The 121,896-nt window shown below is 48.2% G+C and overlaps 4 protein-coding genes and 1 pseudogene across 5 annotated transcripts in view; 2 read left to right on the top strand and 3 right to left on the bottom strand.

Moving 5' to 3' along the window:
- Positions 1–6,265: 6,265 nt before the first annotated feature.
- On the bottom strand, positions 6,266–55,374 carry SEMA7A (semaphorin 7A (John Milton Hagen blood group)). The gene is made up of 14 exons (XM_053403606.1): positions 55,181–55,374; positions 25,358–25,491; positions 22,419–22,463; positions 21,442–21,537; positions 20,898–20,982; positions 19,789–19,899; positions 16,237–16,382; positions 13,473–13,651; positions 12,694–12,802; positions 11,533–11,719; positions 11,013–11,128; positions 9,133–9,299; positions 8,562–8,635; positions 6,266–7,919 (listed from the first exon to the last, which is right to left on the bottom strand). Exons 1-14 carry the CDS (start codon positions 55,317–55,319, stop codon positions 7,537–7,539), a joined length of 1,971 nt encoding a protein of 656 aa, XP_053259581.1. The 5' UTR covers positions 55,320–55,374; the 3' UTR covers positions 6,266–7,536.
- Positions 55,375–80,147: 24,773 nt separating this feature from the next.
- On the bottom strand, positions 80,148–97,649 carry UBL7 (ubiquitin like 7). 2 transcript variants are annotated; one of them, XM_053402708.1, is made up of 11 exons: positions 97,514–97,649; positions 90,164–90,409; positions 88,544–88,663; positions 88,223–88,305; positions 87,989–88,073; positions 86,229–86,286; positions 85,557–85,690; positions 84,507–84,556; positions 82,381–82,548; positions 81,651–81,773; positions 80,148–80,769 (listed from the first exon to the last, which is right to left on the bottom strand). In XM_053402708.1, exons 1-11 carry the CDS (start codon positions 97,575–97,577, stop codon positions 80,632–80,634), a joined length of 1,269 nt encoding a protein of 422 aa, XP_053258683.1. In that variant the 5' UTR covers positions 97,578–97,649; the 3' UTR covers positions 80,148–80,631. The 2 variants fall into 2 exon arrangements, with proteins under 2 accessions (XP_053258683.1, XP_053258684.1); XM_053402709.1 differs by lacking the exon at positions 97,514–97,649 and adding an exon at positions 97,345–97,472.
- LOC128421551 (uncharacterized) lies at positions 96,975–97,175 on the top strand (annotated as a pseudogene).
- Positions 97,650–101,075: 3,426 nt separating the features above from the next.
- Positions 101,076–103,647, bottom strand: LOC128420867 (actin, clone 302-like). Its single transcript, XM_053402894.1, has 2 exons — positions 103,565–103,647; positions 101,076–102,588 (listed from the first exon to the last, which is right to left on the bottom strand). Exon 2 carries the CDS (start codon positions 102,575–102,577, stop codon positions 101,450–101,452), a length of 1,128 nt encoding a protein of 375 aa, XP_053258869.1. The 5' UTR covers positions 102,578–102,588; positions 103,565–103,647; the 3' UTR covers positions 101,076–101,449.
- A 15,481-nt stretch (positions 103,648–119,128) lies between these two features.
- The window catches only part of LOC128420837 (actin, cytoplasmic 3-like), a 6,254-nt gene continuing 3,486 nt past the window's right edge, over positions 119,129–121,896 (top strand). Inside the window, exon 1 of the mRNA XM_053402825.1 lies at positions 119,129–119,253. The gene's annotated coding sequence lies outside the window, so the exon portion shown is untranslated. The remainder of the gene's footprint in view (positions 119,254–121,896) is intronic.

Below are 121,896 nucleotides of genomic sequence, written 5' to 3'. Positions count from 1 at the left end.
GGGAGGCAGTGGAAGACAGGAGTGCCTGGCGTGCGCTGGTCCATGGGGTCACGAAGAGTCGGACACGATTAAACGACTAAACACCACCAACAGTAACACCTTGAACTTATGTGCTGACATGGCCTCAGTCCTGCCAGCAATTGTGCTGCAGCAGACAGTTCCAACTACAGCTTCTGGGTCAAGCACAAGAGAAGTCCCACTTTTGCCTCCCACTCCCACCCTGCACACAGCCCCTGAGGAAGGACAGCCCTTGAACCGGAGCACGTTCCTCGCCACGGGTCGGCAGAGACATGTTTTGCTCCTTACTGTGTTTGGGCAAAAAGGAAGCCTTTCCGAACAATGCTGGGGCTATTTTTGCCAGTTCTCATTTTAGTCGCTTATCATAACAGGAACCGCAACACAATATCAACAGATGCCAGTTGTGGAACAATAGTTTGGGGAAGGCTTATTCTTTCCAAGTAAGGAACCCGCTCCCACCTCAAATGAAAATTCTTCCCCAAAAGAAGTTGAAAGCGAAACATCCAAGCTATAAAGCTGCACCCAGTGACTCAGAGCACAAAGGGCATCAGTCATGGGGGGTGCTGAACCCCTCAGAGTTGTAGAGACCCGAAGGGTCATCTAGCCCAGAAGCCCCAGCCCTGGACTGCTGCAACTTCTGAAGAGCATCTTGGTCTGGGATGACGGATGCAGCATCAGAAAAGGGGGCCCAAATCTGGCAGTGGCGGCTTTCCACATTTTGAAGGAAGCGCAAAAGCATGTTTATGGCCACAAAATCCAGAGCAAAAAATGGCCTCACTCTGCCAGTCTTGGCTGTAGATTTCCCACAATCCCCTTATTTGGCTCTGAGGGAAACAGGATGATAGATGAGGTGGTTCAATCCTGCGGGACTCTTCTTACTCACTTTAGCCTTGAGAAAACCACTGGATGAGCAAAACACTTTGTGGCGCTTGCCTGAGGAGCGGCTTCCCTGCCAAGCCCAGCGTGAGGCAGCTCCCATTAGCAACAGGTGCTTCTGGCAATGAGTCACCGGGGAATCTTGCCGGTCTCCGTCACTCAGCCACGGGCCTCATTGTCTGGTGACTTTTCCTGCCAACTGGTTGGGCGGCTCCAGCACGGCAGCTCTCTGGCTTTGTGTCATAGCTCACGTTTCCACGCACTTGCTCACCTTGGACACGGCCCAAAGTGAGTCAGAGACATAGCTGTCAACTTTCGGATTTGAAAATAAGGGATCAGCAGCCTCACCTGTCCCGGAGACAGTGTACGGGATATCTAACAATCCGGGATAGCAGTGGGAAGCAGCGGGAAACGGCGCTGAAATAAGGGAATTTCCCGCAAAAAAAGGGAAGGTTGGCAGCTATGGTCAGAGAGCTTAGAGCCTTGGGCACTTTCCCTCTTGGAACCTGCACGTCTGATGGGGAGGGGCTGTGAGCTGAGGGCAGGATGCGGCCTGCATCCCTGGGGAGTTACAGTCAAAGGTCTAGGTCAGTGGTGCTCAGACCTTTGGGGGCTACTGCCCCCTTGGTTTCATAGACTCCTCCCCAGTGCCCCCTCCCTTATAGAAAGCATTATTCAGAAAAGCAGCTTGCACAAAGATAACAATTCCAAACAGCAACACTTAATCACATATTTCTTCAAAATCCATTAAAAAACTATCTAGTTTAATTAATCCAGCAAAACTGATGGACTGTGATCCAGGGATAGTGGCTTTTCAAAGCCATTTCTACCTCCAGCACCTCCTGCTGCCACCCTTTGCCTCTTAGAGCTCCCCCCCAAAAAAAAGTATTCCCACAGCTCCCCCCCCCAGGACCACTAGTGTCCACTTTGGGCACCACTGGTATAGGGGATACATCTGGGGGTGGGGAACCCCCTCTCTGACTGACCCATGAGACTCTCCCCAAGACACAGCCTCCCTCCAGGAAGGGGGGAGAAATTCAGTTCACATTTAACAGCAAAAGTTATCAAATTTGCACCTTCTAAATAGGTATGATAACTGCAACACAGCAGTTCTTCAAAAGCCACCTCTCTCCAGACAGTCAACATTTTAAAAAATGCCTGTACTGGGGAAACGTGTGCATAAAAATGAGTATTTTAGTGAAAATGACATACAAAAGGGCAAGTCGCCTGCTGTCATTGTTAGGGGTACAACTCTTGCTTAGGGTGCAAGACAGAATGCCAGCCAAGCTGCTGGGAATCCTGGATTGGGGGAGGAGATGGCTGTTGCTCAGGGGCACAGCCCAGACTTCATATGCAGAAGGCCCCCTTGGCTGCTTGCCAGATTAGGAGGCAATCCCAGCCATGCGGCTCAGTGGTCTGACTGAGTTCAAGGCAGCTTGATATATTTGTGTGTTGGAACATGGAGCCCAGGAAAATTAGGACAGGGATCATCAGTCTAGCACACATGAAGTGTGGGGCATTTTCCATCCCAACAGTTTCAGATAATTTCCATGCAGGGAGAGCCCACCACAAAACTATTTATCAGCATTTAAACTCCACCTTCGTTCGGTCCCAGCTCCTGCCCACCTAGCAGTTCGAAAGCACCCCTAAGTGCAAGTAGATAAATAGGTACCGCTTTATAGCGGGAAGGTAACGGCGTTTCCGTGCACTGCGCTGGTGCTGGCTCGCCAGAGCAGCTTCGTCACGCTGGCCACGTGACCTGGAAGTGTCTGTGGACAGCACTGGCTCCCGGCCTCTTAAGTGAGATGAGCACGCAACCCCAGAGTCGGACACGACTGGCCCATACGGGCAGGGGTACCTTTACCTTTACCTTTAAACTCCACCTTGAAGTAAGATGGGGTCGCTGGAGCTCTTTCACGCCCTGAGCCTTCTGGGGGGAATCTGCATGGATTTGCTTGGAGCAAAATAAGCTTCGCGGGGGAAATGATGCAAGACAACATTATCCAAGACCCTTTTTCATGTGCCCCACCACACAAGGGGACTGGGGAGGGCGGCAACATGAAAACTGACCTTTTCTGCAGTGGCTCCCCTGTGGAATGCTCTCCCCAGTGAGGCCCACCTGGCTGCTTCCTTACATTTATTCAGGCACCAAGTTAAAATGTCTCTCTCCAACCAGGCCTTTGGCTAAACAATCTATAGCCTCCATCTGGCAGCGGAGGGTTATTGTTTTGGCTGTTATTATCTTGTGTATTTTTGTGTCTTTATAGTGTAAACTGCCCTGTGTTTCTCAGATGAAGTGTGATATTGATAGATGAAAGAAAGAAAGAAAGAAAGAAAGAAAGAAAGAAAGAAAGAAAGAAAGAATACCTTTGAAACAGAAAGAAAAATTAACCAAAGAGAAATGAGTGGTCCAAGCCTACAGCCAAGAATGGACCTAAATCCAAAGCAGCAGCTCCCAAGCAGCAGTCCCTATGGAATTGGCTTTGAGCTTTTAAAGAAAGGAAGGCAGGAAATCTGAAGGATGGCAGTCTTGAGAAACCGGAGGAGGAGAGAAAATCCCTCCATCTCACTCAGATGGAAACTCCCCAAGACTTTACAGAAATGTATTGTTCTCCAACAATACCCATGTTCCGCACTCCCCAGGGGTGGGAAGTCCAATGATCTGTGCAACAGAATTCTGCTTCCTCTGTATGTGGAAACCCCCGCGATAGGGCTGGGTGGTGCCTGGTGGAGCTGGCCAGGATTCTTGCAGGGGAGAAGGACCATGACCGTTAAAGTGGTTTCTGAGTGCTTCAAACATATGGCATGGATATGACCATTGTTGTCAGAGCAAGCGTTTCCCCAGTTTCTGGCACATTGCTCCCATCACTTTCTTTTTGGGGAACACAAGAATGTAAGAGCCTGCTGGATCAGACCAAAGATGGTCCCAGTGGTGGAGGAACCCTCTCCAGCATCCAGGGAGGGGCGGGGCAAACCACTTGGTGACACACACGCAACATCCATACAAAGTGTGCATGTGCGGCAGTCCACCACGCGTGCACGCTCCGTACAGGATGCCGCTGGCACAGCAATCATATGGACTGCTGCGCAAGTGGCATCCCATATGGAGTGTGCACACGCAGCATCCCATACGGATCCCTCGGCCGCTCTACAGCTGGGGGGAGAGGCAGGGGCAATCTTATCACACACACCCCCAGAGTGGCACCCGGGTCAGCCCACTCCCTCCGCCCCCCACTTCGTACGCCCCTGGATGGCCCCTCTAGTCCAGCATCCTATTCTCACAGTAGCCAACCAGGAGTTCCTTGTGAGAAACCCCCGAAGCAGGATTTGAACCCAAGATTCCTCTCTTCTCCTGTGGTTTCAGCAGCAGGTATCCAGAAGAATTGTTACCTCAAACTGTTGGGAAAGGGCATAGCCATGGGGGTAGCAGTCATCGATAGCCCTCTGCTCCATGAAAGTGGGTTTACTCCATGAAAGTGGGTTTACTCCCAATCAACTACAATGGCAAAACCTTACTTTGTGAAAAGGTGACTCAAAAGCACCCACAGACAGCTAAGAAGCAACACTTTTTCTCCAGTTGATTTTGACAAAGCTTTATTTATATATAAAAAAATACATTACTTTTGCTACAATGCAGCTGCAAAGCAAAATACAAATAGTAATGTTAATATGTTAATAACTCCTGCTACTTTAAAGTGCATGGGTGGGGAGAAAATTCATTGCAATTAAGAGGAATGGAGCTTAAAAGCATTTTTTAAACTTGTAGTGCAATGGAGTGTTGTCTCCTTGGCCTGAAAGCAAAGTTACGGAACCATCCCTTGCTAAGCCAAAAAGGAACACTCTTAAATTTCACAGTTTACGCTTGAGGGGACTCATTCTGGTGACTCAACAGTGGCGCAAAGCAAAGGCAAGCAGGCAGAGGGCACAGATTAGACCTCATCCAGAAACTGGCCTCCTTGCTCCAGGTGACAAGGGAGTCACCAAAAGCCATTTGCCATTTGCAGAGGGGGCTTTTGGGGGCTTTTGCATTTCTCAGTTTCATTTTTTCCTGCATTCCTAAGTTTTTAAGTCTTAAAGTTTAGTTTGCTACATTTCTACATCACTTTGCAATTATTATTTTTAAGTCTGCATGAAAATTTATCAACCTTTTAGCCTGCATTTCATAGAACTTTCACTGGAAGTGACCCAAATGCTCATCTACGGCAGTCCGGAACATTGCAAACATCTACATTCCTCCACAGATTGACATTTTTTGCAAGCTAATTTCCTTAGCATAACAGAGTTTTTGGGTATGCCATCTTCACCACGCTTTCCCCCCAAAGAGACACTGTCTTTGGTTGGAGAACTGCGCTGCAAAATTTGGAGAAGTGCAAACTTCCAAGGACAGCTGTTTGGGGAAGTGTGAATGAGGTAGGTTTGCGTTTAAGGCAAAGCGAATCAAACGTCCCCCGCTAACGCTCCCCCAGCAAAGTTGCTGCTCTCAAAACTAATCTGTTGAGGAAGGTTTTCCCAACCTGTCAGGGTGCTGCCTGCCTGCACCTGTGGCAGAGGCGGCCAGCAGCCTCGCTTGGCAACTGCTGCCCATGCAATAACCTTCGTTGTTTAGCTACAACCCAACTGCAAAACCCTTCAGTCAGTAGCTTTCAAGTCTCATTGGTTATGACATCAAGGAAAGCATACTTGGAATATAGATGAAAGGTGTTAGATACAGATTAAATATTTTGGTTTTTTGCTGATGTAACTGAAGGCACAAAACAGGAAAAAGGAATCTGTGCCCCCCCCCCATTTTTTGTTTATTCCTTTTATCATTTACACCCCACCTTTCATTTAAGGGGCCGTACACAGTTCCCCTCCAACCTGTTTTATCCTCACAGCAAGCCTGTGAGGTAGGTTAGTGCAGAGATACTGTGACTGTCTCAAGATCACACCCAGCGAGAGCTTCGTGGCAGAGCAGGGAATTCAAACCCTGGTCTCTCCCAGGTCCTAGTTTGACAGTATAACCACAACACCACACTGGTTCTGGATTGGAAGAGGGAGAATATATGCAGTATTTTGTCTTTAGATACACACTTAAATGTGGATCCCCCTCTCCCCAAAACTGGCTAGAACAGAGATAAGGGGGACTCAAGTGAGGGTTGAAATGAAATAGACTCATTTGCCAATCTCTCGGAGGTGTTGCTGGCAGCTAACAAGCCAGCCAGCCAGCAGAGAAGACCAAGACAGGAAACAGACGTCTGCCTTACTCTGTAATCAGCCACCAAACCACGTTGCTCAGCATCATCTCAGCCACCGGCTGCAGCTCTCTAAGGTTTCAGAAGGCAGGAGCCTATTTTGTTTTTAATGCCAGCAATTGCAGCTTTTGCATGCACTGCTTCCTCACAAGGAAGAAGAAAAACAGACCCACATCCAGATTGCTGGTCTACTCAGAAGCACATGTACACAATATAAGAGGTAGAACTCAGCCTTGTGAACACCCTGGGATCTCCCTCTTTCTTCTCTATATGAACTGACTTCCAGAAATTAAGACACACAAAAAATCACCTTCAAAGGCTTTCCAACATCTTTGCCTACAAGTGGCCCTGAGGCTTGTTAATTTTGTTCCCCACAAAAAGAGGATCTGATTTTTTAGAAAAATATAATAAATAAAAATAAATATCCTTCATCCGGTGAAATCACACAAAGGATTTCCAAACATCTGTGAGTTAACTGGCCAGGAAGCAGGATCAGAAAGGCAGGAAACTGCATCCCCCAGTTTGAGGCAGGAAACTGCGTCCCTGACACCCCACAGCCCAGACAATTGCACCAACCCATTCTCCACCCTTGCCAGATGGACAAGCATAGAAGCAGGCAAATCTGGGACTAGGCAGGACAGACCAGGTGGTGGCCTCTTGACAGGCCAGTGGTCAATTGCCAGTTGACCACCTACTGCTAATGGAGAATCTTCCAAATGCTAGACTAGGTGGCTCTTCATCTGAACCTACAGGATGTTTCTTTGATCTTGGTGCATATTGGGGATGCCTTGATATACATTAATTATGCCTTATAACTGTTCAGAGATCCTGAGCATGTATCGTTGCATGGAAAATGTCAGAAACATCAAAAGAACATTCAGAACGCCAGTTATTTAAAAAAGATGCAGAAGACCGTCAAGTCTTATAAACCTTGGGCCTGAAAGTTTGCTCTCCAATCTGAGGAAACTTTTATTTAGCACGTGAGCTCTGTGTTGGGTCCTGATGCCTGCCTTTGAAGAAGCCTGACGTGGACCTTCACAAGCCCCCCTGGGCCACCTCAGCCATACCCTCTGCCCCGTTAGCTGCCCCATGCCTTGTTGTTTGCACTGGTTCTCCTTCATCACCCAGGTGTTCATATCATCATGTTCATTTTGGCAGGACCCATCCTGCTCAAGATTTCAGGATCTTGGTGCTTCTGCAGACAGAACAGCCACCAACCTCTCCTTCATTCTGCTATCAACTATGCACCACCAGGTTGCCACTTCTCGGAGCAAGTGGAGAATAGGTGGCTTCTAAGCCCAAGGGAAGAATTATATCTATTGAGGGACCCACTTCTGAGATGGAACAAGATACACTAGAAAGAGGTACAGTTTGGTCACTTGTGCTGGTAGGCAGTCAGAAGCTCAAGTCCTCAATGGGTGAGCAAGACGACTGCCGCCATATGCAACAGTCCTAGCCAGAGGGACAAAGATGTTTGGGTGGCCCAGTCCTTTGCCATCTTATTCCTGGGCTCCTCAAGCAGCTTCTTCACATTGGAGGGCTTTGTCAGGCATTCTGTCACAAGGGTCTGGTTAAACCAATCCTCCTGGGAAACGCAGGAATAAGTGCCATAGAGCTCGTCTGTCATATTGTCTATGAAGTGGATGCAATGGCGATGGCCAGGTCCACAATGCGCAACCGTTTGGTTGTCACGGAGCCAAGTGTAAGTGGCATGGTGGGATTTGATAGAGCAGTTGAGGTAATAGCGGGCGCCTGGTGCCACGGTCACAGTCTCACAGTGCTGGTTGTCATCACCTGGACAGGAAGGAAGAGCAGATGGTGAGAGTGAGTGAGAGAGAGAGAGATTGAGAGATCACCCTTTGCACACCCCGGTGTGGAACAGCAACCGTCAGGAGGCCTTTGTGGTGCTTGTGGCGTCATGATGGGACCAAGGTTGACTGAAAATCCCTAGCTCCTGAATCACAGTGCATTATTCCTGCTCAAGAGATCCATCTTCTTGCTCGCCAGCTGTTGGTGAACGTAAGAGCACTGCTAGATGTTGTGCTGATGGCCTCTGGGTCCCTAAATCAGCCTCCTGCAACCTGATGGACTACAACTCCCACCAGACTCAGCCAGCATGCTCAATGGTCAAGATCAAGGACCACCGCTAGCCCAACGGGCAGGTTGCTATTGTTTAGCAAGGCCAACACTGATCAAAAGGGGCATCATCCATACTTGGACTAGCTGGCCAACTGGTTTCCCTCCAAATCTAAAGCAGGACTGGGAGAAGCTGTGGCCCTCCAAAAGCTGCTGAACTCCAGCTCCCATCTGCTCCAGCCAGAACGGCCAATGGTCGGGGTGATGGGAACTGAGGTCCAGCAGCATCTGGAGGGCTGCATGGCTCCACGTTCCTGATCTTCAGGAAGGGCAAGAAAATGGTTTAATTGCAAACATTACCTTTAGCGTGGCTGTGGCTTGGAGATGAACAAATATCCGTAACAGGATTGTGTGTTAGAGCCTGCAGCAATGTGCTAAAAGAGAGAGAGAGAATTAGAATGTAAGGAGAGCCCAAGAACTCACAAGGTGTCAGTGTTGACACTTTATTCAAAGAAACAAAGAGAGTTCAGGTTTAGTGAGCACAGCAACTCTTCCCCGTAGGTTTTGATCCATGCAGGCACTTGCATAAAATGGGGAGGAAGAGAGTCATGGACACCACCTTGAGCTTTTTGGAGGAAAAGGTGGTACACAAATGTATTTAAGTAACAAATACATTTTTAATGCCTCACCAAGGGTTCCCTGCAAGCAGAAAGCTAGCTCAGCAGCAACAAGGTGGGGCTAGAACGTCTCGTCCTGAGATGATCACTTTCTGCATGCATGCAGGAAGGTGTCATCCAGAAGTGTACTCAAATGCTTTGTCACCTTGCTCTGCCACAAGTCTGTATGCGCCAGAGAGCATGTAGATATAGAACGTGCAACTGTCAACAGTAGAAATGAAGGGGGAGGAGGGTTGGAAATCAGAGGGACCTACCCATTTCCATGCTGGTCATGGTCATAAACAGAAGTGCATCTCCCGTTGATCCATCCGCAGTCAGGATCCCTCGCCAGGATACAGCTCTCACAGCTGTCCTTATACGCCCCACACATAGCCATGGGCAGCTGAACCACCTCCCTCTCAGAGGCTACAAACAGCTCCTTCTGCAAGATAAAATAAAGCAACAGCTGCACCGAGCTCTTTCCAAACAGCAGGACAGAGAGATGACTAATGCATATTCTTGAAGGGCATCATGGACCAGCCTATCTGTACCCAGAGAATGGGTAACATCAGTCTAACAGGAAAAGCAACAGCCACTGAGTGACGCACAGGAATTGTTCCTACTTTTGCAGAGGAACAGGCGACTGAAGGGAATCCCTTTTGCATGCCAGTGTATTCAAGGAGCAGAGGGTTGTCAATGGCTCCTTGTCAGGACGGCTCTGCTCTGCCACCACAGTTGGGTGGGGCTCTAGGGCTCAAGTCCGACTTGTCAAGGGCTTCCCATAATGGGCACCTGCTTGGCCACTGCAAGAAGAGGAAGCTGGACTAGGTGGGCCATTGGCCTGATCCAGCAGGACTCCTCTTATGCCACCCCTAGAACAGATTCTCCCCGTGTTCAGAAAAAAAGAGCATGAGACAGTCTCAAGGTTGTGGGTTTGAGCCCCACACTGGGCAAAAAGATTCCTGCATTGCAGAAGGTTGGCCTAGACAATCCCTGTGGTCCCTTCCAACACTAGCATTCAATAATAATAATAATAATAATAATAATAATAATAATAATAATAAAAATAAATTATTTATACCCCGCCCATCTGGCTGGGTTTCCCCAGCCACTCTGGGCAGCTTCCAACCAAATATCGGAAACACTACAGCGTCAGACATTAAAAACTTCCCTAAACAGGGCCGCCTTCACTTGTCTTTTAAAAGTAAAATAGTTGCTTATTGCCTTGACATCTGCTGGGAGGGCGTTCCACAGGGCAGGCGCCACTATCGAGAAGGCCCTCTGCCTGGTTCCCTGTAACCTCACTTCTTGCAGTGAGGGAACCACCAGAAGGCCCTCGGCACTGGACCTCAGTGTCCGGGCTGAATGATGGGGGTGGAGACGCTCCTTCAGGTATACAGGACCAAGGTTGTTTAGGGCTTTAAAGGTCAGCACCAACACTTTGAATTGTGCTCGGAAACGTACTGGGAGCCAATGCAGATCTCTCAGGACTGGTGTTACGTGTTTCTGGAGGCCGCTCCCAGTCTCCAGTCTAGCTGCTGCATTCTGGATTAATTGCAGTTTCTGAGTCACCTTCAAAGGTAGCCCCACATAGAGCGCATTGCTGTAATCTAAGCGGGAGATAACCAGAGCATGCACTACTCTGGCAAGACAGTCTGCGGGCAGGTAGGGTCTCAGCCTGCGTACCAGATGGAGCTGGTAAACAGCTGCCCTGGACACAGAATCAACCTGTGCCTCCATGGACAGCTGTGAGTCCAAAATGACTCCCAGGCTGCGCACCTGGTCCTTCAGGGGCACAGTTACCCCATTCATGACCAGGGAGTCCCCCACACCAGCCCGCCCCCTGTCCCCCAAAAACAGTACTTCTGTCTTGTCAGGATTCAACCTCAATCCAATCTATGATATCTGCATGTTCATTCTGAGATGAGGCCCTTCCAGGCCATAGAGAAAAAGCGGGATGGCACTTTTCAGATCCTTTGCACATTTTTTGATCCAGCCACTGCTGTTCTGCCATGGCCTGGCGGGTCAGCATCATTCCAGCAACCCAGTATGGAACAAGTCAGGGAGGCCTGTAGTTTGCAATCAAACGGTCTAGAACTTTGATGAAATAAAGCCTGGAGCAGGCGAAGGGAAAAGATGGGAGGTTCTTCCTTACTCTCTCACTGTCCAGAGTCATGGTCCGAATGCCAGCAGGAGAGAGGAAAGGCTGGATCTCCAGGACGTTGTTGGCCCCCGTGGGCAAGACAGCAACTTTGTGGACGGTTCCTTTGTCTGCGTAAAAGGGCAGAAGAAAAGGTTGGGAAGCTGGAAGGAGGTAACGGGAATGTGGGAAATGATGCTGGTTGGACACAGCAGGGATGAAGGCTGTAAGGTAAGACCTGTAGTCCTCCGGATGTGACCCAAGGAGACCTAGGTTCAAATCCTGACCCAGTACTGCTTTGGGCTGGTTGCTCCTCAGCCTGAGCAGAGGGAGACCTGTGGTCCCCAGATGTCACTGGGCCCTAATTCTCATCCGCCGACAGCCAACATGGCCCATACAGCCGGGAGTGATGGGTATTGTAGTCAACATCTGGAGGGCTGCAGGTTCCCTCCCATGGCTTCAAAGAAAGGGGCAGTAACTTGCTCAGCAATGCCAAAGGGTAGCGATGCCAAGCAAGGGGCAGCTTTGACCGTACCTGTGGCCAGGTACAGGGTGCTGTAGGTGCCGCCATCAGCTGCCGGGGCTCTGTGGACACCAATCTGCTGGTAGCGGTGCTTGCTGTAAAACAAGATGTCTTCCTGCTTCACCCTGCGCGCCACCTCAGGGTGGCTGTCGGCCACTTTGAAGGTCTCATGGGGGGTCTGCTGTTCTCCTTCTAGACACTGTTGGGAGGGACAGATAAGGCCACCAGATTAGGGGTGACAAGAAGGAGCTATAGCACCAGCCCTGGATCCTACCAGGCAGAGATGGAGAATCAGTGGTCCCAGTCAGGGATGGTAAGAGCTGGAGCACCATAAATGGCCCACTCCTGGCTCTAAGGACCTTTCTGGCTTCTGGACTGGCAACAGACACTTCTGCAAGCTTCTCTGAGTCTTGAGCGTTAGAAACTTGCACTGTGTGAGATGCCAGTGATATGGAATTTTTGCCCCGGAAAGATTGCAAGTTTCTCTTCCCAACCTTTGCTACATAACGCATAACAGGATTGTATAGTTCTTTTCAAAACTCCCCACCTCCAGATTTAAAGGTCGCCACTAGCCATTGTCAGTTACGGGCAAAACTGCAGCAAAAACGGCACAGTCACCAGCTCTCAGATCCTCCTTTCAGTTCTGCACGTCTAGTCACCCTGTGACTAGAGCAGGGCTCCCCAAAGTGGCAGACAGTGATCGCTGCAGGTGAGGGGGGATTCCCTCGCGGGGCGCCAAGAGGCAAGGGGGCGGCAGGAGGTGGGGATTTAAGACTCCTGCTAAGTGACTTTAAACCAGAGATTGGGAAACCACATCGCATTAAGAACAGTGAAGCTGTGACTGAATGTGGTATCGAAGACTTTTGCTCAATGACTATCAGACTTTGAAAAGTTGGTATAGCCGGACCAACGTCATTCATTCCGTTCAATTAATTGTTTTTGTTGGATTTTGAATAAATGTGCAATTAACTGTGACTGTTCTTAATTCAGTTATTATCTTCTTTAGTGGCCCATGCAAACTGCTATAATAATGCTTTTTGGAGGGGAGGGGGGAACTGGGGAGGAGTTCGTGGAATCAAGGGGGCAGTGGCCCCCAAAACTTTGAGAACCACTTGGCTAGAGGATATGCCCCAGTGATAAATCCACCAAGAGAAGCAAATTTGCATCCCTTACCTGCCCAGGCCTCACAGGGGGGAGTTTCCCGTGGTAGTCTTTGAGAGGCGATGTTCGGAAGACCTTACTGATGTCACCAACAGAATAGACACAGACTGCGGAATATTCCCTGGGGATAAGAATGAGAAGCAAGGGATCAGATTTATTTTTTTATTGCTCTGCTTTTCTGTCAGCACAACTACCAAAGCAGCTTACGGGAAGAAAAATGACAGTGTTAAAAACACACTAGTGAAAACACAAGCTTTTCACCATTGGCTATGATAATCTCTTACTACATCAGATCAATTCTTAGAAGCTGGTTGAAATGTTCACAAGTTTTCAGAAGCCAATTTTTAAAAGGAGGGACGTGGATGGCGCTGTGGTCTAAACCACTGAGCGTAGGGCTTGCTAATCGGAAGGTAGGCGGTTCAAATCCCTGCGACGGGGTGAGCTCCCATTGTTTGGACCCTGCTCCTGCCAACCTAGCAGTTCGAAAGCACACTAAAAAGTAGATAAATAGGTACCGCTCTGGCGGGAAGGTAAATGGCATTTCTGTGCGCTGCTCTAGTTTGCCAGAAGCGGCTTAGTCATGCTGGCCACATGACCCAGAAAAAGCTCACCCCATCACGGGGATTCGAACCGCCGACCTTTTGATCGGCAAGCCCTAGGCGTTGTGGTTTAACCCACAGCGCCACCCGCGTCCCCAGGGCTAAGAGAAACAAACAAACAAAAAACCCTCCACCAAGTGTAGATGTGACCTTAGCGTTCATTTGCCCCTCACCACGGAGCAAGGCACTCACCACTCGTTCCAGAAGAGCCCGTAGACTCTTGTCTCCGACCAGTCGGCAGACTCCAGGATGAAGACGTCCTGCAGCTGGTTAAAGTGCCGGTCGTTGTCAGAGTCGACGCAGAGCAAGGTGGCTTTCAGGAAGGTGGTCCACTTGGCAGCCGAGAGGGAGCCGGTGCCTCCTCTGTCTCCCTGTAGAAACAGGAAGGGTGGTCAGGGCTTGGCAGCTGGCCAAATGCATGGCAGCACAGAATCATAGAATAGTGGAGTCGGAAGGGACCTCAAGGGTCATCTAGCCCAACCCCCTGATATGCAGGAATATGAACTAAAGTAGCCAGGACAGGTGACTGCCCAACCTCTGCTTAAAATCCTCCTAGGAAGGAGAGCCCACCACCTCCCAAGGGAGACCGTTCTACAGTGGTGCCCCGCAAGACGAACGCCTCGCAAGACGGAAAACCCGCTAGACGAAAGAGTTTTCCGTTTTGGAGGCGCTTCGCAAAACGAATTTCCCTATGGGCTTCCTTCGCAATACGAAAGCCCATAGGGAAATCTCCGGGACAGCGGGGAAGCGCAGCGCGTCTTCCCCACTGTCCTCGGAGCTCCTCCCGCCGCCAGCCTTCGGAAGGCTGCTCCGAAGGCTGGCGGTGGGGCGGAGAGACCTTCTCCCCGCCCCAGCCTTCGGATGGCTGTCCTGAAGACTTGCGGTGGGAGGAGGGTTTTCCTTCCCACCGCCAACATTCAGAATGCTGTTCTGAATGTTGGCGGTGGGGAGGAAAAACCCTCCTCCCACCGCAAGCCCCGGGAACAGAGGAGAAGCGCTGCGCGCCTTCCCCTCTGTTCCCGTACCTGTCCTGAAGGCTTGCGGTAGGGAGAAAAGCCCTTCTCCGCACCGCCAGCCTGGCAAGCGGTCTCCATAGGAACGCATTAATTGATTTTCAATGCATTCCTATGGGAAACCGTGCTTCGCAAGACGAAAAACTCGCAAGAAGAAAAAACTTGCGGAACGAATTAATTTCGTCTTGCGAGGCACCACTGTACTGTCAAATGGCCCTTGCTATCAGAAGGTTCTTCCTGATGTTTCGTCGGAATTTCCTTTCCTATACAGTGGTACCTCTGGTTAAGAACTTAATTCGTTCGGGAGGTGCGTTCTTAACCTGAAACCGGTCTTAACCTGAGGTACCACTTTAGCTAATGGGGCCTCCCGCTGCCGCAGTACCACTGCCGCGCCATTTCTGTTCTTATCCTGAGGTAAAGTTCTTAACCCGAGGTACTACTTCTGGGTTAGCGGAGTCTGTAACCCGAAGCGTTTGTAAGCCGAGGTGCCACTGTAATTTGAAGCCACTGGTTCAAGTCCTACCCTCCAGAGCGGGGAAAAACCATCTTTCATGTGACAACCCTTCAGATATTTGAAGACAGCTCTCAGGTCTTCTGTTCTCCAACCCCCTCAACTGTTCCTCATAGGGCTTGGCTTCCACATCGTAATTTGTGTGTGTAGACACGTACTTACACATCTTGCCTCATATCTTAGGTTCTACAAATGCTAGAAACACTTTTCAAAAAAGATGAAAGCTGGGAATCTGGGGGTTATGGTTCAAGGGGAAGAAAATATTCCCTTTGCCACCCCCCCACATGGACAACTGTGTGTGTGAGATCTCAGCTGGTTGTGTGTGAATGGCCGAATATAGCCTACCATGCAAAGGTAAGCATTGCATTCCCCCCTCCGGTTGCGGCTCACCCCCCCACCACCACCCCGCCTCTGGCACACACATACACAGGATGTTGCCCATGAGAGGATTGGGCCCTCAGGCTAAAAACGGCCCTAAAGTACAGTGGTGCCTCGCAAAACGAAATTAATTTGTTCCGCAAGTTTTTTCTTCTTGCGAGTTTTTCGTCTTGCGAAGCACGGTTTCCCATAGGAATGCATTGAAAATCAATTAATGCGTTCCTATGGAGACCGCCTTCAGTCTGTCCCCGGACCTCTTCTGAAGGCTGGCGGGGGGAGAAGGACTTTTCTCCCCACCGCCAGCCTTCAGAACAGCCTTCTGAAGGCTGGCGGTGGGAAGAAAAGCCCTTCTCCCGCTGCCAGCCTTCAGAAGAGTTCCCCAGGGCTGCCTAGGCTGAGGATAGCAGCCTGCTGCCCCGCACGAGGGGCGCTCTTAAGCAGAGCGCCCCTTGCGCGGGGCAGACATTCGCAGCTTGGGGAGCCCTGCAGGACTTCCCCGCAGGGCTCTCCAAGCTGCGGATAGGGGTAGCTGTTCTGAATGTTGGCGGTGGGGAGGAAAAACCCTCCTCCCGCCACAAGCCCCGGGAACAGAGGAGAAGCGCTGCGCGCCTTCTCCTCTGTTCCCGGACCTCCCACCGCAAGCCTTCAGGACAGGTCCGGGAACAGAGGAGAAGGAGCGCTGCGCTTCCCCGCTGTCCCCGGAGATTTCCCTATGGGCTTTCGTCTTGCGAAGCAAGCCCATAGGGAAATTCGTTTTGCGAAGCTGCTAAAAATCGGAAAACCCTTTCGTCTTGCGGGTTTTTCGTTTAGCGAGGCATTCGTCTTGCGGGGCACCACTGTCACTGCAGCTACTTCTACTTCTTCCCAAACCACTAGTATTTAGTGCGAGACCCAATGACATGACTTAGCCCAAGGGAGTCCTGCTCATTAACACCAATGAGTCTACTTTGAGTAAGTGGCCCCTGGGGCTGATCTTCAGCTGATCCCGCGGCTTCTCATGCAACACCCAGAGACCCCAGCACAGCCTCCCACACACACACACCCACACACACACCTTGCACAGCTGAGCCACCCTGGAGACGTTCCTTGGGGCGGCTGCGTTCTTCGGCCAGTCGGGGTTTTCTTCTCGGAAGAAGTAGTAGATCTTGTCATTGTAAGCCTCCTCTTGTTTTATGATGGCAGCCTTCACAAACTTCGGATCTGCAGGCGGACAAGACAGAGAGACCGTGAGGCAGGAAGGACCTAAGCAGGACGTTCAGCTAGGGCAGTCTGGGCAGAGGAGACATCTTAAGAGCATAGGAGTCGCCTGCTGGATCAGGCCCATGGCTCATTCAATTTCCGTACATTCCGTATGTTTCCGAGCACAATTGGTGTTGGTGCTGACCTTTAAAGCCCTAAACAGCCTCGGTCCAGTATACCTGAAGGAGCGTCTCCACCTCCATCGTTCTGCCTGGATACTGAGGTCCGGCTCTGAGGGCCTTCTGGCGGTTCCCTCATTGCGAGAAGCCAAGTTACAGGGAGCCATGGAGAGGCCTTCTCGGTAGTGGCGCCCGCCGTGTGGAACACCCTCCCACCAGATGTCAAAGAGAATAACAACTACCAGACTTTTAGAAGAAATCTGAAGGCAGCCCTGTTTAGGGAAGCTTTTAATGTTTAATAGACTGCTGTATTTTAATACTTTGTTGGAAGCTGCCCAGAGTCCTCTTTCAAAGCCATCCAAGCTGATGGTCATTGCTGCCTCCTGTGTAAGGGAGTTCCATAGTCTAACTCTGTGCTGTGGGAAGAAGCCCTTTCTGAATCTCCCAACATCCGGCTTCACTGGATGCCCGTGAGTTCTAGTGTTACGAAGAGAGGAATGGAAGCTTTTCTGTGCCCACTTTCCTCATGACAGGCATAATGTTACAAACTTCTATCGCGTCGCCTCTTCCTCTCCTTTTCTCCAACCTAAAAAGTCCCAGACGCTGCAACTTTTCTTCATGGGGAGTCCCCTCCACCATTTTGGCCACCCTTTTCTGAACGTTTCATTTCATGGCTCCCCCCCAAAGTGTCCTGGGAACTGTAGTTTGCTAAAGGTGCTGAGAGAGTTGTTAGGAGATCCCTCACAGAACTCAGCACAGATGAACACATGCAGTTCTCAGATAAGCAAGGGCACCCACCTTAACAACAAACAGAGTGTGCGGGGAAATGGCAATATCTCACTACAGTGAGACTGAGGCGACTATTTCTCACAAGTTCATGACCAAAGCCAGTGTGGCCTAGTGGTTAGAGTGTCGGACTGGGACCTGGGAGACCAGGGTTCAAATCCCTACTTGGCCATAAAGCTCATGGGGTGTCACCTCATGGCCAGTCACTCACTCTCAGCCTAAACTACCTCACAGGGCTGTTGCAAGGATAAAATGGGGAGGAGGAAAACAGCGTAAGCCACCTGGAGCTCCTTAGAGGAGAGGAGAGATACAAATGTGAGGGAGGGGGATGAGGCGAAGGAGGCGGCATACACGACCCAAACAGATGGAACCAGAGGAAGCTGTAACAAAATGTTGCTGCGGGGAGTGTCCATGAGGTGCCGTCCCGTGCTGCCTCCTACACATGCAGGGCCGTCTTAAGCATATCTGGCGCTGTGGTGCAAAGATCCCTCCTGCGCCCCCTGCCCTGGCAACTACAAAACAAGGGAGGGGGAGGGGGGAAATGTCCTCTGCCTCCCCCACTGCCCCGATCCCTGGCGTGGTGGTGGTGATTAAGCAGGAAAACGTGCTGGTGGGCATGCTCTCTGGCGTTGGGGCGCCCGAGAAGGCAGCCCGGGAAGGCTGCGCGCCGCCTTTCACCAGAAAGCAGGAGGAGGACAACAACCCCGTCTTTAGCAGATGTAGTTGGCGGGGCACAGGTGGCGGGCGTGCAGGGAAAGGGGAGGCTGCCGGCAAAGCCACGCAGCCCCCCCCACTCGCTAGGGCGCCCCTGAAAGGCCGGTGCCCTGGTGCAACGAACCACTAAGACCAATGGGAAAGACGGCTCTGCTCCTACCCAACCTAGCTAGCCAATCAGCACTCTTGCACCTCTGAGCATGATCAGTCCTCATCAGGCTCATTTTGGGGCAGAAGGGTGTTTCCCTCTCCCTCAGAGTTGCCCCCCCCCCAATATATGTTGTGCTTCTGCAACTCCCAGAATTCCCCAGGCCTGCAAACATCTCCCTGTCATGGGCGGATGTGGCTACATAACAACCCACCTGGGAGAACTGAGATCACTATTCTTGCTGCCATGACGCAGGTGTCCCCGCAGAGGAGAAAGCCTCACCTGTGTTGTGCACTGGAAATGCCCCTGGCAACCCCCTTGCTCCCTACGTGATCTCAGAGGGGAAAGGTCCTCCACAGGGATCCGCTGAGCGGAACACTAACGTCACCAGAGGCTCACTGTGGCGGATCCTCCTGGCCCTGGGGGAACTCTGCCTCCGTGACGCTCCTGGCACAAGAGGCATCCGCTGGGCTGTTATCACCTGCTCTGAGCCGCTCCCTCTGGGGCAAGGGTTGTGTTGGTTTTAATGCGGCAACTTCGTCCTCTCCCTTGGCCGTGAGGCTTGTTTCCAAGTGAGGAAGCCCTGAAAATCTCCAGGTTCTCCTCCCGCCTCCCATGAGCAGGTTTGTTGTGTTAATACCTCATAAGGCTGGTTCATTACGCCCCACACAGGTGTAACTTCAAGGTGTCTCTACACGGGTGCAAATGCTTGTGTAAAAGAGCACACAGTGTTGATTTGCACAGCTGAGCTCTTGCATATGCAGACTTGCTGCAGGGTACCTGCAAATCACCGTACAGCTCAACTGTTGGGGTACACAGAAGGGCGCAGGAAGTGCATTTGTGGGATCAGTGTAATGTGTGAATGCCCCCTGTGGAAAGGGCTCCAGTTCTAGACCTTCTGGCAGCCGGTTCATAGACTCACAGAACTGCAGAGTCAGAAGGGATCCCAAGGGTCATCTAGCCCAACCCCCTGTTATGCTGAAATCACAGCTAAGAACTAAAGCCAACTCCAGGTTTGAGGAGGATTCTCAATGAAATCTCCTCGCAGGGGACCCCGTCAGAGCTCCTCTGGCCCAAATGGCAGGCAGGCAACACTCCAAATGAGTCTGGGTGGCTGGGAGCTGCCATTTTAACACCGTACAATGCACCTGGGGTGGCGTCACTGGGAAAGGTTTCAGGGGCAGCTACCAGGCACTTTTGGAAAAGTTATGGGGCAGCAGGTGGCCAAGAATACGGCATGCCCGTGCTGACCCTGACCCGTTCTTTACCAACTGGGCTGAACCCAGAGGACTGAACATCCATCACCCCCAATGAATTTGGCCAGTGGTCAAGGGGGGGCGGTGGCAAGTGGGGTCCAGCCACACCTGGAAGGCCACAAGACGCACATCCTGAATTTCAACTACAGAAGGCAGGTTAAATGCTCTGAAGCCTTGACAGCACCATGCTATTGCTGAGTGGCCGTATTAAGTCAAGTGTCCCTCAACTATCTCGTGGGTGTGCTGCTGGAAGACAAGGGAGAGGCTGAGCAGTCTGGGGAGCCCCCTCCGTTGGGGAAACTGGGGACCCCCCCCCCCATTCCTTCAAGACCTGCCACACTCACTATTCATGACGGTGTCGCTGGTATAGAGCTCCGTAAATCCTCGAATCCGACGGAAGCGAGGTGTCCGCCCATTGTACTGGTGCTTTCTGATGGTAGAGTAGATGTCCTTGCCTGCGAGACAGGAAGAGAGACCAGTGGTAAAGAGAAATGCAGGTGCCAAGCCACCTCTAAAAGAAATGAGAATGTCAGGCCACGGCTTGAGATGCAGTGAACTGGAGTCACTGCTTTTCAAATTTGGAAAACTGCACTTCCCACAATTTATTCAACAAGACTGATAGGGGGGATAATATATACAAATATAAATGTATTTATTTTAAATTAAGATATATATTTTTTTAAAAAAAGACTGATGGGGGGGGGGACAAACAAGAGATGAGGACCCACAGCTGCCAATTCCTTGAAATTCTCCAAGTTTGCTTGTGACCAAGTGTGAAATGGGATGCAATCCAGCAGATCTTGTTTAACCTTTGAAAGGGCTGTGGGAAGTATACATGCATGCGTATCCACACACACAAAACACAAATTCTTATGCAGCCTTAAACTGCTTGTAAATCACTTTTTATAAATTTTCATTGTTTTTGAGAGTTCCTGGGAAAAAACGCACATGCCCCCTAATTGGCTGTGGCTGCCCATAATGTAAATTTAATTTGTGGTTTATTTTATTGTTACAGTGGTACCTCAAGTTAAGTACTTAATTCGTTCTGGAGGTCCGTACTTAACCTGAAACTGTTCTTAACCTGAAGCACCACTTTAGCTAATGGGGCCTCCCGCTGCTGCTGTGCCGCCGGAGCACAATTTCTGTTCTCATCCTGAAGCAAAGTTCTTAACCTGAAGCACTATTTCTGGGTTAGCGGAGTCTGTAACCTGAAGCGTATGTAACCTGAAGCATATGTAACCCGAGGTACCACTTGTATTATTATTGGAGAGGCCTGCCAGGTGCGGAGGGCGCTTCAAGACCCCTTGCAACGCCATAGAGAATGTAGGGCCCGAACTCTGAGTTTGCACAGCACAGTAGCTTGGGAGGAGGAGAATGGAGCTGGAGCGAGAGGCCTGGCTGCGTGTCCCTGCTGGGCCAGAAATTCATTCAGCGTTAATGCAGGAAAGCTTACCATCAATGAGGACAAGAGCGTTTTGATCAGGGGCAAAAGGAGCCAGGCCGTGGGCACTGATCCCTGGCTGCACCTTCCCATCTACCTGCAGGAGGAGGGAAAAGAGAAGTTGAGCAGATATTTCCCACCTTTCCAGGGTCTCGCCAATACAGGGGGAGTGAGAGAGACCCGGCTTTCAAACTCCCCTTTTCTCACACCCATGACTTTGGTGGCAGTGGTGAAAGTGTCACCTGCATACCCTGAGGGTGGACAAAGGGCGAAAGAGCGGATCCTGGCCCCCGAGGGATATGCAATCCAGAAGAACAGCACAAGGGAGCAAACATAGCAAGGGAAGAGGAAAGCAGGAGGAAGATGATGCAATCATCGCCCAGCTAGAGCAAAGGAGCCTTCCCATATCTCCCACCAGCCCCAGCCGAGCCAGTGGTCAAGGATCAGGACATAAGAAGAGGCTTGCTGGATCAGGCCCACAGGGAAGGCTCAGGTAGGGTGACCGGCAGCGATGTCTCAGGATTAAAGAGCAGAGGGGCAAGGAGAAGCTGCATACCAAATTCCAGCAGGTGGGGCTGCAGGAGTTTGTGCCACAGACCAGCAACTGGTCCTCATATTTTTCCAGAAGTGTGAGATAGTTCTTGGCATTTTCCTGGAAGAGAAGTGAAGGCAGTTAAAGTGAAGAATCATAGAACTGTACAGTTGGAAGGGACCCCAAAGGCCATTTGGTCCACCCCCGCTATGATGAAGAGGACCAGAAAACGACCCCCAACCACCCACTCTCATCCTGGAGATCCCATCAACAAGACAGACTCTGTCTCCCCAAGGCCTGCACAGCAGGACCTCCTAATTTTAAGGTAGGGATGGGGAACCTCTGGCCCGGGGGCCAAATGTGACTCTTGAAACTCTCCCCCAGCCCCCCCCCCTCACAGGGCCTGCGTCACACTCTCCTGGAGTGGTTTTGCCCATCCGGACTCTGTCCTTGAACTCTTCTCTTTTTTGCCACTCGCTTGTCAGGACAGAGGTCAGAAAGGGCTGTGTGTACAAACTAGCTTACTACACAAGGGCAAAATCTGCACTCTAGCCTGCCACTGGCATCTGGCCCCTGGAACATCATCCAGAAGGGAATGTGGCCCTTGGGCTGAGAAAGACCTCTGTCTTGTGGCTGTCAAGTCCACATTTAGTCCAAGCATCCGCAGATCTAGCAGAGGGACAGAAACGCTTTGCGAGGCTGAGCTGCAAAGGATCAGGACAGGGAGAAGAGAGGAAGGGAAACCTCCCATGGTGGGGGAATGAAGAACGTCACAGCACCTGGCCCCTTCTGCATGCAAAGCACCGGCTCCATCACTGAGCTCTGGGCCCAATCCACCTGCTGAATCATTCAGCGCAGGAGAACACCTTTCTACAGATGGTGGGGGATTAGCTGCAGCAATTCCTTCAAACATCTATGTTTTATACTGTTGTAAACCTCTTCGATATATTTCTATGATACCGTGGGGGGAAATACTATAATAAACAAACAAGCAAACTTACCTGTTTCCTGCAGTTGGACAGCGTCCTGTTGGTTTCAATAAGCACCTGAATGAAAGGGGGAGACAAGACGCCCACGTCATTTTTAGGTCAGCTTGTCTAGGTGCCTAAAAGTTCACAGCCTCCCACAACAGAGAAACAGCGGGAGGAAATGCAGACTGGATTTTAGGCGGCACCTGTAACAGGTGCCACAGTTCCACAGATCAAAGTGGCTGAGGGGGCACAAACAAGCTTCCTCTTCTAATAATAACACCCAAAACCTGGCCCAGTAACAAATCGGCAACCCGTACAGATCTCTGAGCAGAGGAGCAATATGCTGACAGGGTCTCACCCGTGTCAGCACCCAGGCGGAAGCATTCTGAACTCACTACAGCTTCCGGATCAAATGTGAGGGAAGTCCCATGCATTGCAGTCATCCAGTTTTGAAAGACATGACATTAGGAAGTACTTTCTGAGGGTAAGAGACGTTCGACAGCAGAACGGACTTCCTCAGAGGGTGGTGGAGATCTTTAAGCAGAGGTCAGGTGGCCATCTGCCAGAGATTCTTCAACGAGATTATTATTGTGTTCCCTTCCAACTCTACAATTCTATGATTGCTGCTGGGACTGGGGAATCTGGCTGGCCCCCTGGAGTTGGGTTCAAGGTCCAGGCTGCTCCCCTGGATAGGGAACCTGACAGTCTAGGGGAGGAGAACAGAACAAAGAGGGCCTGGCTGGCAGCCTGAACTCTGCACTGCCACAGTAGTCCCACTTGTCCTGATGTTTACCATGAGAGCTGGGAAATTATGAGTGCTGGAAAGTTAACAGCTTCTCCATTCCCTGAGGCTACACCAAAGCAATTAATTCGTCATTGAGACTTTGACATTTTTCCAGACCAGCTAGCTCCCTGAGGGAACTGATTCTTCCAAGTCTGCATGTAGAACATTTGTTTGACATGAAACTGACAGGAGAGACCCTTTTCCAAATTTAGGCAGATTTCCAAATGGCTGGATTATTCTGAATTAAAATGGAAACTACAACTCCAAGATCTAAATCTGTGCTTAGGAGTCTTCTCTGAATAAAATGTAGTTGGAAACAGAGCAGGATTTGAAAAGCTGTTGCCATCTGTCTTCTCTGGAGGTGAAGTCAAACCACTGCGTGAGCAACACCAAAGTGACCTCCCCGGGGCACAGGCCTGGTCAATGTGCAGGGAGGTCCTGGGCTACCCAGACAAGACCCCCTCTTGGCCTCACTGATGGGGTCCAAAGGAAAGCAGAAGACCACCTTTGGCACCAGCTTGGCTGCAGGTGTTGCTGGAAGGAGGCGTACAAGGTGCCACCCAACTGTTTTAGGGACTCTGGATTTGTGTAGGCTTTACTCCTTAGCCTTTTCTTCCCCCAAAGGTATCCCACAAGGCAGCAGAGGCATAGGATCAAAATTTCTTTCTCCTAGATGGGCTACCTTCTGAGGTTTCTGTTTATGACACTGTGCAGTTTTTGGAGTCACAAGACTCTGTTTACATTCCAGACTGTTGGAAGTCTCACGGGAGACGGGAGACGGATGTTGATGTTACTGGTTTCCTGTTTCTTTTCCAGTTGTTCACTGACTCTCACAGAGAGCAGATGCTTTCCTTTTCTGTCCTGCATAGTTAGCAATAAACCTAGCAATATAGCACACATTTCTTGGCTCCTTTTGCTGCTGTTTGGATACTCTGCATAATGGGAACGTGCCTGAAGCCTCATTAAAGGCTTAGGTCGTTAATCACCGTCAGAGGACGAGAGCCTGATGGATTCCAAAGTACGATGTGGAAGAGAGCTATTCAGCTCAGTCGTACGGAACTTCCGACAGGTTGATGAGCCCCATCTGCCCTCCACTTCCCTCTACAGCACAGGCAGAAACTGCCTTCTTGACCGTTGGATCCACTCTTGGTCTCATCTGCTCAGTCTGCCGGAGTCTGTCTTCGCACGCAGGGCAGCTCCCTAACTCAATGAAGGTTTGAGACTCACTGGCTGCCCTCATCTGGTTTAGCTGGCCAGTCAAAGCCATTTCCTGGGAATGTGGCCACTGTCGCCTGCTGACAGCTTCTAGGAACCGAAGGGGAGAGCTGAGTGCAGGGTGGGGACCAAAGGTGGACAATTGCCCCAGAAGGAGCAGAACATGTGCCCCACCAGAGGTACAGAGCCAGTGTGGTGTAGTGGTTAAGAGCGGTGGACTCGCAATCTGGTGAACCGGGTTCGCTTCCCCGCTCCTCCACATGCAGCTGCTGGGTGACCTTGGGCTAGTCACACTTCTCTGAAGTCTCTCAGCCCCACTCACCTCACAGAGTATTTGTTGTGGGGGAGGAAGGGAAAGGAGAATGTTAGCCGCTTTGAGACTCCTTAGGGTAGTGATAAAGACGGATATCAAATCCAAACTCTTCTACTACCCCTCCCCTAACACTCCGTTTGAAAAGTAAGTAACCTTTTTCTCCTCTCTCAACAGCACCCCAGGCTGCATTTCCTGGAAAACCTTTAACCATTTGGATGGCTGGTATTCGAGGTTTGGCAAATTGCCCTTCTTGAAAAGGTATCTCATAAACTAAAAGGGCAGTGCTCAAATGACTGGGTTTTTTTATATATGACGTGATTTTATTCCGTATACAAATATTGAGGCATGTGGTGACTCAGTGCCACCAGTTTACGTGAATATCTGGAAAACCGAAGCCTTTACAGAACCTTTATTGTCAATAGTGATGGAACTCACTGGTGGAAGATGCTTCTGTTTTTATACTTATTATTTGTAAAGTGAATCTTTGTAGGAGTTAATACTTTCCTATCCCTTTGGAGCTTTGTACTTTGTACATTTCATGGCTTAAATTTCGGATTCTTTCTTTTCCCTTCCTTTTTGTTACATTTGCACTTTTTGTGAATAAATAAACGAAAAGTTAAAAACAAATTTGTGAAGCGTTGTCCTCCATCTCCCTACCGTAAAGCTGGTGGAGTTCTCAAAGTTGTAGTAATGAAGCCTGCCGACTGTCCCCACTAAGACGGAGGGGGCCCCTTGTTCATGGTAGAGCACAACGTGGCCCTCCCTGGGATCAAAGCGGAATCTCTTCTCACCTACAAAAATACAAAGAGGAAACGGGGAACATTCGACACCGCATTGCCAATTCCGGAGAGGCAGGTTCTGCAGACATTCCACAGGGGAACTGCGCAGCAGTAAGGCGTACCTAACCGACTGGTTTTTCCCACCCATAAGAATATAGGAAGCTGAGAACAGAGGAACCTGGCTCATCCTGAGTCAGACCATTAGCCTAGGGTTACCAGATGTCCCTGGTTCCCGGGGACAGCCCCCGGGTTTGCAAATCTGTCCCCGGGAAATGTGGCAGCGGCAGGCTCAGCTCTGGCTAGCTGGCTTCAGGAGCTGCTCGCTGCCCGCTGACGTGGCACCCGCCATTTTTCCTCGATGGAACTTCCAGCGAGGAAAAATGGCAGGCGCCATGGCAGTGGACAGTTCCTGAAGCCAGCCAGAGCCAACTGTGCTACCAGGCTAGCTCCGGGCTGCTGACTGCCGCCGCAACTGCCAAAGGAGAACCAGGGATGTCCGGCGGTACAGATCTCCTGCCCCCTTTGTTTTGACTCATCAGGGGAGGCTGGGGAGTTGCGGGCGGCTGGCCATTGCCCAGTTTTTTAAAAATCATGCACATTTATGTTTCACAGGATGCAAAAGTAGGGCTTTGCACCTTTATACAATATGCATGTGTGCTTGGGCCCAGGGTCTTTTGCCTCACCACCCCCACTACTGACTCCCTGTTGATACTCAACTTCAAAAAAAAGTGTCCCTGGATTCATTGGAAAAAAATCTGGTAACCATACATTAGCCACCTAGTTCACAGCTGTCTGCACTGACTGCCAACAATGGCTCTCCCGGGTTTCAGGCAGGGGTTTCCTCCAGCCAGGGAGGACAGACCTGAGGCCCTTCTCACATGGAACTCCCATCAGTCCCTGTTGACACAGCCAGCAGTCAGGGACGGTGACGGGTTGAATCCTCCAACACTGGAAGACTATGGGTCTTTAACACCTTTGGCTGTAACCACTGGTCCTACACTCCCCAGACCCCCCCCCCAAAGCGGCTATATTCCTTGGAAATAAAACCAAGGGAGAAGGGGCATTCCAAAGGAGCTCGCTTATTTATTTAACTTACTCTTTTTTTTTTACTATTTCTTATTTATTTATTTGTGGGGATGTGGGTGGCACCGTGGGTTAAACCACAGAGCCTAGGGCTTGCCAATCAGAAGGTCGGTGGTTCGAATCCCCGTGACAGGGTGAGCTCCCGTTGCTCGGTCCCAGCTCCTGCCAACCTAGCAGTTCAAAAGCACATCCAAGTGCAAGTAGATAAATAGGTACCGCTCCAGTGGGAAGGTAAACGGCGTTTGTGTGCACTGCTCTGGTTCGCCAGAAGCGGCTTAGTCATGCTGGCCACATGACCCAGAAGCTGTATGCCGGTTCCCTCAGCCAATAAAGCGAGATGAGCGCCGCAACCCCAGAGTCGGTCACGACTGGACCTAATGGTCAGGGGTCCCTTTACCTTTTATTTATTTGAAGCACGGTAGTAAGAGCTGTTTGACAGTGGAACAGTCTCCCTTGGAAGGTGGGGTGCTGCTCCTCCTCCTTTGAGATTTTGAGAGAGAGGTCGAATGCCCACCTGCAGGGGATTCTTGTGCTGCAATTCCTGCTTTGCAGAGGACTGGACTAGATGAAACTCTGAAGTTCTATGATTCTAGGACTCAAACACTCCCCACACCCGTTCCACTCCAAAATCACTGCCTCAAAAAAAGAAAAGAAAAGCGCCAAATGCAGGAGGGGACTTGATTTTGAGATGTTAGTACATAGAAACATAGAATCATAGAATTGTAGAGTTGGAAGGGAACCCAGGGGTCATCTAGTCCAACCCCCTGGAATGCAAGAATCCTTTTGTTTGTTTATTTTGGGGTATGTGTGTGCGTCTTTGCTTTGGCCTGCGGAGAAATTCAATACGTTCGATTTTATTAGTCTGCAGACAGAGTCAATACATTAGACTTTGCTCTACAGCATCCATTTCTCATGAATCCATTCAGAAGGGCATCCTGTCCTGTGACAGCATCCCGTTTCCAATTTACTGAGGTTGAAAACAGCACAAACATTTTGGCATGTGTTTGTTTTTTTAAAAAAAATTCTAAATATGCAGTTAGATACTTTGAGCCGAGAGCCAAACTGCAAAATTCAGAACAGTGACCCCACCCAAAAAGATGCCCTGCTGCATCTGATTGTCCAAGAAGAGAGAAACTGGTTGATTCGCTTAAAAAAACAACAATATGGGATGGGTCAAAAATCTCAACAACCCTATTAGGCTTGCAATCACATTTCCTTAGGTTCTTATGAAGGAGCAGGTTTCCCAACCCTGAAACCTGACTGTGCAGTCAGTTTGAAACAGGCCCCCACATCCCCATTTTTCCTTCTCCAAGGATCCATTAACTAAAATCCAGCTGTATAAACACTTTTCCGCTGAGATGCTCTGATACTATTCTTTACCCTCTAGGCTCTAGAAACCAGCACCTCCTTTGAAGGCAGCTTTCCCAGCAGCACCCAATGCCATTTCCAAAGTTTGGAAGGAATGTTCTGCACTGGGCTGTTTGCAGGCACACACCCAACTGGAAGTTGTGATGCGTCTAAGTTATCAGGCCACCCACATACCCAGTCACCTCACAACGAATAATTTAAGGTTTGGCAGGAACTATTTAAAGAAGCATTTAAACTTTTTTTTTTTTAAAAAAAAGGTTGTTTTTAAGCTATTGGTTAGAAGTTTCCATTGCATTCTGGTTTTGACGTATTTTCCACCCTGCACTCCTTCAGGAGGAGGGGTGGAGCTACACACCTAGTATTTGATTACTTAATTCACAATCTGGCAATGTCCTTTGTGAGGCACACAGTCCTGTATGCAGCTTTCAGCAAATCTATACCTACACTGAGGACTTGGCTACAACGGAAATCTGTTTTTGTACAGCAATTTTCCTCTTTGAAACACAACCAGTTCCCTCCAGAATGTTCCCGCCGGGCACTCCCAGCCTCCTCTGATCCTGGGAAGTAGGTCAGAACAATTAGCCACGAAAGACAGCAGAGCAGAGGCATAACAGCAGCTTGCCCCGGGGCAAAACAAAACAATGCCAATATCAAAAAGCCCACTTCCCAACTCCTACTTGACCCAGCTCCTAGATGGGTGGGTGGAGAAATAATAACAGCACGCGGTTCTACTCTGGAAGCTGCGAGGGCAGAGCTCACAGGACACAGCCACAGTGGGTGCGTTCTAACTCCACTGTACGACCAGTGCAACCACACTGGGCGCTGTGATGGAGGGGGCGGCACAATAATGCTGTATAACAGAGCGGGAAGGGGCACCTGCACAGAACACCACTGAAAGTTGAGAGCCCACAGTCTGTCACTGCCCTGGGAGGCAGTATGCCCTTGAGTACCAGCTGGGGGAGAGGGGACAGAAGTGGGCAGAGTGCCCTTGAGCTCAGGCAGTAGCATAGCATGGGTTGCCGGTGCCCAGGGAGGAGCAAGTATTGCAAATTCATTGAGGGTCCTTCTCCTTGATGCAGTTGTGCCGCCTTTGCATACGGAAGTCTTCGGGATGAGAACAGTGACAGAGAATGAGTGCACTTCTGCTGCCAGATGAGCTGAAATGGTTTGCGCTGTATCTTTATAAGTGTTCTGCATTGCCTGATGGGTTATTAAAGTGATGTTTCTTATCCAGAGAAAAAGAAAAAGTATTGTGCCCCCCTGCTGGACTAGGCAGTTTGGGTGGAAGCACATGCAGAGCCCACACAAGAGGGGACGGAGCCCGCCTCCAAGAGGCTCCTCAACTGATGCCTCCATCCGCCTGCCCACTAGACCAGGGGTCAGCAACCTTTTTCAGCCGTGGGCTGGTCCACCGTCCCTCAACCTATGTGGTGGGCCAGACTATATTTTGAAAAAAAATAAATGAACAAATTCCTATGCCCCACAAATAACCCAGAGATGCATTTTAAATAAAAGCACACATTCTACTCATGTAAAAACCCGGACCATCCGCGGGCTGGATTGAGAAGGCAATTGGGCCGCATCCAGCCCCCGGGCTTTAGGTTGCACACCCCTGCACTAGACCAACCCGCCTGCCATCAAACTTCAGCTGCCAAGGCTCTGCGCCTGTCGTGGGAGGGGGGCACGGCATCTGATTGCACCCCAGTTCTCAACAGCTCCAGCCAGCATGGCCAGTGGATCAGGGTGACCATAACTGGGAGCCCAGTAACAATTGGTGGGCCCACAAGATCCCCTCTCCTGTGCTAGTAGTGTGACAGGTACCACTGAAACCAGGCACGATCTTCTGGGAGACGGAGGGAGTTTCCCAAATCGCATCAAGCTGCAGCGGCACTTTCTGGCACTCGTCTGCCGCACCACTAGGGCTCGGGGATCCTTGCATATCCAGCAGAAGGGGGGGTCGTCACTACTGGAGGCCCCATCCCTGCCCACCAGGGCCTGCTAAATCCTGACCTCTGGGCCTGCTGCTCCCCAGTGTGGGCAAAGTTTCAAAGAATCATAGAACTGTTAGAATTCCTGCTCCATGATTGCAGTCATGGGGTTTTTGTCTATCACATGACGGTGTATGTTTTGACTCCACAGAGTGGGAAGTGGCAGAGGAAGCTTGTGTTACTGTGTTCCGTGAAGTGGGACTATTGTCCTTTGTTCTTTCTCTCTTTGCTGTCTGATGCTAGAGAGAGAGGGAGCCATGTTGCAGTGCTCAGTGTGTGTTTATATTTGAATAAAGTAGATTAGCCAAAATGTTAAGTTGCTGAGGTCTGTTACGCAAGCTGTGAAGACTCTGCGGATCTCTATGTGTGTCTCCTGGCATCCGTCACTGTGATTTTGGGGCAGAAGAAAGCTTTTGAAGCTCCCAAATGAACGACCAGGAGGGAGAGAACATGCCAGTCGGGCATGTGTCTCTGCCAGGGTCCTACTCGAGTGTAGGACGAGCTCCTGAGAAGAACTGCATGGCTGAAAGGGATCCCCAGTGGTCATCGAGTCCAACCCCTTGCAATGTGTGAGGACGGCACGGACTTTGACCACACTGGGAACAGTAGAAGGTCACATTTCAAGCCCTGCACCATGAAAAGCTTCATGGGCCAATTTCCACTATTCACCTTTGTTTTTTAAATACTACGCCAGGGATCTTCTTTCTCTCCCTCGCCCCCTCCTGCTGGAAAACCTTTTGCTAATGACTTGTCTTCCAAAACAAGGCTCACCCCATCCTGCCCACTGCCTAGGGACTGAGAAAGGCCAAACAGCTCTATGGAAACCAAAGTTTGATTCGAACACACACCCTTCAGAATCAGGGTAGCCTCGCGTCAGGCTCCTGTCTACCCAGGGAATATTACCTCATTCTGGCAAGAGGCAGCAAAGCTTTCTTCTCCTGAGATCTCTGAGTCACTGCTTATAATTGGAGGGGAAGGAAACCCTCATTATCATAGCAGATCCTCACTATGACAGCCTGCAAAGGATGCGCCTTATTGCCAATCCCTTGAGAGGTGGGAGAAATTCAATTCCATTCCTCATAGAATTGCAGACCTCAAGGCCATCTGGCCCAACCCCCTACAACATAAAGAGGGCCTTGCATTTTTCAAATGATTATATTATTTGATTTCTGCACTGCTTAATATATTTAAAATATCTCTAAGTGGTGTACAAAAAACCTCCAGGTCCAAACAAACTCTCGACTCACCTACAAAAGTCTCACAGTGAGAAGAGCTCCTGCAAAGAGCCTGAAGCTAGACTTGCTTTTTATGGGCAGGTCCAGGGTGGATGGTATTTGCTCAGCCCATTCAGCTGCCCTCTCCACTCACAGGTTTCTTTCTTTCTTTCTTTCTTTCTTTCTTTCTTTCTTTCTTTCTTTCTCTCTCTCTCTCTCTCTCTCTCTCTCTCTCTCTCTCTCTTTCTTTCTCCTGTCCTCTCCTCCTCCCAAACACAACCATCCTTAGAAATTCTCTGGAATTTGTAACGTGGTTTCTCCAGCCAAAAATGCATATACTAGGATAAAGAGTGCATATGTATTAGTGAAAATAATCTATTACAGTGGTACCTTCGTTCCCGAACGGCTTGCCTCCCGAACAAATCGGCTCCTGAACGCCACAAACCCAGAAGTAAGTGTTCCGGTTTGCAAACATGTTTTGGACGCCGAATGTCCGTTTTGGCTGTTGGCATTGTTTCCGGTGCCAATCGGAAGCCACGACTTGGTTTGCGAACATTTTGGAAGTCAAACGGACTTCCAGAAAGGACTGAGTTTGAGAACCAAGGTACCACTATATATTGCTATTTATGGATTTTTATTTTCATTTTTTGCATTTTGATCTCACCTTTTTCTGCAAGGACCTCAAGATGGTGTATGTGGTTCTCTCCCCATCATTACTCCCCATCATGGCAAACCAGTAGCAAGGCTGGCAGAGTGCAAACCCATGGGCAGGAGCACCAGATTGGCTCTGCCGGTGTGTCTGCACTGGGCTGACCATGCCACTGCCTCGCCCCTCTCTCAGGAGGTGAACTAAGCCTCTCCCACCCCACCAGCTGCTACCCATCTGGAAGGGCCCACTGCCAAGGTTCATGGTCTTTTCTGTTCCACCAGCTATAAGCCTCGAACAAGGCGCTTAGTGGTGCCTCTCTAAGTGTGTGTCTGCAAAAATAAAATGATGGCCTTTGTTCCCCTGGCATTTTGGCAATTCAGTCAGGAGTGCCAAACAAGTGACATTGGTGGCTGGGGAAGGGAATGTGGCCGCTGACACACAACAGAACACAGAAAAGCCGCCACGTGCCCCTGATGGATGTCGTAGCTGCACAAAGGCTAAGGGGCAGGCAGCATACGACGGCATGGCTCAGAACAGCCTGATTCAGTGGGGGAAAGAGCAACCACAAAGCAGGCAAAGTGCTTGCAATTTTCTCTCTCTGTCATTGCAGAGCGCAGACGTTTTTATTGCTTCCTTCCTTAAAGCTGCCAAGTCCTGCCCAGCCAGCTGAACAACACTTCCCCATACAAACCACCCTGCAGTCATTGCTTCTTAAAATGTCACTGCCAGCCTGATGGTTGACGCTGCCAGCTGGGATCTAAGAGCCCCTTGTCAGATACTCGTGGCCCTCTGACCTGTGTAAATCTAGTAAAAGCTGCGGGTTGTTGGTGGTTTTTTTTTAAGGAGCACATTCCTAGAAGCAAACAAGTTAAATACTTGGCAAGTGAAGAGGGTCTAAATCTACAGGCAGAAAAGTTGCAAAGGCAAATTTTAATCCTAACAGAGGGCCAAAGGCTGCTGCGCTGCATAGACAGCTTGTGGTGACTTCAGAAGGAGACCCCTGTTCCCCCTCACAGATACAATTCCCGGGGGAGGTTGACCATCAATCTCCCTCCCCAGTGATTTCTGAAAACTCTGCATAAAAACCTCCTGCAAAGGGAGAGTCACCACCTTTCAAACAAGTCCTTTCCACTGCCAGTTTTCTGACCATCAGAAAGTTCTTCCTGAAGTTTAGTTGGAATCTACTTTCTTCTCCTTTGAATCTGTTGCATTAGATCAGGGGTCGGCAACCTAAGGCCCATGGGCCACAAGCGGCCCACAGGGGTCGTTTAACTGGCCCACGAGCCACTCCCGAACGGAGCTGCCCACTCAGCGAGTCCCTGCGTGCTGTGCTAAACCAGCGAAGAAGAAGAAGAAGAAGAAGAAGAAGAAGAAGAAGAAGAAGAAGAAGAAGAAGAAGAAGAAGAGTTTGGATTTGATATCCCGCTTTATCACTACCCAAAGGAGTCTCAAAGCGGCTAACCAGATTACGAGTCTACCGCTCTTAACCACCACACCACACTGGCGCAGCACGGGGACTCGCTTCTGCGGCGCTAGAAATTGCCTCTGCGCAGATGCAGACACCGGAAATCGCGTCTGCACAGATGCCAGAAATCGTGGGCACGCGCACTCACACGCACACACAATCCAGTCCACAGAGGGATCTCCACTGGAGTGAACTAGCCCAGGCAAGGTAAACTTTTCTGTCCCACGCTTTAGATCCTGACCTCCACGCCAGCAGAAAACAAGCTCCGAATCACACCAGGTGGGTGCAGATGCCGAGAGACCCCAGAGGGCAGCTCTGGCCACTTCCTCCCTGGGAATGGGTGTTAAGTTGTGGGTGAACATATCAGATGACACTTGTTTATTCACAGGCCAGAACAGAACTGAACTGAAGGGTTCAGCCAGCCTGCTTATATAGAGCTCCACTACAACGCAACAGTAACAACTTTCTGTAACTATCCAATCACTGAAAGTCACTTTCAATTCCTTATTTGCATATGTGGACCTGAGTGAAAACTATCTACAGTATCCCCCTGCTGGCCCAGGGTGAGAACTTCAGCACATAACAGTGGGAAACTTCTGCCTGTCCAGTGCGTTTCCTCTGCGCAAAAACTCTGCATGTTTTGTCTGCGCAAGCCTCTGTGGAAAACGTCTGCAAGCAGTAACAGAGCAGCAGCGGTTGCCTCCGTGTGAGAAGAAGGAAAGGAAAGTCCAGACACTGTTCTTCTCTCTTTAACAGTGTTTATTTACAAGCCAAACAAATAAGTCCATCTGAACTTGGACACATGCTGTGCCATGCACTCGCTCTCTCTCGCTCTCAGCGAAAAGTGAAACTAACTTCACACAGACACTGCCTCTGTGGATCCTGCCGCCCAAGGCACTCATCTCACCTGGCCTCATGGGTGGGCTGGCTGTGATCCATGCTGTAGGGCTCAGAAGGTGAGCACCACAGAGCAGCCTGTTTGGATGGCCCTCCCAGGAAGAAGGCGACCCAGGAGGTGGGGAGTCAAACGAAGAGGCCTGGCTCCTTCCCTCAAAAGCAGAGTCTTGTGATCCCTCTCTCTGCTGCAAGAGCAGAGGAAACAAGAAGTGTGAGCTGGGGCTTCAGAGCCTCTCCACCTTCCCTGCCCCAGGGAATGTCAGAGGACAGAAGCCTGCAGGATTATGCGTAGCCACAGCCAGCTGTTTCCTGCCTGAGCAGCCAAGGTCTGTCTGTGGCAGGAGCAGAATGAGTAAATATGACTGGATCTCCCAGGGTCTTTCCCCTCTGCTTAAAAGCAGCTCAGGAACAGGGCACGGGGTTCAGTTTGGCACAGGGCTGTGGCACCAGGGAGAGACAGTGAAAACCTCCCCTTGTAATGGGAAAACAGGCTTTGTAAAAATGTGGATATTTATGTACTGCTTGATTGTAAACAAACAAAAACAAAAGCCAAAACCTCAAAGCTCTTTTGAAAAAGAGATAAACAATAAGAAATAGACACTCATTTAAGACTTTCAAAAAATTTAAATAACAACGGACTAAAAATAATTAAAACTCACACCAGCTTTCTAAGTGCCTGCATGGGCTTACCTGGGGAAAGATGCCTTTAGCTGAAAAGAGTGCAGTGAAGGGGCCTGACTGATGTCACCAGGCAGGGAGTTCCAGAGTGGATTCTTACAAATGTGGAATGGGTCATATGTGGCACCTGTAACAGGGCCAGTTCCACAGGCTGAAGTGGCCAGGTGGGAGCACGTGGGGTTAGGCAATCTTGCAGGTAAACTGGTCCCAACTTACTGACACTCTCTTGCGATTTGGGGGCTCACTGTCCCCCAACTGTGAACCTCACATAATAGAGAGACTGATAAAGTGGGTCAAACCAGGTGGGCAAGCTTCGCCTGGCGCACAGTCCCTTTTGCCAGGAGGATGGGCTTGCATGGTCAACCTCGGCCAGAGGTTCCTTCCAGGAAGGGTGCATCTCCTCCCTGCAGGAAATGACCTCATCCAGTTGCTTAAGCAGGAACCAATTGATGCCTGCTGATGTTATGTATTTAGGCGAGGCTACCTGAGAAGAGGGGTGCAGGTGGCGCTGTGGGTTAAACCACAGAGCCTAGGACTTGCCGATCAGAAGGTCGGCAGTTTGAATCCCCGCAACAGGGTGAGCTCCTGTTGCTCGGTCCCTGCTCCTGCCAACCTAGCAGTTCGAAAGCATGTCAAAGTGCAAGTAGATAAATAGGTACTATTCCAGCGGGAAGGTAAACGGCATTTCCGTGCGCTGCTCTGGTTCGCCAGAAGCGGCTTAGTCATGCTGGCCACATGACCCGGAAGCTGTACGCCGGCTCCCTCGACCAATAAAGCGAGATGAGCGCCGCAACCCCAGAGTTGGCCACGACTGGACCTAATGGTCAGGGGTCCCTTTACCTTTACCTAAGAAGAGCCTGCTGGATCAGGCCAGAGGCCCATCTAGCCCAGCCCCCTCTTCTCACAGGGGATGATCAGGTGCCCCAATGGGAAACCAGCAAGCAGGATTCAAGCACATTGCCAGTAGCCATCAACAGGCCTCTCTTCCTCCATGAATGTGTCTAATCCTCTTTCAAAACCATCTAGGATGCTGGCCATACCTGCCTCCTGTGAGACTGATTTTATTGTGCATATTTGTTCTTAAAACGGTTAACTTTTGTCCATTTTTTAAAAATAATTTCATGGTCTGCTGTTTTTCAACTTGGACTTCTAGTTACATCATGTGCCCCCAGAGCTGGAACTCTCCACACTGGGGGTGTTCATCATCACAACACATCGCACACTGAGGCACAGGGGCTCTTCTCATCGAAAGCAGCAAAGCCACTTGCCTGTCAACCCACTGTCTTCTTCCCAGTTGCATCTCCTCAAATGCCTGGTCTATCATTACAGTGGCTGCATTCAGGGCAAAGCAAATTAAAATCACATGGTCAGCTCAAGGCCGAACCTGCTCACCCTCCCTTGAATCACATGTAATAACAGCTTGGTCTGTGGCTACATTTTAAGTAGAGGCTACCATCAGACACACCCTGAGCTGTTTCATCCGGAACATCAGAAGAGGCTACAGAAGAACATCGAGTCCAGAGTCCTCTTCTCGCAGTTGCCTGGGGGAAACCTGCAAGCAGGATCAAAGCCACTCGGAAGCTCAGAAGCTGCTGCTGCTCGCCCTCGCCTCCTCCATGAATTTGTCTAATCCTCTTTTAAAGCCAACTGGGGAGTTAATGGCACATTGACAAGCAGAGAACCAAGACGCTTCTAACCCACATGTCCAAACAGCCACCTCCTCCTCTTCCCAGTTGATCCCTCAAGTTCAAAACCTTCATGGGAGAGCTGAGCAGGCCAAGCCTGACAGCAGGAAGTCCAGGGTTCAGCCCCATCCCCATCCCGGCAGCGTCTCCAGACAGCACAGGGAATGTTCCCTGCCTGAAACCCTGGAGAGCTACTTGCAGTCAACATAGATTGATTCATGAACTGGCCAGTATAAGATCAAACTATCCCTGCTTATATGGAAACCACACATTCAGTGGGAATTTCAAGCGGGCCGACTGCCAAGAAAGTGTGCATAGGATTCAAATGTAAGTCTGCCCGAGTCACAACCCAGAGTGCTCCTGTTTAGAGCCGGCCATGCCCTTTCCAATGTTACTCCATTTCGACTCTGGGCAAAACTTAGTTGCATCGCCCCCATCGTTTTTATTTTTAGCACACCACTTTGATGTTTCATTATAATCAAGTAGTATTAGAACGTTAGTTATCTCATTTGAACTTGAAGTACCAAACAGGTTAGATATTGACTTTCTATTATTCATTACTAATTTTATGGCTGCATTTACAGCCCACACCCTTCTTTCATCTGCTCATCAGCAAGCTTGCTGCACCCAGGGCCTCCAGGACCAGGTGCTGGGGGCTCTTGCTAACAAGTGTGCAAAAGGCCCCCGCAATTATCTTCAGCAAAATGTTAGAGGACATGCAATTCTTCTCCACAATTGTTATGCATCTCAAGAAACCAAAGACGTTGCACAAATGCCCTTTTAGCAGATAATGCACCAGTTTCTTTCCAATCAGGCAGCCAGCCAAGGGTTACTGACCAGGGAAGCTTTCACAGAGCTGGAAGCCTTGCGGTCAATTTGGTATTTAGAGTCATCTTGGGCAGGGGAAAGCATTTTTCCTGACTTGGGAGTGAGTGTATGGAAATTGGACTGCTGTGGGACATGGAACCATTTCAAGTGTGAGTTCTCATTTGTAAAAAATGAAACAGCTTTGGAAGCTGCCTTATACGGACTCAGACCTTTGGCCCAGCCAGCTCCATAGGGCCTTCAACCTGGGGTCTCTCAGGTGTGGTTGGACTACAACTCTCACCTTCCCTGACCATTGGTTAAGCTGGCCAAGGATGATGGGAATTGTAGTCCAACCACTTCTGAGGACCCAAGGTTGACCGACACAGGTCCAATAATGCCGCTCCCCAAAAAGGCAAAAATGAAGACCCCCAAGAAGGTGGTATTGATTTAGGGCAGTTGGTGCTTATGGAGGAACCTTCTGATATTACTTATTACCCCTCCTTCACCCTAAGGTCCCAGGGCAGGTTACAGAATTTAAAATAACATTAAATACAAATGAAAACAACTTACAGCCATTAAAAAATATGGTGATCGGACATTGTGTCAATTCAGCTGTTTAGTTTTTCTCAGAGCTGAGAGGCCTCTGCGCCCACTCGCAGCACCGTAAATAAATATTTATGCCCAAAACCACGTCTAGAAAGTATATTATTCATCTTTCTAGGGTTCACCACATTATTCCTATTTAGATGAAATATGCTGTGGTCTGAGATGTGTCACCACCTCAGGGGAGAACAGCTGAACAGCTCTTGCAGAGGCCTTGGCTGTGTGAAAAACAGCTCCTGCTTTTACATTAATTGCTAAGTTTTGGATCGGTACTTAGTTTGGAAAGGGAGGGGAAAGCCATCCCTGAACAATATTTTGGCTTTAAAAATGTATGCAGAATCTCTCTTGCCAAGAAAGGAAGGGGTGCAGCTCAAAAGGCCGCAGGTTTTATTTATTTACTGAATTTTTATACCGTGGTACCTCGGGTTAAGAACTTAATTCGTTCTGGAGGTCCATTCTTAACCTGAAACTGTTCTTAACCTGAAGCACCACTTTAGCTCATGGGGCCTCCTGCTGCCGCCACGCCGCCGGGGCACGATTTCTGTTCTCATCCTGAAGCAAAGTTCTTAACCTGAAGCACTACTTCTGGGTTAGCGGAGTCTGTAACCTGAAGCGTATGTAACCTGAAGTGTATGTAACCCAAGGTACCACTGTACCACCCTATACCTAGGGGGGGTCTCAGGGCAGTTCAACCCCCGGTATCTCCAAGTAGGGTTGGGCGAGACTCCTGGTCTGAAATCTTGGGAGACCCTTGCTGCCAGTCCATGTAGACACTGCTGAGCTAAGAAGACCGCTGGTCTGGCCGTGATTAAGGCAACTTCCTATGCTCCTGGAATATTCCAGACTGGCTTCAAGGACAGAGATGTCCAAAAGGCAAGGAGGTGATCAAATGGGATTTCCTGCCCTCGCCCTCCAGTCTTCCATGGAGACAACCTTAGGCCTCCTCTGCCTACTAGGTGCTTATGACCCCCATGGCGGAGGAGCGAGGCTGAGCAGCTGAATCTCATTCAGCCCATATGACTGGCAGAATCTGTGACCAGGGGGAAGAATTGATGGAAGAGGATTGGAAAAGGTTTAAGAACTACCTACAAAAATATTGTAAAATGTTTGAGTGTTAAAATGATGTGGGAGGTGAAGGCAACACGGCATTTGGGATATGGCTAAAAGAGTTCTGAAAAGAGGAATTTTAACAAGGAGGGGGTATGACTAGAATAATATTATGTCAAAGTATATAAGGTTTAAGATATGGGAAATTAGAGACATAATAACTGGAAATATATAATTTTAAACAAGTTTGGAAAAAGGGTTAGAATTTGCTGAATTGGACGGAATAAAGAGGAATACAAAAAAGGGGGATGTGAGGAGGTCAGGAAAGAGGGATATGGATTTTTGAAATTTAAAAAGTGGAATTTTTCTTCTTTCTTTTTTCTTTTCTTTTTTTTGTTGTTAAGTGTATATTTTTTGTTCGTTGTTGATGTTTTCGTTTTGTTATATGTGACATATGTTTTGTAAAACTTTAATAAATATTTTATTTTTTTAAAAAACAAAGTGGGAAAAAAATCTCATTCAGCCCATGATGGGGAACCTGCAGCCACCCAGATGTTGCCACTCAGGGAAACAGAAACTGCAGCCCAGCAACATCTGGAAGGTCATCTCTGACTAGTTCCACAGAATCCGCACCAGCAGGTCCAACACCATCTTACAGGGTAAGAGTTTATTACCAGAAACTAGGCACCAGAAAATGGAACCTTTTAAGATTCAACCTTTTTGGAGCCAAGACTTTGAACACTGCTTCTAATCCTACCCAAGATTGGCCTCCCTATGACCTATATACGCAGGATGGGGGGAGGGAACAAACCTTTAAAATCAAACGCAAATCCCATGTTTTCCAAAAGGTGTTTCTACACAAGTTTTCAGGTGCCCAAGCAACACTCACTTCAGTTGTCTACAAGTCTTGGAATGTGGCTTTGTTTCAGTATGAGCTGAACGAGGGCCAGCTCCCAAATTCTAGTCTGCAGGAATGTGGAGCCGAGATAAGAGGAAATGAGCAATACCAGAAAAAAGCAAAGCCTAGGAAAGAGGTAAATCAGCAGAAGGAAAAAATAATGACAGTAGAAAATGCTCCCTCTTATCCGAAAGTCAAACTGCTTTAAGCCAGTTGTAAGACGCGGGTGGCGCTGTGGTCTAAACCACAAAGCCTAGGGCTTGCCGATCAGAAGGCCAGCGGTTTGAATCCCCGCAACTGAGTGAGCTCCCGTTGTTCGCTCCCTGCTCCTGCCAACCTAGTAGTTCAAAAGCACATCAACGTGCAAGTAGATAAATAGATACCGCTCCTGCGGGAAGGTAAACGGCGTTTCCGTGCGCTGCTCTGGTTCGCCAGAAGCGGCTTAGTCATGCTGGCCACATGACCTGGAAGCTGTATGCCGGCTCCCTTGGCCTGTAAAGTGAGATGAGCGCCGCAACCCCAGAGTCGTCTGCGACTGGACCTAACGGTCAGGGATCCCTTTACCTTTAAGAACATAAGAGCCTACTGGATCAGGCCAACGGCCCAACTAGTCGAGCACCCTGTTATCACAGTGGCTGAACAGTTGCCTGGGGGAAACCTGCAAGCGGGATCCAAACACAAGAGCCCTCTCTGCCCTCCTGAGGTTTCCTTGTTGGAAATACACTAAAAAGGATATACCAAGAGCTCAGGCCACAAGTTTCAATATAAGGAATAATTCCTACTCGAGAGTTGAAAAGAAAAACGTGTATATTCTGCTAAGAATAACAGTTTGAAGCTAATAGTAAATTTAAACACAACGTGTAAGTACGATAGTTTTAAGGTAAAACGTTTAAGTACAGAAATAGTGTAGTTTCAAATATGCAGTGATATAGTATAAAGGTACATAAAATACCAGTACACAACAATTATTTTGTACAAGTCTCAATGGCAGTCAAAAGGAGTCCATATTATATAGAATCAGAATAAAGAATCAAATAGGGCTGAAAAGGAGTATCCGGAGTGTGAATCAGATGTACGACTCAGTAGTGGTGACCAGGACAGGGCCCTGTTTCGGAGTAAACGCCTTCTTCAGCTGGTAATATCAAATAATATGTCAAAATAAAACAGGTTCTTCAATACCATAGATCATAAATATAATAAAGTATATACATCTGATTCACACTCCGGATACTCCTTTTCGGCCCTATTTGATTCTTTATTCTTTATTCTGATTCTATATAATATGGACTCCTTTTGACCCATCACACAACATTCATTCCCTACTAATAAATCGACAACACTTAAAATATAAATCAGGGACATTAAATGAAATCCAGGGACGGATTTTGTCCAGGGACAGATTTGTGAATCCGGGGACTTGCCCCGGGAAACGGAGACATCTGGTAACCATACCCCAAATTCTCTGTTCATTGGTCACCTTGGGTCAAACCTATCACTGTCCGCCAAAGGTCTCCATTCATTGGTAAGAACATGAGAAGATCCTTCTGGATCAGGCCAATGGCCCATCTGGTGCAGCATCCTCGCTTCACAGGGGCCAACCAGATGCCCAAAAGGGAAACCTGCAAGCAGGACCCGCGCACAGGACCCCTCTCCCCTCCTGGGGTATCCAGCAACTGGTTTTCAGAAGCATGCAGACAGAGCAGAGCCATTATGACTAGCAGCCATTGATCCCCTTGCCCTCCATCCTTCCGCCCAATCCACGTAGGTGGCCATCATCGCCTCCAGTGGAATCAAGTTCCCCACATGCAGCTTACCCTGGATAAAGCCTATCAGGGTCCGCTGAGGTTCTGCTTTCAATGGTCACCTTGGGTCAAACCTATCAGCGCGCCCTGCACCCCCTCTGAACTTTCCCCTGGCCTTTGCACAAAGCCAGCGATAGCCCAGAAGGGTTTGCATGAGGGGTAAGAATGAACACTTTGTGCTGTGCAGAGGGAGTCATAGGATCCATTTGCTGGGAAACAAAATGCATTCAGAGGGGGAGGGAGGGGGAGGAAGGAAGGGCACAGACTGTGAGCAGAAAGAACTGTGTGGACCAAGAGGAAGCAAAGTATTAAGTAGTGGGTTGACAAAGGAATAGCAATCTCTTGCAAAGCCAAAGTCAGGCTTGTTGTTACATTGGTTGCGATAATTGGTTCTTCCGGACATTTTTGCTTATTGGGATTTTAAATAAACAATTAGGAAGGACCGACCCATTTCGTCCACACAGAAGCCTCTTAAGACCCATTTGTGCTACTGTAGCTTTTAGTCAAGGATACAGAATGCATATCATCCTACACAGGGTATTCTGCTGATACTTTTCTCCCAGTTATGGCCCTTCCATCGTTGCCAGTCAGGCAGGATGCAAAGCAAAGTCTTTTGGCCACTGAAATATGTCTGCATTAAAAGCAAAGACATGAATGCAAAGCACTGCTATTTCCATCTGGACACAGATTTTGTGCTTCATGCTTTGGACACCTCAGAACATCAGAAGGGCCAGCAGGATCAGGCCAAAGGGGTCCAGCATCCTGCTCTCACAGAGGCCAACCTGCAAGCCGGACCAGTACAATTGGCACTGAAAAAATCAAACAGGCGCCAGGGTCTTGCCACTCTTTAAGAGGGCTTTGAAACTCATATGAATTCCGACAGAGTTAAGCCCCTCTGTCTCTTCCACAGGTGCCTCCATCCACCACGGAGAGGGTGACACCACCCACAGCAAAAAGCTGTTTGGCCAGGTAGGCATGCAGAGGCATTCTGAAGCAACTGCCAAAGGAGATGCAGCTGCAAAGTAAGACAGGGAGGTGACACAATAACCATTTTCAAATATCTGAAGGGCTGGAAGATGAAGCCAGCTTATTGTCGGCTGCTCCAGAACTCGGGTGGCGCTGTGGTCTAAACCACTGAGCCTAGGGCTTGCCGATCAGAAGGTCGGCGGTTCGAATCCCCGCAACGGGGTGAGCTCCTGTTATTTGGTCCCAGCTCCTGCCAACCTAACAGTTTGAAAGCACATCAAGTAAATAAATAGGTACCACTCCGGCGGGAAGATAAACGGCATTTCCGTGCACTGCTCTGGTTCGCCAGAAGCGGCTTAGTCCTGCTGGCCACATGACCCGGAAGCTGTACGCCGGCTCCTTCGGCCAATAAAGCGAGATGAGCACTGCAACCCCAGAGTCGGCCATGACTGGACCTAATGATCAGGTCGGGGGTCCCTTTACCTTTACCAGAAGGGAGGACCCAAACCAAAGGACAAGAAAGGAGACTGCAGCTGAATGTTTAAGGGTCCCTTCCAACTCTACAGTTCTGTGATTCATTGCAGGTATTCAAACAGAAGTTGGATGGTCATTTGCCAGGTATTCTGCAGCTGTGATTTCTGACTTGCAGGGGGCTGGACTAGGTGATTCCTGGGGGGTCGCTCCCAATTTGGCAACTTATGATGCTGTGATAAAGCATTGTCTTTTTAAAAATACTCCCTTTGCAAAAAAAAAGCTCCAAAAAACAAAAGGATCTCTCACAAAAGCCTCCCTGGCCTGCCGATCTGAATCTGGGGTGGGAAGTCAGATAGCATCATGTCCGGAGCAGGAGCTAACCCTGCGGGGGGGGGGGCAAACGTCCCAAGGCCAGAGGGCCAGAAACAGACTGAAGACAAAGACTGGCACGGCTTCTGTGGAAACAAGGGACACGAAGGATGTAGATTGGTTCTTTTGTTTCTCACAGCCGCATGTTCTTAGCCCATGGAGAGCTGTGTCCAAACAGCTAATTATTCACAGGGCTCAAGTCACCGCCCTCCATTAGCCAAGATCTCCATTGCTCTTCCAACAGGCAAAAACAGACAGTAAACAGAAATTAAGGGTGGAAGACTCTAAATGCAGACCTACTGGGGTATTAAAAGGTAAATGGGGTTGTGGTGCTCATCTCGCTTTACTGGCTGAGGGAGCCGGCGTTTGTCCGCAGACAGTTTTTCCGGGTCATATGGCCAGCGTGGCTAAGCCGCTTCTGGCAAAACCAGAGCAGCACACGGAAATGCCGTTTACCTTCCCACCGGAGTGGTACCTATTTATCTACTTGCACTTTGACGTGCTTTCGAACTACTAGGTTGGCAGGAGCAGGGACTGAACAATGGGAGTTCACCCCATTGCAGGGATTCGAACTGTCGACCTTCCGATCAGCAAGCCCAAGAGGCTCAGTGGTTTAGACCACAGCGGAGTATTACTGGGCAAACTGACAACCAGCATCCGAGAGAGTCAAACGGACAAAAAAACCCCACTCCTTTTCAACCCACCTGACATGGCTTTATAACATAGGCAACATCAAGAAAACAGAGCTAGAGGCCTCTGAGGACATGTGGCAACTTGTGGAGTGATACCTTTGTTTAAAAACTGAAATGGCTTACAATTACATGTAATTAAGCTGTTATTTAGTACTTCTGTATGGGTGGTACTGTTGAACCTTAATTGTTGCTTTTGCATATTTCAGAGAAAACAATTTAGAAATACTTTTAGGAATAAGCCTAGGGTCTTGTAGGCAGGCTGAGGGTTCCTGGGAATGGGCTGCTGTTTCCTCAGCTGGGGACAGCAATTAGGCCACCCTGGTGTGAACCAGCAATCTCTTGGGTCTGTGGCCTGCAGGCCACATCCATGACATGGGATTTTGTGTCTAGCAAGGCTGGAATTGAGGTGGCTGGACCTCAGAGCCCTAGGGAGCAAAAGTGGAAAGAAATGGAAGAGAACTTGGGCAAATTCTCCCAGTTCAGATGTACTGGCTTCTAGCCTACTGTTTGGAGCTGCTTGCTTGCCTTTCCCCCCTGAATGGACAAGACTGTGGCTGCTAGTCCCATCAGAGCTACAAGTGAGTCTCCCTGCTGCTCTGACAACTGTGCACCCATCCCCACCAAAATGGCCCCAATTTCATGGTCTGTGAAGGGGGCTGCAAAACACCTTTGGTATCTATAACTATACATTTAAACAAGGAGTGTGCAACCAAAAAAATGTCACAATGAGAGGATGCTATGAGCTGAACATGGAATATTCATCTTGCTGGCTCAGGGGCTGATGGGAGTTTGAGTCCTTTCACCATGGCTGTAGAGCAGGCATGGCCAAACGTGGCCCTCCAGATGTTTTAGGACTACAACTCCCATCATCCCTAGCTAACAGGACCAGTGGTCAGGGATGCTGGGGATTGTAGTCCCGAAACATCTGGAGGGCCAAGTTTGGCCATGCCTGCATAAAGCGATACTAGTGAGGTGCCATGTTTGCAGTTTAGTTAAGGAGCACACAGCTAAGACATCTTCTGAAACACAGGGCTTCAGCTTTAATGGGTAGAAAAGGGACTTTCAGCCTAACCAGTAACACCTGATGAAATTCCACCTCCCATACGATTGCCAGAGGTGAGGAAGGCCTCTCTGGCTACCCTATTTCAGAAGCTGCCTCAAGGATTAGTGTACAAAGGGCACTTCTAGATGGTTACTAATTCCGATGTGGGTTTTAATCACATCCTGACAAAGCCAGGTTGCACAACTAAAGTTGATTGAGTGCTCTGGAGCAGCAAACCTTTTGCCACTGCCCCTGCCCTACCCTACCCCAAATACTTTTTGTGATAAGGTGAGTTGCAAGAGGATCCACTGGAAAGCATGGGGTAATGTGTGCTCAGTGGCAATAAATCATTGGCCAAGGCTAACCTCCCCCCCACCCACACACACACAAACAAACCAGGGTGAGTGATCAGTAAGCAAGGTTTCCCTAAGGGAGGAGTTACAGGGCAGAACTCAGGGGCTCTAGGGTCATCTAGACCAACCCCGTCTAATGCAGGGTGCCAAGAGCTGCGCATGTCTCAATAGATTATATTATGGCAGGGCCACAGCTCAGTACGAGAGCCTCTGGCCTCCTGTAGAAAGTTCAATCCCTGGTGTCTCCGCGTCAGGCCGGGAGAGACACCCCACTTCCCGCTGCCTGAAACCCTGGAGCCTTAAAACAGTTATAGCCCCCATTACAACAGGGCTTTTAAAACTGTGGCATAATAATAAAAGATCCAAGTCATTACAAAAGTAAGCAGCACAGGACGAAAGAGGAAGTTCAGTCCGTCTGCTGGGAGGCCAAAATAGATAGATCTGCGCACACATTTACAGCAGATGAGTCAGCGACTGTCTGTGGGCACATTTATTTTGACCCTCAAAGCCATGATGGAAACAACAAGGCTGTAAGCAGATCAGCTCGCAGCTTTCCTGAACTTTGGGCTACTGGCCCAATCCACAGCTAACCAAACATGCTAGCTACCTCCTCACCCTACGGAGGAGAGAGCAGGGAGAAAGAGGGTTGGACTTCCAGAGGCTACTAGTGTGTTTGGCACCTCCGATGTCAGAGGCAGTCTACCCCCTGAACACTGGTTGCTGGGAATCACAAGTGGGAAGAGCTGCTATTGCACTCAAGTCCTGCTTTTGAGAACAAGATGCTGGGTTGGAGAGACCTTTGGTCTGGTCCAGCAGGGCTCATTTATGAGCTCCATTGCCTAGAGTAGCATGCCTAGGAAGCAGGAACATGGAACCTCACTCAGGAGCATCCTGCAAATCTGGAGTGAGTCTCTCCACCATTTCCCCATCCCAAATCGCCCTCCCCCAGCTGCTATTTGCCCCTGAATTTGCCATTTATTGCAAACAGCAGCTTAGGATTTGAGGTGGGGCTGGTTACTTTTTATGGGAAAACATTGCAGTGTCTCAATGCAAACTGATTGGCAATCTTCACAGAACTCTAGCCCAATGGTTGCCATTAATTTGATTTGAATTAATTTTATAATGAAATGATTTTAGACTGTTGTATTATTTTATTGTTGTTAGCCGCCCTGAGCCCGGCTTTGGCTGGGGAGGGCGGGATATAAATAAAATATTATTATTATTATTATTATTATTATTATTATTATTATTATTATTGCATGCTACCGACTTTGTGGGCCTGCTTTCCCTTCACAACAAAAGTGGTGTGCTACTGAAAAATGGAGGATGAGGAGATGACGACCGCACTAAACATGGTTTTCCAGCTTTGTGTGTATTAAACTCTCCTGGAAAATGCTCTTATCTTGGAACAAATCCTGATTTGGCAAAGTTATTAAAACCTGAGAGGTGAAGGATCAGAATTTGGAATCAAGCAGATAGGGTATAAACAAACAAACAGGATGAAAGAGTATCCCTTGCAATGAGCCGGTCTCTTAGATGCTGCTTTGGAATTGTATGCATAGGCTTACTTCAGAGAAGTAACTGGGGCATTAAAATGAAAATCTCAAATGGGTGGCAGATTGCTCAAGATGGAGCAACTAAGAACGGATCAAGGCCATGTGCTGCATTATGTAAATGTATATAAGATGCTCAGCACTAAGGTCTAGGCTACAAACACACACCAATGGAGGAAGCCATGGCTAATTTTTAACCGGCTCACTAAATGCAGAAGTTCAGATTATAGTGCGATCTCCCAAGAATAGAATTGCTAAATGTGTGGCAGTTTCAGAAATTACAGAGGAAGTGATGCTGAAACAGACACTGTTAATCGTCAGGCTGTAGCCATGTGCTTAAAATTTCCTTACTGTCCAATATTTCCGGAAGAAGTTTTGTTATTGCTGCACCGTCTTAATGTTTGGGGCAACTCTTTGTCAGAATTCAGGGAGGAGGCATACCAGCCAGGTAAAAACCCTTGAGAAGGGGGCCGATCAGGGCTGGTGTGGTGTGTGCCAGAAGAGGAGAGAACCCCAAGCTGTTTTAGGGGGGCTCCATTTTGGGCCCCTAGGGACGCGGGTGGGTTAAACCACAGGGCCTAGGGCTTGCCAATCAGAAGGTTGGTGGTTCGAATCCCCGCAACAGGGTGAGCTCCCATTGTTTGATCCCCGCTCCTGCCCAACTAGCAGTTCAAAAGCACGTCAAAGTGCAAGTAGATAAATAGGTACCGCTCTGGCGGGAAGGTAAATGGTGTTTCCGTGCACTGCTCTGGTTAGCCAGAAGCGGCTTAGTCATGCTGGCCACATGACCCGGAAAAACTGTCTGCGGACAAACGCCGGCTCCCTCAGTCAGTAAAGCGAGATGAGCACCGCAACCCCAGAGTCGGTCACGATTGGACCTAATGGTCAGGGGTCCCTTTACCTTTACCTATTGATCAACTACGATTCTATCAATCTTAATGTGGAACATGCCTTATGCAGAGTCAGAGACTTGAGTCCATCTAGCTCAGTTTTCCCCACACAGACTGGCAACAGCTCTCCAAAGTTTCAAGCGAGGAGAGGCCTATGTGAGGATGCCATGGAAGACTGACCCTGTTCTAGCACTGCGCTACAGCCCTTCCCCAGTCATCCACAACAACATTGGCTGAAGTGTGGCATTTTTCCAGAACGGAGAGGAGAGGTCAGCAATGAGGCAACACCCTGCAAGGCAGCAATGAGGTCAATCTGTCTCCCAGAAGGGAGGGAGGGCTGCGGTCATCCTGGGAGGGCATCCTGCCACACAGGCACACTCCCCATAGCAGCAGAAGGATATGAAATAATCGGTTGAATTGAGGGTCAGAGTTGTGCAGGACTCCAAAGCCAGCAAGGCTCAGGGAAGGGGCCCTAGTTCAGCACCTGCTTTGGACAGAGAAGGTCCTGGGTTCAGCCGCCAACATCCTGCCAGTCAGTGTACACAAGTGGTTCCCAAGCTTCTGGCCATTCCCACCTTGGCTCCACATGCTCGTCCCCACTGGGGAAACTGGTTTTCCCAACCCACCAAGGAAGATAATAACACAAGAAAATTCAAAACTGTAAGAATCAATGGCACATTGACTCAAAATCCAATTAAAGTGATTTAGTTTAGTTAATTCAACAAAATGGATGAGCTTGATCCATCAATACCTTCTCTGCAAAGTTTAATAGTCATTTACACCTCCAGCAACCCCGGCAGGCAACCCCACTGCCCCCCAAGAGATACTACCACCCCCTTTGGAGCCCCTGGAGTAGACAATACTCAGCTAGGTGACCCATTAGCCTTACTCAGGAGAAGGCACCTTCCCTGCTTCTTTGCTTCAGAAATGTCGCCAGGCACTTTCAAGCCTGCCTTCACAACTTTTTTTTTTAATCGTTTTTGGAGATGCACAGGATTCTGCACCCATTGCTTCTTTATAATGTGCAGATTGTGGAGTCTATGATCTTGGCAATTAAACAAGCGCAAGGGGAGCACCCATACACGAAATCAGTCACATCTCCTACCTGGTGACACTGTGGAAATCTGAAGGGCAGTGTTGGGCATTAAGTGATAAAGGGCCTGGAGGACCACCTCTCCCAATATGGACCGACCCAGACCCTGCAATCACCCTCTGGGGCCCTTTTTCATGTCCAGAGGGTGGCAACATGAGAACGGGCCTTTTCTGTGGTGGCCCTCCATTTGTGGAATGCTCTCCCTAGGGAGCCTCAGCTGGTGCCTTCATTACATATCTTTAGGCACCAGGCAAAAACATTCCTCTTCTCCCAGGCCTTTTAAATGTGTCTGTGGGAAGGAGCTTATTGGTTTGTTTGTTTTGTTTAATTATGTATTTTGTGCTCTCATTTTGTATGTTTATGTTGTGAACCACCCCGTGATCTTCAGTTGAATGGCAGTATACAAATGTTAACAACAACAACAACACCTCTCAGGTTGAATCTTATTACATCTTAATCCTGACACGCAGGTCCTTCAGAGGCTTCCTAACCCCAGTCATGAGTCAGGCTCAGCTTCTCAGGGTTATGCAATTCCTGGCTTATCAGATACTACTTTAACAGCTCTGGCTTTCAAGGCCTGCAGCACAAAGCATTACAAAACCCATTGTCTTAAGCTTTTCTGGTTTTGCTGTTCAGTATCCTGGCAGATTACAAACCTCATTGACTGCCAAATCCTTTCATCATTCTGGATCAGTGATGCAAGGGATCGCCACCTCACTGTGCAGGTTTTAATAAGGGGGGACGACCACTCACTGATCACTGAAAGCCTCGCTGCAATAGTTCATGCACTGGTTACTTCAAAACTGGATTACTGTGGAAGTGCTGTGTTCGCCCTCTGCGCCACACATCCCAGGCGCAGTGAAAGCCTGCTCTGCCACTGCTCCAGCCAATTGTGAATAAGCCACAGCATGTTTGGAGGGATCTACCTCCAGTGCCCCATTGCCGCCTCCTTGGTAATCCCACTGCCCCCCAGGGGGCAACACTGCCTACTCTGGGACCCAATGCGCCACATCCTTGGTCTCAAATAAAAAATGAAAAAGGACCCCTGACAGTTAAGTCCAGTCGCAGACGACTCTGGGGTTGCGGCACTCATCTTGCTCTACAGGCCGAGGGAGCCGGCGTTTCTCCGCAGACAGTTTTTCCGGGTCATGTGGCCAGCATGACTAAGCCGCTTCTGGCGAAACCAGAGCAACGCACAGAAACACCATTTACCTTCCCGCTGAAGTGGTACCTATTTATCTACTTGGACTTTTTGGTGTGCTTTCAAACTGCTAGGTTGGCAGGAGCAGGGACCGAGCAACGGGAGCTCACCCCGTCGCGGGGATTCGAACCGGCAGATCTTCTGATCAGCAAGTTCAAGAAGCTCAGTGGTTTAGACCACAGCGCCACCTGCGTCCCTTTGGTCTCAAATAGGTTTCTCCAATTTCAAAAAGCTTCCTGCTCTTCCCAGAGAGAGAGAGCGAATTGTAGAGTCAGAAGGGACCATCTAGTCCAACCCCCTACAAAGTCTTGGCAGGAGAGCTTTCTGCACACAGAAGCAGCTCTGTTTCAAGAGAAATAGAGAGGAAAAGGTGCTTTTCCAGGTCAGCTCTCTGGTCTTTCACTTCTCTTTTCTCAGAAGCAAGAGCCATGAAGCCAAACGCTTCTCTGGGCCTCTCTGTAAAATGCAAATGCTAACATGCAAATGCCAACCAAACTGGTATCACTGTAAAATGCAAATGCCAACCAAACTGGTATCATGGCTGATGGAAGCATCCTTTGAGGTTGGGCCGCAACATATACAGCAACAGGTGGGGGGGCTACATGTGGGTCAGTGGGGGCTCTGCTCCTGCGGCACCATCTGGTGGGCCCCAAACACAGCAGGGCCAGCTCCCCACATTTTTTAAAAAAAATGATATTTATTAAGATTTTTCCATTATCAACAATCAAAGAAAACACAAAAATACAAAAAAGAAAACAAAACAAAAAAAGAAAAAAAATTAAAAACATATAAAATTCAAAGTCTTCACTTTCAATAACATATTTTCCTGACTTCCCCTCACCTCCCCCTCTTGTATTCCAGTTCAAATTGTTGGCTCAACAAGTTCTTGTCCCCAATTTCTGACCTTTTTACATTTCAGTCATTTTAGAAGGATCAATTTTAACTTTAAAACTTTTACCTTATAAATTTATAACTTATAACTCATAAACATCAATAATTGCACATCTGTTCTCATACTTAAAGCCTTTTTTCTAAAGTCGACCTAAGTTCCCTTCCACGATTACCCCCATTCTCATACAGATAACAAAACAAGATAAAAACAAAACAAATTATAATTATGCCCCCTTTGGATTCCCAAACTCCACCCCCCCCTTTCCCGGTTCCAATCCCAATAATCGTCCATCAGTCAATTTACTCTCTCAGCCTGGGGATCTCACGTCCGAGGCTCTCAATTCTCTCTCAGTTCCTCTCTGCCGGCTTTTTAGATAGTCCTTAGTATTAAACACCAAATCTCGGAGAAGCTCTAGTCCAATAAAGTCCATATTTCTTCCAACCAGACCTCCATACTCAAAAGTGGAGCCTAAGTCTTGTTTCTTACTCTTTTTGTATCCAGCTCCCCACGTTTTGAAAACAAGTCAAGGAATATGCCTGCGCAGCTAAAGAACTCCTTGGCCCACCTCTTTCCAGAAAGAGCTGCTGCTCAGTGGCAGAACAGCTGCTTGGCATGCAGAAGGCACACCTCCCAGTATCTGCCTGAAACCTGGGGAGTCACGAGGAGGAGAGGGCTAGTTATGGCTGCTGCCCACAACAGCTGGAGGCAGCCGGTGTCTCCAGCACCGATCGCGCAGGGAAGCTTGTGCCCATATGCATGTGCACACGCTATTTCCGGCGCACTTCCAGGTCGGAGGAGCACCGGAAATAGCTTGTGCGCATGTGCACGGGCCTCCTCCGACCTGGATGTGCACCGGAAATAATGCTTGCGCATGAACAAATAAAGCTTGTGCATGCGCAAATAATGCTTGCGCATACGCACAAGCTATTTCCGGTGCTCCTCTGACCCGGAGGTGGACAGCTGCACAGCGCAGCGCCGGTAGGAGCGGGCGGCGGCAGTGGGCGGCACCGCGGGCCGGATAAATGAATCCCTCGGGCCTTATCCGGCCCACGGCCCTGAGTTTAGGGACCCCTGCAACCCATTTTCTATGCTATGGATCTGCACATTATAGGTCCCTGACCACGTCTTCTGTCACCCCCTTATAACGAGGTGGGACACTTCTTTTAAAAAATGAAACAACTCTCATTGATATAGCTCAGAAAGATCCAAAACTCTGTTAATGTCCTTTGGATATACCAGCCAAAGGGCCAGAGAGTCACCTACTTATCTCCTCCGATATAGGGCAGGGATCATCATTCCTCCACAGAGCCACCCCCACAATCCAGAGGTTATGTGACATGTATCATTTAGCGTGGCAGGGCCTACACTTTGGAACTCCTCGCCTACTGGCATCAAGGAGGTGCCTTCCCTGTATAAATTGTGTAACATAAATAGAACGCTGTATGTCTGCTGCAGAGTGGTGCTGAAGAAGAGTCTACGTGCAAAGACTGCAGGGAAGCCAACATTCTCCCTCACTTCTCATTCCTAAGCAACCCAACAGTGGAAAAAAACAGTCCCGCTTCTCCATCTTCGAAGATGACTCCGAAACTACAACTAATCCAGATTGCAGCAGCTACAACTGGTAACCTGGAGCGGCCGCCAGGATGATATAGCACCGGTCCTAAAGGATCCACGTCAGCTCCCAGTATGTTTCCGAACACAATTCAAAGTGTTGGTACTGACCTTCAGTATACCTGAAGGAGCGTCTCCACCCCCATCGTTCAGCCCAGACACTGAGGTCCTTCTCCTCCGAGGGGCTTCTGCCAGTTCCCTCACTGCGAGAAGCGAAGTTGCAAGGGAACCAGGCAGAGGGCCTTCTCGGTAGTGGCACCCTCCCTTCAGACGTCAAGGAGATGAACAATTATATGACTTTCCATAGACATCTGAAGGCAGCCCTGTTTGGGGAAGTTTTCAATGTCTGATGTTTCGCTGTGTTCTGCTAGATTCTGTTGGAAGCCACCCAGAGTGGCTGGGGCACAAGTAATAAATTTATTCTTATTCTTAATGTATTAGAGGGGGGGAGACAGAGGAGCTAAAACCTTGGAGACACCCAGGTTCAAATCCCCACTGATCCATGAAGTCCACTGGGTCTGATCCTGGGCTGCTCTCTGCCTGCCAGCCCACCCTGCCTGTCACAGAATTGTTGCTGAGGACGGGGTCTGCCAACGTGAGCTCAGAAAGAGGCAGTATAGAAATGCAATACATCAGGCATGTCCAACAGGTAGGTCGTGGTCTACCGGTAGATCACTGGACACCTACAGTAGACCACTGGAGGCCTGTGGTGGATCACAGTAGATCTCTTCCCCACCACCACCAGGAAAAGCTTTGGCTCCCCTAAAAAAAGCTCAATAACTTTGCCTGTCAATAAATAACCATGGGTAGATGCCAGCCAGTATTTTTAAATAGTGAGTAGATCACAGTCTCTTGTGAGTTGGACGTGCCTGCAATACACTAATGAACAACATCTCGATGGCACCACATTGGTTACCCCCAAGGAGTCTCTGGAAGTGTTTGAATCATTTTACAAGCAATAGGCAGAAGGCAAGAATGGCCAGCTGAATCTCTGCTCAGGGTGGCCATGGCTCAGTCCCCGTCCTCCTACCTCACAGGGTTGTCGACTAACGGGAGAGGAGGGAATTTACATGCCATGCACCCAGAGCTCCTTGGCAGGAGGAGGGCATAAATATGCCAGAAAGAAAAGTCCTTCCCTGATCTTTATTTAGGCTAGTATTGTCTCCCCAGAGCAGGTAAGGCAGCCAAGGCTGAACCGCACAGGACCACTAAGTGTGTTCTTGGCACAGCAAAGACTTGGGCTGAACACTTTGTGTCCTGCAGTGCAGACTCTCTGTTAAAGCAGAGGCTGAATTCTCGGCTGGCCCAGGGCTGTCCAGGGGATCTCACACCCGGGAGAGAGATTTGAACCCAGCTCTCTTGCTCTTAGGCAGAGATTCAGACTACTAGGCTAAACTGTGCCGTTTGCTCAGATCCAAATTGCACTGTGTTCAGTGGGGATTACTCCCGGGGAAGTGTGGGCACATGGGTCCCATATCAATTAGAACTACATATTGGTGAAAGTAACTTATGCATACTATTTCAGATAATTGCTTTGCAAAGATGTATTAGGCAAAACAACACACTGTACAAAGAAATGCGCATTTTAGGAGAAACACAGTCTAAAATGCTGACCAATTTTCAAGAGTTCATTTTCTTGAAAAATATATTAAAAGAACACTAATGTGGAGCACTGAAATTAAGATTGCAAAATCAAGACACCAAAATGGACGGATTCAGTCATCCCTACCAGGGAGTAAACCCACTGAAAGCAGTGCAGTTACTTCTGAGTAACTACACATACTTCCTTCCCTAATGTACCCATACAATCATATGCACGCCTGCTCAGAGGCAAGTCCTACTGAATTCAATGAGGCTTACTCCCAGGTAAGCACACAGGGAATTACAGCCTTTGGGGTGGGGAACCTGACTACGCTCCCAAAGCTCAGAAACTTAACTGCAAGAACGGCAGTGTGCTTGGAGCCCTTTACACAAGAGTAGGCACCACTGAACGCTGCAGAGGTCATGTCAAAGCAGGCACCCTTAAGAACTAAAATTGAACCTTCCTTTTCTCTGTGCAGTAATTCTATTGAAGGAAATGCAGTGAAACACGCTAAGCAATTTTTATTGATTGACTGGTTGCACTTCTATCTCACCTTTCCGACCACGAAGCTCAAGGCAACGCGCCTCATCTAATCCCCACAAAGCCACAACCACCCTGCGAGGTAGGCGAGGCTGAACGGCCTCCAAGGTCACTGAGGGATCTGAACCCGGGCCTCTCCCCGGTCCGCGCCCAGCGCTCTCCCCACTATACCCCACTGCCGCGCGCCCCTTCCCGAAATCCCCTCTCTCCCGCGAAGGAGGAGCGGGACCAGCGGGATCCTCTCCGGTGCTCCGCTTACCCAGCGCCGGCGAGACGATCCTGGGCCCGGCCGGCCGCGACGCGACGGCGGAGGGAAGAAGCAGCAGCAGCAGCAGCAGCAGGCGTCTGGCCCACCGGGCGAGGCGGGGGGCAACGCGGCGGCGCTGCTCGGCTCCCATCTGAGCCCCCGTGAAAAGCGCCAGCAGCCTCCGCGCCCAGCATCGCGACCGGCAGAAGTACCTGCGCGGGGAGGGGCGGGGCTAGCCGAGGGGCGGGGCTGGGGAAGGAGAGGCTGGCACGCGCCGCCCGGGATCCACTCGCTCCCTTCGCCTGCGGAACTCGCGGCTGCGGGGTTTGCATCCCACAACAGCCCTGCGAGGGGGGCGAGGCGGAAATAATAATAATAATAATCATCATCATCATCATCATCATCATCATCCGCCCATCTGGGCGGCTTCCAAAAAAATATTAAAATACTGTAATAAATCAAACATTAAAAGCTCTCAAAATAACATTAAAAGCTCTCAAAATAAGCCGTCTCCTCCCAGAGGAAAATATCTGTCTGTGTTCTTGTTAAATGTTGGTCATTGAGCACCGCACCCTCTTTATCTTCAGTGAGCAAAGCAAACAATCATTCATGCAGCCTTAAAAACAACAAAACTCATGTTGTTATTATTATTATTTATGATTTATATCCCACCCATCTGGCTGGGTTTCCCCAGCCACTCTGGGCGGCTTCCAACCGAATATTAAAAACAATACAGCATCAAACATTAAAAGCTTCCCTAAACAGGGCTGCCTTCAGATGTCTTCTAAAAGTTGGGTAGTTATTTTTGTCTTTGACATCTGATGGGAGGGCGTTCCACAGGGCGGGTGCCACTACCGAGAAGGCCCTCTGCCTGGTTCCCTGTAACTTGACTTCTCGCAGTGAGGGAACCGCCAAAAGGCCCTTGGCGCTGGACCTCAGTGTCCGGGTAGAACGATGGGGGTGGAAACGCTCCTTCAGATAGGTGCCCGCCGCAGCCCACAGTGGATTTGGGCTCAGATGCAGTGTGGCCTAGGGGCTAGAGGGTCGGGCGAGCCCGGACTTCATTAAATTGTCACCATTGGACTCCAAAGAGTTTTCTTGTGAAAAGCATCGTTGGCGCCTCTTGTGGGTCACACCGGCGCTGGCTAATCTTACAAAAACCGCCCTGAGACCTCCCGGTATAGGGCAGTATAGAAATTAAGTAAGTAAATAAGTATGAAAGTATGTGCCGGTGTGGTGTGGTGGTTAGTGTCAGACCAGGGTTCGAATCCCCGCTTGTTCACGAAGCACACTGGATGACCAGTCACTACTGGAAGCCAGTCACTACTACTTTCAGCCTAGCCTACCTCACAGGGTTGTTGTGTAGATTTAATGAGAAGGAGAACCACATACTCCACCTTGAGCTCCTTGGAAGAAAGGCACGGTAGAAATGCAATAAATAAGGAACATGAGACTTTGCGGGTGATTCTAGTCTAGGAGAAATCATTTTATGGCCAGCAGGTGGCGGTCATGGGGCCTCTATGTCCTTGCAACTCTATTAAAAGCCAAGAACTATCATCAAAGGTGCGAAATCCTTTGAGTGGAGGGGAGAGACTCCATCAGGCAAGGCCTCTTTCCACCTGCCTTGCTCTACCCTCTGCTTCTCAATGTGTATTGTATTGTTTTATGTACTGTGGCTTGCCGTTGTTTTATTGATTATAGTTTAGAAATTATTTATTGTAACTATTGAGTGGATTTCTGTTTAACTTTTATATGTTATTATTATTTAATTATTATTATTTAATTATTAGTTAATACTATTCTAATGATGGTTGAATGTTACTTTTTTGATGTAGGTTGCCTATTTTAAAGTTTTGTTATCACATTTTTGTATTGCATTAGATTGTTATAAGATGTACATTTTTTGTTTCTACAGCTTGTAAACCGCCTTGAGTATTGTAAGATAGAAAGACGGTATACAAATTAAAAAAATGATGATGAAATGATGAATCCACCTTTGGACAGAAATCCACCGGACAGCTGTGGAGACACTGTACCTTTAAGACGCTTTTGAAACACATTTCCCCCTCAAAGAATTCTGGCCAGTGCAGTTTGTTCAGGGTTGCTGGGACTTGCAGCCCTGTTGGGGCAGGAGGCGTGGGGGAAACTGCAGTGCACAGAATTCTTTGAGGGACTGAATGTGCTTTCCAGGTTTCGTGTGTAGGCAGCTGTGGTGCAACAGGCACTTCACTGTTTGTTCCTGTTGGGTGTGATAGGAATTTTATGGTCTTAGATATATGATAATGTTCATAACTACACGTACATAGATCAGCACAGGAAGACCAACCTGGAACCATTTTGATTCCTAAACTGACCAAATGTTTTCTCTGCAAGGTCAAACTGGAAAAGTCTCCCCATTGTCTCTTTCCTCACAAATCCTGTCTTAAGGACACATTTCAGATATGAATAGGGTGTGAGCCTGTGACCTGGCCCAGGAACTAAGTATTTTACCACTACAAAAGAATGGCCAGGCTCCCAAGGCAATCCAATCAAGTAACTTGCCAGACAGGAGATAAACTGCTACAGGAGAAAAACAACATGCAAATGTTCTGTTTTAGACAGCTTGTTTTTGTGAAGGTGTGATGTATCTGAGGGGTGGTCTTAGGTTACACCCCTTCTGTGATGTATGCATGATGTTTCTGGGGGGTGGTCTTGATCTACAGGATGGGAATTTCAAAAGTCTTTATAAGCCCTTGTGCAGCATTTTTGTGGGTCCTCCTCTTTTCCTGCATGTAAGGGGAGCACCCTGTTGCAACAGATCAATAAAGATCAGGCTTACTAGCTGCTTTGCTTCTCAATATTCTCTGGTTGGCCTCTGTTATTTTCTCCTACCAATAGGGAACCTATGTAAGGACTCTATATGGGCTCTTGGATACCCCATAAGGGAAAAGGGCATATTTTTATTTACAACATGGGTGCTTTAAAAAGTCCCTTATTTTTTTGGCATGAGCTTTCCCAATACGTGGAGGCCGGCTTTTAAGTGACCTCAGTACTCAAATGTGGACATGTAATTGTGCAGTTTGCGCTGCTACCTTTATTGTAAACCACTCTGAGATTCTGAATAAGAAGCAGCTTGTATTTTTAAATGAATGAATGAATAATTGCTGCAGTAGGGGCAAGCGTCTTGGAGACTACAGCTGGGGGGAGGATTGTCCCTCACACACCCCTAGCGGCAATTTCCTGGACCAGTGGTTCCTCAAGTGGGCAGTGGGATTTCCTGGGGGAGGGCACTAAGAGGCAAAGCAGGGGGAAGCTGGGGGTGTAAATGAATCTGAAAACCTGGTATCACTGGATGAAGTTAATCAATTTTGTTGGAATTAATTAAATACAGTGGTACCTCTGGTTGCGAACCGGATCCATTCTGGAGCCCCATTCGCGACTTGAGCAGAACGCAACCCGTGACTGCGCGGGTCGCGATTCGCCACTTCTGCGCATGCGTGTGACGTCCTTTTGACCTTCTGGGTCACTGCGGGACGCAACCTGAAAAGATTTAACCTGAAGCAAACGTAACAAGAGGTATGACTGTAGTTTTAATTGGATTTTGAATAAATGTGCAATGAATTGTTACCTTGAGCTTATGCAAACAAGGGAGTGGGCCTCCCAAAAGCTTAGGAACCACTGTCCTGGAAGGTTCACATACATACACACACACACAAACACACACACACACACACACACACACACACAAAGAGAGAAAGCAGGTACACACACCGGTGGTTGCCCTGGCCCTCATCAGTTTCTGCCCAAGGCTTTAATGCATCAGTCAAAGCAGTGCTTGGGTTTCACAGAACAGCAGGTGCAAGAGAGGCAAAGATGCCTGGCTAAGTACCAGCTAAGACGTTGATCCAACAAACCACGAAGCCCCTGCAGCTTCCTTTTGAAGAGCTGGACCGGCAAAACTCTGAGTGCCTCAAGTGATCAGAATCCCAGGACTGGGCAAACAAACAGGAGGCACTTTGGGCTGCAATTTTACGATCCCTGTGTGCTCCCCACTCTCCGTATTTTAAAATGTTTTCAGCACATGGCTGGGAAAGTTCCTCTTAGATACCATTCACAGTCCTTCCAGGAGGAAAAGGCCAGCAACTATAGGTAGAATTTCAGGGGAGGGGTGTTTTGTTGTGTGTGGGTTAACTTGTTTTTGACATCCCTCTCCACAATATATCCTTTTAGGAAAGAACTCAGAAGGTTGAACAGGAGAGAAAACCTCCCCCAGCAAAATAATATTTCCCATTTCCCATTCTGTGTTCCTGTCTCAAACTGCTGTTGTGTGATACAACAGGGCATCAGTAATTCACAAAAAATGTTAAACTTTGAGCTCAGAATCGGAGGAAACTCGACCCATGAGAATGCTTTGGCAGACCAAGAGATTAAGGTGGAACGGAGCAGACAAAACAAAGCCCACGCTTTCACGCGTTGGATTGCAACTGGAAAAGAATTAATGGCATCAAGCAATTAAAGGGTTTGAAACTGTGGGAACAGGAAGCCTTGACCTGGGGTCTTTATGACACACACACACACACACACACACACACACACACACGGTCTTGCAGCCTTACAGCATATTACAGGACTGGAGTGTTCCCAGAAGGTCACTATTTTCAGCTGGGATGTACCGTAATCACCTACTGTCAAATTCTAGGCCCTACCAGACTTCTGTTTTATTGCAGTAAGGTTTGTCGATGTTGGGCTCTTTCAGTTTCTCATTTCCACATACCCGCAAACTTAAATTTGTTCATTTTGCAGCAACTTGTTGTTATTTTTTAAATCCTTTTGAAAATTCATCGGCATTTTAGTGCAGATTTCTCCTAATCAGTACATTTTTATAGGCCAGTTTGACTAATGTACACATTTTTGCAAGCAATCTTCATAGAATAATGGAATCATAGAATTGTAAAGTTGGAAGGGACCCCAAGGACCATCTAGTCTAACCCCCTGTGCTTCAGGAATCTCAACTAAAGCATCCACTGTTGAATGTTCTTCCTGATGTTTAGTCGGAATCTCCTTTCTTATAACTTGAAGCCATTGGTTTGAGTCGTATCCTCCAGAGCAGAAAAAAAATCTTCCATGTCACAGCCCTTTAGTTATTTGAAGATGGCTACCATATCTCCTCTAATTCTCTTCTTTTCCAGGCTAAACATGCTCAAGTCCCTCTCCCTGCAACTGTTGCCTGCTCATTTATACTCTTCTTTTGTGATTTCCCCTTTCTTCCATTTCTTATTTCCATTTCTTTCATTTCAAGAGAATTCTCTGTGTGTGCGTGTTTTGCTTGCAGTTGCACTGCAACATGCAATGCTTTTGCAAAGTTTTTTGCAGATGAAGTCGCTCAAATTCGGAAGGAGGTAGACTCCGCCGTGGGAGCAGGGCTGGGGCGGGAGAGTGCCGGAGTCCTGTCTAGTCAAGTTGCATGGGATCAATTTCAATCTGTTACCTTCGAGGATGTGGACAGGCTGCTTGGACGAGTGAAACCAACCATCTGTCTTCATGATCCTTGCCCATCCTGGCTAATAAAACCAAGCTGGGGAGTGCTGGGCTCTGCGGGGTGGTAAATGCTTCCCTCTGTGAGGGAGCCATCCCAGACCCACTGAAAGAGGCGGTCATTAAACCACTTCTTAAAAAACATCTTTAGATCTGGCCAATATGGCCAACTATCGCCCAGTCTCAAAGCAGATTGAGGTTGCATCCTGACAAGACAGAAATACTGTTCTTGGGGGACAGGGGGCAAGCTGGTGTGGAGGACTCCCTGGTCCTGAATGGGGTAACTGTGCCCCTGAAGGACCAGGTGTGCAGCCTGGGAGTCATTCTGGACTCACAGCTGTCCATGGAGCACAGGTCGATTCTGTGTCCAGGGCAGCTGTCTACCAGCTCCATCGGGTATGCAGGATGAGACTCTCCCTGCCCGTGGACTGTCTGGCCAGAGTGGCACATGCTCTGGTTATCTCCCGCTTGGACTACTACAATGCGCTCTATGTGGGGCTACCTTTGAAGGTGACTTGGAAACTGCAATTAATCCAGAATGCGGCAGCTAGACTGGTGACTGGGAGTGGCCGCCGAGACCATATAACACCGGTCCTGAAAGATCTTCATTGGCTCCCAGTACATTTCCAAGCGCAATTCAAAGAGTCAGTGTTGACCTTTAAAGCCCTAAACGGCCTCGGCCCAGTATACCTGAAGGAGTGTCTCCACCCCATCGTTCTGCCCATACACTGAGGTGCAGCACCGAGGGCCTTCCGGTGGTTCCCTCGCTGCAAGAAGTGAGGTTACAGGGAACCAGGCAGAGAGCCTTCTGGGTAGTGGCGCCTGCCCTGTGGATCACCCTCCCAGCTGATGTCAAGGCAATAAGCAACTATTTTACTTTTAAAAGACAACTGCTTAGGGAAGTTTTTAATGTTTGGTGCTGTATTGTTTTTAATATTTGGTTGGAAGCCGCCCAGAGTGGCCGGGGAAACCCAGCCAGATGGGCGGGGTATAAATAATAAATTATTATTATTATTATTATTATTATTATAACATGAGTTTTTTAAAATAATATTTATTAAAGTTTCAAAAAATTACAAAAGTAAAAAAGAAGGAAAAAAAGAAAAAAGAAAACACAGAAAAATAGAAACAGTTAAAAAACAAATCAATCTTTCCATAACTTATCTTTCATTTGCTTGTTTCCTTGACCTCCTCACACCTCCCTTTTTTGTATTCTAGTTCAATTAACTATTTCAGCAAATCCTTTCCATCTTTGTTTTTGTCTTAATAATTTATCTTAATATACTATAACTTTACATTCTCACCAATTAACAATCCATTTTTACTTAATCCTTTATAACATTACTGCTAAAACCACATAACTTCATTCCAACATCCTTCTAACATTCTTTAATTTTACAATGTTTCTGTAAATAAACTTTAAATTTCTTCCAATCTTCTTCCACCGACTCCTCTCCCTGGTCTTGGATTCTGCCAGTCATTTCCGCCAGTTCCATGTAATCCATCACCTTCATCTGCCATTCTTCCTGTGTGGGTAGATCTTGTGTCTTCCAATACTTTGCAATAAGTATTCTTGCTGCTGTTGTAGCATACATAAAGAAAGTTCTATCCTTCTTTGGCACCAATTGGCCGACCATGCCCAGGAGAAAGGCCTCTGGTTTCTTCAGGAAGGTATATTTAAATACCTTTTTCATTTCATTATAGATCATCTCCCAGAAAGTCTTAATCCTTGGGCATGTCCACCAAAGGTGGAAGAATGTGCCTTCAGTCTCTTTACATTTCCAGCATTTATTATCAGGGAAATGATATATTTTTGCAAGCTTGACTAGTGTCATGTACCACCTGTAAATCATTTTCATAATATTCTCTCTTAAGGCATTACATGCCGTAAACTTCATACCTGTGGTCCATAACTGCTCCCAGTCAGCCATCATAATGTTATGTCCAACATCTTGTGCCCATTTAATCATAGCAAATTTCACCATTTCATCCTGTGTATTCCATTTCAACAGCAAGTTATACATTCTTGACAGATTCTTAATTTTAGGATCTAACAATTCTGTTTCCAGTTTTGATTTTTCCACCTGGAAGCCAATTTTCTCACAGACAGATGTTTTCCTCTGGGAGGAGACGGCTTATTTTGAGAGCTGATGCCACAGCTGACAATCCCTGAGCCTTCAACAGAAAGCATTTATTTCCATTTCCACCCTTCCAGCGTGGACTCCTTGACCCTCTGTTGAGTGATGATCACCTGTTGTGGTTAATGGAAGAATGGATCATGCTTAATTTCTAAGAACTCCACAGTGACCCATGGCATTGGGGGTGAATCCAGGAAGGAGGGGGCACAGGTCTCTCATCAGGTGGCAGGAAGTGAGCTCCTGCTACCAGAATCTGTCCTCGTGCTTCCCATACAGTGACAGATCATGGTTCAGGAGGCAGTTTGCCTGATCCTCTTCCTGAATTTCCACCCAAACTTGCTGAAACTGTAACACCCTTCATGGCTAGAGCTCGCTAGAAGGACAGCAGGCCAAGGGGCTCATTTTTTCCACTTAGAGCAACTAAACCAGCACTGGAAACAATAAACATGTACAGCTTGGGCAGGGAGCGGGGGGGGGGCAGGGGGTGGAATCTGCAACCCAGGAACGACATCTTATGTATTTATTTCATAAAATGTATATGAATGTAAGAAACCTCAAAGCAGTCTAAAGGTAAAGGGACACCTGACCATTAGGTCCAGTCGTGGCCGACTCTGGGGTTGCGGCGCTCATCTCGCTTTACTGGCCGAGGGAGCCGGCGTACAGCGTCCGGGTCATGTGGCCAGCATGACTAAGCCGCTTCTGGAGAACCAGAGCAGTGCACGGAAACGCCGTTTACCTTCCCGCCAGAGCGGTACCTATTTATCTACTTGCACTTTGGCGTGCTTTCAAACTGCTAGGTTGGCAGGAGCAGGGACCAAGCAACGGGAGCTCACCCCATCGCAGGGATTCGAACCGCCGACCTTCTGATCAGCAAGCCCTAGGGTCTGTGGTTTAACCCACAGTGCCACCCGCGTCCCTACTCAAAGCAGTCTACAAGAAGCTAAAACAATAAAAGTAAGAAAAAATTACAACCATACTTTAAAACATACAAAAGTTAAAATACTATAAAACAGGTTAAAATTACCTCAACTTCCTAAGCATCTGAACAGACTTATCTAAAGAGGAATGTTTTTAAGCAGGAGCCGAAAAGAGCATAGCAAAGGTACTTGCTTGAGATCAATAAGCAGGGAGTTCCAAAGTGTAGGCGCTGCCACACTAAACAGTCGGGTTCTTACAAATGCACAACAGGCCTTATGCGGCCCCTGTATCAGTGCCAGTTCCATGGATTAAAGTGATCAAGCAGGAGCATGTGGGGTAAGGCTGTTTTGCAGGTAAACTGGTCCCAAGTTGTTATGGACTTCCTATGCTAATAGTAACACCTTGAGCAGCTGGTAGCGAATCGACAGCCAGTGCAGATCTCTGAGCACAAGTGTGATACTCCCATCAGCAATTGTCCTGCAGCCTCTAACTAGTCTTTGAGGATTTCATCAGACCACACCTTGCCCTGCTCCTGCCACCTGTGTCACCCTTTGCACCCTCCTCGAGGTTTTGCCCAGCTGGGATTCCTCCTCCTTGAACTCTGACAAATGGTTTTCTGCTCACCTGGAATGAGGAGGAACAGGTGTGGAAATCAGCCTCCTGTGCAAAGGTAGCTTTGGTGTTTGTTGCCCCACCCACTTTGATCTCTGGCCCTGCCCATGTGGCCCCTGGAAGAGAAAGTGGCCCTCGGGCAGGAAAAGGTGCTTTGCACCTTACATAATTAAGACGGTGCAGCAATAACAAAACTTCCGTGCATCTTCTGTAAATATTAGACAATAAGGGATTTTTATGCACATGTCTGTTTCAACGTAACTTCCTCTGCAATTTCTGAAACTGCCACACATTTAGCAATTCTGTTCTTGGGAGATGCCACTATAATCTGAACTTCTGCATTTAGTGAGCCGGTTAAAAATTAGCTATGGCTTCCTCCCTTGGAAATATGGAGAGAGAGAGAGAGAGAGAGAGAGAGAGAGAGAGAGAGAGACTGGGTGCTCAAATCCTTGTGTCCGTTTGCTCAGAACTGAGTCCCACGGAGCTGCCTGCATCCCAAGGAAATGAACACAAAATGGCAGAGCCTTTTATTGCCTTAGGACACAGCATACCTTTAGAGCACATGGCTCCCCCCAACGAATCCTGGGAAATGTAGTTTAAGGGTGCTGGGAAAAGTACCTCTCTGAGGAACGCAGTACAGTTCCTGGGATTTTTTGTGGGGGAAGCAATGTGTTTTAAGGGTATGGTGTGTATGCAACCCAGACCTCGGTGCTGAGTGTTTTAGGGCTAAGATCAGGAGAGGAAGGAACCTGCCTGCTCTTGAGGCAACGATCCAAGGGCACGCCAGCTCTTTCCACTCAGCTTTCCCACTGAAGGTTCACCCCACCACCACCCAGCTGATTTTTCCCTGCCAGCAAACAATATGGGTATTAATACCTTTTGTGTGTCTGCATGGAAGACATTTGAGGGAATAAGTTTCAGCAGAAAAATGGAGCAAAGATGGGCAAGAGTCGGAAACCTCTTCTCTCCTGCTTCCCCCTCAAATGCCAACAGGTCTTGTTCGGTGGTTGCATTGCATAGGAATTAGAAATGCTTCAGCATGGGCATTGTAATTTGGTATTGATGTAATAAGGCATATATTGGATTTTTGTAATTGAAAACTAATAAAAAGTATTTATATAAAAAAGAAATGCTTCCACATGGGAATTTATCCTGAAACTCCTGTATTGGAAAGCTTTTTCCTTCTTTTTGTGGTCCACTAAGACCCCTAGAAGAGGGACGCGGGTGGCGCTGTGGGTTAAACCACAGAGCCTAGGACTTGCCAATCAGAAAGCCAGAGGTTCGAATCCCCGCCACGGGGTGAGCTCCTGTTGCTCAGTTCCTGCTCCTGCCAACCTAGCAGTTCGAAAGCACGTCAAAGTGCAAGTAGATAAATAGGTACCGCTCTGGCGGGAAGGTAAACGGTGTTTCCGTGCGCTGCTCTGGTTTCGCCAGAAGCAGCTTAGTCATGCTGGCCACATGACCCGGAAGCTGCACCAATAAAGCGAGATGAGCGCCACAACCCCAGAGTCGGCCATGACTGGACCTAATGATTTACCTTTTTAAGACCCCCTAGATCCTTTTCACATGTACTTCTGGAAAGCCAGGTGTCCCCCATCTTATATTTGTGCATGTTCTTCCAGTGTCACCTGCAAATTATGAGCATCTCCTCGATTCCTTCATTTGCAGAAGCTGAACAGCAACAAGCCCAGGACAGAACCCTGCAGCACCCCACTTGTCACTTTTCCCCAGGATAATGAGGAGCCATTAGGGGGCACTCTTTGGGTCAGTCAAACCAGCTACAAATCCACCCAACAATAAGGTTACCAGATATTTTTCAATGAATCCGGGGACACTTTTCAACTTCAATGGATTTTGTCAGGGGACTGATTTGTAAATCCGGGAAACGGGGACGTCTGGTAACCTTACTCAACAAGTACCTTGTTGGGTCCACATTTTACCAGCTTCCTTGGAAGAATATCATGGGGTACTTGGTCAAAAGCTTTACTGAAACTGAGATACACCGTTTCCACACCATTCCCCTGATCCACCAAGCTTGTAACTCAAAAACAAAACAAACAAACAAACAAAAAGCAATGAGATTTGTCTGGTATGACTTGTTTTTGAGAAACCCATGCTGGGTCTTAGTAATCACAGCATCCTTTTCTAAGTGTCCACATGATCAAAAAGGATAGAGTGAAAAGAAAGGGGTGTTTGGGGGGGGGTGTAGCAGCCAGACTACAGACAAAAGGGGATTCCATTCGGATTCTGTTCTTAGACCAAGGTAAAGTTCTCAAACCAAGACACTATTTCCGGTTTTGCGGAGTTTGTAAACCAAATCATTCTTAAACCGGACTGTTCTTAAACCGAGGTATCACTGTATTTCCGTTTGTTGCCCTGCCCACGCCCACCAGGATCATGTGGTTGCCAGAAGGAAATGTGGCCCTTGGGCTGGAAGGGGCTCTCTGCCATTCTGTAGATGCTGCTGACCACAGATGGAGGCCACCAGAGGTCTTGTTGTTGTGGAAATCTCCTCTGCCATTGCTGCTCCACCAGCAATTGCGGGGAGCGGGGGGGGGGAGAGAAATGGGGGAGGGTTTTTCCCCACAGGGTCCTAAGTCCCCACATTCACCCAAGGTGCTCATAAGCTGCACCCATACTGGAGTTTGTGCCCGTTGGTGTTTATGGAAGCTTTTACTATTTGATGAGCCATTGTATTTTAATACAGTGGTACCTCAGGTTAAGTATTTAATTCGTTCCGGAGGTCCATTCTTAACCTGAAACTGTTCCTAACCTGAAGCACCACTTTAGCTAATGGGGCCTCCTGCTGCTGCTGCGCCGCCGGAGCCCGATTTCTGTTCTCATCCTGAAGCAAAGTTCTTAACCTGAAGCACTATTTCTGGGTTAGCGGAGGCTATAACCTGGAGCGTACCGTGAGGTACCACTGTATTCTGTTGGAAGCCGCCCAGAGTGGCTGGGGAAACCCAGCTAGATGAGCAGGGTATAAACAATAAACTAATAATAATAATAATAATAATAATAATAATAATAACCAGAATTGGAGATTAAGAGGAAAGAGAAATAAGGACACAAAACCCCTGCCAACTCCTGAACTTCCCTCCAGGACAATAAGCCAATAGGGCATTGGATGAGATGGGTGGTCTGCAAAGGATTTTCAACACATTCACTGAAGGATTGTGCTGTATGGAAGCCTACCTTTAAGTTTCACCAAAATGATTTTGTAGGTGATGACCGACTTTTGGATTGTCTCCGAAAGCTTTTCCTCTTCCAGCAAAATTGTTTTCAGATAGTCCACTTTCAATGTATGATGGTTAGTTCCACACACACACATTGGTCAGCAACTGCACTGCACTTCTCTCCTCCAGGTCATTGCACAGGAAATAACCTCCACAGTTTCTTGCGTACAGGAATTGGTGTGCAAAAAGTCCATCAACCTCTTGTGATACCACTGAGTTTGTAGCTGGACACGCCCTTCCATGGCATTTCCCCCGAGAAGAGTCCAGTTAAAGGGGTACAGGCATGGATGAAAACATGCAAGCGGAGGCATAACATGGAAAGATGCTGACATCAAATATAGCAGGAATCTGCAAGGCCAAAGTTAGACAGGGCCCACCTGCCTTTCAAGTGGGAAAATAGGTAATTGTGTGTGATGGAAACTGCTAGCTCATAACTTGTTCTCTGAGATTACAAAATGTATTTGTCCTTCCCACTAATTGCATTCAATGAGATAAAAAGAGGCACTAGAGTGAAATATGTGGAGCATTTTGTCTAGGGAAGCAGGAGAAATTTGTTTCAGTCCCCGGCCCAGGTAAAGGCAAATCTATCAAAGCTGCTCTTTTAGAAACAATATGCAAACCAACCCACAGCTCTGATCCAAAATGTTCATTTATCCAAATTTTGCAATGCAGTTCTCCAACCAATGTTTATGAATGTGCATAAATTAGGAGAAAGTGAGCTAAAATTGAATATATTACCGCAAATAACGTATAAGTTCACCTTTCTTGTTCCATTTTGAGCTCTAGCTTTCAAAGCAGGTATACAGAGCTGGCCTGGGTTTCCTCAGTCACTCCTGTCGGCTCTCAACATTGGGGGGGCCACCAGTTCCCCACCTTTCCCTTTAAAAACATTGTAATTATACACACCTGTTATGTACTGAGTTGAATAGGATCCAAACTGCAGCAGTCTGATTGGTCCTAGAACAATAGGATCCAAAAGGCAGCAGTCTGATTGGTCCTAGAACAATAGGATTCAGAATGCAGCAGTCTGATTGGTCCTAGAACAATGCAGCAGTATGATTGGTTGGCAGGAACTACCCAATCATGCTCCAGATAGAAGTGAATCCACAACCTGATTGGCTTACAGTAGAATTCCGGAATTAGCCAATCATGTGTAGCCCATTGTGTAAATAATGTATATAAAGCAGATACTTTGAGGGGACTCTCATTCATTCCTCCTCACCACTATGAGCTGAATAAAGAGCATGAAATCACCTTGCGACTCTGAGTATATTTCACTGGCGACGAGGATGGGATCCCGCTGAGCTGACTGCCACACACAGCACCGCAGCACCGCCACCTGCCGCACCGCTGCCTCGCACCGTGTATCCAGGCTTCAGCTCCGGGACACAAGGAACTCAGAATGGCAACCGACAACAGCTTCTCGCCGTTCAACCCAGCATCGGGAGACTGGGAAGCGTACGCCTCCCGTTTCACCTTCCTCCTAGAAGCCAAAGGGGTCACCGACGAAGAAGACGCCAAGAAGAGGGCGATATTCTTCAGCGTCTGCGGAGAGGAGACGTTTGAAATCGCCCGGGCTCTCCTTGCGCCTGAAGACGTCGCTACTGTTCCATACAAAACAATAATGGAACAGCTGAAGGGGCACTTTTCGCCGCAGCCCTCAGTGGTGGCTCGTCGAAATGCCTTCTACGCAAAGCGGCAAGCCCCTGGGGAAACCATAACTGGGTTTGTGACCTCTCTCCGCCAAGCCGCCCGGTTCTGCAACTTCTCAGAGCTGGAGAACATGCTTCGTGACCGCCTCGTCGGTGGCCTGAAGGATGAGAAGCTGCAACGATGCCTCTACGCTAAGAAGGACCTAACGTTCCAGGTCGCTCTGGAGGAGGCCCTGGCAACGGAAGCTGCCGAGAGGTCGACGCAAGAGGCACGGCCGAGCCAGCTGTCCCAACCGAGGGTCCACCACGAAGACCTCACCGACGACTCAGGATCCGACAGGGAGGAGGTGCACCGAGTACAGCAGCGCACTCAAGCAGCCCACATACCACAGCTGCCTCGACGAGAAGGAGGGAGCTGCGCAAGCTGTGGAGAAAGTCACGAGAGGAGGACCTGCCGTTTCCGCAACGCAGAGTGCAGGCAGTGCAGAAAATTGGGACACATCGCCCGGGTGTGTCGGGCTCGGCCCACCCGACGCCAGGCATCAGATGACCAATCCAAGAGCCCCAGGTCCCGGGGCCCAACGCACCAAGGCAACTCGACAGAGCTCACGGACTTCCAGGTATACCAGTTGCCCCACCCCAACGTAGAGAAAATTTATGTTGACGTACAGATAGAGGGGGCCCCATGCCGCATGGAGCTTGACACGGGTTCAACTCTATCCATAATCTCGGCAAGGACCTTAAGGAAACTGTGTCCTACTGGGGGTCCCAAACTCAGGCCGGCCCCATTCACCCTCCGGGACTTCCAAAAACGTAAGGTCCCCACAATGGGGGTGGGGACCTTCAGGGTGCAATACCGAGGGCGGACGCGGCAACTGGACTTGCTTGTGGTCAAGGGCCCCTACATTAGCTTACTGGGATTGGCATGGTTTGGACCACTGGGGCTAGCCGTCACCGGGGTGAACCACACTAGCTTACAAGAGGACGTGGACGCCATATGCAAGGAATTTCCGGGGGTTTTCGATGGGAAATTGGGACAGTATACGGGCCCCCCCATTGCTCTACAGCTTGACCCCGCAGTACGACCAGTCAGGCTCAAGGCCCGCCGGGTCCCGTTCGCCCTGAAACCCCGTATAGACGAGGAATTGGACCGGCTCGTGGAGCAAGGAGTGCTGGAGCCGGTGCCTAATGCCCCCTGGGAAACCCCAATCGTCACGCCCGTCAAGCCTAATGGTTCAGTCCGCATCTGCGCAGACTACAAATGTACCATAAACAAGGCCCTCACGGCCCATGCATACCCAGTGCCAGTGGTCAGCCATGTTCTTGCCACCCTGGCTGGGTCGAAAATTTTTGGCAAGCTGGACTTGGCCCAAGCATATCAACAGCTGCCAGTAGATGAGGCCACAGCAGAGGCACAGACGATTGTGACGCACAGAGGAGCATTCAGGGTAAAGCGGCTGCAATTCGGTGTCAGCGTGGCACCAGGCATATTCCAGAATCTAATGGACTCTCTACTTAAAGGGATTCCTGGCGTCACCCCCTTCTTCGATGATGTGTTGATTGCCGGGCCCACACCAAAGGAGTTTGAGGACCGCCTCCGCACCGTTCTGCACCGTTTCCAGACGGCGGGTCTCAAGGTGAAGCGGGAAAAATGTCTACTAGGAGTGCCTCAGGTGGACTTTCTGGGATTTATGGTGGACGCAGAAGGGGTCCACCCGACTGGGGACAAGGTACGGGCCATTTGTGATGCCCCAGCGCCCAAGAACAAGACTGAACTTCAGGCCTTCTTGGGACTATTGAACTTTTACCATTCCTTCCTTCCCCACAAGGCGGCGGTAGCAGAGCCCCTACACAGACTCCTGGACAAGCGGGCCCCTTGGGTGTGGGGCCAGCGCCAGGAGGCCGCATTCCAGGCAGTCAAGGACTTGCTTGTCTCAAACTCGGTCTTGGCACACTTCGACGAGAGGCTGCCGGTGGTGCTAGCATGCGATGCCTCACCCTATGGAATTGGCGCTGTCCTGGGACACCAACTCCCGGATGGAAGAGAGGTACCGGTGGCATACTTTTCCCAGACACTCAACGCAACCGAGCGGAACTACTCGCAAATCGACAAGGAGGGTCTGGCAATTGTGAAGGGAGTAAAAAAATTCCATGATTTCTTGTACGGGCGGCCCTTCACTGTGGTGACTGACCACAAGCCGTTGCTTGGCTTATTTGCCCCTGAAAAGCAGACCCCCCAAGTGCTGTCTCCTCGCGTCCTCAGGTGGTCAATTTTCCTTGCCAGCTACCAGTATGCACTGATTCACCGTCCGGGAAAGGCGATGGGCCATGCGGATGCCCTCAGCAGGCTACCACTACCGGAAACAGGCCCCGACCCAGCACCTGCACAAGAGGTTATGAGCCTGGAGCTGCTTCCCGACCGCCCCATTCAGGCACAAGAAGTTGCACACCATTCCAAGAAAGATAGGGTCATCTCCCGGGTCCTGGACTGGGTGTGGAGGGGATGGCCCAGCAGCAGCCCCGGGCCAGAATTCGCCGGCTACACAACCCGCAAACATGAACTGTCGGCCCACAAGGGGTGCCTGTTATGGGGAAGCAGGGTCGTTGTTCCCCAGCCCCTCCGCAAAAGGGTCCTCACAGCCCTACACGAGACACACCCAGGGGTAGTAAGAATGAAGGCCCTTGCCAGGAGTTATGTGTGGTGGCCGGGGATCGACGGAGAGATAGAGGCCTGGGTCAAACACTGCCAGGCCTGCCAAGAATCCCGCCCAGATCCCCCAAGGGCCCCAGTCCAGTCCTGGGAGTCCGCCCGAGCACCATGGTCACGCCTGCATGTGGACTTCGCTGGCCCCTTTCAGGGGAAAACATTCTTCATAGTGGTGGACTCCTACACCAAATGGCTGGAAGTCGCACTGGTACCGTCCACTTCTACGTCCGCAGCCATCCGGGTACTACGCAGGCTGTTTGCAACCCACGGGCTCCCTGACACTCTCGTCTCAGACAACGGGACTGCATTTACGTCAGGAGAATTCCAAACCTTCACAGCGCAGAACGCCATCCGCCACATCCGTTCGGCGCCATTCCATCCTGCCACCAATGGCCAAGCAGAACGCATGGTGCGGACCACCAAGGACACCCTTCGCCGCATGACGCAAGGGGATTGGGAGTACCGCCTTGCCACATTCCTTCTAGCACAGCACAGCACCCCCAGCTCAACGACTGGCCGGAGCCCCGCTGAACTACTAATGGGTCGGCGCCTTGCAATCAGATTGGACCGCCTTCACCCCGATAGAGCTCAGGATGAGGTAGTGGTGGGGGAAGGCAGGAACCCCCGGACCTTCGAGGCCCAGGACCCAGTGTACGCAAAGAATTTTGGGGCAGGCCCAGCATGGGTACCCGCCACAGTCACCAGGGTCACTGGCCCCGTGTCGTATGAGGTGCTAACAGATGGGGGGCAATGCTGGCGCCGCCACTGCGACCAGATACGGCGACGATTCCCGGGAGAAAACCAGGAGGAGGAAAGGTCAGAGGAGTCCCAAGGGAACAGAGGGGCAGTGAGGCCCATAGAGCACGAGGGGCCAGCAGGAGAGGCAGAATCAGTAAATACAGAGAGGACCTGCGAGGCCGAAAGGACACCGGAACCAGAACCACGACTGAGCGAGCCGGTTGCGCCAGACCAAATAGCCCCATCACAGCCAGCATCCTTGGAACACGAGCCAGAACCTGAACCCCGGACCAGGGAACACCCCAGGCCGCAACGCACACGTAGGCCGCCAGCGTACCTCGAGGACTATGAATGCGACCTCCCGGGCAGGACTGGAACTTAGAGGGGAGGGGTGTTATGTACTGAGTTGAATAGGATCCAAACTGCAGCAGTCTGATTGGTCCTAGAACAATAGGATCCAAAAGGCAGCAGTCTGATTGGTCCTAGAACAATAGGATTCAGAATGCAGCAGTCTGATTGGTCCTAGAACAATGCAGCAGTATGATTGGTTGGCAGGAACTACCCAATCATGCTCCAGATAGAAGTGAATCCACAACCTGATTGGCTTACAGTAGAATTCCGGAATTAGCCAATCATGTGTAGCCCATTGTGTAAATAATGTATATAAAGCAGATACTTTGAGGGGACTCTCATTCATTCCTCCTCACCACTATGAGCTGAATAAAGAGCATGAAATCACCTTGCGACTCTGAGTATATTTCAACACCCACAGCAGTTTCCCATATTTTCCTAAGAATTTTAAGCTGCTTTAAAAATTTATGGATGTGTGGTGAAGTCATTGTAGGCTCCAGAAAGGAAACTACTAAGGGTTCCTATTAAAACAAAACATCATGTACTGTATTCTGTTTCCAGTTAACTACATCATAGAAATTATTATCACCACTTGCAGTTCCACTGGGCGGAGACCGAGAGAATTACTTCATTATGCATTGCCAGTGAGGAGACCCCTTTGCAACACCAGCACAAATAAACAGCTCCGCCTCTTGCCTCTACACCTAAAACTATGCCTAATAATAATAATAATAATAATAATAATAATAATAATAATAATTTTTATTTATATCCCGCCCTCCCCAGCCAGGGCGGCTAACAACAATAAAATAGTGCAACATTCTAAAAACATTATAAAAATTAATTAAAATCAAATTGATGGCAACCATAAGCTAAAGTTCTGTGAAGATTGACAAAGGAGGGAGTCAGGCTGCGCCCTGACCAAAGGCCTGGTGGAACAGCTGTCTTGCAGGCCCTGCGGAAAGATGTCAAGTCCCGCAGGGCCCTTGTCTCTTGTGACAGAGCCTTCCACCAGATCGGGGCCACAGCCGAAAAAGCCCTGGCTCTGGTTGAGGCCAGCCTAACCTCCCTGTGGCCTGGGACCTCCAAGATGTTTTTGGTTGAAGACCGTAAGTTCCTCTGTGGGACATACCAGGAGAGGCGGTCCCGTAGGTACAAAGGCCGTATAGGGCTTTGAAGGTTAAAACCAGCACCATAAACCTGATCCTGTACCCCACCGGGAGCCAGTGCAGCTGGTATAGCACCGGGTAAATGTGATCCCGCAGCAAGGACCCCGTAAGGAGTCTCGCCATGGCATTCTGCACCCGCTGGAGTTTCTGGGTCAGCCTCAAGGGCAGCCCCACGTAGAGCGAATTATAGTGCACGTAACACACTCTCCTGCTTCATGGTTTGTCTTCATGGCCTTACTACACATTTAGGAACTTGCTGACTTTCTCCAGAAAAGCTCAGGGCCAAAAATGTGTTGAGCATGTGGCTGCATTTGGCAAATCCTCCTTCTCTTTCTCTTTCTCCTCCTCCTCCTCAGGACTGCAGTGTAAGGCTTACCTGGGAGTCAGCTTCGTTCAATACAATGGGACTTACTTCTGAGTAGACAGTGTCAGGCTCAATTTACAATAAAGGAATAAACATTCCCCATGCAACTGTTGCAGGAATTTATGTATAGGTTGGGGGGGTTGCCCCTCCAGCAGATATCATGCACATGCAGCCCACTACCAAAACCAGCACAATCACTTTTGTGACTTTTGTGATTTGTCCCCACAAAACACTTTTTCACAGTTTCTTCCTAACTATTCAAAGGGCCTCTGCTGCACAATACCAAATGTAAGAATTCACTGATAAATGTATCTATGTACTGGCTCACTGGGAAAACTTCAAAAATTCACATAGACATATGAGCTCAGCTACTTAGCAGCCCCTCTGCCTGAGTGATAATCCCTGGCATCTTGATACCTGAGGACAGGTAGCCATTCCAGAAATAACAAACCCAGATGGAGACAAAAGGGTGTGATTAACTTGGCTGGGAAACAGGGAAATGCGAATATCTCTTTTGTTACACTTGATGGGTGTTTGGTGGAGGGCAAGGAGAACCATGGGGCAGGGTCCAGGATGCTCAGATTACTGCCACCAGACCTTTCATGATGTAACCGTGATGCATGAGTGATGTAGTTTGGGGGGGATGTAACATGGGGATTAGCAGCTAATAAAAGTTTGGGGGCTCTTTTGTTCTGGGCTTCCATCTTGTTCCACCTTGTGGCAGGTGGGAGTCCTGTCACGACAGTCTTCAATAAAGACCAAACCTATTGGCTGCTGTTTTGATCTGGTATTCCTGGCTGGTGCCCTTGTTTTTTGTCCAAGGGAACCCTCAGATTTCTCCATTAACACTTCCTAAAAAATGGCTGGCTGCAGAAGCATTGCAATTTAATAATTTAAAGCGGATTGATGAGCTTTTTCTTCAAAACTATAGGAAGGGCTTCGAAAGCCAGCTTCATTTCCTTCATTTGGTGCAGGTATTTTCAGACCCTCCAAGTCTCCCTATTTTCCAGAGATGTCCCTGATTTAGAGAAGCCATGTCGGTTTCTGATTTGATCCTGGAATGTCCTGCTTTTCCTTAGGATGTTGCTATTTTCATTTGATAAATGTTGGAGGGTGTGGAGATATCCAACCTGTGAGCCATCTGAAAGCAATCTTGTATAGGAAAGTTTTTTTAAAAAGTTTAATGTTTTATTATGTTTTTTATATATGTTGGAAGCTGCCCAGAGTTGCTGGGGCAACCCAGTAAGATGTGTGGGGTATAAATAGTAAAATTATCATTATGGAATGGGGTATCCCTATTTTCATCAGAGAAATGTAGGAGGGTATGCATTATTTTTCTTGTAGAAACAGAAGCCCATTTTTTCACCTCTACACACACAATACTTTTCATTGTTCTCTGAGATGTGGAGGGGAGGAAAAAGGAAAAGCGGGACATTCTGAGATCAGATCAGAAACTGGGACAGCTTCTGTAATTCCGGGACCATACCTGGAAAATCAGGACTTTTGGAGGGCGTGTTTTCTACCAGCTGATCAAAGCAGCTTACAGACTATGAAGGTCAAGAAAAACAGCATCAGAAGGATGATGGTTGTGCTACTGGATCAGAAAGTTGTGGAGAAGAGAAGAAGAAGAGTTTGGATTTGATATCCCGCTTTATCACTACCCTAAGGAGTCTCAAAGCGGCTAACATTCTCCTTTCCCTTCCTCCCCCACAACAAACACTCTGTGAGTGGGGCTGAGAGACTTCCGAGAAGTGTGACTGGCCCAAGGTCACCCAGCAGCTGCATGTGGAGGAGCGGAGACGCGAACCCGGTTCACCAGATTACGAGACTACCGCTCTTAACCACTACACCACACTGGCTCCAGGACTCCAGAAAGAGCAGGATGGCCCCCCAACTCTGGGGAGATGGTTTACCGAATCTTAAAGTTAGGGGAAATAACGTTCCTCTTGTAAAGGTGATGTAGAAATGGCCTATAAAGCTTTAAACATGCCTCTCTCCATGTGAACTAACCTCGACCCTGACCTTGAGATCATCCTTCTGGCGATTCCCTCATTGCGAGAAGTAAGGTTACAGGGAACCAGGCACAGGGCCTTCTCTGTAGTGGCGCCTGCCCTGTGGAACGCCCTCCCAGCAGATGTCAAAGCAATAAACAACTATTTTACTTTTAAAAGACAACTGAAGGCAGCCCTCTTTAGGGAAGTTTTTAATGTCTGATGCTGTACTGTTTTTAATATTCAGTTGGAAGCCGCCCAGAGTGGCTGGGGAAACCCAGCCAGATGGGCGGGGTATAAATAATAAATTATTATTATTATATTATCCTCTGAGGCCATTCTTCGTGTGCCTCCTCCAAGAGAGGTCCAGACGGTGGCAACACAAGTACGGGACTTTTCTGTGGTGGCTCCCCAGTGGTAGAATGCTCTCCTCAGGGGAGCTCCTCTGGTGTTTTCATTATGTGTCTTTAGGTGCCTCTTCACCCAGGCCTTGGGCAGTTAAACAATCTATGGCCTTTTAAATGTACTGGGGGTGATCTATAAACATAATGCATAAATAATAATTGTGGAACCACCAAGTCCAGAGTCTAAAAATTCCTCCTCTATCCTGTAGCTACGGCACCTCCCAAAAGCAGAAGCGCTCACTAAGTCTTGCTTGTTCCACATAGAGTTCTTTCCACAACTCCAGCCTGCAAATTGTCTCAGATTAAAGTTTCCACCCTGTGCCTTGCGAGTGGTTTGCTTTGCACTCCGTTTCCGAAATCCTGCTTATTGCTTTATCACAGCAACATTCCACAGTGACGAGAAGAATGCTGATAAGTGAGAATTTCCAGAGAAATGAATAACAGGGTGTGGAATGGAGCATCTTGAAAGGGGGCATGGCTGGCTTGCACCCTGAACAGGAGCACTCCACACTGCAACACTTTGTTGCAGGCCTTCCTTGTAAGGTAGAGTTCATAGAGAGACTCCAGTGTATATACACCATACGCCCAAAGGTCGTTTAAAGCGCACAACTTTGCCCAAATAATCCTGGGAACTGTAGTTTACCCTTCAAAGAGCTACAATTCCTGACACCCTTAACGAACTACAGTTCCCAGGAGTCTTTTGAGGGAAGACATGTGCCGTACGCAGCCAATTTACTAAGAGTCAGCCCCCACTGAGGCTTCTAATAGGGAGAAGTGTGACAATATTTGGGTCCCACCCCTTTCTTCCTTCAAGCTTACGGTTATTTAGGTAACAATGGGTGCCTTTTACTTCTACCCAAAAATAGTTTATCATAATAAAGATACGTGTTCATTGCCTTGCGTTTTTGCTTTTGTAGTAGAACAGAATGCCAAAAAGGTGCTTGGGAATGTTTCAGATCATCCACTTGATGGCTTCTTTTTATTATTATTATTAATTCTTTATTAATTTTCATTTATAACAATCCAACTAAAGGACCTGATGGATTCTTTGGGTGGTCTTGGTTTTCCCAACCTCTGGAACAAACAAGAGAGTCATAGGGACCTACCTTGAAGCTCTGTCCAAGAGCTACCTAGGGCACGTGAAACAAAAGGTTCCTACACCTCAAAGGATTCATGTTTTAAGGACCAAACTACAGCTCTTGTGTTTGGAAAACCCCAACAACACAATGGAAGGAAGGTGAATGTGGAAAAAGTCAGGACAGCAGAAGGGACTCGTGGAGATGCTGAGGACCTTTTGCAGACAAAGCAGGTGATCTTCCTCCCTTTTCCCTTTCCAGCACCCCAGGGAAGTCCTGTATCTTTCATTATACAGAGGAGCCAGGAACGCACGCAGAACGTGACTCCCTTTCAAAACAGGTTACCGGGTTTAATGACACAGCTCCCTACGCATTCCTAGTTTCCTCAGATGATGCCAACGCTGGACCCCCAGGTGGCAGGGCTGCAGGATGGGGGGAGATCGCCTCCCTCTCTGAGACCTGCCCACAAATTTCTATTCAGTCCTCCTCTAAATGCTCTTCCTTCCCAGCTCATCCTGGCAGCCAGCTGGGACTTCCCTGGAGCGCTGCACACCCTCCGTGCGAAGAGCACCGCCTGCTGCCTCTAAACTTCATGACAGCCAAGGATGGGGAAACTGTGGGCCTCTAGAGGTTCACAGAATCGTAGTTGCAAATGCAGGAATTATAGCTAAACGGTTTTTTGGATTACAGCAACACGGCCAGTTGTCTGGAATGACGAGAGTTGGGGGGGGCAGCAACATCTGGAGGGCATGTTGACTAAGAGGTTAAGAAAAAGGTTGAGAGTATTCTTGAAGATTCAGTGCTTTCAAGGTTGACGTAATATGTAGCCACACTATTTACTGTTGATCAACGCATTGCCAAATTAGTACTGAAACGCTTCTGCATTTTCAGAAATTACACATAATGATATTGCTGGTGTGTGCATTTTGATGAACTGAGCATCATACCATTGGGTCTAATTAAATAAATGTTGATAATTTTAACAAATATTCGGGGTAATGCATATTTAAAGGTAAAGGGTAAAGGGACCCCTGACCATTAGGTCCAGCCGTGACCGACTCTGGGGTTGCGGCGCTCATCTCGCTTTATTGGCCGAGGGAGCCGGCGTACATCTTCCGGGTCATGTGGCCAGCATGACTAAGCCGCTTCTGGCGAACCAGAGCAGTGCACGGAAACGCCGTTTACCTTCACGCTGGAGCGGTACCTATTTATCTACTTGCACTTCGTGCTTTTGAACTGCTAGGTGGGCAGGAGCAGGGACCGAGCAACGGGAGATCACCCCGTCACGGGGATTCGAACCGCCAACTTTTTGATCAGCAAGTCCTAGGCTCTGTGGTTTAACCCACAGCGCCACCCACGTCCCCAATGCATATTTAGCACAGGTAACTATATATTTTCTTAATGGGTCGATTAATGTATTGAATTTATTTTTTAATAGATGATATTCTGTTACACCATGCACCTCCAGAAGATGTCCACTGGAATCACCTGCATATTTAAACCTACATCTCAGGCAGAGATCTTTCCCATTCACCTGCTACCTGATCTGTATCAAAAACTCCAGGAGCTGGAGATGCCATAATTGAACCTTGGTCCTTTTGCATGCATGAAGCAGGCGCTCTGCACTCAGCTACAGTCCCTGCCTTAATCCTGATCTGCCTTCTGTCCTCCCATAAGAACACCAGAAGGTCCTGCTGGATGAGGCCAATGGCCCATCTGGCCCAACCTCCTGTTCTTACAGTGGACAACCAGACGCCTGCGGCAAGCCTGCAAGCAGGATCCAAGCACAAGAGCAACCCTCTCCCCTCCTGTGGTGTCCAGCAACTGGCATTCAGAAGCACTGATGTCTCTGACCGTGGAGGCACAACATAGCCATGGGGGCTAGTAGCCATCAATCCCCCTCTCCTCCATGAATTTGTCCAATCCTCTTCCAAAGCAGTTCCAGGCCTTAGCTGTGCACTCCATGAAAAAGCCCCGTTTTTAAGCTGCCCTAAATCTTCCAACATTCAGCTTTGCTGGATGCCTACCCTTGTTTCACGAGAGCACTAGGCGGCTGTCAGCTGGGCACCAGAAGCTCAAAACCTTAATGGACAACAGAAGCACAGCCTGTTGGGAGAAGGGCAGCTTTAATTAAGGTGCCTGAGAGTCATACAGACTAGACAAGAGTCATGAACACAGGAGGAAAAAGCATGCAAGTTATTCAGAACGATGGAGGATCCCTTCAGAGAGGGCAGGGCCCGATCTTCTTCCCACAGGGGCACATGGGCACCCAGCTGTCTGGGGTGCAGAGTCTTTTCACCCAGCCCTGGAAGCAGCTGCTGGTTCATCACAATCCATCCCAAAGTCAGAGCCTCTGCCTTGTTGCTGTCCATCAGCCCCTCTGCCTGAAAAAGGCTTTTCTTCAGACAAGGAAAAGTGGAGGGTGGGGGAGATTCTGGGCTGGCCCAGTGCAGCATGGATGGAGAACAGGGCAATGGTGGGTGCCGGGTGCCCGAGGACGGGCTCAGTGGGTACAAGGATCAAGCGCAATAGAATAACCTCCCAGGGTCCAAGGCCTCTCCGTCAGAGGCACGCAGGTAAGCATGCAGAGACATTAGGGGGCTCCTCCAGCAAATATGAGCTCCAGAGCGGCCTGGATATCCCCCCCAGTGGCCTGGAGGGCTCGGAGGCTCAGCTCGTCGTCGTGGATGCCCATGTCCCGCAACTGCTGCAGCTGCAGCTGCCACTGGCTCTGTAGGCAGAAGAGAGGGAAGGAGCAGAGTTAGCCCAAGTCCCAACATAGTCAAGTGGGATGGCTGGATGGCGGGGGGGGGCAGTGGGAGAGAACCAGAGCCAGGGCTGCAGAAGTTGGCACGGTGCTCTTGGGCAAGTCAGTGGTTGCCAGTTCATTTCCAAGCCCAATTCAAGGTGAATGTTTGAAAGCCCTAAATGACTCAGGCCCCAAATACCTGAGGCCACCTCCTTCCTGACAGGCACTTTTGGGTGGGTGCTGAAATCAGCAAAGGAGGCCCTCTTGGCAGTTCCTCTGCCTGCAGGGATGGGGGACAGGGGGAGAGGGCCTTCTCCGTGGTTTTAAATGTTGTGTTTAATGCTATAACCTGCCCTGGGACCTTAATCAATCAATCAATCAAGATAATTGTCTACCTGACCCACCTCATAAAGCTGCTCAGGGAAAAGGAGGGGGCACATGGAGGCTGCAGAACACTGGGCTTAACTCACAGGAAATCGCCAGGGCAAATCCAGGTCTGCCTGCAATCACCTCAGGCAGCCTCGGGCTTGGCTTCCCTGGCCCTGCTGGGTTGTCATGGAACTAAATGCCCACTTGAATTAGCTCCAAGCAGGGGAGACAGAGTAGGGGAGCGATAAAGAAATTGGGCAAGTTGCTAGCCCTGAGCCTAACCCATCTTGTGTAGGGTGGTGAAAGAGGATGTAATGTCACCAGGTTGATTTATTTATTAATTACATTTCCACCCCACTCTTTCTCCCAAAGGAGCCCTCCTTGTAAAAGTGGCTTGTGGGTGCAGTGCGCTGACCAGGCCACAAAAGCAAGGAAGGCATCAGCCAAGCCGACTGCGCCACTGGGGTGGGCAGGTGCGCCTGAAGGTTACGGACCTGAAGGTTTGGCTGCCCGGAAGCCTGCAAGGCGTGCTGCAAGGCCTGGCTGAAGAGGTCATTGGTGATGGGCGTTCCTGACTGGACGCTGGAGGACATCGGAGACGTGCCTGAAGAATGCCCCTGGAAAAAGGAAGAGGAAGAAGAAGGTACATTTGGTGCATAGAAGGGAATGGGAGCATTTCCCATTATAGGTCTCTTTACAGCAGGGATGGAGAAACTTGTGGCTCTACAGGCGATATTGGACTCCCAGCCCAGCAACCAGGGCCAGCAAAGTCAATGGTCAGGGTGGATGGGAGCTGGAGGCCACCAATAACCCCTGGAGGGCCACAGCTGCCTCATCCCTGTTGCAGGGGGAGCAGAATATTCCCCTCCGAAGCTCCTGTACCACTAAGACACTGCTTTGTGTCTCAGAGGGCACTGTAAGGAGGTGGCCCACAGGACCCAAGCCCCAGGGCTTCTTGTGCCAGGCCCCTCCCACCCCTGGCCTCCAGCAAGTTGTCGATGAGGGGAATGTGGCCCTCAACTGGAGAATAAACCCCTCACCCTTGGCATAGAAGCACATGTGTGTATACAGCATGTGCAGGAAACGGACATGCACCCCAGGTCTTTTTAATACCATAGAATCCTAGAGTTGGAAGGCCCTCCCAAGGTCATCTAGTCCAACCCCCAGGAATGCCTATGGAAGGTGCCCAGCAGCACCCAGTCGCACCCCATGCTGCCCTTTTACCTGGGTCCCGGGGGTCGGAGTGTGGGAGCTGCTCTCAGGGGTACTGGCCAGAGCCAGGGCCGTCGCCAATTCACTCTGGGTGATGGGCCGGGGGCCGGCTGCCCCAGTGTAGCCAAGGGACGCCGGGCGGGAGCCAGAGGTGCTGCTGGAAGGTGTGGTCCTTGTGCTCTGCAAGAGCAAAGAGGAAATGATGCTGCTTACTGCTTGCACAAAAAGGTTTGTTTCAACTGCACAGCTGATTCCCCGACCCAAGCAAGCAGAGACCAGGAGCGGGACCTCCGGGGTCCATTTTTTAAAGAGTGATTCTATTTCTGAACCAGTTGGGAACATTCAGAATCCCCACTAGAGGAATCTCTGCCTGACAGAGACACCTGCTTCCTCTCTAGAAAGGAAATACTGCCGAGTTCCGGGAGATCTTTGGATGACTTCATAGACTGGCTGCATTCGCACATTAGGATAAGCCAGCAAGCACTCAGCGCACTTATGAGAAATTCATGGCGGAGAGGGCTATCGGTGGCTCCGACCCAAGATGGCTGCACTCTGCCTCCACTGTTGGGAGCCGTAAATGGTTCTGAATACCAGTTGCTGGAAGGGGAGAGGCTCTTGTGCTCGGATCCTGCCTGTGGGCTTCCCGCAGAGACATCTGGTGGGCTACAGTGAGGACAGCATGCTTGACTGGGTGGGCCATTGGCCTGATTCTGCAGGGCTATTCTAACATTCATTCTGCTCCTACTTCACTTCTCTCACAATGCAAACAACAGGAGGAATCAGCTTCTAGACTCTTGCTATTTTTGAGTGCAATTCAGTTGCATCCTGGCAAATCCAGTCGATACAGAGCTCATCCCAACTGCCCAGCGTAAGAAAGGCCCTTCTGGATCAGACCTGAAGGCCCACCAAGAAGGCTGTTTTTACCCCAAGCACCTGGTATTCGGTGGTATAGGCTGTGTTTTGAACAAGGCAGCTCAAGAACTTGAGAGTTGGGGGCGTATGTTTTCGCTCTGAGAGATTCCCATTCAGTGCTGAAAAATCTAAGTAGCACTTAATATTTAAAAGGTGCTCCAAAATATAAAAAACAGACAGCTCCCTCCCAAAGCTTACAAGTCATATCAAATTCAACCCCAACGTATTTTTCAAGGCAATGTGTGGTCTTGCTGCATATCCATTAACAGATGACATATTTCAACTTTTTGAACTAAAAGGTAAGGAGAGGGGACATGATCAAGGCATAACATTCGGCACAGTGCAAAAAGTTTTTCTCCCTCTCTCACAATCCTATAACTCAGGACCATCCAATGAAACCGAATTGTGAGCAATTCAAAATGAAACAAAACACTAGGAAGCCCTCCAAGCAGAGTGAAACTACTGAATTTGCTGTAAGAGGTAGGTATTGCTGCTAACGTGAGCAGCTTTTTGAACGATTTAGACACATTCATGGGGGATAAGGCTACCAATGGCTAGTTGCCAGGGCAACTGTGTGCTGAACTCTGGTAACAGAGGCCGTATGCTTCCAAATGTCAGTTGATGGCCACCACAATTGGGTTGAGCCCTCCTGTCCTGCGGGTGGGCTTGTCAGAAGAGACATCTTGTTGGCCCTGTAGTTTCCCACGTGTCAGGAGCTCAGCCTACACTAGAGTAGGACCCTGGCAGAGACACATGCCCTACTGGCATGTTCCCTCTCTCCTGGTTGATCGTTCGGGAGCTTTCTTCAGCCCGAACATCACAGCGACCGATGTCAACAGACACCGGCACACTTAGGGATCCGCAGAGTCTTCACAGTTGTGTAACAGACCTCAGCAACTCAGCATTTTGGCTAATCTACTTTATTTACATATAAACACACACGGAGCACTGCAACATGGCTCCCTCTCTCTCTAGCATCAGACAGTAAAAAAAGAACAAAGGACAATAGTCCCACTTCACGGAACACAGTAACACAAACATCCTGTCTCCGTCACTTCCCACTCTGTGGAGTCAAAACATGCACCGTCATGTGATAGACAAAAATCCCAGGACTGCAATCATGGAGCAGGAATTCTAACAGAACAGGAGGCAGGACTGGATGGTCCTTTGGCCTTGTGTCCTTCACAGGGACACCCAACGCAACTCTCAGGTTTTTTCAACATTACCTGATGGAAATCGTCTTCATCATCAGAGAGACCTTCAAACAGGAAGCCACCTGCCCAAGAAAAGATACCAAAGGGAAGGACAGGGTTCTCCTTAGACTCAGGTACCATTCAATACCAACGGCACAAATTCTGATGTGCGAACTCCCCATTTTAGAATTCCAAAACATCAGAAATGCACTACATTTGATACTACCATAATGGGTCTAACGAAAGGTGGAGATGAATCAGCATACAGGGGGAATGTTCAAAAATTATCTACATGGTGCCTAGAGAATAACTTGCACCTAAATATTAGCAAGACAAAGGAGATGGTGTTGGACTTTCTGAGGAAGAGAGGGGAACTAGCCCCGTTGTATTTCGGGGGGGGGGGGTTGTGTGGAGAGAGTCTCTGCCTTTAAATTCCTGGGGGTTTACCTTAGTGAAGACCTCACTTGGAAAAACAATATAACTCAGGTGGTTAGGAGGGCCCAATAGAGACTCCATTTCCGCAGGGTCTTGTGAAAGAACAATTTTAAGCAACAATTGATGACCTGCTTCTACCGGTCCACAATAGAAAGTGTCCTCTCATATTGTATCACAGTGTGGTGTGTTGGCTTGACAGCCACGGACAAAAAGTCTTTACAGAGGGTGGTGAACACAGCACATGATATCACGGGCTGTCCCCTGAGCCCGCAAGGGATCGATGCCTTAGGAGAACGAGAAAAATTCTCAGGGACGATTCACACCCCAGCCAGAACCTCTTTAATCTTCTACCCTCAGGCAGGAGATACAGAAGTATAGTTAGTCGTACCAACAGGCTAAAAAACAGTTTCTATCCGTGGACTGTTAGGTTGCTGAACAGAAAATAATATAGTGCAACTGACTTTCAGGCTTGGTGTGTTGTGCGACAAGCAAACAGAGTGCAATGAGATTGAGTGTTCGTGGGGCGGGGGGTGAGGCTCGGTTAATTTCATTGTACACAGGATGTACATTGACAATAAAGGTATTATTATTACATTTGCTTCTCAGCCCCTCAGAGATCTGTGCCCCAAGTGAGAGTGCCTCGCTCACCTGGCATGTCCCGGTAGGAGTTGGAAGGCATGCTGCGCGAGGAGGTCTCTCCTGTAGGCAAGGGGGTGCTGCTGGCCACGGAGTGGAGAACCAGGATAATGGCATTCACCAAGGCAGGGTGGGAGGGGATGAGCCTAGAAAGAGTGGCAAGAACAAGTAAGCTGGGGGAGGCCCAACAGCCACAGGACCCTCCAAGGACATCTCCCCCAGCCCCACCAATGGCAGAAACCAGCTCCTACAACAGCCCTGATAGGTAGGCCATCCAGACTTAACAAAAAATTCTAACCAAATAAAGTTGCCTCCTTCCGTAGCAGCCTTTTCCGCTGCCCAACAGCTTGTGATATTAAAAAAATTCTAACATTCTTCCTAAAACATTGCAAGGTTTGTCTTCAGTTCCAGTCCAAGCTCATCAGTTTGAACTCACCAATTCAGAAACAAAACTTTTAAAAAATGGTTCAGTAACTCAGAACTGGTTGAGATGCTTTCACATAGGGAAATAGGTGCCAGCTACAAAAAAATCAGCACCACAAAAATCTTGACTCTTTTTTTCAAGGGAAGGGGCAAAAGATTTGAAGTTTGACAGGAAATCTGTTTTGTCTGTGAAAATCTCTCTCTGGAGTGACTCAGGAGGACACCAGGACTCAGGTCTATGATGTTTAAACAAAAACTTACGTGTCCAACATATTCGGGTCAGCAAAGACAGAGAAAAGATCCTTATCCTGCAAGACACCTGTCAAACAAAGAAATTATTGTATTCAACGAGAAAAATCTGTAACATCCTATCCACCAATAAATATTATTATTATTAAATTTACATACTGTAGAATTTATATACTTCAGAAGAAAACTTACCATATATACTTCAGAAGATTTCAGGGTGGTGCACAGGAATATGTGAGCAGTGTTAGAAACTGAGACAGTGGAACCTTGGGTTGCGAACGTGATCCGTGCGGGAGGCACATTCGCAACCCACAGCGCTATGTCTGTGCATGTGCAGGTCGCAATTTGGCGCTTCTGCACATGCGCAAAGCACGATTTATCACTTCTGCACTGAAACCCGGAAGTAACCCTTTCCGGTACTTCTGGGTTCGGCACGGTGCACAACCTGAAAACGCGTGACCTGAAGCGTCTGTAACCTGAGGTACCACTGTATATGAAAGCTAGGCGCTCAATGGCACAAAGCTGAAAATGAATGAACTGCAGCTAAAATATTATGTTCATTTTTCACGTGGTCTAGTCCTTCCCCTGCCCACCCCTCTAATATTCTTAAGAGAATCTCTTCTCCAGACTTCAGAGAGTAGCAGAAAGTGGGGAGGCAGAAGAAGGTCCTCCTTTCCTTCCACTCTGCAGTTTTAACCTGCAATGCCGTGGTCACAGCTCAGAAACTACTAACGCTAATAAAATTCTCTGTTGCAAAATGCGCCTAGAACAATGGGAGTTTCGAACACCATCTGTGAGCCCTGTCTGAAACTGCAGAGGAAACCCCTGCCTTAAAAAGTGCAAACCTGAAGCCTGTAAGCAAAACAGACCTAAACTGACTTGGCATGAAGCAATCAATCCTATCAGGCAGGAAGCCAAATATGATTGGAAATCTCATTAATTTTGTGTTTTCCTAGGGGTAAGGGTAGTGCAACAACATTTTGCTGCAGCCCCAAGCACATTTACTTGGAAAGAAGTTGCACTGAAACCACAAAGACCTCCTTCTAACTGAAAGTAAGGAAGATTAGAGTACTGAATGATAGAACTGCAGAGTCATCTAGTGCAACTCCCTGCAATGCAGAAATCACAGCTAAAGAATCCGCAGCAGACAGCCATCTAACCTCTGAGGATACAGCAGAAACACTCCAGGATCAAATCAAAAGTCCTCCTATTCCAAAATCCTATTTCCCAAATGGGTGTACCCCACTGGTCCCGGCCCCCCTCCCTGAACTTGTATTCAAGGGTTCCATCTAATCATCACCCCCTCTATTTCCAGTCTACAGAGGGAGAGCCCTGTCACTTACTTTGCCATCACCCACCAAATTGGCACCACTCTTGAACAAGGGGGAAGTCCAAGAAGACTCAGAGGAACCCCAAGATATGCATTAAGCATATTTTGGCAGGGGGGACCCCATAAAAAGCCAGCCCAATGTGGACTGAGTGTGCTCGGTGGACATAACATGCTGACTGACCACCTGGTTTGGGGAGGTGGTCAGAAAACTGGATGATAAAGGGAACTGAAGGCAGTATCCAGACAGACAGACGGAAGGCAGGCTGGCAAGCCTGATTGCAATGCTTCTGGTAACTGCAGTAGGTGGTAGGAGGGGTTTGAAGAAGACGGGTTGACCTCACACAGTTAAATCCTAAGTGTCAAACTTTTGCCAGCTCAGGTATGACAGCCTGAGATAAATGCAGAATGGCAGTGTCTTTGCCTACACACCAAGCCTACCTACCCAAAGCGACCGGGTCGCTGCTGAGGCCAGGGGTAGCGACAATGATCTGATCGAGCGACTCCTTGTTCCCCAGCATCTTGAAGACCTGCGTGGGGGGCACAGAGAAATCAGCAAGGCTGACAGAGAAAGCCATAAGTTGCCTTTGAGAACAGCAGCAGCAATGTATTGACGCGTCCCACTTCCCTGTGAAAGGGGCGCAGTGGGCCCAGGAGGGGCAGTGTCAGCCATGCTCACCGAATCCCTGAAGACAGGACTGCTGTGCAGAGCGGTGTGCAGGACCCGGAACTCCCGGACTGCGGCAGCTTTGTCCACTGGCTCTGGGGGGAAGAGGGCGGGAGCAAGAGATCAGACACTCGGTGGAATCAGTCAGCAAAAGGCGACAGCAGCAGCAGCAGCAGCAGGCATCCATGAGACAAGGGTCAAGCATATTCTGCAATTCCACTGTCTGAGGTGCCAGAAGGGGACATAGAGCAGGGACTTGATGATGCAGGGACATCTTGGCCTTCGTGCACCGGACCAGTGGTTCCCAAAGTGGTTGGTCCCATCCTGGCTTACCTGGCTTCTGTTCTGGCTCTGGCCAGGACTTTCGGAGGACGTGGACTGTGGAGCCGGACTGGATGCCATAGAATTCAAGTGTCTGGTCATCCCGCAGCTTCCGTCCACAGTAGATCAGATCTGAAAGGCAGGCAGTGCAGCATGGAACACGTGAAAAAGCTGGGCTTGTGGGCTGGGGAGGTACCAGCACCATTTTCTGAACCAGAGCTGGACAACATGGTACCCCCCCCTCCAGATGTCTGATTGTTTGTTTCATAAAAATTAATACACTGGTTGATTGTAAAAAGAAAAAACCCTGAAAGCGCTTTGCAAAAAGGTAAACTTAAGATCAAGAAAAATTTACAATTTACAATAATGTTTTAGCAGACACCAAAAGGAATACAATGAAGGTGCCTGCTTGAGATCAATAGGCAGGGAGTTCCAGAGTTTAGGTGCTGCCACACTAAAGGATCAAGTTCTTACAAATGTGGAGTGGGTCTTATGTGGTGCCTGTAATAGGGTGAATTCCACCAATCAAAGCTGTTGAACGGGCACATGGAGGGCAAGGAGATCTCATGGGCACACTGGTCCCTAGTTGCCAAGTGATTTATAGTAACACCTTGGATTTGGCCTCGTTGTTGGAGTCCAATGCCCATCAGCAACAACAACCATGACCAGTGGTCAGGGATGGTGGGAGCTGGCGTTCAACAACGGCTACACCTGCACGAAACAGAGTGGTTAGCCTTGTCTCTGAGAGACCTGGATTCTTCTTCCCTGGAACTCCAGGAACTGTAGCTCTGTGAAAGGAATGGGGTGCAGGTCTCTGATCAACTTTCAGCACCCTGAACAAACTACATTTCCCAGGATTCTTTGGGGGAAGCCATGACACTGCTTTAAATGTGTGGCGCAGGTGTGGCCAGGACATTTCATGACCTTGAGTTCTGATGATGATATGTCAGGCAGTTAAGAACAGCAGCTCACCTGGAAGACACAAGATCTACCCACCGTGGAGGAATGGCAGACGCAAGTGATTGACTACATGGAGATGGCTGAAATGACTGGCAGAATCCGTGATCAGGGAGAAGAACTGATCGAACAGGACTGGAAAAAGTTTAAGGACTATTTACAAAAATACTGCAAAATGTTTGAGTGTTAATATGATGTGAGAAGTGAAGGTAACAGGGTTTGTGTGATCTGGTTAAATGTGAATGAAAAGAAGAATGTTAAAAAGGACAAGGGGTTATGAACAGAACATTATTATGTCATAGTATATAAGATGAGGTATGGGCTAAAACAATGAAAAATTGGGACATAATAATTAGAAGAATATAAAATTAAGCATGGTTTAAATAAGGTTTTGAACTTGCTGAATTTGATTGGAATAAAGAGGAACACAAAAAAGGGGGATGTGAGGAGGTCAAGACAGAGGGGTATGGAACTTTATAAATCTAAGAAAGTGGATTTTTCTTTCTTCTTTTTTCCTATTTTTCTTTTTTTTGCTATATATTTTTGTCTTTCTGTTGTTTCTGTTTTCTATGTGAGCTTCATTTATGGTAATGATACATTTGAAATGATGAATCTTTTGATTTGTAAAACCTTAATAAACATTTATTTTAAAAAAAAATAAGAACAGCAGCTCACCAATGAGTTCTGGATCGGGGACAGATTCCTGCAGCTTCCCTGTGATGAGCTGCTTCAGGTAGGAGATGCTGCAGCCCCCCAAGGGCCACTCGCCCAGCTCCGTTTCTGGCAGGCGCAAAATGGACTTGGGAGCCAGCGGCTGATCTGCCAGCTTGACTGCGATGTAGCACTCAGAGAGAGCCATGGCATCCGATTCCCTGGGAGGACTTGGTCCGGTGAGGCCCCAATCTGAGCTCCAAGAGGAATCTGTAGAAGGAACACAGGGAGCTGTTTTTTACTGAGTCAGACCATGGGCTCATTGAGCTCAGTACTGCCTACACTGCCTGGCAGCAGCTCCCCAGAGTTTCAGGCAGGAGTTTGCCTATCTGGAGATGCCAGGGGTTGACCGTGGGACTTTCTGCATGCAAAGCAGGTCCTCTGCCACTACGCTACAGCCCTTCCACGTAAGGAATGTCTCCTTCGAGGGGCACCACTAACTGTGTTGTAACCTCCCTCCCAACTGCCCTTAGCACTGGTTGGGTGCAAACTGTATCACCTGAGCTGCAAAACTGATTCCATGCCCTCACCTTAGACACCAATTCTCGGCCAGAGGAGCAAGGACAGCAGCTGCAGACCTCACAGCTCACCCAGCTGCAGGGAGGTCAGGCAGGGGTTCAGAATAAGCTCAGGCTTGCAAGAGAGGTTAAAAATAGTTTTTAAAAGGTTTCTCTGGCTACTTTCAAAGCAAGAGGAAGAAAAAGCAAGACGCAGGTCCTCTCTGTGAAGATGACAGAGAAATGCTATTGGGGGACGGAGAGAAAGCAGAACTGCTCAGCAACTTCTTTGCCTCTGTCTTCACCCAAAAGGAAAGTAGTGCCCAACTTGGTCTATGAGACTTAGAAAAGGATGCTGTGATTACTAAGACCCAGCATGAGTTTCTCAAAAACAAGTCATGCCAGAAAAATCTCCCTGCTTTTTTTGGATAGTTACAAGATTGGTGGATCATGGGAATACTGTGGACGTTGTGTATCTTGATTTCAGTAAGTCTTTTAGCAAAGTCCCCCATGATATTTTTGCTAAGAATCTGGTAAAATGTGGGCTGGATGAGGTTACTTTTAGGTGGATTTGTAGCTGGTTGATTGACGGAACCCAAAGAGTGCTCACAAAGGGTTCCTGGAAAAAAGGGACAAATAGGTTATTGCAGAGTTCTGCCTTGGGCCCATTGTTGTTCAACATCTTTATAAACAACGTGGATGAAGAAATTGAGGGATGCTTACCGTATTTTTCGCCCTATAGGACGCACTTTTCCCCCTCCAAAAATGAAGGGGAAATGTGTGTGCGTCCTATGGGGCGAATGCAGGCTTTCGCTGAAGCCTGGAGAGCAAGAGGGGTCGGTGCGCACCGACCCCTCTCGCTCTCCAGGCTTCAGGAAGCTCTCCGCAAGCCTTGGGAGCCCGGCGCGACTTCCCGCCGGGCTCCCAAGGCTTGCGGACAGCAGCCTGCAGCCCGAAACCTGGGGAGCGCAGTGGAGCACAGCAGTGCGCGCCCCGGGCTTCGGGCAGATATCTGCAAGCCGGGGGGGGGATTTTTTTTCTTTATTTCCCCTCCCCCAAAACTAGGTGTGCCCTATGGGCCAGTGCGCCCTATAGGGCGAAAAATATGGTAACTAATTTGCAGGTGAGACCAAACTGGGAGAGGTAGCTAATGCCACAGAAAAAAGAATGACCTTAATAGTTTGGAGAACTGGGCCCAAACTAACAAAATGAATTTAAGTAGGGACAAATGTCAGGTTCAGCACTTAGGCAGGAAGAACCAACTGCACAAGTATCAGGTGGGGGACACTTGGCTTGCCAGTAATGCATGTCAAGTGGATTGAGGGGTCTTAAGAGACCACAAGCTTCACATGAGTCAACTGGAATGGGTGCAAAGGAAGGTAACCAAGATGGTAAAGGATCTGGAAACCAAGCCTTCTGGGGAGCAGTTGAGGGAGTTGGGGCTGTCACATGGAAGAGGGAGCATGCTTATTCTCTCCTGCTCTGTAGGGTAGGACTCAAACCCTACAGAGTTACAAGAAAGGAGATTCCAAATAAGCATCAAGAAGAACTTTCTAACAATAAGGAAGTTCAGGAAGAACTTTCTGAGGGTAAGAGCTGTCTGACTGTGAAATGGACCGTCTCATAAGGTGGTTGGCTTTCCTTCCTTGGAGGTTTCTAAGCAGAGGTTAGATGGTCCTGTATGCTTTAATTGAGATTCCTGCATTGTAGGGGGTTGGATTAGATGACCCCACAGGGTTCCTATCAATCTAAAGTTCTATTATTCTATGCCTCACTACTAGCTACAGTTAGGGGTGTTCAGAAATTAGTGTTTCAGGCAGGGGTCTCTCTCAGCCCTATTGAAATTGCCAGGGATTAAATCTGTGACCATTGGCACACAAAGTATGTGCTCTAGCAATGGGCTACAGCTCTTCCCAAAGGAACCACATAACTGCAAAATAAACCCACTTATTTATTTTTTTCTATTAAAATGTGACCTGGGCGCTGCAGGGAGCGTGTCTTATTATGACCAAGGAGAGACCAGTGCTTTAGTTGCCTAGGCTTGCCACTTGTCTTGTATAATACAGGACTGTCTCCTATTTCAATTTCATTTTAATGCTATGTCCTGTATGGATACAGTTTTGTCCTGTATTTCAGGTCTTCTCTCTCTCTCTCTCTCTCTCTCTCTCTCTCTCTCTGCCAAGTCAGGGATCCTTTCCAAATACATGAGTTTGAAAGGGTATGTGAAATGTCATGTATTTCAGCTCCAGATAGCCAAGCACGGATAGATTTACAAATTCATGTGTATGTGTGTGTGTATTTGCGTGTGGCAAATTCCAGAGGGGCCATACTGTTAGGCTGCAATAGAATTTATGGAATTTACAGCATGCTATGGTTTAAGAGAAAACTACATGAAAATGTTATATAGATGGTATCAAACACTGAGTAACGCGGGTGGTGCTGTACTGGGACGCGGGGGGCGCTGTGCCTAGGACTTGCCGATCGTATGGTCGGCGGTTCGAATCCCCACGGCGGGGTGAGCTCCCGTCTTTCAGTCCCAGCTCCTGCCCACCTAGCAGTTCGAAAGCACCCCTAAGTACAAGTAGATAAATAGGTACTGCTTTATAGCGGGAAGGTAAACGGCGTTTCCGTGTGCTGCGCTGGTGCTGGCTCGCCAGAGCAGCTTCGTCACGCTGGCCACATGACCCAGAAGCGCTGGCCCCCGGCCTCTTAAGTGAGATGGGCGCACAACCCTAGAGTCGGACACGACTGGCCCGTACGGGCAGGGGTACCTTTTTAACACTGAGTAAATAGTCAATAATGTATAAATCAAAATCAAATAAGTGTTGGAAATGCAAAGAGAAAAAGCATATTTATCTTGTAGTAAGGTTAAAGCTTACTGGGAAATGATCTACAATGTATTGAAAAAGATGTTTAAAATAACATTTGTAAAATAACCAGAAGCTTTCCTTTTGAGAATTATAGGGGTAGAACTACCTAAACAGTATAGAAATTTATTCATGTATGTGACTTCAGCGGCAAGAATGTTACTTGCCCCAAAATGGAAAGAAGTCCCGACGAAAGAAAAATGGATACAAAAACTTTTGGAATATGCAGAAATGGTGAAACTTACCAGAAAAATAAGAAATCAAGATAACAAACTTTTTATAAAAGAATAGAAATGGTTTGTTGAATATTTACAAACTGTAAACAGATATGGCCATTGGCAGGATTCGTTATACATCTTTAGGTGCCAGGCAAAAACGTTCCTTTTTAACCAGGCCTTTGGTTGACCTGATCAACAGCCTATACTCTTTTAAAATGTGGCTCTTTTTTGGAGGGGTGTTATTGAGTTATTGTTTTGATTTTATATATTATGATCTTTTCTGTGAACCGCCCTAAGACCTCTGGGTACAGGGCAGTAAATAAATTCAGTCAATCAATCAATCAATCAATAGTAATAATCTGCAGTTTTATAAGAGCATATATTTAAAGTAGATGAATAAAAGAATAAGTTAATTTAGAATATGCAGGAAATGTAAAAAAATAAATTTAAGGAACCACAGAAAGTGGAGGAAGGAAGTCGAGTTTTGCAATGTTAGAATGATTGTAAAGCTACTGAAATGTATATAACTGAAAATCATTTTATATATATATATATATATATATATATATATATATATATATATATGAAAGACGCGGGTGATGCTGTGGGTTAAACCACTGTGCCGCTTGGGCTTGCCGATTGAAAGGTCAGCGGTTCGAATCCCCGCAACGGGGTGAGCTCTCGTTGCTCAGTCTCAGCTCCTGCCAACCTAGCAGTTCGAAAGCACGTCAAAGTGCAAGTAGATAAATAGGTACCGCTCCGGTGGGAAAGTAAACAGCGTTTCCGTGTGCTGCTCTGGTTTTGCCAGAAGTGGCTTAGTCCTGCTGGCCACATGACCCGGAAAAACTGTCTGCGGACAAATGCTGGCTCCCTTGGCCAGTAAAGTGAGATGAGCGCTGCAACCCCAGAGTCGTTTGCGACTGGACTTAACTGTCAGGGGTCCCTTTACCTTTTATGTATATGTATACAGTGGTACCTCTGGTTAAGAACTTAATTCGTTCTGGAGGTGCATTCTTAACCTGAAACTGTTCTTAACCTGAGGTACCACTTTAGCTAATGGGGTCTCCCGCTGCTGCCACCCCGCCGGAGCACAATTTCTGTTCTCATCCTGAAGCAAAGTTCTTAACCCGAGGTACTATTTCTGGGTTAGCGGAGTCTGTAACCTGAACCGTATGTAACCCGAGGTAGCAAGTTAATAACATTAATTTACTTTAATGCATTAATGCTTATTTTCCTATCCTTCAGCTAAAAGCCTGGATGTTCATGTGATGGGATTATTGGGGAAATGGCTGGAATAAAGACCTCACTTCTGTACTTCCAAAATTGTTCTCTGTGTCGTTCGTGACTGGAATTAACTGTCAGGGTCCCTTTAACTTTTATGTACAGTGGTACCTCCAGATGCGAACGGGATCCATTCTGGAGTCCCATTCGCATGTAGAAGACCCGCGTCCACGCGTCACATTTTGACACTTCTGCGCATGACGTCATTTTGAACGTCTGCGCATGCGGCGAAACCCGGAAGCAACGCGCTCCGTTACTTCCGGGTTGCCGCGGAGCGCAACTCAAACGTGCTCATCTTGAAGCACATTCAACCCGAGGTATGACTGTATGTTGTTGTTTAGTCGTTTAGTCGTGTCCGACTCTTCATGAACCCATGGACCAGAGCACGCCAGGCACTCCTGTCTTAAATATAATTGCCTCCACCCTACCCTGTCCCATATTTTGCCAGAACAAAGGCGGCAATCCTACAGTCGCCTCCCCACCCCAGTCCTTGAAGCTCTCACGGAAGAAGAAGAAGAAGAAGAAGAAGAAGAAGAAGAAGAAGAAGAGTTTGGATTTGATATCCCGCTTACAGACTATGAAGGTCAAGAAAAACAGCATCAGAAGGATGATGGTTGTGCTATTGGGGCAGGAAGTTGTGGAGAAGAGAAGAAGAGTTTGGATTTGATATCCCGCTTTATCACTACCCTAAGGAGTCTCAAAGCGGCTCACATTCTCCTTTCCCTTCCTCCCCCAAAACAAACACTCTGTGAGATGAGTGGGGCTGAAAGACCTCAGAGAAGTGTGACTGGCCAAAGGTCACCCAGCAGCTGCATGTGGAGGATTACGAGTCTACCAGATTAAGAGTCTACCGCTCTTAACCACTACACCACACTAGCTCTCAGCTCCTACTTGTGTGCAAGCAGCAGCGGGGACGGGGATCTCTCAGCTCCGAAGGGACACTTCCCTGCCTATCGGAGCTGGAGTGCAAGCAGGAGGGGGCGGGGATCTCTCAGTTAAGCAACGGGAAGCCTCCCTTCCCAGTTGAGGGATCCCCACTCCTTCTGCTTGCATGCAAGTAGGAATGGGATTGGGGCTGCTCCGATGGGAAGGGAGGCATCACGCTTTCCGAGCCTCGCTTCCGCTGCTGCTCTTGGCCTTCCTCTACCTTCTATGCCTGATCCACCGCACACCGCTTCCCCCACCACCACCACCACCACCGAAGAACCAACAACGCAGAGGCTGCCCAGGCTCATGGAGGATGGAGAAAGAAGCCTCAGAGGAAGGGGAACCCTGGTGGTTGAGGTCAAGGCAGCGGCAGCCCCTCTGCCACCACCATCGCTGCAGCATCAATGTCCTGAACATACATTGATTGATTGATTGTGTCCCCAGATTCATTGGAAAAAACCTGTAACCTTAGTCTGAGACTGGTCAATCTTTAAGGACAATGCATGGCAACCTAGGATGATTGAAGTGGCTTCCTTCTTGTTTTGTCTTTACAGGTGGCTAATATGATGCGGGTGGCGCTGTGGGTAAAACCTCAGCTCCTAGGACTTGCCGATCGCATGGTCGGCGGTTCGAATCCCCGCGGTGGGGTGAGCTCCCGTTGTTCGGTCCCAGCGCCTGCCAACCTAGCAGTTCGAAAGCACCCGGGTGCAAGTAGATAAATAGGGACCGCTTACTGGCGGGAAGGTAAACGGCGTTTCCGTGTGCGGCTCTGGCTCGCCAGAGCAGCGATGTCACGCTGGCCACGTGACCCGGAAGTGTCTCCGGGCAGCGCTGGCCCCCGGCCTCTTGAGTGAGATGGGCGCACAACCCCAGAGTCTGTCAAGACTGGCCCATTCGGGCAGGGGTACCTTTACCTTTACTAATATGACTTGGCCTTGGCCACTGCAGCAGGGGGCAGGGTTTTTTTCAGCACGCAAGTAGGAATGCCGCTTCTCGGCCTTTTGGCGAAGATCAAGTGTAGCATCTGTTCTTATCAGTTTAATATCTGATATGTCCTCTATTTGAGGACTATATATTAAATGGATTTTTGGAGCTGGGAGATGGAATAGGGGCTTGCTCCATCCACTCCATGCATCGACCTGGTATTGCAGTACCTCCAGGAAAAAAAAAAAGGAATGCCGCTCTTGGCCCTCTTCCACCTTCCATGCCTGACCGCGCCCCGCTTCCCCACCACCACTAGCACCGAAGAACCAACAACTCGGGCTGCCCAGGCTCATGGAGAAAGCAGACAGGAGCCTCGGAGGAAGGGGAAAGTGGCCCACTGGCAGCCCCTTCCCCGTCTCAGCCTGGCCCACCTCGCAGGGCTGTTGTGCTGCGGATAAACCGGGGAGGGAGAGGCGTTTGGCTGTCCTACTTAAGGCCCTTCGAGAAAAAAGTGGGCCACAAATGCCGTAAAGAACAACAGCAGCAGCGACAACAGAAGCCCATTTTCCTACAAAAATCCCCCCTCCTTGCTCTGCCTACCGGGATGTTTACAGCCGACGGTCTCCTCCAGCCGGAAGCGCTTCCCTGACCCCGCGCGAGGCATGCTGGGGAGCGGAGTCCGCGCGGAGGAAGCGGCCTCGCGTCTCTCGCCTGGGCGGCCGGAGAGGGAAGAGGAGGAGCGACGGTAAGCTCCGCCCCCTCGTGAGTCGATCCGCAAGGTATCCTGGGAGCGGCGGTCCCAGCTCGGATGGTGGGGGGGGGGAGAGACTGAAGCCCGTGGGTCGGGGTAGAGCAGCGTCGTGACGTTAAGCGCCCGAGCCAATCAGAAGAGTGGAGGGTGCCAGGAGGGGCCAATAGGCGGGCGGGAATTCGGAGCTGCCGTGAGTTTGGGAAGAATCTTGGCGCGCGATGTTTCTAATGCGCTTCTCTTCCTCAGTTACGGTAGTTGCAGGTCTAGCGCCTTTCGTCCTTGAATTGAGTTTTGCTTTTATTTTTTATGTCATTAGTGACTGCTAAAAGGAGTTGGAAGAGTGCAAACTTTCCTTTTATATATATATAATTTTTATTAATTTTTTTCTGTTGTACAATTTAGAATACTCATTTAAACATCCTTAAAATATCAGTGAAATTCATTTTGCATATCATAAATTCCTGCATATTTTACATAAACTAAACCATTCGGTATTCAGTTATTACATCCATCAAATTTACATCGTTGAATTTATCTAAATGCTGCCACCAAGTGTACACAATTTCCCCCATATATTTAATAAACATTTCCCAATCTTCTTTAAACGTATGTTCTTGTTCTCTTATTCTATATGTTAAGTCCGCAAACTTTCCTGAGTTGCAGGGGAGTGGGTCTCCCAACTCTGAGATTATACCATATAACAGAAAGAAGAAAAGAAAGAAAGAAAGAACCATGAATCACCACAGCCTAGAAGGACAAAGGCACAAACATATTGTATCTGGTGAACAGTCGCCATTATTTGCATGGTTTCCTGTTCTTAATAAAAAGTGCATTATTAAAAGAAGTACAGTCATACCTCATGTTTGCTTCAGGTTGAGCATTTTCAGGTTGCGTCCCGCGGTGACGTGGAAGTACCGGAAAGGGTTACTTCCAGGTTTCGCCGTTTGCGCATGCGCAGACGCACAAAATCACATCACATGCATGTGCAGAAGCGGCGAATCGCAACCTGCGCACACACAGGTGCGGGGTGCGTCCCTTTCAGGTTGCAAACGGGCCTCCGGAACGGATCCGTTCGCAACCAGAGGTAGCCCTGTACAAAGATACAGTGCAGCTCCAAAACTGACAAAGTCTTGACTCATACAAGGATTGTCTTTACAAATCACTGACTGGCATAAAATGCATCTTGTTTTGCAAACGCAGCAGCCTTTGTGCCATTCGCAGGGCAGCTCACCGCCCTCCAGCAACCGGCCTTGCAGAAGCCCAGTTCACAGAGTGAGTGGGCTAGGCTGGGGGCAAACACCCTCCCTGGCCCACTTCCCTCTACCTAGGCTTCTGCCTTTTCCTGCCCTCTCCGGGGGGTGGCAGCCTCTCCTCTCTTTTGCCACATGTTCCCATGTTCCGACAAGAGCGGGTGGCCAGGGAGCATGGGGGACGGGGCAGAGGGTGCAGCTGGACTTTGAAGAAAGCTCCGCGGGGGACAGCAACAAAATGGTTGCTGCTGGGCCATGGAGTAACAAAACACTGACAGATTTGGGGGCACAATGGGTGGCGCATCATAAAGAGCGGACAAAGAAGAGCGCCAGATGCCCCTGTCCCGAGGGGAAACGCGCATCAACTGTTGTCACAAAGATGCTGCTTGCACCTCGAAACAAAGGGGTGGGTGAAGGGTCCAATCCTGACACACAATTAAGTGTGGCCCCGATCTGGCCACAGTGATCCATGTGACAGTCACCTCCAGGTTTGACTACTGTAATTCGCTCTACGGGGGGCTGCCCTTGAAACTGTCCCAGAAACTCCAGCGGGTGCAGAATGCTGCAGCGAGGCTCCTCACGGGGTCTCTGCCATGGCAGCATATTCACCCAGCACTTTACCAGTTGCACTGGTTCCCAGTGGAGTATAGGGTCAGGTTTAAGGTGCTGGTCTTGACCTTTAAATTCTGACCGTGAAAAGTTAAAGTGTGGCTTATATTCGCGACCTTACAAAAATGGGCTTTTCTGATATCGTTGCTGAAACAGCTGCCCTAGGTCTGTGGCTGTGCCTTGCCTACCAAGGCTGAAATGGAGAGCGCCCCCCCTCCGCCCCCCAGGATGCCACCATGAGGGCCGTCGGGGGTGCGGGACAACAATGCCCGTCTGAACCGCTGTTCACAAGCCTCCCCAGAACTGCTGGAAAGAAGGGGGAAGGGGGGAAGGCCGCTGGCAAAGTGGTATGGCTCCCCCCCAGGAAGCAGACTAGGAGCGCGGGGGAATGGTACCTGTAGGATTTTCTCCTACATTTGCCATTTACGGGTGTGAGTGCCTGCGGAATTTTAAGGGAGCAGCTTATATTCAGGTATTGACTCCCCCCCCCCTTTAATTTTAAAAGTGCAGCTTATTTGCAGGGGCGGCTTATATACTGGCCAATACAGTAATTGGGTTTAGCACCCATTTTTATCATGCTCTGATCATTATCTGTCTTCATCATTTTTTTAAGAAAACACTCTAATTCTGATAAGGAACAAAACTGATGTTGATTTATAAAGATTGGCCTTCTAAGGTACTTTGGGGGTACCTGTCAAAAGGTAGATTAAATCCAGTTAATAAACAAATCAGAGGTTCCTTTTACTTCCTCCAGCTGCTGCTACTTAGCCAAGAGATCAGGGATGATGGGAGCCAGAAGTCATATTCATAGGTTAGGCCTCCCCTTTGCTAAATTCACATCTTAGCATTCATTTTTACTACATTCTCAAATTTTAAGAGCAACCATGTCTCAGATTAAAGGTGGGGAATGTGAGGCACGATCCCTCTAGGAGAGGGGTCAGCAACCTTTTCAGCCGTGGGCCGGTCTACTGTCCCTCAGAACATGTGGTGGGCCGGACTATATTCTGAAGGAAAAAAACGAATGAATTCCTATGCCCCACCAATAACCCAGAGATGCATTTTAATGAGAAGGACGCATTCTACTCATGTAAAAACACACTGGTTCCCGGACTGTCCGTGGGCCGGATTGAGAAGGGGATTGGGCGGCATCCGGCCCCCGGGCCATAGGTTGCCTACCCCTGCTCTAGGGAGCAAACTCCATTGGGGAGATTGCATTTGTAGCCGTTGTAACCCTGGGAAATTCCTCAGAGTAAGCCCTGGGTCAGTGCAAACAAGCGACCCTTGGCTACAGCTCGTGGTCTGTTTGGAGCGAGACCAACCATAAGGCCCGTGTCCAGAGGGGACGCTCAGCCAAACTGCCGCTCAGCTCTGGACGTTGTGGCAGCAGGACATGGGGACAAGTGAAGCAGAAACCACGCGTGGCTCTCTGTACCCCCAATCTGACTCGCTGCAGCGCTGAGCAGTAGATTGGCTTCATGTTATGTGTTACCTCCAAAAAGCTGTAGTTATCAAGAGAGTCATTCACTACAAGAAGCACACCAATTTTTACTTCATTTAGCATGACTTTATTGGCTTGTGTTATTTGGCAGAGAAAATGTATAGTAATAAAGTACTGAACTCCACATGAATCAGAAAAAAGAAAAGGCGAAGGTGGTACACAATCAATCGGAGTGGCTGGGGAAACCCAGCCAGATGGGCGGGGTATAAATATATTATTATTATTATTATTATTATTATTATTATTATTATTAAGAGTGCAGCTGTGGACAAGCCTTGGCAAAGCGGTGGACAAAGGTTGTCCAATGAAGGAGCCAAATCAAGAACTGGATAAATACTAAATATCCTGCAAGAGGACAGAATTCAACAGATAAAAACAAGGCACCAATATATATTGACTTGGCCAGAAGAGGTTGGCTGCATGGATTGTTAGAAGCATTTGCGGTGGACGATGGATGGTCCAGACTCATCGTATTCCTGCTTGCTGATCCACATCTGCTGGAAGGTGGAGAGAGAGGCCAGGATAGAGCCCCCAATCCACACTGAATCTTTGTGCTCTGGCGGGGCGATGATCTTGATCTTCATCGTGCTGGGGGCCAGGGATGTGATCTCCTTCTGCATCCGGTCAGCAATGCCGGGGTACAAGGTGCTGCCGCCAGAGAGCACTGTGTTGGCATACAGGTCATTGCGCATGTCCTTATCGCATTTCATGATGCAGTTGTAGGTTGCCTCGTGGATGCCAGTCCACTCCAAGCCCAGGAAGGGGGGCTGGAAGAGGGCCTCGGGGCACCGGAACCGCTCGTTGCCAATGGTGATCACCTGCCCGTCCGGCAGCTCATAGCTCTTCTCCAGGGAGGAAGACGAGCTGGCCGTGGCCATCTCCTGATCAAAGTCCAGGGCCACGTAGCAGAGCTTCTCCTTGATGTCCCGAACTATCTCCCTCTCGGCTGTGGTGACGAAGGTGTAGCCCCTCTCAGACAGGATCTTCATGAGGTAGTCAGTCAGGTCACGGCCCCCAATGGGCAGGGGCCTGTGAATGCGGGGCACGGCATAACCCTCATAGATGGGCACCGTGTGGGTCAACGTGTCCCCAGAGTCGATGACAATCCCGGTGATGCGGCCAGAAGCATAGAGCGACAGCACGGCCTGGATGGCCACGTACATGGCTGGCGTGTTGAAAGTCTCAAACATGATCTGCGTCATCTTCTCACGGTGGTTCTTCAGGTTATTGGGGGTTTCTGTGAGCAAGACTGGGTGCTCCTCGGGGGCCACCCGCAACTCATTGTAGAAGGTGTGGTGCCAGATCTTCTCCATGTCATCCCAGTTGCTGACGATGCCATATTCGATGGGGTACTTCAGGGTGAGGATGCCCCTCTTGCTCTGTGCCTCAGCCCCCACGTAGCTGTCCTGCCCTAAGCCTGCCATGGCATCTTGGTCCCTGGGCCTCCCCACAACCATGGGGAAGACCACCCGGGGGGCGTCTTCTCCTGAAAAGCCTGCTTTGCATGTCCTAGTGCCATTGTCAATGACCAGAGTGGCAGCCCCATTCTCAGCCATTTGGAGCAAGTCTGCAGGAAATAAGCAAAGAGTTGTTTACCCTGCAGATAATATTCACGTTGGGGTTTATGAATATTCCAGAACTCACTGCAAGGGAGGAAATGTGCTCATATAAACAATTTTCAAGTACAGTGGTACCTCGGGTTACAAACGCTTCAGGTTACAGACTCTGCTAACACAGAAGTAGTACCTCGGGTTAAAAACTTTACCTCAGGATGAGAATAGGAGTTGTGTGCCAGCGGCGCGGCGGCAGTGGGAGACCCCATTAGTTAAAGTGGTACCTCAGGTTAAGAACAGTTTCAGGTTAAGAAGGGACCTCCAGAACGAATTAAGTACGCAACCAGAGGTACCACTGTATCTAAGACTGCTTTACCCCATGTTCAACTCTCCATTTCCATCCCTTTCCCCTGCCAATCTTTGGAGAACGGGAAGGACACATGGAGGAGCTGTCTCAGTGACCCGAACCAACTGCCACTAGAACAGTTCTCCTAATTCAGGGTCTCCTTCCGTAGCCACTCCATTTCGTGGTTTTGTTGGTAATGCTTTTTTTGTATAATAAATACAGTGGTGCCCCGCAAGACGAATGCCTCGCAAGACGGAAAACCCGCTAGACGAAAGGGTTTTCCGTTTTGGAGGTGCTTCGCAAAACAAATTTCCTATGGGCTTGCTTCGCAAGACGAAAATGTCTTGCAAGTTCCTGCAGGGTTTTTTTCCTTTCCCCCCCTTTTTCCCAAGCTGCTAAGCCGCTTAACAGCTGATCGCTAAGCCGCTTATCAGCTAAGCCGTTTATCAGCTGATCCGCTAATCCGCTTAACAGCTGATCCGCTAAGCCGCTTAACAGCTGATCCGCTAAGCCGCTTATCAGCTGATCCGCTAAGCCCGCTAATCCGCTAATGGGCTTGCTTCGCAAGACGAAAAAAACACAAAACGAAGAGACTCGCGGAACGGATTCTTTTCGTCTTGCGAGGCACCACTGTATCTATGTACTATGACTTCCGGCGAGGTATCATGGCGGAAGCCACAGCAGCGAGCAGCTCCTGAAGCTAGCCAGAATCAATTGGGTTACCTGGCTGGCTCCGGACCGCTGGGACTGCTGCTGCTGCTGCCGCCAGAACCGACAAGGAACCGGGTGAGCCCAGCGCAGCAACTGAGGCAGCTGCCAGGAACGAAAGCCAGGACACTCAGCCACCCGGCCGACTGCCCAGGGACAATCGGAGACCTAAGCCGGGAGAGGGGATAGGGGAGAAAAGGGGGGGGACAACCAAAAAACAAACACAGAGCCCCACCTGCTGCTGCCGTGAGGGCAAGGGAAGCCGTGAAAAGACACGTGGCTGAGCCTGACCTGAGCTTCCCCCCCAAGCAGGAAGAAAGCAAGAGGAATGCTGCGCAAAACCCTGTCCTGCTTTTTTCAATTTTTTTTTACTTCCTTTTTGCGTGTGAGTGTTTTTTACTTTCCCCCCTCTTTTTCTTCTATTTTTTAAAAAAACATATTACCAAGCAACTTTTTTATATTATATTATTCTCATTAACTCTATCCTCTACTTTTTTTAATACACAAAACTCCTCCCCTTTTTCATATATTTTAACCCCCTTTAAAAAAAACAGCCCCCCCTTTTTTCCTTCCCCCCCTTTCCTAAATCTTCAGCCCTTTCGCTAAATTATTATTACCACCATTTTTAAAATACATCCATATATTACCTAAAAACACATTTTCCACCCCCCCAAAAGGGAGGGGACTTTTTGCTGTTGCTGTTGTCCTCTTTCCTTCCCTCCCAATATTTTTTACTTTATTTTTACCAGACAAGCCGCCCCTCACTAACATATTTTCCCTATTTTCTGTATTTCGCTTTATTTTTACCCCAGTCTCTACCCCCATTTCTATTTTTTGAAAAAAGGGGGAAACACTTTGTTTTTAATTACTATTTTTTATCATTATTACTTTTTTAAAAAATCATTTTTATTATTATTACTATTATTATTCCTCTTTTCCTTCTAGTCCCCCTTTAGTTTCTTAGTTTGTCTATTTTTGAGGAGGGAGCCTTACCTTCCCCCCATTGTCCTGCAACTACAATATTACCATCCTCTCTGAAAATTAAAATAAAATAAAAATACTCCCCCCCCCATATCAGTGCTATTGCCACTGGTGCCCTTCCCCCCTCCCTTTTTCTTTTCTTTCCTTTCTTTTCCTTTCCTCCCCCCTCCCCCCTCTCCTTCTCTCTCTCCCCTTCCCCCCTCCTTTTTAAAAAGAACACATACACATTATTATATTAAATTTGCGTCTCTCAAAAGGGCTCTCTATACATTTTCATTTCTACATTATTTTTACCTTTGGCATTTGATATACTGCCAGGCATCACAGCTTCAGCATCTTCAGATCTCTCACCTTCCTGCCCCCCCCCTTTCCCTCTTTGATTTGGTCTGCTTCTCTTACCCTCCTAACCCTAAAATCTACATACACATACCTTTAAATACCTTTTTCAATTCATTATATATCATTTCCCAGAAAGCCTTAATCTTAGGGCACGTCCACCAAAGGTGAAAGAATGTACCTTCTGTTTCCTTACATTTCCAACATTTATTATCGGGCAAATGATAAATTTTTGCAAGCTTGACTGGGGTCATGTACCACCTGTATATCATTTTCATAATATTCTCTCTTAAGGCATTACATGCCGTAAACTTCATACCAGTGGTCCATAACTGTTCCCAGTCAGCAAACATAATATTATGTCCAACGTCTTGTGCCCATTTTATCATAGCAGATTTAACCGTCTCATCCTGAGTATTCCATTTCAACAGCAAATTATACATTTTTGACAAAGTCTTGGTTTTGGGTTCTAACAGTTCTGTTTCCAATTTAGATTTTTCCACCTGGAAGCCAACTTTCTTATCCAAATTGTAAGCCTCCATTATCTGATAATAATGAAGCCAGTCTCGCACTTTATCTTTTAATTTCTCAAAACTCTGTAATTTCAATCTGTCCCCTTCTTGCTCCAAAATTTCCCAATATTTTGGCCATTTGGCCTCCGTGTTAAGTTTTTTCTGAGCCTTAGCCTCCCCGCACACTTTCATTAGCAATCCCCCCCCCCCGTGGTCTTACCTCATACTATAACTAGAACCACCACTGCAACCAAACATTTTCATCTTTCCTTGTGTCTTCCCCCCTTTTTCTCTCCTTCCTTCCTTCCTTCCTTCCTTCCTTCCTTCCTTCCTTCCTTTTCTCTCTCCCCTCTTTACTTTACTCTGACCTCCATCCCTCCCCTCCCCTGCTTCTGCCCCTTTCCTCCCCTCCTTTTTCACCTTCAACCTCTATACTGCTTTGCTGGGTTCTGTTCTTGAACACATCCTTGCCAACCTTAAATTTCTAATTCTTTACTACGAACCCCTAACCGCTCCGCCCACCCTCAACTGGACCCCAATACTCCTTTCATGAGGATCCGTGCACAGACGTGTACACACAGGTGCACCCACGAATAACCCCCCCCCAAGCATACACTCCCCCTCTGACCCCACCCCACCAATCTCTCATACCCCTGCCTACCAGCCCCTTTATGTGAATGTCTGTCTGTTGGCTTACTCATCTGTCTGCTTGGCTGCCCCCACCCCACCCCGGCAACACTGCTGAGGCGACTGCAGGAACCCCAGAGAAGCTCTTAAAGCACAGCCCAGAGGGGACACTAATGTCCACCTAATCTAAGCCACCAGTCAACAACGCCTGTTCAGCTCAACAGATCAGCAACACCCAGGAATCACCACAACTCCTAACCTCCAAGAGGATGCCAAGCAAATCTGAAACCAAAAACACCAACGGGACTGCGATGACACCAACCAGGGAGATGGCAAACAGCACCAAGAACACAACACCCGCCCAAGATGACAACGACCCAGCAACAAAACAAGAACTGAGGGAAGTGAAAATGAGACTAACAGAACTACTCAAAGCATTCAGAGACATGACCTCCAAAGTGGAAACTCTAGAAAAGAAGAACCAAATACAAGAAAGAATAATAGAGAAGTACCGAGAGGAAAACACATGTGTCAGTAATAAAGTGGCTAAACTGGAAAGCCACCTGGAAATAAGAGATATGGAAAACACAGCCATGAAAATCAAACTGGCAGACTCAGAAGACCGTAGTAGACGCTGCAACATCCGCTTCCGCAACTTTCCTGAAAAAGTGGAGGAGAAAAGCCCAGCAGACCTAATTGTAAGCTGGCTGAAAAATACAATCCCAAACCTGACACTCAAGGTAGACGACCTGGAGAGGGCTCACAGAGCCCTAAAACCTATACCGAAACCCAACGCCCCCCCACGAGACATCATTGTATGCTTCACACGCTACAAAAAGAAAGAAGAGGTATGGAACAACCTCAGAAACTCAACAACAAGCCTTCAATATGGAGACAACCCCATTTTGGCCTTACAGGATTTATGTCAGGACACCCTAAATTGGAGGAAAATCCTACGCTCATGCACCCAGCGCCTCCAACAAGCAGGGATCAAGTACCGATGGGGCTTCCCCTTCCGCCTTATAGTAACAACCAACACAACACAACACACGGCTACCAACATGCCTGAAGCCCTGCAACTACGGAAGAACCTCGAACTCGACCCTCCACTGGAATGGCAACCGACAGACCCATCAAGTGACAGTCATGACCACCACGATGAAACAGCACCAAACAATTGGACAACAGTAAAGAGGAAAAAGAAGCAACAGAAGCGACACAACAATGCAAACCAGCACATCCAACCACCACCACGCACAGAAGCACCCTGCCAAACATACAGCACAAGGCAACAGACCAGGATCAACCAAATCAACACATCACAGATGGACGACCCTACAACAACAACCACAGCTGAATGAAGCACCCAGAAAACACCTCAAACTGAAGGACTGGTGATTTCCCCCTTCCTTCCCCCTCCCCCTAGGCCATAAATATAGCCAACACCATCAGCCCCACCTCCAGCCCTGCATCTCCACAGAGATCCCCACCCCAACGCCAGTCCAGATGACTTCAAAACATATTCCCCAACAACCCACAAACAGGCTAAAATCTGAAACCCAATCAGCACAATGGTGGCACCAAAGTGTACCAACACCCACATCCCCACCCCAACATATTGCTAATAACATGTTGCTAGTAACACTGGCAACACTGCTTATGAACCCTATACCCGACATTGGCGTCACAAAGACGCTTAATACCGTCTCACTGACCACTCCCTATCACAAATGACAGGAAGGATGGCCTGCCCCTGAACTAGGCCATCCACACCAGCTGAGACCCAGAACCAACCGGCTAAACGCCAGATGGCCCAAAATACCCCTAACAAACACCTATATGGCTACATATAGGATACTCTCTATAACCTATCCCCCACTCTTTAACCCAAATCTGATCCTAATCCCACTAATCCCCCACCCACCACACGCTAGGTCAGCGCAACTCCATTGGTTTGTTAAACAACACAAAGTGAGAGACACAAGACAACCCGAACGGGTTGGCAAGGAATCACCCTACATAATAGATAAGCAAGATGGCTAGCCTAAAAGCAATTACACTAAATGTGAGGGGGCTGGGAAACCCCATAAAAAGAAAACGCATCACCTCATACATAAACACCATGAAACCACACATCACCTTCCTACAAGAAATACACAACCCACCCAAAGGGAGCAAACTCCTGAACGAACGCCCCCCCCCAGTCAACAGTGGGTCGCACGAGGCTCAGGGAAAGCTCGCGGCATAGCCATAATACTCAGCAGAGACCTGAACTTCACTGCCACAGCAGTCCTAAAGGACAAAAAAGGCAGATTCATTTTTGCTAAAGGGACACTAGATGGCAAAATCAAACTGACAATCGGCTCCATATATGCCCCAAACTCGAAACAACTAGAATTCTTCCAGAAGACACTAAACAAATTCCTCTCCTTCTCTGAAGGGGAAGCAATCCTAGGAGGGGACCTCAATCTAAATATGAAAGGCATATCCCTGAAAGATATCCACCCTACAACCCCATGGGCAACCTTCCTCTGAAGGAAACCTCCAACAACTAGGAACTCTTACAAATTACTAAAATTGCTAAAAAACAGGGTCTCTATGACATCTGGGGTGAGCAAAACCCGGGAGACATCAGCCATACATTCCAATCGGGACGCCATGATACAGTGTCCAGACTGGACAGCATTCTACTCACACAGGGTCTGATCCCCTCAGTGGAATCAACAAACATAGGTAACATTAAAATCACAGATCACGCTCCAGTAGAAGTCACTGTTAAAATAGGAGAAGGAACACAAACCACCCAATCATGGTCCTTCAGTCCCATCCTAACTACAAACAAACAAATTAAAGAGAGTCTCACAAAAACTCTCCAAAACTACTTCAAGGAAAATGATGTAGACAATATAATAACTCCCCTCCTATGGGATGCAATGAAAGCGGTACCAGAGGAGCTTGCATAAAAGAGAAAGCATTCCTTTAAAAACAAACCTCAAAAGTTAGCAAAATAGAACAAGACATCACAGCCCTCTCATCACGCTATAAACAAACAGGATCTAAAAAACTCCTCAAATTTATAGAACAAAAAAGGAGAGAACTAGACTCCCTAGAAATCAACAAAACAATGATCAACATTATATACTCTAAACAATGTTTCTATGAATATGGAGGGAAAAACTCCAGATTTCTAGCAAATAGATGTAGGAAAAAAGCACTCAAAACAAGAATACACTACATCACCAAAAAAGATGGCAACATAACATTCTCCCCCAAAGAAATAACCTCAGAATTTGCAGAATTCTACTCCAACTTATACACCTCCCATAACCCACCAGAGAAGGAAATCAGAAAATTTCTAGCAGGACTGACCATGCCTACCCTAACTGATGAGGAACAGGAATTCATGGACAGTCCTATCACCCCAGAGGAAATAGATACGGTCCTCAAAAACCTGGAACCACACAAAGCCCCAGGCCCAGATGGCTTCACAGCAGAATTCTATAGGAAATTCAAAGAACCCTTGATGCCCTACATGACCCTCCTATTCAACATCATAAAAGGGGGCCCCATCCCCAAAACCTGGACCCACTCCAAAATAGTCTCCATCCCAAAACCACTAAAAGACAGCCTCAAAGTAGAATCATACCGCCCAATCTCATTAATAAACCAAGACTACAAGATATTCACATCAATCTTGGCCAACCGCCTAAAAATCTTCCTACACAAGTTAATAGCCCCAGATCAGACTGGCTTTGTCCCTGGCCGCAATATAACAGACCCCATCAGGAAACTACTGAACCTGATCGAACACAGCAAGGCAACTAAACTTCCATGGACAATTATGTCCCTAGACATCCTCAAAGCCTTTGATTGCTTAGAGTGGAAATACATATTAACAGTACTAACTAATATGAAATTTGGCCCCAACTTCCTACATATCCTCAAACAAATATACTCCCAAGCCTCAGCAAAATGCAGAACTAACAATATGGATTCTAATAATATAGCTATCGAAAGAGGCACGAAACAAGGGTGCCCACTGTCTCCCTTCTTATTTATCCTGGCTCTGGAACCCTTAGCAATCCGCATCCGAGCAGCCACAGACATCAAGGGTGTGGAAATAAAAAGAACCTATAAATTAGGGCTCTTTGCAGACGACCTAATGGTCACAACACCAGAGCCCATAAGCACAGCAACCTCCCTAATCAGAGAACTCAACACATTTGCAATGGTGTCGGGCCTACAGGTAAATTTTACAAAATCAGAAGCTATGTGCTTCAACATCTGTCCTCATACCCAAAAAGAACTCACTAAGGTCACCAAAATAAAACTTTGCCACACCAAGTTCAGATACCTAGGGGTACAAATAACCAGAAACCTCAATAAATTGCACCTCCACAACTACAAGCCCCTGTGGCGACAAATTAACAAAGACCTAAAGAGATGGAATAACATGAATTTCACTCTCTCAGACAAAATAGCCATGATCAAAACGATCACCCTCCCAAAACTAACCTACCTATTCCAAACCCTCCCAATCTGGATCCCCTCAACCCAACTCCGCAGTTGGCAGAGAAAACTACACTATTTTATCTTCTCACATAAAAAACCAAGAATACGCCCCAAATACCTGCACCTCTCCACCTCAGAAGGAGGATGGGGAATCCCCAACATAGAAGCGTATTACATTGCCAACCAAATACGCCATATAATCCCATATATACTCGAAGATGAGACAAAACAATGGGTACACCTAGGGAGGGACACAATTGAAAATACCTGCACCACAGCATACCCACTCCTCCCAAACAAACTAAATTCCCACAACACTTAACAGGTACACAGAGACCATGCTTAAAGCATGGAAAACAGAAATAGGCAAACTATCCCCAACCCCATCCCCACTAATCCCCCTGGCGTACCACCTATTATTCCACAATGCAGCACAAAACCTCCAGATAAAAACCTGGTGAACCAAAGGCTTATATCGCCTAATAGACTTTTATAAAAATAACAAACCTTTGTCAAGACAAGAAATACAAGACAAACTAGAAGACACCCAAATGCCCTGGTTAACACAACACCAACTACATGCCCTCTTAAACAACCCAACAGTAAAATCAACAGCAACTAGGCCCCTGATAACCTTCGAAAACCTCAAAACTTCGAAAACAACAAAGGGAAACGGTAAAGGGACGGTATCCGCAATATACAAAATACTACTCCAAAATCCCACAAACCCCCTAGACGCAATCAAAAAACAATGGAAGAATGACATAGGCTATGAGAATAAATATCTATGTACTGTTGTACCATACAAATATATCACAGCAGCTTACAACAATCTGAAACTATAAAACGATAGAATCCTAAAAAGTTAAAAGCAAGTTAAACTAATTTACAACAAACATCAGTAGACTTCCGTGGGGAATGCACCCTTAACTACCTACATAGGCCTGGCAGAATAGGAGAGTTTTGAGCAGATCTTTAAAAGTTGGCATGGAAGACACCTGCTAGATGTCTAGTGGCAGAGAGTTCCACAGGAGTGGGCTGCTGGCACTAAGGGTTTGAGTTCTTGCTGTTATCAAGTGAGCATCAGCCAGTGGTGCTCCTGAAGCTGATCTCCATGATCAAGCTGGGATATAAGGATTCAGGCACCCTGAGAATCCCTCACCTGAGTGGTTCAAGGCTTTGTAAATTAGCTCAAGGAGCCTGAACTCTGTTCAGCAGTAGGTGGGCAGCGGGTGCAGCTGTTTTAACAAGAGTGCCTCATGTTACCAGGGCATGGCCTACAGAAGTTAGGCTATCCCTCTCTGGGAACAGCCATAGCTGGTGAACCAGACAAAGCTGGTAAAAGGCCTTCTCAGCCACAGGACACCTGGGCCTCTAGTGACCAAGATGTATCCAGGAGTACCCACAAACTGCGCACCTGCCTCTTCAGATAGCATGCAACCCATCCAGAACAGGTAACTTGCCAGTTTCCTGAACATGGTAGCTACCTACCCAAAGAGCCCCCATCTTTCCAGGAGTCAAGCACAGTTTATGGGCCCTCACCCAGTCCACCACTGCATCCAGACGCCGGTCCATGTCTTTCACAGCCTCTCCTGATCCAGATGTTTTGTTGGACCAGGAACAGTAAGATCTGGGTTCAAATCACTGGGTGACTTGGAGGCAGTCGCTGTCTCTCAGTGTTACTTACCTTGCAAGGTTGTTGTGATTACAGTGGTACCTCGGGTTAAGTACTTAATTCGTTCCGGAGGTCCGTACTTAACCTGAAACTGTTCTTAACCTGAAGCACCACTTTAGCTAATGGGGCCTCCTGCTGCCGCTGCGCCGCCGGAGCCCGATTTCTGTTCTTATCCTGAAGCAAAGTTCTTAACCTGAAGCACTATTTCTGGGTTAGCGGAGTGTGTAACCTGAAGCGTATGTAACCTGAAGCATATGTAAACCGAGGTACCACTGTATTAAAGCAAAGTAGCGGTGCGTGTGGCAGGCTGAGCTGCTTGAAGGGGCTTTCCATGAAATAAATAATCATGACGGGTTAGCCAATTTGGTGCTTTGCGTACGTTGCATTGCAGAGTAGATGACCTTAGTGGTCCTTTCCAGCTCTACAGTGATTCTACAGAGAAGAGAGGAGACAAACAGAACAGGTAAGGATCAGGCAGAGAAACCTTGGATGCTGAGCCCCATTTCATACTTGCCTGAGAGAGATGCAGTTGCCTTTGCTGTTAATCTCACAATGTTCCCAGTAATCACAAAATCTTTTCCTTTCTCATCACACTTACCTGTTCCTGGCCAATCTGTCCTTGATCTTATATCTCTGCTTCTCTATTGACACAAGTTTTATTGGAAACCATGTGTGCAATTAAAAAGTATCATAAATACACCTGCTGTGGCTTTTCAGGGCAAAGAGCAAAAGGGCAAACAGCATTTTGCAAGATGGCCAAATATGGTCAGATTGAAGCATCTCTGGCCATATTCTAGCAATTCATGGGTGTGGCTTAAAAAAAAAGCCCTGCTGATTCAACATCTCCTTTCCCTTGCCAGATTTTACGAGCTCTCTCTGGAAAGCTGATGCAGCCTCCCACATATCTTTGGAGATGGATTATTGGTTTTGCTCAGAAACTGTGTCCCAGATTGTGCCTCTGTAAAGGCCAAGTAAACGGTGGGCTTAGGATGCATCGCTGTTAACACCTGTTTAGAAGTAGGGATGGAGGAAAAAATCATTTGCATTTAATGGTGAGCCCAGCTAGTGGAAATAAAAGGTAGAGCCTATAAATTAGGGCTCTTTGCAGACAACCTAATGGTCACAACACCAGACCCCATAAACACAGTGTCAGAGCTGCCCTAGGTCCCAGCTCACAAAGGACCAACGCCGCTTCTTTGTTAAGTATAAAAGTCTTTATTGAAGTTCAGTTTCACTTCCACAGCCGCAGCGCGCAGCCCTACGTCTCAAACTCTAGACCGCCAAAGCTCCATCTGAATCTCCTCCCCCCTGACACCAGTTTAAGACTCTAGCCTTGCTCCACCTCTTCCTTTGTTCTTTCCTCCTCTGGGTCCGCCTGTCCGTCGGGGTCTCGCCCTTCCTAGACTCTTCTGACGCTGAGTCCCCTGACTCTTCCCCCTCCCTCCGGCGGGCTTTAGGACCTGGTTCCCAATCCGGGTTTCCTGCTGTCCCGCGCGCCTGTACATTTGAACTTGGCGCGCGCGCCCAGCCTGCCACCTTCCTTCTGACCGTTACACTGCTGTCACTGCTCCCCCCCTTCGGGGAGGCTAGCTGGAACTGACCTCCCCTCCTTTTCCCCACTTTCCGATGGAGGCGTGGTCAGCCCTGACTCATCTTCTCTCCCCGCTGGAGGAGACGCTGGTCCTGACACATGTGACTCTTCCCCCCCACTACGCTCTGGTGGGGAAGCTGGTCCTGATCCCCCGCTGCTGCTTTGGGAGTCCCCGCTGGCCCCTTGCTTCTGGTGCGTCCCCCCTGGCATCCCCCTTGCCCTCACCATGGGCGCCCCCTTCTGGGAATCTTCTGATTCGCTGGAGAAGCTCATGGAATCTCTCGGGTCACTGTCATACTCCCCTACGCTGCCCTCGGATTCCTCCCCTTCGCTCTCCATTTCCTCTCTCCCCTGTGCTTCTGCTCCTGAGCCCCTGACACACAGCAACCTCCCTAATCAGAGAACTCAACACATTTGCAATGATATCGGGCCTTCAGGTAACTTTTGCCAAGTCTGATGCTAAGTGCTTCAACAACCTCCTCATTCACCAACATCACCAAGATAAAACTTTGCCGCACCAAGTTCAGATACCATGGGGTACAAATAACCGGAAAGCTCAACAAATTATACCTCCACAACTACAACCCCTTGTGGTGACAAATCAACAAAGACCTGAAGGGATGGAACAATACCAACTTCACTCAGACAAAACAGCCATGATCAAAATGATCACCCTCCCAAAATTAACCTCCCAATCTGGATTTCCCCAGCCCAACTTCGCAAATGGCAGAAAAAAATTACACTCATTTATCTTCTCACACAAAATAAACCAAGAATAAGCCCCAAATACCTGCACCTCCCCTCCTCAGAAGGAGGATATGGAATCCCCAACATAGAAGCCTATAACATCACCAACTAAGTATGCCACATAATCCCGTATATATTAGAAGATGAGACAAAACAATGGGTACACCTGGAGAGGGACACAATTGAAAATACCTGCACCACAGCGTACTCATTCCTCCCAAACTAAGGAAAATGCCCACAACACTAAACAGGTTCACACAGACCATGCTTAAAGCATGAAAAGAAGAAGTAGGTAAACTGTTCCCAACCCCATCCCCACTAACTCCCCTGGCACAGCACCCACTATTCCACCACGCAGCACAAAACCTCCAGTTAAAAACCTGGCCAACCAAAGGCTTATACAGCTTAGCAGACTTCTACAGAAATAACAAATCCACATCAACACAAGAAATGCAAGACAAACCAGGGGACACTCAAATGCCCCAGGCTAACACGCCACCAATTACATGCCCTCTTAAACAATCCAGTAGTGAAATCAGCAGCAACTAGGCCCTTGACAACCTTCGGAAAACCCCTCCTAACAACAAAGGGACACAGCAAAGGGATGGTATCCACAATATACAAAATACTACTCCAAAATCCCACAACCCCCCTAGACGTAATCTAAAAACAATGGGAGGGCGACATAGGCTATGAGATCAACCCCACCCAATGGACAAGAATGTGGTCTAAACCTCCCTTTAAATCCATATCAGCGAAAAGAAAAGAACTCACTCTGAAACCCACTAACAGGTGGTAACTAACTCCACAGAAACTAGCACTAATACGCCCAGGAACCTCACCAAAATGCTAGAGAGGGTGCACCTCCACAGGCACATACCTCCACATGTGGTGGGAATGTCCTAAAATCCAACTCTTCTGGACATCAATCATTCAAGAAACAATGCAAAATAACTAAGCAAGTATTAGAAGTCACCCTAGAACTGGACCTACTAAACATCTTCCAAGATAATAACGCCCACTCACATCGCAAAGAGCTCAGAAGCATCATAGCCAGGTACTGGAGAGACCAGTTAGGAGTAAGCATAGACCAATGGTATCAAATAGTATGGGAAACAGCCTTATTAGAAAAACTAATATAACACTACTGTCTTACAACAAATGAAACTGACCTGCAGAAAAACATAACTTGAAAAAAGATACATTGTACATACTTTTGTAAACCAAGAAATCTTTAATAAAAATAAATAAATGGTGAATCCAGCTAATTTGCGCTTTCCAAAACAAGAGGTGAACTGAAGCACAGCCATCAAAGTTTACATTTCTACAAATTTTGCAATACAGTTTTCCAGTTAAGTACAGAAATGCATATAACTGGGCAAAGTGTGCGTGTAAATGCATATGCGAAAATACATATAGGAAAAGATACCTAAATGCAATATTTAAATGCCTTCTATTAGGGGAAATTTCTTTGCATAAATATGACTATTAAGCTAATTAGAAGACAAAAAGGTGTATATTAGGAGATAATCAGCCTGATGAAGACAATATATTGGGGCAGGAAGTCACCAACACTCCATGCATCAGCACTGGTGAGGGGCAAGATTATTTTGTCTCCCTGGGTTCCCCCATAACTAGCAATCTCTCCATTGACGCCGAACTGGACAAGCTTATTGGTACGGCAACTACGGCAATCGCCTTTCCAAAAGGGTATGGGAAAATGTGATGCCAACAGCCAATACCAAAATGAAGGTCTACCAGGCTTCCGTGTTGAGGACGCTGCTTTATGGAAGTGAGTTGTGGGCAACTTACAACCGTCAGAAGCGACTCCTCAATGGTGCCCAGATGTGCTGTATTTTGAGCATCACATGGCAGGACAGAGTCTCAAACAAAGATGTGCTTTCCTAAGCCCACATTCCCAGCATGTGCACACTCCTGTCTTAGCGATGTCCATGCTGGCTTGGTCATGTCAACGGAAGAGAAGATGGCAGGATCCTGAAGGATGTGCTCTATGGGGAGCTGGCTTCATGCACCAGCCCCCTTGGCAGACCAACTCTGTGTCACAGAGATGTTTGCAAATATGACATGAAGGCTGGCAACATCAACCCCGCCGGGTGGGAATCCCTTGCAGACAACCACTGTGCCTGGAGAATTCCACTCCTCCCGCGCTGCAGATGTGTGGGATTGTTACATGTCACATGTCTGTTTACTCCAGCACAGTTTACTCCAGCACAGATTGTTGGAGTCTCGTGAGCGGAACATCCGCTCTGTATTGCGTTTGTGTTCTCTCTCTGAGAAGAACAACAAGGAGAGAAGCCATGTTTTCTTTGCCCTGATATATGTACAATAAAAGGAGCCTAGTATCCACGCCTCGAGAAAAGCAATGACAAACCTAGATAGCATCTTAAAAAGCAGAGACATCACCTTGCCAACAAAGGTCCGTATAGTTAAAGCCATGGTTTTCCCAGTAGTGATGTATGGAAGTGAGAGCTGGACCATAAAGAAGGCTGATCGCAGATGAATTGATGCTTTTGAATTATGGTGCTGGAGGAGACTCCTGAGAGCCCCATGGACTGCAAGAAGATCAAACCTATCCATTCTGAAGGAAATCAGCCCTGAGTGCTCACTGGAAGGACAGATCCTGAAGCTGAGGCTCCAATACTTTGGCCACCTCATGAGAAGAGAAGACTCCCTGGAAAAGACCCTGATGTTGGGAAAGATGGAGGGCACAAGGAGAAGGGGATGACAGAGGATGAAATGGTTGGACAGTGTTCTCGAAGCTACCAGCATGAGTTTGACCAAACTGCGGCAGGCAGTGGAAGACAGGAGTGCCTGGCATGCTCTGGTCCAGGGGGTCACCGAGAGTCAGACACGACTAAACAACTAAACAACAACAGTATCCACGCCTCAAGCCAGATCTGTTGTGTGTTTGCTCTGCTGAGTAACGTATGCTCACGCACAGCAGCGTGAGTCGCAGACGTCCGTCGGAGGAGGGTGACTGATGGATCTCTGCAGCGGCAAGGCTGAGAAGGGAGACGCTTCAGGTGGGGTCTGCCCAGCTGGCTTTCCATCCCACGGTTCCGACAGCAGTGACCAGAGGAGCAATGACTGCTCAACGGGGACGCCTTCCTCTGCCCCAGCTGCAGATAAAAACTTGTCTCTCGTGTATCAGTCTCTACAGCCACAGAATAATAATAATAATAATAATTTATTATTTATACCCCGCCCATCTGGCTGAGTTTCCCCAGCCACTCTGGGCGGCTCCCAATCAGTGTTAAAAACAGTACAGCGTTACATATTAAAAACTTCCCTGAACAGGGCTGCCTTAAGATGTCTTCTGAATGACAGGTAATTATTTATCTCTTTGACATCTGATGGGAGGGCGTTCCACAGGGCGGGCGCCACTACCGAGAAGGCCCTCTGTCTGGTTCCCTGTAGCCTCACTTCTCGCAATGAGGGAACCGCCAGAAGGCCCTCGGCGCTGGATCTCAGTGTCCGGGCTGAACGATGGGGGTGGAGACGCTCCTTCAGGTATACAGGACCGAGGCCGTTTAGGGCTTTAAAGGTCAGCACCAACACTTTGAATCATGCTCGGAAACGTACTGGGAGCCTACAGAAACGTACAGAAAGTCCTGTAACTCTGCAACAGTTTGACTTCACCCCTGATGGTGCACTTTTCCATGGTTTCTCAAGACAGATGGATGCCAACAACAGGCCAAGGGCTGCGAAAAAGTTTTTCAGTGCGATTTTAAAACAAACCAAGGCTGACAGTGAAGCAACGCCCAAGTGAATGGCTCAGTTGTCAAACCTTCACAGCACCCATCAAAACCAACCCTACATTTGCCCACATCTCCCCACTTGAACCACTGTGAACGGTGGAATTGGCACTCTGCAGGTGCCACGTAAGACCCCGTCCCACATTTGTAAGAATGAGATTGCTGAGTGTGGCATCACCTACATTTCAGAACTCCCTGCCTATTGGTATCAAGCGGGCACCTTTTCGGCACCTGCTGAAAACATTCTGTCCAGATACTTGGGAGGTTGGTGTGAATTTTAACCTGTTTCAGTATTTTAACTTTTTGTGTGTTTTAAAGTACTGTAGATTTTTCATGCTGTTATTGTTTTGTGATTTTGTAAGCCACCAAATTTCTCCGCCGCCCCTACTTCTAAACAGGTGTGGAGAGGGTTGCATCCTAAGCCCACCTTTTACCTGGCACCTCTGGAGCACGTTTTTGCAAGGGGAACCAATAATCAATCTCCAAAGAGCAGGCTGGATCAATCACCTCTTTAAATGGATTTCCAGAGGAAGCTAGAGAAATCTGGCAACAGGAAGGAGATGTTGAGTCAGCAGAAGGACTTTAGACACACCAATGAATTGCTAGAATATGACCAGAGATGCTTCAATCTGACCATATTTGGCCATACTGCAAAATGCAGCCCTTTTGCTCTTTGCCCTGAGAGGCTATGGGAGGTGTATTTACTGCACACGTGGTTTCCAATAAAACCATTTTCAACAGATAAGCTGAGGTATAAGACCAGGGGCAGACTGGATAGGAACAGGTAAGTGGAACGAGGAAGGAAAAGATTTTGCGTTTACTGGGATCCCCGTGAGATTAACTGCAAAGGCGACTGCATCTCCCTCAGGTAAGTATGAAACAGGCCTCAGCACCCACGGTTTCTCTGCCTGGTCCTTCCTGTTCTGCTTGTCTCCTTTCTACTCTGTAGAATGACAGAACTGTAGAGTTGGAAGGGACCAAGGGTCATCTAGTTCAACCCCTGCAATGCCGGAATCACAACTACAGAATCCCTGACAGTTGGCCATCCCACCTCTCTTTAAAAAACCTCTAGCTTATGATCAGAAGCAAGGTGAGCTGTGCCGGAGGCTGGGTGAGGGAGGAAAGGAAAGGCTGTAGCTCAACGGGAGAGGACCTGCCTTGCACTCAGGTCCTGGGTTCAGTCCCAGATAGGACTGGGAGAGGCCCCTGCGTAAAATCCTGGAGAGCTGCGGTGCCCACCAGTGTGGACCACCCTGAGCCAGATGGACCAAAGGCCTGATCTCATACAAGGCACCTTCCTGAGCTCCTAGGCTAAATTCAAAAGAGCAGCCTGGGCAGTTGGAGGGGCCTTGGCGCAGCAGCAGAGTGCAGAGGTTGTTCCTGGCATCCCCAGGTGGATAGCAGCAGTTGTCCGGAGGCCCAAGAGCTGCTGCTGGTCAGGCTAAGCAATGCAGCTGGCTAAATGGACTGACAACCAGACTTGACCTATGGGCAGAGTTTTGCTAGAGAGTAGCCGTAGCTCAGGGACGGAGCCTGTGGTCTGAATCGGAACACAGGAATCATTTCCAAGAAGCTGTAGGACTGAGCAGCTACGCAGGAGCAACTGGAGAAATGGTCACCATCCTTCCTAGACCCAGAGGCAATTTCCACCTTACATTGCAGGGAAATGGGGTACCCACCAGATGCTGCTGAACTGCAACTCCCAGCGGCTCCAGCTAGCACAACTAGTACTCCGGGATGAGGGCAGCTATAGTCCAGAAACATCTGCTGAGCCCCATATAGGCTACCCCGTCATGATTATTTATTTCACGGATATACCCCCTTTCCTTCAAGCAGCTCAGAGTGCCATACGTTCAAATTTCATATGGCGGGGGGGGGGGGGGGAAGCAAGGATAAAATTAGAAGTAATGACTGGCCCAAAGGAAAGTGGAAGATTCGCAGTGCCAGATTTAAGAAAGTATTTTGAGGAAGTGTGTCAGATAAAAAATGGATATTATTAAAAGATAATGAAGTCCTAACATTAGAGGGCTGGGACAAAATATACGGCTGGCACGGCTATTTATTCTATGACAAAAAAGAACAACATAAAAGATTTACAAATCACATAGTAAGAAAGGCTCTATTGGATGTCTGGGAAAGAACAAAAGGGGAAATTATTGAGAAAACTCCCCAATGGGTTTCGCCAGTGGAAGCAACTACAGCATTAAAGAGTAATGTAAAAGAGACTTGGCCAACATATAGCGAAATATTAGAGGATGCAGACGGAAATACTCAATTAAAAACTTACGAACAATTACAAACATTTGGAATAAATTGGTTACAATATTATCAATTAAAAGCAACATATGAAAAAGACATAAAAAGGGGGGTTGAAAATAAAACCTCAAAATTAGAAAAGGAAATATTGCAGAGCGATCAAAAAATACTTGCAAAAATGTATAGATTATTAATGAAAACCAGCTTAGAACAAGAGACGACAGGGGAAAACATGTTAAAATGGGAGCATGATTTGGGATATGAGATAGATCTGGAAAGATGGAAAACTTTTTGGGAGGAAAACATAAATTTTACTGTGTGTGATTTATTAAGGGAGAATTTCAGAAAAATTCACCACAGATGGTACTTAACCCCTGACAGACTGTCAAAAATAAATAAAAGGAACAACGACAAATGTTGGAAATGTAACAGAACAAAAGGTACATTATACCACATGTGGTGGACTTGCCCAAAGATTAAAACCTTTTGGGACGATTCATGACGAAATAAAAAAATTGATAAGGACATCACACACAAAAAAGGCAGAGGCATATCTATTAGGAATTCTAGATAAAGATATCCCAAAAGATAAGACTAACTTATTTCTATACGCGACAACAGCGGCAATAATTTTGATTGCTAGCTATTGGAAAGAGGAAACATCCCAACAAAAAGAGAATGGTTGGGGAAACTTTGTGAGTACCTGGAATTAGCAAAATTGACAGATATAATAAGGAGAAAATCCAAAACTATGGTTATGAAGCAATGGGAGTGCTTAAATGATTATTTACAAAACCAGGGCTCAACTACAAAAATCTGGTTGTGTTTAGAATAATCTTGTGCGTAATATAAAAAATACAAAGTGAGACATTAAGGAAATCAAAAGGGAAAATATGAAGAACGGGTTCTGACGAACGGATTATTAAAAACCCGTGAGGTAAACAGTGGAAGTCTTTTTTTCTTTTCAAAAGAAACAATTTATTTAAGGTAGATAAGGACAAGATGAAATTATACAATTGAATATAAATAGAGATGGGAAATGGCTATGTATTGTGAGTACTTATCTACTTTTAAAAATTTTCACATATGATCTTTTTCTTTTACTTCTTTATTCTTTCTTTGTTCTTTTTTCCTTTTTTCCGATATCTTATCTTTATCACTGCTTTATTGTAAACAGCAATTTATAGAGGTATAAATAACTGTAAATATGAAAAGAGACAAAATATTCTCAAATTCTTTTTCCATGGTTAGATGT

This window comes from Podarcis raffonei, chromosome 9, assembly GCF_027172205.1.
Source record: "Podarcis raffonei isolate rPodRaf1 chromosome 9, rPodRaf1.pri, whole genome shotgun sequence".
NCBI classification, from domain to species: Eukaryota; Metazoa; Chordata; class Lepidosauria; order Squamata; family Lacertidae; genus Podarcis; species Podarcis raffonei.
This window is presented reverse-complemented; position numbering and strand designations above follow the sequence as displayed.

Coding starts and splice junctions, on each gene's coding strand:
- SEMA7A (XM_053403606.1), bottom strand. CDS start 55,319: ATGGGAGCCGAGCAGCGCCGCCGCGTTGCCCCCCGCCTCGCCCGGTGG. Junction 12,803..13,472: donor GGGCTCTTCTGGAACGAGTG/GTGAGTGCCTTG, acceptor TCTTATCCCCAG/GGAATATTCCGCAGTCTGTG. Junction 7,920..8,561: donor AAGCCACAGCCACGCTAAAG/GTAATGTTTGCA, acceptor CTTCCTGTCCAG/GTGATGACAACCAGCACTGT.
- UBL7 (XM_053402708.1), bottom strand. CDS start 97,577: ATGCCTCGCGCGGGGTCAGGGAAGCGCTTCCGGCTGGAGGAGACCGTC. Junction 85,691..86,228: donor GACCCGAATATGTTGGACAC/GTAAGTTTTTGT, acceptor CACTCTTTCTAG/GCTCATCCCCTCCCACCCTG. Junction 84,557..85,556: donor CTCCTACCGGGACATGCCAG/GTGAGCGAGGCA, acceptor TTTCTTGGGCAG/GTGGCTTCCTGTTTGAAGGT.
- LOC128420867 (XM_053402894.1), bottom strand. CDS start 102,577: ATGGCTGAGAATGGGGCTGCCACTCTGGTCATTGACAATGGCACTAGG.